Source organism: Acinonyx jubatus, chromosome D3, assembly GCF_027475565.1.
Source record: "Acinonyx jubatus isolate Ajub_Pintada_27869175 chromosome D3, VMU_Ajub_asm_v1.0, whole genome shotgun sequence".
NCBI classification, from domain to species: Eukaryota; Metazoa; Chordata; class Mammalia; order Carnivora; family Felidae; genus Acinonyx; species Acinonyx jubatus.
Window position 1 is genome coordinate 28,626,850 of NC_069392.1, and position 123,662 is coordinate 28,750,511.

Below are 123,662 nucleotides of genomic sequence, written 5' to 3' on the forward strand. Positions count from 1 at the left end.
AATCCTTCAAGCTTTGCCAGAGGGAACCCCTGGGGTTTGGGGGTACAGACCTCAGGGCAAGTAGAGGGTCCCCATGCTGCTTCTCTTGCCCAGGTGTGTGCATAGGCCTGGTGTGCCCATTCCCAAGAGGGAGACTATAGCCTGGGGCCAGGGGGCTGGGGAGGTGGGGGTGAGTGTCCGGGGCAGTGTGGGCATCGCCCAGGTGATTGTGCCCCTGGGCCTCTAAAACTCCCAGGCTTGAGCAGGGCTTTGAGGAGGCCTATGGGAGGCCTAAAGGCCAAGCTCTGCTGTGCTTCTGCATGGAAATCTACGTTAATGTGACTTGTATTTAGGAGCTCACTTTTCTCTGTGCTTTGTTTATTTAAAGATGCTCTTGAAGGATTCCAGCCAGATACCGAGGAAAGGGCTTCTGTCTGGGCAGGGCTGCGGGGGGGGGGGGGGGGGGAGGGGTGCGGGGGACGGGCGCCCCTGACAGCCGCCTGTCCCAACACGCCTGCGCCCCTGTGTGCCCACTGAAGGTGCTCACCGTGTTCAAGTTGCCTCATCTCCTGCAAGAGTGCGTCTTGGGGGGCCACACCCGGGAGGACACCAGTGACACAGACCAGAGCAGAGCCAGAGCCCATAGACAACGCCATCCTGAGATGTTCATGCAGGGGGGGAGTGGGGGAAGACCATTGGCTCTCTTTATAGGAAAAATGGGGACAGACTTGTTTGTGGGAGCCCTGGGTCTCTCCTGGCACAGAATGCCTCACCTGGGTACCCCTCGCTCCGGGGGTCCCTAGTGAGGGTCCCTATTTTATGAGTCTCTCTGCTGCAGATCCTTCATCTAGAGCCCCTGCTCTATAGGTCTCTTCTCTTTGGAGCCCTGGTATGGAATGTCTGGTGTAGGCGTCTCTGGTATGGGGGTCTCTCCTCTGGGGATCTCTGGTCTGAGGTCACCGTTTGGCAGGTCCCTGGTGTGGAGGTCTCTGGTCTCAGAGGTCCCGGATCGGTTCTCCAGGTGTCTGCTCTGCATCTGGAGGTCCCCAGTGTGGAGGGCAGTGATGTTGTCTGTCCTTATTTGGGGTACCATGGTTTTGCCATGGTGGTCTCCAGGATACCAGTCAGCCCCTTTGCCCCGGGCTGGGGATCCACCGCCACAGAAATCCTCCCGGGGGGCCACACTCCTGACTCTCTTGTGGCAAGGCCAGCAAGATGAGTGTCTGGAGCATGAGTGGGTCCCCAGATCATCCACGGAAAGTTGTTGACAGCTAAGGCTGACCCACAGCCTCAATTCCATGAGAATCCTAAGTCCTTGCCAGACTTCCGTGACGCTGCTTTGAGTCCACCGGGGTCTTCCTGGAATCCTCTGTTTCCTGAAGCTTCCTGCTGCAGTCCCCGCGCCCCCACCCCCACCCCTACCCCTGCACTCTCAGGCCTGTGCTGCTGCACCTGGATTAGTCCCAGCAGGTAACTTTGGTTGGTGCCAGCAGAGCCTCGAGCCTAGAACTGCCCCACAGGGTCCTGGTGGACAAAGTGGGCAATGCACGCATGGTCAGCAGGCCAGGCAGTGGGACTGTGAGGGGTCAAGGCTGTTATGGCCTCATTGCTTAGCACTGATGCCTGGGGTGTGTTCAGTGGCTGGCCTGTCAGGACCATGGCTCCTGGTGCCCCTGGGCCTCTGAGACAGTCAGGCCCCACACAGGACCGAGGCATCACCACCCAGCCCTTGTTCCCACACATCCTGGTCTCCTGACACACCCATATCCTCCACAGGCCAGCTGGTCCCCTGCTCTGTTTTTGCATCCTCACGCAGTGGGCCCTCCACCATGGCGCCCTGCGTGGGCTGTCTGGGGATAGTAGAGACCCTGCACACACACTCACACACGTATAAGCACACGTACGTACACATGCACATGCACAAACATACATGCACACACAAACGTCCAGAGAGCCTTCCTTGTCTTTCCTTTCTCTGTGGGAATCGGGATGTGGGAGAAAGAGCACACCTCCAGGGTGGAACCATGCATGCTTCTGGGTGACATGGCCACTGAGTGTCCCTGAGCATGCTGTGCCACCTTCAGATGCGTGCGTGTATATGCAATCACACCAGTGTGTGTGTGTGTGTGTGTGTGTGTGTGTGTGCGCATGTGTGTTTGTGGGTATATCAAAGATGTACAGTTCCACCTCCCTTTATGAGTATGTCTGTCCCCACATACCCATTTGCATGCCTGTGTCCCCATACCCTCATGTCCACATCCCTGCACCTCTCGCATGCACGTGTCCTGTTGGCCTGCCATGCCCCCACATGCCCCCCGGCAGCCGCCCATCCCTGCCCGCCGCGCCATGTGTACACAGAGGCTTGTTTTCTCTGCCTTGCGGGCCAGGGGTGTGCTCGTAAATCGTGCAGTCGATGACACATTTATCCCTCAGGCGGCTGGCGGTGTGAATTTATGGCTGCCCCTCCCTCCTAGCTGAGGCAGGACAGGGGCCTGGACACCCCCGTAGGCAGGCACTTACAGGCCACTCGGGCAGCTGAGTTTTCATGGGGCCACCAGGGCCAGGGCCGGCCAGGAGAAACTCAGGAGCACTCTCGAGGTCTTGCCTGCTCAGAAATCCTGCAATTTTAGGGAGCTCAAGGCAGACAAGAGGCCAAAGAGGCTGGGTCAGCTCTGCCTGGGCAAGACCTGGGGTGCAGGGGCTTCTAACCTGCTAGAGGCCGGGAGACCAAGAGCTGGGCCTGACATCCAACTCTGCACCTCAGTCTTCCCACCTGTGAAATGGGACTGCAGCTTTAATATGCAAGACTGGAGGGGCTGCTTCCCTCGTGGTGGAGTCAGCCCACCCACTGCTTCAGGGCTTGTCGGAGGTATTGGAGGTATCGAGGGAAGACTTTGTGAAAGGGTGGGGACCTCGAAGACAGCTGGGGCTGCACACGGGGAGGGAGGAAGGGTGACCATGGAAAGTCAGGGCAAGGAGGGCCTCTCAGAGCACACCTGGCCTTCTCTGCTTTATAAAGATTGGGAAATGCCCAGGGAGGGGCAGGGCCTCAAGACCCCCGTTCCTATACCCCAGTGTGCAATGTGGGGTTCCCAGGTTCAGCACCCCCTCCTGGGACAGTCTCCTTTGTCCTGCAAAGACTAGTTATGGGGGAGGAGGACAGCCAGCTGGGTCAGACAGAGGAGATGATGGAGCAAGTGGGGTGCCACTGGGGCCACAGCCAGGGATGGGAGTCAGCCAGGGGTGAGAGGCCTGCCTACCTCCACTCTGTCCGTCTGTCCGTCTGTGTGTGGGGTCGGGTCTCTAGGGTATGCTCTTGTCGGCTCTCATGCTCCCCCCTACCTCTAGTCCCCAGCCCTCCCTTGCTGCCCGCCTGTCAGGATGAGCGATGGCCGTGCCCCTCCCCGGGCCCTCGGCCCCAGGCCCGGTTCCCGCTCATTAGCTGCTGACACTGTTTGCTTTCCCGCCCGGGACGCCCACCCCCGTCACAGGCCATTTCTCCCGGCGCCCCCCACCCCCATGGGCCTGCCCGGGGGTCCAGGGTGCTGGGCAGGACCTGCATTCGGCTCCCAGAGTGATGGCCTGACGGAGCCCAGCCCCACCCTCACCTGCACACCCTAGAGGACGGGTCCTGCCACGTAGTAAAACCAGGCCACAGGACAAGCGGGACATGGCCATGCCACCCAGGCTTGCTTTGTGGTGACACATAGGGTGGTCTCTGGTGACAGGGGCAGGCTCCCTCTCCCATCTCTGTCTCTTTTTATCTCTTGCCTCTGTTTCTGTCTTTGTCTCTCTGGGTCTTGAACCCAGCCTCTCCCATGGAGCAACTACTGAGCCACCAGCCTTATGCAGAAAGCACATCCCTGACCTAGAGCCCCTGTCCTCACAAATAGCCCCAATGCACATCCCAGGTCAGTATGTGGGTCAGAGGGTGAATCTGTGATGCCAAGGCTGTGGGAGGAAGGCAGGGAGCAGGAGTACCCAGGGCAGAGATGAGGGTGCTTCTGGGGCCCATCACCCCAGCTCCAGAGGGGTCCAAGCAGGGGAGACTGTAGATGTCAGATTATGGGAGGTTTGGCACAGGCTCGGCCTCCAGAACACATTGAGGGTATGTTGGGGGCTGCAGGCACTCCTCCATCAGGCCAACCACTTGCTAATCCTCCACACCCCCTCTCCATACCCTCCCCCACCCCCAACCCCCACCCAGTGTGGCCACAGCTGGGCGGCATCAGGGCCTGCAGGCCGGTGGCAGCCAGTCCTTCACTTAAAAATGTGTTTGTGATTTTGGCGGCGGCGGGGCAGATAACGGTGACGAATGGCCCGCCTTCCCCACGGGGCCCCCAGCCCATCTGGTTTGACTTTGGCCTGTCGTAGGGTGCCCTTGGGCCCCTAGCCCTGCCCTCGGGCAGTACCCTCAGAGTAAAGCCCAGGGGCCCATGTGGACAGCCTTGGGCAGCCCGACGTACCTCTAACTTTTGCACACACCCATCCCTCTGCCCTCCAGTGTGTGTCCCCCCACTGTCATGGGCCTCCCATGGCTGTGCCCACTTGGGTCTACCCTATAACACTCGGGGCCTGCAACCACTGAATGCTGGCTGGGGTCCATGTAGAGGCCATGGCCCAAACAGGCCCTCTTCTCCTCCATAGAATGAGGAGTAGTGGACGCCCCGCCTGGAAGGCTGCAGGAGCCGGGGTGAGGGTGATGGAGTGGCCGCTACAGAGGGAAGGCAGGGTAACGAGGTGGGGCTTGGCTGAGCCTGTCCCTTCGGGCCGCGCATGTGGTCATCGTCAGGAGCAATTTCTGACAGGGCTCCCAACCCTCCTGCAGCCACTGCGGCCCCCAGACCATCGATTATCTGGTTGGAGAGCAGCTTCCGGGTTTCCGGGTCTGGCCCCAGGCTTGGCTGGGGGCCAGTGAGGTCGAGGCCGAGCCTCTTGGGTCCCAGCCCCTCCCACTCTCCCTTTGGGGATTCTAGGGGTGGGAAGAAAGGCTGGGGGGGGGGAAGGGGGGGCGGCCCTCTGCCACCAGGGCTCTTGCTCCTCCCCTACAGCCCTCCCAGAGAGCACCCTGGGCTGGGTCTAAGTCCAGGCCAATGTCACCCTTGGAAGTAGGAGGATGTGTGGCCCGTCCACATGGGGCGTGGTCAGGGTCCACAAAGTTTGTGTGACCTGAGGGACATAGGCTCATGCATCGATCAGAGAACCTTCCGGAGACCTGCCTGTCCAGGTCACAGACATGGGTTACACCCACCTTCATGGACAAGATAAGGAAAGGTGGGGGATTTGGAGACCCCTTGGCTCAACTCAGGGGCCTGGGAGGCCAGAGAGGGACAGAGAGGGCATTCCAGGCCCCGGGAGCCTGCAGGCCTGAGGAAGAAGAGCTGGAGGTGGTGGGATCACTCTGAAAGGAACAGCCTGAACTGCTTGGTGACAGAGCTTCATCTTCAGGGCAACCCAGTCCCTACCCCTGTGGTGGGGACAGCTGGGGGAGGAGAGGAGGGGGAAGGGCAGCACCATGTTGGGACCCCAGCCCCCCTTCCCTTGTGGCAGGAAAATCCCTCTCCCTCAGTGTCACATTGTTGAGACTTAACTTTGTTGAAATAAAAATTGGTCTTGGTATTAACTCGGCCTCGAGGATTTTCTCCGGGATCCAGGAGGCTGCAGAGGGGTCAGACGCCCATTCCCAGAGCCAGCAGCCAGCTTGGGTTTCAGGGGTGCCAACGACCTACTAATCCTCCTGGCCGTAACTCTCTGCCCTTTGTAGACACCGCACCTGGCTCCTTGGGGTTGTGGGAGAGCTGCTCTGGCCCCTGCCTCCTCTGGCCCCAGCCACGAAGCAGGACGGTGTGGACAGTGTGGATCTCAGGGGTCTGTACCTGGCCCCACCCCATTCCCCTCCCAAGACTGCCTCCAATCCCTCTCCCACTGCTCCATGTCACTTGGCAGTCACGGTCAGCAATCCACAGGACACTTCCACCCTTAAGGCTCTGCCACGGCCTCAGCCTCACAGTCTTTCTGGGTCTCAGTTTCCCCCACCTGCAAAATAGAAGACTTGCCCCAGCCAGGGTATGGGCGACCCTGAAAACAGATAGATCTTCCAGGCCGTCAGACACTCAGCAGCAGCCAACACAGTGGTGACCCTTCTGAGAGGGGAGCACCCTGATGTATGGCTGCGTCCGGAATCCTCTGAAGGGCCGGGCAGACACACAGATGTTCAATGGCTCAGCCACAGATAGAAATTGGCACCCCAGGGTGTGCATGGGGTGGGCAGAGGTGGACGACAGAAACACAAGGTCTGTGGGCACCACCTAGAGCTCTCCAAGACTCCCTGGAGCTCCCAGGGAAGCAAGTAGACACTCATCCAACATGTGCTACCAAAAAGGACAGCAGCCACCAAAATGATGTATTTCTGCACCTACACAGATCTGTGCGCATCTGCTTTGAAAGCTGGTGGGGGTCTCGCTGCCCCTCCTCCATGGTTCCCTCTGGCCAGTGGGGTCCCCCTGGAGTCTTCCAACCATTTGAAGTGTGTGTATTCCTGCAGGGGAGACTGAGCCTATGGACACGAGCAGTGGAATTAGGCAGGGGCCCCGTGGGTTGGGGGCTGTGCTGTGCCTCCTCCCAGCCTGATGCAGAGGTCCTGCATCCTGATAGTGAGGGGATAGGAGATTTCCCAGCCGGTGGTCCCTTCACAGCCTCGCCCAACCGCGTCCCTAGCAGTGTGCTTTTGGGGGTGGGGTGCAGCCTGGGAACGGGCTGGGCTGGGGGCCTGGGAACAAGGCAGTGGCCCCCGGGGGACGCTCGAGTGGGGCCAGCTGTTGCTGCCGGCTCCAATTCCCGCTCTGCACTGAGGCTGGTCCCCCGGGCCGAGGCCGGTGGTCTGCCTGGGAGGGAGTGGGCTGGCTGTGGGGGCTGTGCCTTCCTCCGGGTGGTGGTCCCAGGGGTAGCTGAGGTAGGAGGCAGCCACCTTCACACTGAGTGGCAGAACTGTTCAGGAGGGCTCTTCTGTCCCCCTCAAGCAACAGGTCCCAAAGCCTCTGAGCACCAGAATTACCTGAGTCTCCAACCCACCCTCACCTGGGAGCAGGGCTAACCATCTGCCTAGCCCTGTGTTCAAGGCGCTTCAGAGTCTGCCCCCTCAGAGCCATCTGTTCTATCTACACCATGAGCCTGGCACCAGCTGTACCCTCCAGGCTGGTCCTTCTGCTAAAGCTGGCCCTTCTGTCCAGGGAACCTGCCTACCAGGACCATCCTAAAACTCCTACTCACCCTTCAAAACCCCATGCAAATGTTTCTGCCCGTGGGAAGCCACTTTGAATGCTGGACCCAGCACCAAAGTAGCATCATCACCATTTCAAGACTTCCCCTGAGCATCTTTCTGGCTCATCTGGTAGAACATATGACACTTGATCGTGAGTTTGAGCCCCACATTGGGTGTAGGGATTACTTAAAAAAAAAAAAAAAGACTTCTCCCTAATGGCCCTGTATCTGCCACAGGCCTGGACACTAGGGTAGGGTACACAGCTCTACTGCCATGAACAAGAGGCTTGTTTGTGGCTTTAAGGAAGCCTTGCTTCCCCTGGGCCTCAGCTTCCCTATCTGAACTGTGTCCTTGGATAAAAGCATCCATGAGTCCACTGGAGCAAGTTTGAGCTCTATGGGGAGACAGGTTGCTGGGTCTTGCACCTTTACCCCACCCCAGGGTTCTGTGAAGGTTGGGGTTCCGAAGAGGTGGGGTTTGCCATGGTCAACTGGGGGTTCCCCCAGAACAGAAGAGTAGGGGCCCTGCTGGCTGCCACCAAACACTTGGCTGGCTTCTGCTGAGGCCAAGGGGCGGGCAGATCGGCTGATGAGGTGGGGGCCAGTGAGGGGATCTTCTTACTCCTGAAATCCCTCCCGCCTGCCCGGTGGCCCCCAGGGGAGCCCTGTGATGCAGGAACCTGATATTTTAAGACTTAAAGCAAATGTTTCTGGAGCCCGAGCTGTGTCAAGGCGCCCTCCCAGCCCTTGTGGGGGCAGGGCCAGCCCTCCTACCCCTACCCTCGAACCAACCCTGCCCCTCCCTGGACTGAAGTTTCTGGTGATGGGAGGGGTGATGAGGTGGGAACATCCATGAGGGGTCAGAGGGGACAACTTCAGTGCCAACCTCCCCACTCTGCTGGTCCCTCTCTCTTGGGCCTCCAGCACCATGTAAAACCGTTAAAAGACCTGAACCCCTCTAGGGCTGGCTTTCCTTGATCCAGGAACCCAGGGTGCTACCAGACTGCCCTTCCCTGCCCCCATCAGGGCAGGCAAGTTGACTGCACTGCTTTTGACCCACCGAAAGAACCACCTGGAGTTCAGGGCTGTGAAAGCTGATGCTTCCTGGAGCAACGTGGATCAGGGATGGATTTGCAATGCCTGTCTGGGGTGCAGGTGTGAGGGTGGGGATTTGTACCCATAGAACTGGCTCGAAAAAGCAACATGACAGTTTCTTCACCTCAACATCAGAAGAGATTCCTCTTCACCTGAGCAATAGAGGGGCCCAGAAGCATGCCTCAGGCTGAGTAGAGCTGGCCAGGGTGAGGGCCAGGTCCCGGGCCCCACCTCAGTGGAGCCATCTTCCCTCTGGAAGCTTTCCAGAGTCTTGAGGGCTGGATGGGGTGGTTGAGTGGACAGCAAACCAAGGCTGGGGTCCCCCTGGAGCAGAAAGGGATTAGGGCCTAATCTCTAAGAAATGCTTGGGGGCTGGGCCAGCCCAGGCCTAGTGGGGAATGTGGGGGAGCACGGGGACAGATGTTCTGATGATTCTTCCGGGGTAGACCATCCTAACAACCCCAGCCAGCTGGGCTCCCAGCCTTCCAAGCACCTGTGGCTGAGTCCCTGGCCTGGTCCCAGTTGGTGGGGCTTGGCCATACCCCCTACCCTGAGCCAGCAAGTCTATCAGAGCCATGAGCCCCTTTAGGGGCCATATTCACGATTTTACAGATGGAGAAACTGAGGCCCAGAGAAGGGATAGTCCTTTCAGGTCCAGAGAGAAAGCCTACAGTCAGCCCTGCTGTACAGATTCCCTCCCCCGAGCCTGCCCCAGCCTCTGAAGCCCTTTAATCTCTGCCCATAGGAGGGACGGAGCTCTGGACAGTCTGGTGTAGGTGAGGACAGAACTGAATGAATCCCAGCATCTTGCCTCAGGGGTCTGGGTACTGCTTGCTCACCCTGAGCCCCAATTCCCCACAGGGCCTTTGCGAGCGTCACCACGCTGTGCTTCTCGCTTGCTCTTCTGCCCTGGTGAACTCCTATGCACCCTCAAAACCCACTGGGGTTTGAACCATGAGCTCCAAATGGCATACACACTCCCAGCCCCATCCTCAGCTGCTAATTGCCTCTCCCAGCATGAATCCTGTGCCTCATGCCCCACTGGGAGCCCATCAGTCTCCCTTTTTGGCAGTCCCATGCTTGGCCCTGCCCCTGCCCCTGCCCCCTCACCTCACTGGACACGCCACCCTTACTGTGAGGCCTGGACTCATGCTGTGAGGACAGACACACTATGTCACTGTGCCTCAGCTTCCCTAACTCTGAAATGGAGATGGTGAGTGTCTAGTGGGTGATGAACCCTGGGTACCCTGACCGAATGCTCAGAGGAAGATGAGGGTGGGCTGCCCGGAGGAAGGGCCGTTGTTGGAAGTGTATACCACTTCTGAGAGGTACATATGCCATCTAGCTCCCTTGTCCAGGTAGCTGCTCAGGGCCCTCTATCCAGGTCCCTGATGTCTGAAGGCACACTATGGCCCTGCAAGGCCTGGGGAAATGTACCCACTAGGGGCTGAAGCTAGCAGAGCAGCCCCTCCCAGGAAGCCAGGCTGCCCAGAAGTCACTGGCTCTGTCAGTCTCGGCCAGCACCCACCACTGCCACCATCTCCCCCATTAGAGTTCTGGCTGCACCACTCAACATTGCTACATGCCAGCACTTCTTTCCATTCCTTTGGCCTCAGTTTCCCCACATTGATCCAGGAGAAGGGCAGGCGGGCAGAATTTGATTGGAAAGAGGAGAGGGCATCCAGGCATTTTGAGCAGCTAGGGTTAGAAGAAGAGGCGGTCCATGGGGCATGGGAGGGCCAGGAGGCAGGAGAAAGGAGGAAGACCCTAGCAGTCCCCTCTAGAGGTATAGAGACACCCAGGGCCCCACACGCAGGAAGCAGAGGAACCTAGATTTAAACCAAAGGTAGATAGATGCTATGTGGGTGGGAGGTGCCTCCCTTAAGAGCTCCACACTCTGGGGCCTTAAGCCACTGCCCACCATCCCCACTGTCCCCACACACAGAATGCATTACTCAGGCCTCTCCAAGGAAGGCTGATGGGGCCAGAAACCAAAGCCAGGTGGTTACTGGGAACCTGCTCCTGACCCTCTGATGGCAAAAACCTCATTGAGGCTGCACAGTAGGTCCCCTCCCTAGCCTGCAACTGGGCCAGGAGGTGGCAGATGGGTTCAAGACCAGACCTCCTCCAGAAGCCCATGTGGGTGACACCCATGGCTCAGGGTGGAGCTCACCCACTTGTCTGCAGGTGAAGGCAGGTATGGACAGGAAGGTGACAGAAAGGTGGGTCCAAGGATGGCCTCACACTCAGTCCTGATCCCTTTCCTCAGCCACACCTCTGCCAGGGCCGGGCCCCTTACTCCGCTCCCACCCCTCACCCCCATCCATTCTCAGGCCCCTAACCCTGCTTGGGCATCCAGGCTCCAAACCAGAAAAACTAGATGAAGAACAAACAAGCCCACACTGCAGCCTCTACCATGTCCAGTGCAAGTAAGGCCATGGAAGTGAGACCTGCCTTCTAGGGACCTGAGGGTCAGGCCGGGAGGGGTAGTGGGACAGGGGGTGTAGATAATACTCCACACTCTCCAGCCAGCACCCAGCCTCCCCAGTCTGCTCCCTCCCACATCACCACCCAACTGCTACCACACCAGGCACCCCCCTGTGCTGGCCCTGCACTCTCCCCCCTCTCCCCAGGAGAGGCTTTCTTTTTTTCTTTTAAAAAAAAATTTTTTTTAACATTTAATTTTTGAGAGAGAGAGAGAGCGTGCAGGGGAGGGGCAGAGAGAGAGAGAGGGAGACACAGTTTCAGAAGCAGGCTCCAGGCTTTGAGCTGTCAGCCCAGAGCCCAAGGCAGGGCTTGAACACATGAACCCACGAGATCATGACCTGAGCTGAAGTCAGATGCTCAACCTACTAAGTGACCCAGGCACCCCCCTCCCCCCCGCCCCCCCCCCCCCCCCGGGAGAGGCTTTTTATTCAACAACCTGCAAAGCAAGAACTACAAAGCTCACTGTCCTGGCTGCTCGTGGGGAGTGAAACTCTCATCACTGGGGCATCGGAGTAGGGCACAAAGACTACAGTCCAGGGGGGGCTCTGGTGGAGAAGCACAGGATGGACCATATGGCCAGTTTCCCCAGGTCCTTTTCAGACAAGAGTCCCTGGACCCAAGACTCCCTCCTAGAGCCCCAGGCTCCAGGATTCTGACCTCTGCAATGGTGCTGTGCCATGTGGTGAGCACAGTGCCAGGCACATTGTAGGTGCTGGATAAATACTCATTTGGTCAATCAACAAATACCCCCAGTGAGGTCCAGGGGCACCTGGGTGTCTTGAACTCATCAGCCTCCACTCTTGCCTCAATCTGCCCTGCCCTTCCATGCCACTTCTGAGGCTCAGGCCAGACCACTGGAGCCCTTCAGTGCCTCGGACAGGCCTCACCACCCCAGCATCTACCGCTCCTGCTCCACTTCCCTTGCCCATGACTTTAGTCACACAAGGGGAAAACTGTTGATTTGTATTCAAGTAACTGGGATGTCCACATTGGAAAACTAGCAAGCATCCATCTCTCAGGCTGCTTGGCATTTTTCAGTATATTTGCAGATTCTTAACTGAACAGTCTCCTCTCAACAGGAAGGAGTGGGAGAGAAGGCTTTGCTTTAAAGGAAATAGTAGAGCATGCTGGCTGGTGAGAGCCATGTCCAAGGGCAGCTGACGGGTGTCCAGGACTCGCCCAGCAGAGGGGGATGCAGCGCTGGGATCAGGAAAGAGGCCAGGGCTGGACCTAGCCTGGAGCCCAGGATGCTGCCTGAGGGGGCTGAGAGGACAGCTGAGCCCTACCTGCCTTCTTTGGGGCCCTGACCCCAGTGATGTGGGGCTCAAGGGGCCTCACCCGACTCTCAGGTCAGGAACAGCTTGATGCCAGGACAGGAGGTAAGGTCCTGAGGGCGATTCTGGAGGACCTGGGGTTAAGCTCCATCAGCCAGGCTAGCGGTCAGCTCAGAACAGCCTGGATAGAGGGTCTGGGGATAGCACAAGAATGAGCATACAGGGCAGGAACAGGCTAAGGGTGGAGGGGACAGAAGAACCCTGCAAGGGTGAGGGACAGAAGGATGTTGGACAGTGCCAGACAGCATTCAGAGCATCCACTCAGTGACCCCACATGGCAAGATGGATGTTTAGTCACCATGTGGGGCTGCAGGCTGGGGACTCAGGGGCTGCGAGGGTCAGAGTGGCAGGATGAGACTGTGCTAAGGGCTCAGCCACATGGACAGTGCCAGGCAGGCCTGACCCTTCTGGGGGCCTGGCAGCAGTCTCAGAAATGGGGTGAGGGTGAGGGCAGGGTCCAGGGTTAACCTGAACAGGGTGGGCCGGGCACCCAGCTGTCCTGTGAGGACATGCTGCCCCACCCTTGAGCCTTGCCACCGGACATTCACATGACCCACATCTGGCTGCCTGCCCGGCCAGCACCCCTGCCAATCACGCTGACCTTCCTCCCACTGGCACCTGCTGGGGGCTGACAGAGGTCTCTATTCCCGGCCAGGCGCCTGCTCCGGTTATATTTAGGACATGGTTGGGTGGGGGGTGTTGGGCCTCTGACCCCCTCCCGGGGCCTGGAGCAGGGGCAGCTGGGGCTGGGCCATCTGCCCAGACCTAGCCTGATGGCTTGGACTGAGCTCTGAGGCACAGGTTGCTGCCTGTGGGGCCTCTCCCTGAGCTCCTGGCCCTCTGTTCATAGCTGCATGCAGGCTGGGAGACATGGGTTCTGGCCATGGCTCATATGGGAAACCGAGGTTAGACAGAGGGGTCTGAGCTTCTGGCCATAGCAGAATAAGGCTGGCTACTAGAAACTCCAGGAACCCAGCCCAAGGTGGAGACCCAGGAGCTCCAGGTGGGGGTTGTGGGAGGCCCAGTTGGCCTTTTAGTTCCTGAGACTCAGACATCCATGAGGTCATTCCCTCCTGGGACCTCCCAGGGCCCTGCCTGAGGGGACGCTGAGCCCCAGGCCCTTCCTGCCTGCCCGGACTTGAGCCCTCTTCCCTGCTGCTGCCTGGGCAGGATGTTCCCAGGGAGGAAATGGCCTCTCAGAGGCCACCCCATCCCTGCTGGAGTCCAAAGCCACTTCCTGCTCTGTGTGGGCCTTGGTCCTGCCCTGATTCTGCCAGCTCAGGCCAGACCCAGACTTCCTGCCCCAGCAGCATGGAGGGGCTGGGTCATCTCAGCCTGACCAGCCTGGCAGGCACAGTCCAAACTCACCAGACCTGAGGGCCTGAGAGCCTCCACCTGGCCCTAGATCCCCTCGTGTAGACCCTCCTTAAGACACTCCAGTTCTGACATCACCAACTGCTCCCACAGTCCATATCAGTGGGCGACCATGACCTCAACCATCCCCAGCCCAGCTCTAGAAGCTGATGTCTGAACCAGGGCATCCCCCTGGCCATGGCAGAGGTGCATCCATCTGACATTCGCAGGGTTGAACCAGTGGGCTAGCCTGCATCCAAAGGGTCCTATGGCAGATGTTATCACCCTGCTCCATGGGCAGCTTCATCTCCCGGAGAGGTCCCTCCTTGGCCCAGCCCTCACGTTCTAGCCAGGCCCCTTACCCACCAGGTCTTCACACCCCATTCAGCGGGGCTTCCTGTCCCTGCTGACCCTAGATCAGGGCAAGTCTCCTGGCCACCCCCTCTGCCCTCTGCCCTCTGCCCCGGAAACACGTAGCTGGGGACTGTGGAGCTGCAGGACTGGGTTGGAGGAGCTGAGGGCAGGGCTGGGGGCTCTGGAGGGAAGTTGGCGGCCCCAGCCCAGCCTGCTCTGAGGTTCAGGAAGTGGGGGTCTCAGAAGCTTCCTCTTAGCCAGACGTGATCCCGGTAGGGCCGGGCAGTTGTGGGGCGGGGGTCAGAGGCCTGGCCACAGCTGCCCCTTCCTCTCCAGCCTGTCACCAGCTGGGTGGCCTGTGCTGCTATAGGCCTCAGGCTGGGTAGCTGGGCATTCCTCGGGCCCTGCAGGTGGCCAGCAGTTAGGGCCAGAAGGTCTCTGAGCCTGCCAGGGCTGCAGGCTTGTCAGCCGTGGCCTCTGTGGGGCCCATGAACACCATCAGCACATCCGACCCTGCCTGGTGGGAGTCGCCATCAGCTGGGTGCAGCAGGGCTCAAGAGTGCCCAGTGGGGCCCACCCCAGCCCAGGCCTATGTTCCCTCCAGGCAGAATTCCCCCAAGCCTTGGTTCACCTGTCTGTACAAGGTGGTAATCCCTGCCCCAACAGATAGAGGGGCTGCTAATGGGGGTTGGGGCAGGGATAACTGGGGCAGAGACCCCAGGGCCTTCTGGGTCAGTGCAGTGGATCCAGACCCTGTCAGACCTCTGAGACCTGGAATCCCACTGCCCAGCCTTTGTTCATGCCTCAGCCGCTCCTGGTGTGCCTGCCTGACCCTGCCCCGAGCTCAGGGACCCAACCTCAACTAGGCACCACCCCCTGCACAGCCTGTTCAGGCTTTGCTGGGGGACTTAGGCTGTGGAGGCCCTGTGAGCCCGACTGAGCAGGAACATAAAGGTGCTGATAAAGGTTTCAAAGGACCCTGGCCTGGCCAGGTCTAGAGTACAGGCTGAGGAAGGGTTGCTTGCCCTCTGAGAGACAGGTGGGAGCCTCCTAGGGGCTACAGAGGACCCTACCATCAGGTATGTTGGCTCGCCCCCTACCCATGATGGGTACCTAGACTATGATACCCGCTACATTCATGGAGAGACTGAGGCTGGGAGAAATAGTATGCCTGGTCTCCATCCACTGGGGCTCTGGCCCAGGAATGTCTCAAGGTAGGGTAAGGCCAGCACCACGGCTCATGAGTGTGTGTCTGTGCCTGTGTCCAAGGCTTCACTGGGCCCCCGCCTCCGGCCCACACATGATGGGCGGTCGTCCATCAGCGAGGCCAGCCCCTCTGGCCATCCATCACCAGCCGGCGGCCACAGGAGGAACGGCCTGTTTGTTTTGCCAGCTCCGTGTCGCTCCCTGGGGCAGGGGCCGGAGGAAATGGCCATTTTCTGTCTGGGCGGGCGGGTGGACAGCAGAGGTGGACAGGGCACCAAGGGCGGGTGGATTGTGGCAGGACCCCTGGATGGGCAAGGACCCTCACAGATGCCAGAGGCCTTGCCTTGCTCTGTGCCTCAGTATCCCCTCTGGAACCAGGGTGTGTGACATTGGGATTTTCTGACTGTTCCCATAGCAGCTGTCTCCAGCCAGGTCACTCACCCCTGCCCCTTGCCATTGGGTGGGGTGGGCTCAGGTGTCAGCTGCCACCAGGTGGGGGGTCCCTTTGTCAGAAATCCAAGATGCTTGATGCTGGCTGTCATATGGTGACGAGCTGCTCTGAGACTAGGTCCAGACCACAGACTAACTGGTGGGGTGGGGTGAGGGTACTGCCAGGAGGTCTGGAAGGGCCTGGGCACCTCTTTGGAGATGTCCAGCCTCAAGATCAGAGCCAGGGACACTTGGGGTCACATTAAAAGAGGTAGCATATGTAGAAGGAAGGAGGTGACATGTACCAAGAGAGCAATGACCAAACTCTAGGGCAGTGTCCTCAGCACCTACACCATGGCCACTGCTGTTTCGTGAAGTGTGTACATAACAAGTATAATTTACTGACACAATGCTAGGCACCCAACAATCACAGCCCCTGAGGCCCCCACGGGCTGAGTTGGGGTATGTCTTTCAGCCTCAGGCCTCTGCTCTTATCCCCTGATCCATAGCATGGTTATCCTCACGGGCCCAGTCCTGGGCTAGAAAGGAGGGCAGGCTCCCATTGGGCCTGTGGACAAGGAAAGCGAGCTCCAAAGTCCTCAGCATGCAGGCCACAGGTCATCAGCCCTTGCTCCCAGAGCAGATGACACGCAGAGAACAGACTCAGTGGACTGAGTGCCCAAAGGGGCCTCATCCCAGAAAGCAAGGCCAGAAGCCCAAAGCTGGAGTCAGGAAAATGCCCTTTAGATTCAGGCTTAGTGTCTCCCTGCGGCCTGTGCCACCCCCACTGTCCCCCTCCCTTCCCTGTGGCCAAAGGAGGCCACCTCCTTTGCTTGCCTCCCAGGCACTCCAGACAATCTCATAGCTCTTCTTCATCTGGGAACAATAAAACTCCTTCCAGAACTTTCTCCCCTGAGACTTGGGCTGCTTCCTTTGCCCAGGGACAGCCCTGCAGACATCCAAAGGGTATTGCCACATTCCATCTTCTCACACTGAAAGGTACTGTGCCCTGCAGTAGACCTATGGCTGGTCTTAGTAGATGTTAGGAAAGAATCTGCTAAAATTCCCTCTAAATTGATGAATAGTCATCTTGTTGGAGATTCAGGGGAGGAGCTTGCTGGAAAAGTGACACCTGAGACACTGTGAGGGAACTTTCTGGGTGCTACATTGAAAGGACTCTGGGGAGAGAAAAGCTCAGGGACCAGTCCCACTTTCCCCCACCAGTGTGGGCTGACTCCCCAGGTGTCAGCCCTGGTCCAGCTCACGAGGGATGGTTTAGCCCCACTCATGTGCCACCTAATTGCAGACATCTGAGGTCACCTATCAAAACGGCTTGGGCCTGCCTTGATGCTCACTGCTGCTATGCACACATGGGCCAGACTGGCCTCCTGATTCCCTTCCTGGCCCTCCAATTCCAGTCTGGAAGGGAACAGTGACACCACCAACAAATGACTTGGAGTGCAATTCAGAGAGGCGCCTGCCACAGAATCGGAAGAGAGCCAGGCCTGGGAAGCCCTAGGAGCTCCTACTTCACATTGCCTCTGTCAGAGGGCCATCTTGGTTTCTCCAGTGGGCACCTCAGACACTCATATCTGCCCCAAGGCCTGGCCATTCCCAGGGAGGCCTGAGAGAGCCTAGGGCTGCCCGCACCCTGCCCAGCACCGGGCTGCCTGTGCGCATTAGATCCTGGCAAACACGCTGGAAGGAGGGGCTGGGTTGGCTTGGGACACTGGTAAAAGCTCACATCTGTCTGTCTGTCCACCCAGCACAGCTGGTGCCAAGCACCCACTTAGCGGGATGGGGTAGCCGGTGCTTCCACATGGTCCACGTCACCTCCTGTCTCCACTGCCTAGTAGCCCAATTTCCCCATCTCTGGGAGGCTCCTTGATGGATAAAAGAGAAAACCCACCCAGGCCCTCCCTGCTATCCTTCTGGTCTCTGTGGAGGGCTGGCCTGGGGAAACTGAGGGTGCAGGCCTGACCAGAGGCCCCTACTTCCTCCTCCCTGCCCCCAACTGGCATAACCTCAGGGCCATTGACAGCTTAGTGGGTTAGTGGGGATCCAACTTGGGGGGCTTCAGTTGAGGCAAAAGTGACCCAGCCCCTGCTCTACCCTGTCACCGGAGGCTGCAGAGACAGCAAGAAAGGCCAGGCCACTCTCTACACACATTCATAGACACAGGCCAGACCCCCTGGGCCATGAAGGCAGAAGAGGCCAGGGGGGAGGGGTGGGTAGAAGAACCGGCTCCAAGTCTCAGCCCAGGGACCCAGCACTGACTCAGGGAGCAGGCCTGGCAGGCAGGGGCTCCCAGTCTGGGGGGCCTCAGGGCTGTCAGGCTGTCCCCTCCCGGCAGCTGTCTCAGGCTCCCACCTCCCCCGCCCACCCCCAGGACTCCTATTTCACTGAGGAGATTAAGACCACCTGGCGAGAGCCCCCTCGGCCCCTCCCCTTGTCCCAGCCCTCCCTCCTAGCCCCTTCTGCCCCTTGAGGTGCCTTCCCACCCTCGGCCGCCTCTCCACCCCCGCGTTCCCACAGGGCCACCATGGCCCTGCCTCTGCGCCTCGACATCACCACCCGCTCTGCCCGCTGCCTAGGTCACACCCCACTACATTGATCCTCTGAGTCCTCAACTCCTCCAGTCCTCACTAGCCCTGCTCCAACAGCTCTGCCTGCCGCACCTCAGCAGGACACTGTCACCAGCCGCTGTCCCCACAGCAGATTGTTGTTCACGTCCAACCATGCCCCACCAGGCCAGGTGTCCTTTCTGCTTGGCGCAGGCTGCACCCTCCTGCCATGCTTGCGGGGTCTCGGGATAGGGGGGAGGTGGGGTAGCACAGTGCTTCAGGTCAGCTCTGAGCCTGGCACGTCCACGCTGGTCCAACAGCCGACGACCTGGGGGGCTCAGCTGTGGGCCCCGTCCAGCCTGCCGGGGGCGGCTGGCCGGGCTTGACGCTGGCTCAGACAGACAGGAGGAATCTGAGCTCTGAAAACCGCAACTCTGAGCTCGCCTGTTTGTTTGCTTTTGAGAAATTCCAACCTGGTTCAGCAGAGTCTTGGAGGAGGGAAGGGATTTGTCTGGCTGGGGTGGGGCGGAGCCATGCTCATGAACACGGGGAAACTGAGGTTGAGTCTAGGTACCTGAGCCAGGTGTGGAAGCTGGGTAGAATGTTTGCAACTGGGCTTCTTGGGAACACAGCCAGGACCACTCCCCAATGGGTCACTGATTCCCAGGCCAGGCCTGGCAGCCCCACAGAATCACAAAGGCGACAGCTGCCCTACCCAGTCCTGGGGGACCGGTTGAGATTGAGGGATGGCCCAAGGAGGCTAGGGCAGCTGCAATGATGATATCTATCAGCTGAGGAACTACGTGAAAGAGCTGACATGGCTGCCCTTGTTCACCCTGTGGGGCCTTGAGAATTCTCCCCATTTCTCAGACAAAAACACTGGAGCTTGCCGAGGCCAAGGGGTGTCCCAGACACAGAACACTGCAGAGTGAGGATCACACCTGGCCCCAGCTCATGATGACTGAGTCATCCCTAGTTCTGCCTTGCTCTGTGTCAAGGCAGAAGGGCCTCTCTGAAAAGCCGAGAGGACAGTGAGCCCTGCCTGCCTAAGGGAGTCAATTCTCCAAAATGTTATCCCTGCCTTTTTCCCAGCAGCCTCGCCCCAGCACACACAGCCTTCTGCAGAAAGGCAGGAGACCAGACAGGGCTGGAAGATCCACTGGGGAGGGGCATGCACCAAGGAAATCTGGCTACTCCCCAGGTCTCTCCAGGCCCTTAGTCTCCCATCTGCCTGTTGGGTGCTAGCCCTCGGCAGAGGGGCCCCAACTCTAGAGCCTTGCCCATAGGCCACTGCGCCTTCACACTAATTCTGCTGTGACAGCAGCATCCCTGCCACTGCCCGATGCTGGACAGTCCACCTGCCTCCTGCCTTCAGCCCCAGGTTGGTGGGCAGAAAAAACCAAGGTGGGCCTGCTGAGGGCAATGGGTGCTGAGGCTATGGCTGCCTCAGGCTTATGTCATCCTGGGTTAATGGGGACAATCCAGCAGCCCTGGGGGCTCAGCCAGGGAGCAGAGTGGATGAAGAGGGGCACAGGTGCAGAGCTAATTCTCCACTGCACTTGGATCAGATTTTGACACAGAGCTTCTCCAAATGGTCCCACTTTGCTGTCACCGTGAATACGTGGACAACTTAAATTTAATTGCTAACTTAAGCATTTAACAAAAATTCCAAGTTGGATATATTCCATTATTTTAAATGTTCTAAGTATCTGTAAGGGGAGACGTAACATATCCAAAGACCATAAGGGAGCATACCCTCATTTTCACCTATTAACAATGGCACTGGTGTAACTGGCTTAGTGGTCATTCTTCATTGCTTCTGGCCCTGTCCCCAGTTTCTTACTTTTCACAGCCTCCCAGGGCTCATTTTAGCCACCAAGCCTGATTCAGGGCTGGGGCCTGAGCATGCAGACTGACCTCCCAGGTGATTCCATCCAGAAGGATCCCTGTTGGGTGACCCTGTTGAGAGACTCTTCCTGTACCCAACATCCAGGACATCATCCTGGCCATTAGACCTCCCCGCCCCGGAGTATCATTTTGGCGTGTCACCTGCAGGAAATTTCCCAACATGAGTGGACCACAACATTGTATTCTTCCTTCATCATGTGGTGCCTGCAGCTCCCCACGGACCTCATCCAAGTCAATTAAATCTAAAGTCCACCTGAATTAGTGAAATGAGTGTCAAGGACACCGAAGACTTGCCACAGTGGCCACTCTGAAGGATACACTTGCACATCCATGCGTGACTGGTATGTGTTCTGCAAGTGCTGGTATGTGCACTCTAGCCTGTATTGGTGTCTGTGTATATGAACAGTGCATGCATGTGTGTCCCGGCTCACATCGTGTGTAAGCAGTATGTGTGTGTGTGCGCCCATGCTCATAGGTGTGTTTGTTTGTGTCCAGTGTATGCACATGTACACGTAGGTCCATGCTTGTGTGTGTAATGTGCGTGTGTGTACATCTGTGGGTGTGTTCACATATGTGTGTGGTGTGTGCATACATGTACCTTCATGCTCACAAGTGTGTGTGTGTGTGTGTGTGTGTGTGTGTGCATGTGTGGTGGAGTCAATGCCATGTGAGTACATGACATGGGGATGCTGGTACCCACCTGGGTCCCCTACTGGCCAGAGGAACCTGAGGAGCTGTCCATCTTCTGGCCACTCTCCTTCAGCCAATACACCCCAGGAGCCTTTAGGGCCTGTCCTTTTCCCTGGATAGTGTAGGTCCTCCTGCCCTGGCCAAAGAGGGCAAGGAAGGGGTGCTGGCGGGGCTGGTTTTCTCAGTCCTGTCAGTCTAAATCTAGATCACCTGTGTTTCCGAGTTCTACCTCTGCCTGACAGCACCTGGGGTGGAGGGGCTAGTGTGACCAGTAGATGGACAGAGAGATAGACAGCCAGCTCCCCATGTGGCTGGGTCCTCCCACCAAGTGGGCAGCTAAATCAACAGGCCCAGAAATCGGAGAGGGGCCTAGGGTCCGGCTCTGCATCTGTCTGTTTGTTTGTTTGTTCTGGAGTTGTGGGAACTTCCAGTCTGCAGGAGGCCCTGGTGCCCGGTGGGGGGCAGGGGGTGCTGTCACCCAGGCCTAGCTGACAGCCCCATCCGGCCTGGCTATCCCTCTCACCAGGTCCCCACTCGTTCCCTCCTGGAAGACAGCACCCACAGTGAGGGGGTGAAGCTACGCCCTGGGCAGATGGAGGCTGCAACCCAGCTGTGCACGGCCGTACAGGCCCTGGCCCACCCCCTCCCAGCTCTGAGGTGCCTGGTGTCACAGGGGTGTGTGTCTCTCTGTCCTACCTTTTCTTCCACTGCTGCTATCCCCTCTGGTATCTACCCATTAAGTCTCAGTTCCCCTATTTGCTCATCCTGCAGTCCCCAGTCCCCAGGGTCCAGGCACCAGCACTCCAGAGATGGAGCAAGCCCTCCTCTGGGACCATGAGGCAGGTGGTACTGGGGCCCAAACTGAGTCCTAGGGGATGTCACAGGAGGTGTGAGAGGGCCAGCCTCTACCCTGGCCATGCCTCACCTCACCCCCCAGCCCATGTCCTCTCTAAGCCACCAGAACGTACACACCAGGCTGCTTCTAACTCCTGGACCTTTGCCAAGAACTCCATCGGATCTACCTGGCCAGGCTCTCTTGGGCATCTCCTCTGAGCCCTTAGTCCCCCTCATGTGAACCCCACGGTGAGCCTGGGGCCCATAGGCAGGACTTCTGCCTGCTGCCTGCCACACCCAACAGAACTCAGGGCTGGGCACAGACACACATCCCCACCCACCAGAGGTTAGGGCAAGAGCCCAGCACCAAGGAGGAAGCCTAGTGATGGGCTCATGGAGACTTCTGCTTCTGGTGGAGGAGCATGAGGAAGGAAGGGCCAGGGAGCAGTTAGAGGCCAATGGAGCCACTGCTCTTCTGGGTACATTGAGTCCTCAAGCTGGAGAGAGGGACTTGCCTCCTCCAACTTTGTGGGATGGTGTCACAGGAGACCAGATGTGTGCACTGCAGGGCCAGGGCAGGAAACTCCTCTTGCCCCTGTTCTGGCCCCAGCCCGAGGCCACACCATAAGCCCCTGAAGACCACCCCCCAGTCCCAGCTCACCACCTGGAGGGTCTGTAAACCCAAGGTATGTGGTCAGATGGTGCTCAGGCAAGCAGTGCCCCACGTGGGGCGCCTGCTGATTGTGAAAACCGGCTTTGATACAGACCCTGGGGTGGACTGAGCCTGATCCTCCACTGCAGGGAGCTGGAGGTTCTTCTCCCTGTTCTGTGGCTGGGCAACAGGGTAAGGAGGCCACTGCACAGCCACTCTGCCGACAATGTGAGCATGGCAGTGCCACCCATCAGCCTCCAGAGCTTGGGGTCCCTGCTCATCCATGCCGGTGCCTCCCTGAAATCCACGTTTGCAGCATCGGGAGCAAAGCACCTTCACTGGATGGAGGAATGATGGGGCGCCCCCGAGGGGCCAAGGTTCTTCTCGTGAGGCTCCTGTGGTAGGCTGGAGCGAGACGTGGGGACAGAGCTGGAAAAGGAGGACAGAGCCGCCCAGCGTGCTGCCTCTCTCCCGGCTCCAGCGAAGGTTGCTTCCCTCCCGCCCCTGCTGCCGCCCGGTGGAGACGGCTCCGGAGGCTGAAGGCTCGTCCTGGGGTGGAGCTGCTGACTGTGGCAGAAAGGCCAGGTGCAGGGTGCTCCTGATGCAGGACTTTTCTTTGAGAGTCTGAGGCCAAGTCTAAGCAAAGGATCGCTCGAGGTAGTTCCCGCCTGATCAATTCTGAAACGAATTAATGGGATCAAGTAAAGCTGGGCTGTTCTCAGTCTGAGCCCTGGGAGGCACAGCCTGGTTCTGCCCGGATCCAAACTCCGGTTCCTGGAGGAGGGTGTCTCCAGTGCGCCATGCACTCGTGTCCTGTAGGCACCTGCACGGATCCATCAGTGTGTGCATTTGCCCCAGATGGCGGGAGACCGCGCTGGGGGAGGCGGTGGTGTGCCCCTTGTCTTTGGGAGCACTGGAGTGCAAGGATCTATGCGCTTTGCCTCTGCCAGAGATGCACAAGGGTGCACAGGTCCTTCCAGGGTTGTGAGTGGAGAAGTTCTGAGTGAATTATGAGCAGCGGTAGCATAGTCGCAGTGCTATAGATGTGCCTTTACAATGGACAGACGATGAGAAGTGGGGTCCTGCCAAAAGAGGGTGAGGGTGCCTGTGGTGACAGCTCCCCGCGGGGAGCCACATGCACTCCCGGGAGGAGCCAGGCAGGCAGCCGGCTAGACAATACTCTCCAGGGGCCACCTCCAGCACACTGGGGAGAAAACCTCCAAAACAGGACTTGCTTCAGGCAAAACTCCAAAGATGCTGGGTGGGGAGGGGGGTGGTAGATGAGCATCCTAGGGTAGTGCTGGGGGGCAGAGCCAAGCACCCATGTGGGACCCCATGTCTGGCCCAGGGGGAAGCAAAGTCTACAGCTGTGCTGGTGCGGAGGGGTGCCTCGGTCTCACCCTCCTCCAGCCCATCCAACATCCTGCCCTCCGCAGGACTTCAGGTGTCCACCCCATACCCAACTGCAGCCTGTCAACACCCAGCCTCGGTTATAGGGCCTGTCAGATGGTCTCATAGTCACCCTGACTTCGCAGCCAGCCACAAAATGCAGCCCTTGTCTTCTCTGTGTCCCAGGCAGAGGGGGGCAGCCTGCGGCCTGAGAAGGCGGACCCGGGCGGCTCTCGACCCCAGCCGTTCTGCCCTCCTGGCCGGCCAGGACTCCTACCTCGCGGTAATGGAGGCGCGGCCGGCAGGGGGAGCGAGGCGGAAGGGAGCCGCGGCCGGGCCAGGTGAGGGAGGAAGGCTTCCCGCGGGCGGCGGCGCGGCGTGCGCGATGGGCTGTGCAGGACGCCGGCCGGCGGGCGGGCGCGCTCCCTCCGGGCTGCGGGCGAGTCCGGGGCTGGGGCGACGGCGGCGAACAGGGCGAGGGCGCGGGCGGGTTGCGGGGCGGCGGAGTGAAGAGCGAGAGGGCGGTGCGGTGCCCCAGGAAGAACGGAGGGAGGTTCCGAGAAGCGCAGCCCGGGTGGGCGGTGGACGCAGAGACTCTGCCCTGGGTTGGAGGCTCCGGCGGCCTCGCGCTTCGAGCGCTTCGGGCCCCTTCAGTCGAGGGCTCCAGGAGGGCCCTGGCGTTGAACAGCGGGGTCCCCGGCTCTGCAGTTTCTCGGGTGAGTATCGCCAACGGGTGGAGAGGGGTCGACCCCGCGAAGACAGAGCAGGCCTAAGTGAGGCTCCCTCACCTCTTCCCAGAGCCCCTTTCCCCAACCAGGGTTTGCCCACCCCAGAGTCCCCAACTCTGGCACTTTTGCCCACCCAGCCAGACCCAGCAGCTCTCAGTTCCAGCAGGAAGGGGTTAATAAGGGGCTGGGAGGATCAGGCACTGGCAGACACGGAGGGCCAAGGGCCTCGGGACAGTGCCCGGGAGGCCCATCCAGGAAGCCCCAGATTTTTTCGCTTTCACTTCTCCCTTCTTAATATTGGTGTCACCCTCGGACTCCACATCTGGCTGCTGCCCTCAGGTGTGTGCCCAGATATGCGCGGAAGCCTCCCCAGGTGCACAGGACACAACCACCGGCATCACCACATGCTGGGGCAGCATGCATCCCAGATAGTGCACAACAGCAGGCAGGAACCCCACCCAGACTCCCCACATGGGCCCCACATGCAGCCTGTAGGGCCCAGGGCCTCTCTGGATGCCGACTGCCAGCATGAGGTACCCCTGGTGACACTGTCCTGCATGCTTTTCTGGGTATGGACTGCCAGCAGTGGGCACGCCTCCTGCAACACTGCCATGACCAGCCCTTACCAATGTCCCTTCCTAGCTGGGCTCTCCTATCAGAAGCAGCTTCTCCTGGGGTCCTGGAGGCAGGGGGCTGCCCTGCTCAGGGGAGAGGGAGAGGGACCTTACACCCAGCTGGTTCCACATTTCACTCCTCCCTGGAACCTGCCCCTGGGTCCCACAGGTTGGTGTCACTGTCAGAGCCCCAAACAGCTGGTCATTCAGGGCTGAGGGCATGCTCTGGCAATAACTTCCCTTTCTCTCCACACTCCACAACTACAGCCTCAGCTGGAGGCGCAAGTAGGGGGGCTCACTGTACATGAAATCACACATACCACACCCCAGTCATATACCCGCATGCTCACCTGCTGCACACACTGCCTCCCAATCTTTCCTGGACCTCAGGCCCAGGAGCCAGTCCCTTCCTACTGGAGCTTACTCCCGGTCCTCAGTTCCTGAGCCTTCCCCACTTTCCAGACAGCACCCTCTCCAGCCTGGGGTCTGAGTCCCTGGGATTGTAAAAACAGCCTGGGAGAGGCTGCCTGCCTCCTACCCTTATCCCAGGCAAGCGCAGGCGAAGGCCCACAACATGGTTGCAGGCGGAGAAGCCTTGGAAACAGAGGCCCTGAGAGCCAGAGCCTCGGCAAAGGGCCAGAGAGGCTCCTGGGAAGCTGGGAGATATGATGCTCTGCTAGGAAGACCCTGGGCAGAAAAGGCATGGATGCCCTGAACTGGTCAGAGAAGACCTCAGTGGCAGTAGGTGGGGGAGGTACAAACCAAGTTAGGCCTTAGTGTCCCGGATCCCTGAGCCTAGAGACCTTGAGGCCTCAGGGTGGGTCTTGCCTCACTCTGCTCGGCCTGGATGGGCACTAAGGCAGGAGGGCCTAACCAGGTGGGCAGGCTGAATGCAGGGTGGGTGGCAGGGGCAGCATACAATACGACCCGGCGGCCTGAACTTCTCCGACGTGTCCTCGGCTCCCTGGGCCAGTCCAGGCCCCGCCCCCGGCCCTCCCTGCGCCCGGTCGGTGCGCGGGGAGGTCGGAGGAGCGGGCACTGCCCACCCTCCGGATGTATAAGCGTCCTGGCCAGAGGCGGGCGGTGCGCGCGGGTGCGCGTGACGCTCGGGCTCCCGGGCTGCGCGGCCTGGGCGGCGTGCCTCTGCTTGGGGTCCCCAGGCACGACAGTGAGCCGACTGAAGGGGGTTGGGGGGCATTTGCTGGGCTGGGTCCTGTTCCGCCGCGCGGAGGAACAGACGACGCCACAGCTCTGGTGTTGTCCGCCTGTGGCCAGTGCCGGAGCCCGAACTGCCCTCTCCTCACCCAGGTGCAGGGGCAGCCAGGGAGGAGGAGGCGGGAGGGGCCGAGGGCAGGGGCAAGGCCAAGCCAGGCGGCCCCACGGTGATCCATCGGTGCCTCACGGACACACGTTGAGGCTGGGCGCTCCCGGCGTAGCTGCCTCCGTTCAGGGGCTATAGAAGCCGATGGTGGCTTCAGTGGCTTCGCTGAACAGAGGGAACCTCCGCCTCGGTGGGAACAGCGGGATGTTCGAAGGGCGCTGGTCACAGAGGTCCTTGGGAGCAGAGGCCAGGGGCAGGGAGCTTGAAAAGCAGAAGGGCCCCACACTCCCAGGGCGCTCCACCCATCTGGGCCCCTCCGCTGCCACCGGCCCGGAGTGGGGGGCCGTGACGCCATAATCCCTTGGGCCCAGGGCTGGAGGCTGAGTGGCACCGCAGGCCCCCGCCCCCGGGTCCCGTGGGCTGGGCCGGCCTCGGTGCGGCTGGGTGCACGCAGTCGGAGGCGGCGCCGGCCAGGCCGCCGGGCGCCTATGGACGCGCGGAGCCCGCTGTCTCCCCGGGCCAGCGCGTTCAGCATCGCCTCTCTGGTTGCAGCAGAGGCCGTAGAGCGCACAGCTCGCCTGGGTCCCCGGTTCTCCGACCAGGCGAAGCTTCGCCGGCTGCTGGGATCCCCCGCCGGGATGCACTTCAGCACGGTCACCAGGGATATGGAAGGTGAGCTTCCCCGCTGTGTCTGCCGGCAAGACCCCCTGCCACAGCTGCTGTGGGGCCCTAGCAAAGAGTTTTGGCAGGGCCCTGGCACAGAGTGGGTAGAGGGAGCTCTGGCGGGGTGGGCTCCAGGCTTCCAGTGACTCTGGAGCAGAGAGGAAGGGCAGGCATCCTGCCCAAAGCCTGTGCACCTCCAGCCTGGGAACCCGGCTGCAGAGACCCACAAGGAGCTAGACACGGGCCCAGAACAGGACTAGTAGAAGCCAGGAAGGACAGGAGAGAGAAGGACCAGAGAAAGGGGGCAAAGGTGGCCACAAGCTGGGAGAGGTGGGAGGGAAGTTGGCAGGAGAGGAGAGTGCCATGGAGTCTGGGAACCCAGGAAAACGAGAGACAGAAAGTGGTGAGGGCAGCCGGGAGGAAAAGAAATTGAGAAGAGAGAAAACACAAAAACCCGAAAGGAAGGTAGGAAAAGTGAGAAAGATGAAAAAGAAATAAAGAGACCGAGAACGAAAAAGAATAAAGTAAAGGGAAATTTAAGACGAAAAATAAAGGCATCAAAAAAGGGAAAAGCTATAGAAAACCTCCAGTTTTTATTTTGTTTTAAAAAAAGAGGAAAAAACCCTGAATAACAGGAAAAGACCTAGAAAAAGAAGAGGCAAATGCAGACTGGGAAGAAAAACGAAGTGATGAAAAATGAAGTGGAAAGAAAGGAGAGGGACAAAACTGGAAAAAGAAAGGCAGAAAATAACACAGAAATAAAGAGAAACGAAAGAGATAGTGGAAGAAGGAAAGAGGATTAGGAGGGAAAATTTCAAGGAGGAAGACAAAGGTAAAGAAATAACAAATTGGAAAAAGAGCCTGGAGAGAGAAAGGAGAAATGCAACGCGGGAGGGCGGCAGAGCGAGGGGCGGCGGGCGGCCCGGCGCACTAGGGAGCCGGTCCGGGCGGTCGGGGGGCCCGGGCCGAGCGAGCCGCGGCGGGCGGGCTGGGGGCCGGTGAGGGGGGAAGGAGCGGGGGAGGGGCGAGGGACGGGGGAGGGGAGGGAGGCCATTGTCTCGGCGCTTGGGGGGGGGGCGCGGGGCGGGGCGGGGCGGGGCGCCTCCTCGGGGCCGGCCCGCGGTGTAAGGCGGCGCGGCCCGGGGCGCAGCGCAGCGCCCGCCACTCGGCCCGGGGCGCGGGGCAGCGCTCACCTCGGCGGCGGGGGCGGCGGCGGCGGCCCGCGGGTCATGATCTCCGCCGTGTCCAGCCCGTGGCTCACGCAGCTCTCGCACTTCTGCGACGTTGCAGCCTTCACGGCCAGCAGCCTGAGCAGCCTGGGGGCCGCGGGGGGCTTCCCGGGCGCCGCGTCGCCGGGCGCCGACCCGTACGGCCCACGCGAGCCCCCGCCGCCGCCGCGCTACGACCCTTGCGCCTCCGCCGCCGCCCCGGGCCCGCCGCCGCACGCCTACCCGTTCGCGCCGGCCGCCGGGGCCGCCACCAGCGCCGCCGCCGAGCCCGAGGGCCCCGGGGCCAGCTGCGCGGCCGCCGCCAAGGCGCCGGTGAAGAAGAACGCGAAGGTGGCCAGCGTGAGCGTGCAGCTGGAGATGAAGGCGCTGTGGGACGAGTTCAATCAGCTGGGCACCGAGATGATCGTCACCAAGGCCGGCAGGTCAGGGTGCCCCCCTCCCTGCCCGCGACCCTCCCCACGTGGCGCGGGTCTCGGGCAGCGCGTCTCGGTCCGATCCACACGAGTGGAGTCGAGAAGCGGGGTGGGGACGCGGCCCCGCCACCTGCGGGCCCCTCTAGGCGCAAGCCGGCCCTTCGCTCTCTGCGGTCCCGGCTCCGGCGACAGCCGCCTGGCGCGCCGAGCGGGGCCGGAGGGGACGGCGCGGGCAGCCTTGGAAGGCTGGTGGAGAGAAGCCCGGCGGACCGGCTTGCCCCTTCCGCAGCCCCAAGGCACCCGCGGCCGGAAGCCTGGGCCGGCTCGGAACACACGGGGCTAGGGGTTAGGCAGCCACTCCTGAGCGGCCTTGCCAGCCAGCCAGCTCCCAGTGGATCCCACCTCAAAGGAAATTCACGTCTTTAGTTACCCAGTTCACTCTATACGGGTTAGGTAAAGAGGGGTAGCTAGACAATTGTCTGGAAATTTTTTGGAGAATGTTAAGACCCTTAAAAACAGTTGCTCTCTTCCGTGAAGGTTGCTACCCAGTTTTCTCCGGCCTAAATTTCGGGTGATTGTGGGGCCTGGCGTTGCTGCTGGGGCTGCTGCCTTCCAATTGGCCTGTATTTGTTTTAAGGGCCCAGAGAGAAGGGGAACAAGTTTTGCGATGCAACCGATTTGACCAGCAGACAAAAGAGGGTGCCGGGCTGTGTCTAATGTACACACGGAGACACCAGCTCTGCGTCCACACAGCCAAGGGGAACTCAAGGCCTGTTTGCAGAGCCTTCTCGCGGTTTCTGTTTCCCTGCCGCGGCTGTCCTCCCTGGGGATCCTGGGGCCTGTGCTCAGCTTCAGCTCTGTAGGTCTTCTCCAGGCTCTCCTTACTGTCCCCTGAGGACGGTGCCCCAGCCTCTGGCCCAGTCCAGTGCAGCAAGGGTGTTGGCAGTGGCCAGGCTTCAGCCCAGAAGCCAGCATTCTGCAGCACCCACCAGCCTGCAAAAGTGGGGGTGGCAGGTCTGACCAGGAGGGCTGGCTCCATGGCATCTGTGTTTTGCCCACTGCCTGCAGGGAGTTGCCTATGAGGCAAAGCCGTAGGAAGGGCAGGTGGGAGCCAAGCCTCATGCTGTCCTCCGGGGCCCCAGTGGTTGGCAATGCTGTGCTCTCAGGACAGGGCCGGCCCAGGCTGGCGGCCCATCCAGGAGCTGCAGAATGTCCTTTTAAGAGCCTGGATGGGTCATAGAGTCGGAGTCTGGGGGAGGGGAGAGTTAGGGGACATGAGAGCATAAGCCAAGTTCTCCCAGAGTAGCTGCATCCCGTCCGGGGTGTAACAGTGGTGGTGGTGGTGGGGGGGGGGGGGGAACTTGTATCCCTGAGGAAGATGGGGGGACTCCAGCAATGGGCTGGAGACAGAGCCTAAAAATTGGGTCTGTGGGCTCTGAGGCCTCAGCCTCACTGGAAGGATTGGGGAGCAGCCCCATAGACCCAGCCGAAAGGGCAACTGGGACTCTTGGGAACCACATAAGAGTGCCCCGGTTTCATTTTGTTCGAGCCGGGAGTTTACATTGGTTGCTTAGATGGAGCTGGGGGAAGCTCTGTGGAGGGCTGAGAATGTCTGGAACCGCATCTTGGGAGTCTTACTGATCCGGTGCTGCTGGCTGAGGCTAGCTTTGGACCGGACAGCCAAGAATTAGCAAATGCTAGGCTGGTTCTACGCAGGCAAATGTGGCAGACGCCATAGACCAATGTTGGGGGGTGGAGGCTTAGCTGTAGTGTTTAGTGAGCCATTTTGGGGTTTTGAAAAAGGGAGCAGGGGGCTACTCTGCCCTTCCACTTGCCCTTGGCTGGGCAGGGGCCTAGTTGGGTTAGAGTAGCTGACTGAGAGGAGAGGAGTTGGAGGGGCCAGGCCGATGAATGCAGCCGCCGGCAGGAAGCCGCCTGTCCTGGGTTGGTCAAGGTGGGGCAGCCCTGCCCTCCCCCACCTGAGGTGACTGGAGGCCTCGCTGCCCCCAGGCGCATGTTCCCCACATTTCAAGTGAAGCTCTTCGGCATGGACCCCATGGCCGACTACATGCTCCTCATGGACTTCGTTCCAGTGGACGACAAGCGCTACCGGTGAGCGCCCAGCAGGATCAGGGAGGGTGCCCTGGGAAGTGGCTGGTCCCTGCTTGGTGATGCCTCGGAGGGCAGCCCACAAGGACATTAGTGCCCGGGAGTCCCAGGCACCTGCGCCGCCAGCCCCACTGTCCCCCATGACCTGCTCCCTCCCCAACCCGGTCAGACCCCAGACCCACACACCCCACCCCCAGCAGTACTCCCCTCAGGAGTCACACAGGCTGGGCCCCTCCACCAGCTCTAGGCCCGAGACAGCTCCCACGCCCCTGGGCCAGATTGCCTGAGGCAGGCAGGCCCCTTGCACACAGCCCCTGCCTTTTCTTCATGTCTCCTTCTCCCACGAGGTGAGCGTGGGCACCTTGTCCCCTTCCCCCATCCCCCGGGAACGCTGGGCCCCGGAGCCGAGCAGGAAAGGTGGGGTGGCCGGGAGAGATTATGCTGGGCGGGCCTCAGCTGCCCGGACAATTAACAGCAATTAATAAAGAGAGCGTGGTCCGCCCTGCGCCTGAGGCTGCCGGCGCAGCCAAATCCGGGCTCCCGCCGCGCAGGCGACACCGGAGGCGGCGGTGGGGAGGCCCGGAGTAGGCAGACCCGTGTGCAGCGAATTGTGGCGCCCGGAGCCCAGCCTCCTCCCTTGGTGCCCGGCTTCCTGCTGTCTTGTGTATTGGGACTGGGAGGGAGTTTTGTTTTCTTCACAATTCCCCTTGGAAAAGCTCCCGGTCTGTGTGGTAGCCGAAGGCTTGAGTTCACCGATGATAGGAAAACTCATGAGAGGCACTTTGGGGGTTCACTGGGCAAGACCCTCTCTGTTCACCCTACGTGGCATGACCCCTGTTCTGGTGTTGCCCCAGGTATGCCTTCCACAGCTCCTCCTGGCTAGTAGCTGGGAAAGCAGACCCTGCCACACCAGGCCGTGTACACTACCACCCTGACTCGCCTGCCAAGGGTGCACAGTGGATGAAGCAAATTGTGTCCTTCGACAAGCTCAAGCTGACCAACAACCTGCTGGACGACAACGGCCATGTGAGCAATCCTCCCACCTCCCCAGGCTACCCTGGGCAGGCCCTCTGGAGTCCCTGTTGACCAGAGCCAGAGGCCAAGCTTGGGCTGTGAATGAGGGCCAGGCTGAGGAGAGGGGGCCCCTCCAGTCAGGGGCTCAGGGCCTGGTGGCTCTCAGGCCTGGGAGAGGCTGTCACCTTGTTTCCCTTGCTCTATTCCTGATCTTTTGCTGGAGTCTTTTTTTTTTTTTTTTTTTTAACTGGAAAGGATGGTGTGTGGGGGTAGCCGCAGGAGGCTTTGTAGGATCCAGGCGGCTGATGCCGCTTTCCTGCTGGGCTGAGCTCTGGCCTGCAGCCGCCTACCACTGCCCGCTGTAGGCCTGAAGTAGTTCTGAAGGACCTATGGGAAGAGAATCCAAACTCTGATCTTTTGCCATTTGGGGTATCTTTCCTGGTGGTCCCCAGTTGACTGCAGTCTCCGCTTGAGCCCCATGGCTGAACCTCATTTCAGGAATTAAGGGTTTCGTCCAAGTTCTCTGGGAAATTCACTGCTTATCTGGACCTTCTCCCATTTCCTAGTTCCAAACTTGCCACCTTGTCTTCCAGATTATTCTCAACTCCATGCACAGATACCAGCCCCGCTTCCATGTTGTCTATGTGGACCCACGCAAAGATAGTGAGAAATATGCTGAGGAAAACTTTAAGACCTTTGTGTTTGAGGAGACTCGCTTCACTGCGGTCACTGCTTACCAGAACCATCGGGTGAGACCCTGGGGATGCAAATTCAATACTTCTGGGTTGCAATTTGCAATTGCTGCCTGAGGGAAAGAGGTTTGGACCCAAAGACTGCGGGTCCTGGTGGAACACAACGGCCGGTGGAGTCCCACCCTCAAAGGCCTCAAGCAGCCTCCTCCCCTCTGCTGCAGGCCAGCCCAGACTCCTATCAGGTTGACCTTTCCAGCGGCAACTGTCAGTGCGGCCTGAAAGTTTGTTTTCCAAACCATTCCGGAAACTCCCCATCAGGGGCCTGATCCACGGTTTACCCAAATTCCTAGGGCATCCCCTCCCACCCCCCACTGCAGGGTGGGCGGTGGAGGTGACTACATTCCCATCCCAAGCAGGGGCCCTGGGTCTCCATCCCAATCACTTGGGGCCGCAAAGGGGATACTTAGGGAGAAAGGAAGCTCCCCCTTTGGCAGCAGAAAGGCACAACTCTCAGCAAGGGAGAGTAAATGTGGGAGGGTTATTGTCCTGGAAGAGTAAAAGGGCTCTTATTGGGGGAGCCCCTTCTAACATTAGGCTACCCTGGTGCTCCAGGCCCCAGCGCAGGGGCTCCGGCCACTTGCTCAATGCCCACTCCCCAACCCCCCCTCAGATCACGCAGCTCAAGATAGCCAGCAACCCTTTCGCCAAAGGCTTTCGAGACTGCGACCCGGAGGAATGGTGAGTGTCCTGTAGAAGTGATGGCTACAGTTCAGGAGACTGGCGGGGTGCCCCCCTGACCCGCTGCCCTTCTCCCTCCCGCAGGCCCCGAAACCACCGGCCCGGCGCGCTGCCGCTTATGAGCGCCTTCGCTCGCTCGCGGAACCCGGTGGCCTCCCCCACACAGCCCAACGGGTCAGAGAAAGGTAGGGCCCGGGTCGTGGAATTGGGGCCGCGGCCCTGCGCGCGCTCCGCCCCGGGCAGGCGGCCGCGGCTGGCCTCGCCTGCGCCCCAGGGGCGCTCGCGGCCTTCGCGCCGGTTGCACAACGGCGGTGGCGGCGGGCAAGCGCGCACTCGCCCGCCCGGCCCGACGGCTGCGCCCCGCCCGCCCCGCCTGCCGCCCGCGGAGGGGCGCGGGCCCCTGGGGAGGCCCCGGGTCTCCGGCAGGTTCGGCGAGAAGGGGCCGGGAGGGTCCGAGCGCGGGCTTGTGCCCCCTTCCCGCCAGGACCGTTGGAGCGCTCGCGGGTCCCCTCTGCCGTCCCGACCCGCCGCGCTTACCCCTCGGCCCTCCCCGCAGAGGCGGCCGAGGCTCGGCGAGAATTCGAGCGCGACGCGGGTGGACCGGCCGTGCTAGGGGACCCGGCGCACCCGCCTCAGCTGCTGGCACGGGTGCTGAGCCCAGCGCTGCCCGGGGCCGGTGGCGCTGGCGGTCTGGTCCCGCTGCCCGGTGCACCCGGAGGCCGGCCCAGCCCTCCGCACCCGGAGCTGCGCCTGGAGGCGCCAGGCGCGTCGGAGCCGCTGCACCACCACCCGTATAAGTATCCGGCCGCCGCCTACGACCATTACCTCGGGCCCAAGAGCCGGCCGGCGCCCTACCCGCTGCCGGGCCTGCGCGGCCACGGCTACCACCCGCACACGCACGCGCACCCGCACCACCACCACCCCGCCGTGAGCCCAGCCGCCGCCGCTGCCGCCGCCGCCGCCGCCGCCGCCGCCGCCGCTGCCAACATGTACTCGTCGGCCGGGGCCGCGCCGCCCGGCTCCTACGACTACTGCCCCAGATAATGCGGGCGCCCGCTGGCCGCTCCCCGCCCGGGGTCCCCGCACAGCCCTGAGGGCCGTCGGGGTTCCCGTCCACCCAGCCCCAAGGGCCTTCCAAGAACACGTTCCCCCAAGCCCCGGGGGCCAGTGCGGGTCTCCCCTTCCCCAGCCTCGAAGCCATCGGGGTCCTCCACCTTCCAGCCCTGACAGCTGTCGAAGTATATGGTTCCCCAGTCCCGGGAGCCACCGCGGGTCCCTCCCCAGCCCCGAGGGCCACGGGGTCCGCGCCCGCCAGTGCCAAAGCGCCCGGTCAGCGGCGGAAGGAAGTGATATTTATTGTTCTCCGCGAGACCGTGTCGCCCCCCCCCTCCCCGGCCCGGCCGGCAGTTGCAGTGTAGACGATCCGAGAGCCCGTCTGCAGGCGGTGTAGATACGTGTAGATATTTGTAGATACTGTAGATACCGCGCCGGCGCCGACTTGATAAAGGTTTCGCCTCTTTTGGAAGCTGCCTGCGTGTCCATTTATTTGCGTCCAGTTAGATCGCACGGGGATGTCGGGGGGAGCGAGTCCGGTCGATACAGGGACTTCGGGGTCTCCCCAGCTGCAGTCCCCACGGGCCGATGCTCCAGGCCCCACAGCTACAGTCCCCACAGTCCCCACTGTGTCCCTACAGTGCCCTGCGAGCGCTTTCTCCCGGCTGGTTTCCAGAGCCTCTTCTCGGCCACGCCCCTCTCCGTCCTCTCCCCGCCCCCTCTGCTGTGGCCCCAACCGGGTTCGCTCCCAGGGTCTCCTCCCGGCTCTGCCAGCCAGTTCCCCGCCCCCACTGCCACCTCGCAGCTTCATCCCACCCGCCCCCAGGCTGAAAGTACCGGGGCTCCGCCCCAGTCCCAGGTGTACATAGGGTCTTTTTACTTAACTCTGGCATGCAGTCGTCGCTGCTCTAGGATTTAGGCAGGCACTCCTCGCCTGTTTTCAGGACCAATGCCTGTACTGGGTGCTTTTCCACGGAAGCTGGAAATAACCATCACGACAGGACACTGCCAGTTGGGGGCTGGGAAGGGGAGAAGCTCTGACTCTGATAGCAGAAAGACAAAAACAGGCAGTTCTGCTGTTCTAGCATTTCCCCTGGCTGGACCTAGCCCAGGCCTGCGTTTTCCCCTGTTTATTGACTTTGTTCCCTGTGAATGTCCCCACGGAGTGACCTGGACAGGGGGTACAATGACAGTGGTCATGAGTCATCTTGAAACCTGTCTGTGAAGCATTTTCCCCAGGCCAGGTGGTGACGGACCTCTCCCCATTAACTCAACACCAGGGATGGGGCCAGAGGAACCCTTTGATCCCTCCCTTCCTGAGTCCAGGCAGGAAAAGCTGACAACCGGTCAACGTCAAGGCTGCTAACTTGGACACATGATGGACGGGAAATGCAAGTGGCTGAGGTTCTATCCCCTTCTGTGTCAGTCTCAGTATGTTTGTGGCAATTGCTGCAACCTGGTGCCACCTCTCCCCAGCACAGCCAGGCATTTCCCAGTGTCCGTCCTAGACTGGATGGTTTCTTCCAGGATGTGTTCACCCATCTGATGATATGAAGTGACTGAAGTCTTAGCAATTGGACGGTAGAAAGTGTTTCCTTGAGGCAGGTCTACAAAGGGTAACCAAGGCTGCTGAGGAATGAGCTCTGGAGCCAGGGTCCCCCAAAGCTTCAAAGGTCATCTAGTGCCAGGGTGTGAAGACGCAGCATATGATTGAATGGGCTCTGTGGATGCAGCTTCAGGGACTCCTAAGGGCAGCTCTGGACACCCATCCCTGATGGACGCCCTGCTGTCACCTGCTGCAGACCTCCCTCTGGGTGAGCCGCATGCACCACTGGGCTCCCCACTCATGCAGCCTGTTTCATGTTAGTGCCACAAATATGCCCTGCATCCCTTCTTGTCCTGGGAGGCCTGCAGGAGTGATGGGCTATGCCCGGCAGAGCTGGTCTCTCTGCACACTTTCAAACACTCAGGCCATGGTGAGGGGCAGGGGGTGAGAACCACAGTTGGAGAGATCTCCACTTTGGTTTCATTTAAAGCTAAAATGAGAAGAAGCTTCCCTCTGAACCAATGATGGTGCGGCCTGCAGATGAGAGGTTGAAGCTGAGCATATGGGCCTCTGGTGCAGCCGGCTAGCCTCCTGCATGTGGACCCCCTCCCATGATCATCACCTACTCAAGATGGAAAGCTGCACTGCTGTCCGACACGGTGGCTTCTAGCCATAGTGGGCCACTTACATGTTAATGAACAAAAATAGAATAAGATTAAACATTTGGTTCCTCACTGGCTGCATTCCGAGTGCTGGACAGCACATGTGCTGCAGGTCAGCTCGCTGGATGCTGCAGATGAGGGCTGCCCTGCGCTGGGGAATAGCCCCCCACAGGCAAGGTTTTCTGCCCTCTGCCCCCATAGATGAGTTTGCCTGCCTTAAGAACTTCTCATAAATGGGATCATGCAGTGGGGCGCCGGGTGCTCCCTGGTGTGGCAGGGCTGGCCCACACTGCTGCCCACCTGTCAGTTCTTACTGCTCACCAGTGTCCAGTCTCCTGTGAAGGGCACTCGGTTGTTTTAGGATGATGGGTGCTGTGATGTCCAGCACTGCGCGGGGGTTGGGGGGGGAGGGCTGTTCCTCCAGGCGGTCCTACAGTGTGTAGGTCCTGTACAGTGTGTACAGGCGGTTCTACATGCAACACCTCAGTAGGTGGCCGTCACCCATCTTCCATCCTGGGGAGAGGGCGAGGGAAGGGTGGCTCGGGTCACCCAGCTTCTGCTGGGGGCTGCGCATTTCAGAGCCCCTCTTGGTCACTCATTCCTGGAACAAGTGCCTGGTGAGCGCTGCCAATGTTGTCACCTCTGACTGCCGTGTGGGGCTGACACTCCCATGGGCAGCTACCCCAGACAGTCCCTGACTTCCCTGTGAAGCTACTGTCCTGGCAGCTTCTGTGTCCCTCGCTTTGGGCTCCTCTGTGAGCACACCTGGCCTGCCCCTTCCATGAGCTGCTGTGCTGCACTGTGTGGGTCTCGGGTCCCATCTGATCTGCTTCCTCATGGGCTCGTGCCTCAGTGTCTTCCTCTAGGTTCACCAATTGGCCCAGAGGTTCCGTTCTGCTCCCTTCACTTGTCTCCAGGTGTCCAGCTGCCAACTCGGGATGAGAAGAACTTGGATTAGAAGGGACCTCAGAAATCTGGTCCAGGGACCCCAGACTCCTCAACCCTCAAAAAACAATGGATGTGCAATGGATGAAACAGGTGAACTCTTGACTAAGTAGAGGAGGGGTGGGGCCTGTCCACTGCCTTCTGCACTCCTTTGGGTCCCACATAAGGGGTCTAGGGGACCCAAAGACCCTGGGGTGTGGTGGGATGACACCCCCAGCAGCCCAGCTCACTGTTTTTAGAGGAGAAAGACCAGGGGCGCTGGGTGGCTCAGTTGGTTGGACGTCCGACTCTTGATTTCAGCTCAGGTCATGGTCTGCATTGGGCTCTGCTCTGAATGTAGAGCCTGCTTGGGATTCTTTCTCTCTGTCTCTCTGTCTCTCTGTCTCTCTCTTTCCCCCTCCCTCTGCCCTTCTTTTCCCCGCTTCTCTCTCTCTCTCTCTGCCTATAATAAATAGATAAAAATAAAATAAAATAAAATAAAATAAAATAAAATAAAATAAAAAATAGAGGAGGAAGACCAGATCAGAGCCATAGGTAGGACCTGCTTTCCTCCAGCACTGGAGCCTCTGTCTTTGACATAAACCTTCCAGATTCCTAGGAAGGCTGGAAATGTGTGTGGGATACCCCAATACAAACGACTAGCATTTTTACAGGACTTACCAAGTGTCAGGCACCCTGGCAAGCCCTGTGGTTGCCACCTCCTCACAAGCACTCTAACAACCCCACAGCCCATGGGGTCTTATCCACAGGCTCATGGCTGGTGCAGGGATGTTCTGGAATGGGACCCTCCCCCAGTACTACCACTAAGTAAAGCTGGCCAACATCACATGCCTTTATGGGGACAAAAAGAAAGTGCCCAAACAAGCGTGTCGGGTGAGTCATAGGGCACAGGCAGATGTGGACACAGGTCTCTGATGACAAATAACCTGAAGGGGCTGGTTACACAGGGAAGCATTTGGGGTGCGGAGGCAGAACACTGAAGTTATGGCATGGATGAGGGGAGTATGTTCGGCGGCACCTCAAGCCTGGAGTTGCAGAGGCAGAGGAAGCCTGGTTGTGGGGCTTCAGCCACCCCTTCCCTCTGGCTGGGGGACGTCCGAAGAGTGTGTGGGACCTGTGTGGTGACAGTTGGGTGAATGTGAGGCACTAATCTCCAGGTGTGCTGCAGATCAAAGCACCTGAGCACTAGAGAATTCCACGGGGCCACAGCTGCCAGGGGCAGCGCCGGCAGAGCCAGGGGAGCCATGTGCAGGCAGACAGAGGGAGGGCAGGGGCCCAAGGAGCTTCTTCCTGGGCCAAAGGAATGATTCCAGTGGCCCAACCTGGAGCTGGGTGTAAGGGAGAGCACACCTCCCAGGTTCTGCAGCCTCTGTGCCTCAGTTTCCCCTTACTGCTGGGGTGCTGACCCTTGCCCTGTGGGAGTGGTATGAATGGTGGAGGTCCATGTGAGCAGTGGGGACCGTCCTCTCCTCCTCCGTGTGGGTTCCAGTGAGGCTGTGCAGTTTCACAGGTGCCGGGGGGCAGGACCGGGCATCTATTTGGGCACATCTGATGCCTCTGCACAAACCCGATTCCCATATGCCTCCCTATCAACCTCCCTCACCCCCAAGGCCACCTCTGTGTTGTGACATGGACACAGCCGGGGAGCAGGCCAGGGGACATGGCCCCACAGCCTGGTGGTGGCACCCGGCCCTGGGAGCGGAGGATGGGACTGTTTCCTGGTCTACCCCACACATTTTCTGTATTGAAAAAAACACACAAATCTTGCCTTTGATTCAATTCCCTTCCCTGCTTGTCGTACTACTTCAAACCAGATGGGTTCACAAGATGAACCTTTGGAGTCTCGGCGCCGCTGTTTAACTGCTGCCAGGTCTGTGTGTGGGGAAGAGCAGAACCAAAGGTATTTTATGAAAAGCAGCCCACATGGGGGAGAAGCTTAGGTTTTAATAGCAGTAATTAAGTTATCTTCTTAATTATAAAGAGGAATGGCATTGCTGACATCCTTTATCTATCAGCTTTCAATTGTATAAAGTAAGTACTTAATCCTCCGCTTCCAGTGGCTGCCACCCGTGTCTTCCCCCTCCGCTCACAGAGAAGGCCAGCCCAGCTCTTGCTGCAGAGACCTGTGCTGGGGACACGTGAGGGTCTAGGCCCACCACTCTTGCTCACACCGCCAAGGAGAAGGCCTTCCGATCACACCGTGACCGCCTTAGACTGAAACACGTCCTGACTTCAGAGATGCTGAAGTTTTCAGTCTAAGGGGGTCACAGTCTGATCAGAAGAACTTCTGGTGGGCCTTACAGTTGCTGGGGGCCTGGACTTGAGGGACATTCTTTCAGCCACATACTTGTGACTTTCGGGGCCAGGGACTGGAGCAGCTCTGGGTACTGCATCTCAGGTCACTGGGAAGACAGCAAAGCCCCACCCTGGGAGACTGGGCTCCTGGGGCTCCAGTCTCCGAGCCCTTCCCACAGTGGCCCTGGCCTTCCAGGATGGATGCCCCCGCGCCCACCCCTGCACACACCTGTCTTCTTAACTTCCTCCTCACTCCATCTGTGTCCCCATCTCTGAACCTACCTTTCATCTCAGAACATGTTTTCTAGATTCTTCCACAGGATGGCTTCTTTTGTGACCTCATCACACAGTGAAGGTGGTAATGGCAGCCAGGGCTGATGGAGGCCAAGTTAAGGAAGAGGCCATAGCTCTGGGCTCCCCACGGCTGTTTGGCTGCATGTGGCTGCAGCTTGGATCTTTTCCTGTCGGGCAGTACATGCGCTGGAGGACGTGGTAGGCTCTTCACAGCAGGGCTGCCCTCTCCGAGTCCTCCCTCATGGTAAGGTAGGTTTGAGTCACTGGCTGGGACACAGGCCCTTCCCTGTGTCTGCTAAGGCTGCCCGGCCTGGCCGGCTCCTGCATGGTCTGCAGGTGGGGCTCAGAGCTGCAGAACGGCTGGCTGCAGTGTTCCTCTGCCATTCATCTACAAAGGGCACTAGTAGGTCAGCTCTTCCAACGTGGCAGTGGGGACCAGGAGCGCGTGTGTGTGGTGACAGGCAGCAACAAAATAAGGAAGCAGCAACTTCCATGCAAAGAATCCGTCTTTTGATAACGGTAAGTAAAGTCTTAAAAGGACTGAGAAAAACAAGCTGTTTAATTAAGATGCTGCTGGCCAGCTTGGCCCTTCTCCTGGAAGAAACTACAGGGCACAGAACTGCAGAGACCAGGAGCTGTCAGGCTATACACCTGGCCCGAGGGCATCTTGGCTAAGGTGGGGAGTGGGCTGCAGGGAGCTGCCAGCTGCCAGCTGATCGCGGAGGTGGACACTCATATACACACATTCCCCACACACCTGTCACCCAGCAGCCTGGCTCTGTGAGGGAGCAGGCACTCTGGGCTTTTGAGGCAAAGTCACCATCCCCACAGGCGGAGCTGAAGAGAGGCCACTGGACCCCAAGTGTGCCTGCTGTCATCTCCGCTGAGAAGGACTGGGCAGCTCTGCTGGGCAGCGAGGGGCAGTGGGCCTCATTTTTCCCAGCGCCCCATGGAGGCTTCTATAGCGGGCCCTTGTAGTCCTTGGTGTTTTTGGTCATGTCTCACCCTCTCGGCACCGATGATCAAGCCCTCCTCCCCTTTGGGTGGACAGCCAGGAGGGTCCGTTAGAGGCAGGGCCCAAGGCAACAGTCAGCAGGCACCCTCTTCTGGAGACCCGGACTCCCAGAAGCTATTGCAGGACTGTCCCCAGAGCCGCAGCTGCCGCTGGCCTCTTCACTTGCCACTGTCATTTCCCTGCCACTTACCAGTCCTGCTCCTTGAACAGGTGAGCTGCTGGTGGGAGAGGACTCCACCAGGAAGAGGACTGGTTTCAGTCCTGTGTGGACCAGGACACACGAGGGGGCTGAGGTGCCTGCTGTGTGCTGATGAGGCCATTTGGCTCCTCAAAGACTGCCCCCTGCTCCCCCACCCCCCACCCCCCTGCACACTGCCACTGGGTTTCCCTCCAGTTTCCAGCTACTTCCCATGCAGGTGTTTCATCCCAGTGAGATTTAAGTTTCCAGAAGACAGAGATCCTATTACACATACACCTGGGAAATAATTTATGATGAATTAAAAATTTGGATTAAACCACAGAGAGAGACCACTTTGTGCTCATAAGGACACACACACACACACACACGGAGAGAGAAAATAACAAGGGTTGGTAAAGATGTGGAGAAATTGGAACCCTTGTGTACTGCTGGTGGGAATGTAAAATGCTGCAGCCTCTGGAGAAAACAGGATGGAGATCCCTCAAAAAGTTAAACTGAGAACTACCATAGGACCTGGCATTCCCACTCTGGGTCTGTGTCCCAAAGAAGTGAAGCAGGGGCTTACGCAGGTACTTGTACACCCATGTCCACAGCAGAATCAGTCACAGTAGCCAAGAGGTGGAAGCAAACATAGTGTCATCAACTAATCAATGGATAAACGATGGACTGATAAATGGATAAACATGTGGGATGGCCATACAGTGGGACATTATTGGGTCATAAAAAGGAAGGAAATAGTGACCTGTACTACAAAGTGAATGAACCTTGAGGACATTATGCTCAGTGAAATGAACCAGACACAAAAGGACAAATACTGTATGAACCCACATAAATGAGGTCCCTGAGTCAGATCTATGGAAACAGAAAGTATTGGTGTGGGGGGGGGGGTGGTGGTGCAAGGGACTGGGGGAGGAGAGAATGGGGAGTTAGTGTCTGATGGGGAGAGAGCTGCAGTTTGGGCAGATGACAAACTTCTGGAGGTGGATGGTGGGGTGGCTGCACAACATGAATACACTTATGCCACTGAACTGTACACATGAAATGGTTAAAATGGCATATTTATATTTAAAAAAAATTTTTTTTACTGTTTATTTTTGAGAGACAGAGAGAAAGAGTATGAGAAGAGGAGGGGCAGAGAGAGGGAGACACAGGATCTGAAGCAGGCTCCAGGCTCCGAGCTGTCAGTACAGAGCCCCACAAGGGGCTTGAACCCATGAACCATGAGATCATGACCTGAGCTGAAGTCGGACACTTAACCGACAGGTGTCCCAAATTTATATGTTTTAATGTATATTTATATGTGTTTAACAATTAAAGAAACCCTGGATTATCCATAATCTACAAAAGCCATTCTGTTCACCTTGGATTGACCGAGTCCTAACCTGTCTCTAAAGTGGTTTTTAATGTGGAAATTTCATCCTGCAGGGGCATTCGGCAATGTCTGGAGACACTTTTGATGGCCATACTGGGTGGGTGGATGCCAGGCATGCTGTTCAGCACCCTGTGGTGCACAGGAAGGCTCCAACACAGAATTATTGGGCCCAGATGTCACAGAGTCTGGACCAGCTAACAGCCACAGCCCCAAGTAGTTTGAGCCCCACATCCTGCCTGGCAATTAGCTGGACGGCAGACGAGTGAGCACCCCTCCTACTGGGAGCCACTCTCTTGGTGCTACTTCCCCAGGCCGAGTCCACCCCAGGCTCTCTCCATAAGCCTCACTGGTGCCCAGGGACCCAGACTCACCTATGAGGCAGGCAGTTCATCTCCCAACCTGAGCGGTGGGTCCTGCACCCTGGGGGAGCTGGTGACAGCCCCAGTGTGGGGTTGACAGCCCCGGGAGATGCCTCTCCCAAGTGCCTGTGCCCTGGCCAGTCCAGCTATCTCTTGTGTCTCTCTCACAGGGACATTGTCTCATTTTGTTTGTGGGGGTTCATAGCTTCAGTTAGGGACCCCAAGTCTTCAGGAGTGTGGGCAAGGCCATTTAGCTCTGGGAGAGCCCAGCACCACCAGCCCTCTCTCTTTCAGGGGAGGCAACAGTGTGGTGTGAGGTGGGGAGTGGAGTCACATGTTCACACTTCCACATGTTAAAGTGGGTGCCACACAGCATATGTTGAGATGCAGTTTCTGCTCTAAGAGCTCCCATGTTCCCACGGGGAGGGACAGATGGAGGCCACCATGCTGGCCAGGTCCTCTGGGGGGGATGGGGGTGGCCAGTCGACTCTATGGGGCAGGGCTGAGGGGCTCAGGACAGGCTCCACAAAGACAGACCACCTCAGGGGTAAGTCCAGTTGCCTGCCGTGCTCAGGAGCCCGGTCCCCCAGGCGTGAGGGTCACTCTGGGAGAAAGGAACCATTTCTTGGGGGGACAGCCATTAGACCCCAAACACAGAATTGCGGGTGACCAGAAGGGAGGCACCACACTGTAGGATGCCATCTATACTCATTCTGAAAGAGGCGAGGCTACAGGGTGAGAGAGCAGACCCATGGGTGCCAGGGCTGTGGTGGGGGCCAGCAAAGGGGCAGGAGGGTATTACTGAGGTGGGGAGGGAGTGGAACTTGTGTTACAGTTCAACACAACCATCTTCAACAGAGAGTGAATGTTACTGAATGTAAGTTCTCCTCTGACATGAGAACCTGCTGTCCCTTCCTTGCCCCTTTCTTCCGTTTTGAGCCCATTCTGGGGTTTGTTCTTTCTCCTCTCACCCCCTCTCCACTCTCCTCCCTCTTTCCCCCTATAACTGAGCTGAGCAGTGTGTGGGGAATGGCTGTAGGATTTGTTCTTCCTGATTAGCAAATCTCATCTCGTTCTTTTACTTCTCCAATGAGGGAAGGGGGACGTTGAGTTCGCGTGTTATGGGTAGGAAATGCGTGTGCTGCTGTGGGCTTCGTCCCCATGGCTGCGGACTTGGGCAGAATCCCAAGAATCCCCCCACCCGTCTGCACATCAGATACCCGATGTCTGTCTCGTCTACAAGGAGAAGGTCATGTGTTTCATGCAGAACTTTGTCCACTCCCATCTGATGGGATCAGGAGATTAGGAGGTCACTCCTAAGTTCTACATGAGCAGCTGCAAACTCCAGGTGTCCAGAGCTCACCTCAGATCCCGGGAGCCCTGGCTCCAAGAGGTGCCAAGTGCCTGCTTCGACACTACAGGCCCAGTGGCCACCAGCAAGGTCTCAGTTTAACGTTGAATCCAGGTGCTGGCTCCCTGGGGTTTGCTGTGTTTCCTTCATCGTGGCCTTTGTTTGAGATTTCCAAAATAGAAAAAAATATCAATGGTTTGATAAATTCTCAAGATTTATAAACTGTATGTTGTATAATAAAGAATTCTCACTATAGTACACCCTAACTTGGGTGATATATTAAAACATGTCAGGTATACAGATATAACAGAATAAAATTTCCCCAACATTTATACATTGGTTGCAAATGCATCAAAAACACTTGTAAATATTTAACAAAAGTGACAAGCCTAACATATAGATCTGAAAATGTCTTAACATCTTACGAAAGATACACACACCATATGAGATTCACAAAAGCTTGTGCTAAAAGTACTGAACTATGTTTAGTTTCTCTTTGGATTGTTTCTTATTCTTCCTTAGGTGTGTTCTCAGCAACCCCAGGGCTCAGACTACCCACTGGGTCAGCGGGCTGTTTGGCTCCAGGCTGGGCGCCACAGGAAGGCCCAGTGCTGTCACTGAGTGAGTCTGGCCTACCCTGTAACAAAACTTCTCCACAGGTTGAGGAACTCTTAATGACAGCCCAGCCCTTCATATTTATTTTCAGCTTCTGACCCTTAGCTTCTCTCCCTGAGATGAAGGATTCTTTGGTTTCATGTGGACGGGAGGTCCAGATCTGCTGTCCATTTATTTGGAGATCTAGCCTGGTGTTTTGGGATGGGTAACCTTCTTCATGAGCAGTTCATCACACCCTGCAGGGTGGAGGGAGGGGTGCTCCCTATGCATGGCTCGGTGCTCCCACCTGGTGATGGTAGGGGGCCCAGGTCCTGTCCTGGGCTCCTTCCCCCTAGTCCTCGGGTCTCAGTTGTCTGTGCTCACTCTTTCTTGCTACCCAAAGAGAAACAAAGACAAGCCTCATTTTGTAAAGGATGAAGACATTTTGGCTTTCTTCCCTCATGAGGTGGGGTCTTGTGTCCCTTTTCGGATACCAGGGCTGGGCAAAGAAGGCTCCTTGCTGGTCTGCTGGATAAGCTCTTGGAGGCCCCATGTAAGAAGCCTGGCTCCCCTGAGACTGCCAGGCTGAGAGGCCATGCAGAAGCGTTCACATCGACAGTGTCCTCTGTGCCCAGTCCTCTCTGGTCTCTACTGCCCTGCTGAGCCCTTCCCAAATTCCTGGCCCCTGGATTCCATGAGTACAGATGACTGCTGGACACTGCTGAGTTTGGGCTGGTTTATTAATGGCACATCTTTTTTTTTTTTTTAATGTTTATTTATTTTTGAGAGAGGGTGCACACGCACAAGTTGGGGAGGGGCAGAGACAGAGGGAGACACAGAATCCGAAGCAGGCTCCAGGCCCTGCGCTGTTAGCACATAGCCCGATGGGGCTCAAACCCACGAACTGTGAGATAATGACCTGAGCCAAAGTTGGACAGTCAACTGACTGAGTCACCCAGGTGCCCCTTAACATTCCACATCTTAAAAAAACAATAAAAATATAACATTTTGTCTCAGTCCGTTCAGGCTGCTATGGCTTATAAACAACAGAAATTCATTTCTCACAGTTCTGGAGGCCAGAAGTCCACAATCAAGGCAGATCCAGTGTGTGGCGAGAGACCACTTCCTGTGTCCTTGAGTGGCAGAAGGGCAGAGGGAGCTCTCTGGGCACTAATCCCATTCACAAAGGCTCCACCTGTGACCTAAGCACCTCCTGCTGCCATCACCTGGAGGGTTGGTTTCAGCCTAGGAACTTGGAGAGGGACACAGACATTCAGACCATAGCAGTGTTCAGACACACTTGGCCTACTTAACTGTTACAATATTCTTCTGGTCTACTTCACGTTAACTTTTCTTGTTTTCGTGTCAGTGAGAATTCTTGGCCTATCACAATCTCACCAGTTTGAACAGATGACTGTTGACTATCTGCTTGATGCCTGATGCATCCCAGACCTGTGTGGGAGCCCCCCTTGGCCTCTCGTGCTGCTCTTGGCACCTCTGACCACATCCGGGCCTTGTGGCCGTCGCAGGATTCCCCACGTCTGCCCTGTGCCACAGAAGCAGCTATTCTTTAAAGAATGTTTGGGGGCCAGCAAACATGAATACTTTTGGCTTTGTGGGGCCAAGGTCCCAGACGCTGTTGCCCAAGGGTGTCTGTCAATGACACACAAGGTGTACTTTCCTGACCCTGCTCCAAGATCCGAGAGCCCAAGTCGGGTGTCAGGTGTGCACATGGAATGGCTCTAGGCACTCCCCCCTTGGCAGGGATATTTCATTTAAAACATTTCATTTAAAGGCCATGAGCACCTGTTTCAGTTTAGCACACAATATAGGTACACCCTACTTCCTATGGTTTGTGGCTCTGTCTCCCACTCAGATGTTTTCCTGCATGGATTTCCTCAGCGCGGTTTCGGAACTTCCTTTGTAGAACTGACAATCCTATAGGTGGTGGGCATGTTTCCGGGTGGGCTGGGTGTATGTCTGCCCCACTCAATAGCAGCCTCCTGGCTCCCGGGATCTTGTTCAGCTCTGTCCAGCCCAGGTGCTTCCTTCCTGCCTGGCTCCTAAGGGAGGTGCCAGACAAGCTGGTGAGCTTGGCCTGGGGAAGCTGAGTCTAGGCAGGGTGCGTGTGAAACCGGGAGGCAGTGATGCTGTAGGAGAGGGGAGTGGGCTGGACATGGGGCGGCTGCGCCGCTGGAGCTGTGGGGCATGGTGGGGAGCAGCGGTTCGCCTGCGCTGGAGCACAGGTGCACAGCACACTCAGCTTTAAGGTGTTCGTCTGTGCCAGCTCGTCTTTGACACCAGGCTTTCCCATGAAGTTATAGCTAGTTGAGTATCAAGCGTTTCTAAAGAACCCCCTGAAGGAATGTTTTTTCCTTTGTGCAAATAGTCCTTTTGTGCAGAGGGTGTTCTGTGGCTTCTTGGCACAGACACAGGTGGGTAACACCTGACTGAACATCAGTCACTCGGGAGTGTAAAGACACGCACTGCACGTCAGCACAAAGCCAGACTGCCGAGCGAGTGCAGCGAGGTCTCCCTGGACACTGCACCACAGCAAGCCCTTCCTCGGGTAATCCTGTGTGTGTGTGCCTTGTCCAGCTCTCTGGGGCTCACCGCCCCCCACCAGACGTGGAGGCTGGTTTGCGTACTTCCAAAGCACATGGCTGTTCGACGTTACCCCATCTATGAAACTCAGGGAGCGCAGGAAAAGATGATGAATTCTCAACAACTGACCGTGGTCCTTGCCAGGTCTGCCGTTAGCTTCCTGCTTGTCCGAGAGGGACCTGGCCTGTGGTGGATGCTGGGTAAGCGCTGCCCACTTGCTGGGTGGGAATGGCTGTGAACCCCTCTTACAGGGTTACCAGAGGTCTGGAGGGGGATCTGCAGAAGGTTCCTGAGGCAGGTTCAGATGCACATACTGGGCCACCCACTTGCCCGAGCTGGCTGGCCAGAATGGCACAGCTGCTTTGCCTTTCAGGGCAGGTGGCCTTGAGGTGGGACCTGCTGCAGTCCCAGCCTTCCAGAGGCGCCCTCTGCCCTGGAGGTGGTGGCAAGGGGATGCTTGGACTCCCCAAAAGAACATTCAGATCACACCCTGGGCCCATGAAAGTCACAGCACAGAATACCCCAAGGCCATGCCTGCTGGCCGTGAAGGAGCCTCAGGCCTTGGGCATCAGGCATCTAGCACAAACTTGTGGATTCTGCTAATAACCAGGAGGGCTGGAAGAGGACCCGGTCCCACTGATACCTAACTACAGTCTGTGAGGTTCCCACCAGAGGCCCCGGCTATCCTGTGCCCGCACTCCTGACCCATGGAAGCTGTGCCAAGGACAGGACAACAGAACACACTAAGCAGAGGGGTGCCTGGTTAAGCGTCCGACTCTTGGTTTTGGCTCAGGTCATGATCTCACGGTTTCATGAGCTCGAGCCCCGCGCTGGGCTCTGTGCGGATAGTGCTGCAGAGCCTGCTTGGGATTTTCTCTCTCTCCCTCTCTCCCACTTGCGCCGTCTCGGTCTCTCTCAAAATAAATAAATAAAACTTAAAAAAAAAAAAAAAAAAAAAGGACACACTGACCAGAGCTGCACACAAGAAACGTCTATAGCTTCTCCCAAATGAGTTTTCTCCGATTGTGTGCAGCTTCTCCACTAAGAGAGTATTAACGAAGACTTCTTTGAGACACTAGTGAGTCCCTCTCAGTGGCTGGGTTGGGCTGGAAAAGGTCTTCCTGAGGGTGAGGGTGACTGAGGACACATGATGAGTGATGCTTGTCTAGTGACATTCCCTTGGGGAACCACAGGTCTCTGTCTGGCTGCATTTCCTGTCCCCTGGGCACCCGCGCCATGGCCTTCCTCATCTTTCTGGATGATAACATCGATGTCGGTGATGAAGAAGCACCAGTTGGGCCACTGTGGACTGTGCTAAATCAAAGTGACCTCTGAATGAAACAGTGCTTAAGTGGAAGTCCTGAAAAATGTTGCTCGGCTAGGAAAGGCACTTTGGAAATGGGGAGAAAATCACAGGGATGATTTCGAAGAGCCATCGGACAGACGTGGCTGGGTGTGCGGAGATGCTGGTGGGCTGGGAAGGGTCTTGATGAAAGCAACTTACATGAAGGAACACAGGCATGGCCTGGCCCCCAAGGTACCATGTGGACACGTAGACATGGCCTGTCAGCAAATGTGGTTGCTACTGGCCTGCAGGCAGGTGACCGGAAGGGAGTAGGGCTTCCCACATGGCCTGAGGTGAAGGCCAGGAGGCCCAGCCCAAGCCCTGCTCTCATTCTTTTGTCTGTTTAATAGGTTGAGGAACACCATTGGTAACTGGACTTCCAAGGACAGGTTTTATTGGCCAACACGAGGCATGTGGAAACATCTTTAAGGAAAAGCAGGCCTTTTGTACTGTGGTAAAATGGAAAGTGGAGAAAACTCTGTCACAGGGTGTGAGAGACCTCCTATGGGCCTCTGCCCGAGGCCATGCCCAGATCAGTTTTGAGGTGTCACCCCAGGGTGCCTCATGCAGACATCCTGCACAGCCTGAGGGAGATCTGGGGATGGGCTGGACCTTGGCAGACTGTAGTTTCCACCCAAGCCCAGTTCCTCAGGGTCCATCCAGGCTCCTCTTCATGGCTGGCAAGACTGCACGTAGTGATGCACCACAGTTTGCTTCTCTGTCCCTTCATCTGTCAATACATTTGGGGTGTTTCTAGTTTGGGGCTGTTATGAATAAAGCTGCTATGATCATCCATGCAAAGGAAAAGAAGCCACTCCCAGAACATTAAGGTCCCTAAGTTAACAGCAAAGGGACTGGCCATGAGAATGCACACACCCTTCTGGTAAAGCACAACCGTGGATCTACACAGAGGCTCCTCCTCATCGAGCACCTGCCTGTCATTGCGGGAGAGCTGCAGGGACGCCGCTGTGCCCACTCTGCAGCCCACCCTGGGATGGTCAGGGAGATCAGCTTAAGTGCTTCCAGCAAGGGGGCCGCACAGCTGTTGGGAGACAGCAGTGCTCCTGCACACTTGGGTCCCGTGGCGCAGCCAGCCACCGACACCAAGTCAGGTCTGAGGAGGGACATGACAAGGACTATCTGGGACTTTGCAAACATGAAGCATCTTCTCCAGGCTGGGTGTCAGAGTGGGGCCCCTGTTTTTGATGATGCTGCGGGGAGTCTGAGACTGGTCAGGTCTGTGGTGATTTGCTAACGTCCTCAGATCCTGTTGTACAAAACCTCGGGCCCCGTGGTGGGCCGAGAGGAGAGCCACGCTGGTTCAGACACCAGCGTTTCTAATACAGTTGGTGCCACTGCGGTCCCAGGTGGCTCAGCTGAATGGACAAAAGTCCTGGCCACCAGTCTTTCCCTATAACATCCATAAAGCCTGGCTGGCCTCAGAACATGCTTGCCTATCCACAAGACCCCATGAGACACACAGGGCCTGCAGGGCTGTCACAGCCCAATTTGGCCCCCATAAGTAGAGATTTGGCCACAAGACGTCCCCGGACACTGCTCACCAGCATGTGACCCCAGTGGGACAGCCCAGAGCCCAGTGCACGGTCAGTTGCCTGTGATCCTCTATGCACCTCTGCTGGTGCCTTTAACAGGAAGGTGAGGGCCAGGTATGGACGCCGGGTCTGCGTCTGCCAACACCTCCTCTCTACCATCTCCAGGGGCAAGACACAGGCAGTCAACACACACAGCACACCTCAGACATTCTGGAAGTATCTCTGGCTTTAATAAACCTCATGCTGACTTGCACTACCCTGTCCCTTTGTCTGGAACACACACCTCCATGGCTGTTTTTGTAAATATGGTGATTCTGCCAAGAGACAGAGTCCCCAAGATTCCTGATGAGCTGATGACACAGGCATATACAAGGGGCGGGGACACCATTTCCTTGGCCATTGGGTTCACAGCCTCTTGAGGTTGTACCAGCTCCAGGCCTGATGCCTCAGGGCCAGAGCTGAGGCAGGGTGGACAGCACCCCCACACAGGCTTCCCAGCCATGGCAGTGGGTTCTGGCAGGGCTGCCTGATGGGCATGCAGAGTAACTGAAGGGGCTCGCCTCTCCCTTCCCCTGCTGTACAGGCATGCCCCTCCCTACCAGCAACTGCCTGCAGCGCAGCCCATTCCCAAAAGTGCTGGTGAGGGTGGGATGTTGACACCACTCTGTGCGTTTACAGCTTTGCTTTAGCAAGGAGGCTAGGTATGTTCCGAGACTTATCCAACAATCCTTTGCTGTTTAGCATCAGCCTGTGGCTGCCTGGCCGTGGGCAGGATTAGCAAAGGTTCATTTTTCAGAATGACCACCCACAACCCAGTGTCCCACTGCCTGTGGTCATGTCACCAGATGGGTGCCTCTTGCAGAGAGAAAGAGAAGGGAGGTGAGCAGCAGCACTGAGCAGCCCACGGCTGCTGTTCTAGAACGTCCTTGGTATGTGGGAGTCATGGCAGGGCTGTGGCTCAGCCAACCTCCATGGTCTCTGACCTGACAGCCTCCCTGTGAGGAGCACCCCGAATGTGGCTCACTCGGCAGTTCCCCTCATGTCTGGTGAGGTTCAAGTGCCTGCAGCCTAAACAGAGCCTCTCCTTCGGACATTCATGATGTGGAAATCCCTCTAGATGGGTCCCCCAACATCTGGTAGCCTGGCCACAGGACACTCTGGGGCCAGCGTGGTCCCTCCCAAAGGTGCCGGAGGACACTCTCCAGCACCTCTGTCCAACAGGGCCCATGTGGGTAAGCCAGTCCCCAGGCAGGGCTGTCAGTGAGCTCCAACAGTGTGCCGTCCCCTCGGGAGTAGCCGTAGGTCACTGGGGAGGCTGGGCAGAAGATCCGAAGTATACGTGGTTAGCAGTGCAGTGCGATCTTTCCTCACAAGGCCTGGGTCTGTGATGGAGGGGCTGTGCCTCTGTTTTGGTGGCCTGGGTCAGACATTTGTCTGCTAGATCCAGAACGCTTCCGCTCAAGCAGACCAAGCCAGATTTGAGTAGGCTTCCCATCAGCTCCACTTCCAGGGCCCAAGGCCACCAGCTCACACCTGAACCTCTGTGAGTCTGGCTGCTGGTGGCTGCAGTGGTCCCGCTGCCCACCACACAACCACACCTACCATGTCTTGGGTCATGAAGTGCCACCACTAGGCCTTGCCACTCTGAGATCCACGGACTCCACTGCATTTAGAGATCCTTGCTCTGTGGCAGTGGCTCCAACTGACCTGCAGAGAAGAGAGACCACAGAGCTCTTCAAGGACGCTGGGCTCCCCTTGTGGATGTATTCCTCCAAGACATGGGGAAAGGCACATGCTCCAGCCCCTCTTGTGGAAGGTGAGCAGGTCTCAGTGGTAAGTGCCCTAGAGCACCCCAATCCCCCTGAGCCCTCAGGTCATTCCCTCTGCAGTACACGGAGATTGTTCTGGCATTTCAACTGCACTTAGCAAACCTGCCTTGTGGTCCATGTTTCAACCAAGCAACCAAACCCTGGGGTCCTTTCTAACTCCTCAGGCTGCAATGAGTCCAGACCCTCTGTTAGTGGCCCTGTTCAATGGGTTTGGCCTCATGCGTCTCATATTCCTGCCACCTGGATCCCACACGTGTTCTCCAGATTTCTGTCTGCATGAGGGTCTTCTGGACCACTGCCACTTCATCACGGGCCACACTTTGTACCTCACCCTTTGGGGCCTCCTGGGGCCTGAGTTTAGTTATAAGGCAAGCTGTGAGGTGGGGGAGCTGGTCCTGAGTATCCCACATGGACCCTGACCCAGGGGAAGCCCTTCCAGGTCTTTTAGGTAAAGAAGGACTGACCTCTTCAGGCAGGGACCAAAGGGGGCTTTTCTGGCAAAACAGCCAGTGCAACAAAGGGGTTTGAGGCCCCCAGCTTTCCTACCTGCCCACAACCTCCATCCCAATTTCCAGGGCCAACTTCCTTCCCAATCAATAGCCCAGCTTTGACGGCTGGGCCCAGCCATGCATGGAAGGAGACTGGGTGCACTGCCTACTTTGGTTGCTAATTCCCAGTTGCCCTGAGTGCACAGCACTGGCTGGGACTGTGTCATTGATGGCTGTGTCAGCCATACTTAATTCTGCTATGCTTTTCACCCTGAAGCCGCCCTTGCCATCCTTGGTCTTCCCCTCTTTGGGGTGGCACATCCTCCCACGGGTCCTGCGTTTGGCCTGGCCCTGAACCATGAGCTCTCTCTGCCCAGAGTTACCTTTGCCATCAGCCGTGGCCACCCTGCTTCTGCCGTGTTCTCTTGAAGGGTCTGGTCACTTCTTTCTACTGGTTCTGGCTTCAGCCCTGTGCATCAGAAGCTCCTGGCCATCCTTGGGTATAAGGAGCCACATGGAGTCAGCAGGACCTGGGGACCACATTCGGTACCCCCCACTGGACAGGGGTCAACTGTCCTGCCCATTGGAAAGTCTGAGGATGGCTCTCAGAGCTAACTCTAAGGGGGAAGCAGGGTGTCACCTTGGAGAATTTGTACTTTGAACCTGCAGGTTTGCAACTGGAAGTTTATTATAAAATAGTATCCCCAGGTTGGCCTCTCACCTGGACCACAGATGCCCAGGTGTCTGGCCCGGTTACTCTTTGTAAACTGCAGTCACTGTCAGACAGAGGCTGTATTTCACAAAAGGAAACATAAGCCGGGGTATCTGGGTGGCTCAGTTGGTTGAGTGTTTGACTTAGGCTCAAGTTATGATCTCACGGTTCGTGGGTTCAAGCCCTGTGTCGGGTTCTGTGCTGGCAGCTCAGAGCCTGGAGCCTGCTTCGGATTCTGTGTCTCCCTCTCTCTCTCTCTCTCTCTCTCAAAAATAAAGACATTTAAAAAAATTAAAAAAAAAAAAAAAAAAAAAAAAAAAAAGGAAACCCAAGCCTTGTGAAGAAAATGAGGACTCCAAGGACTGGACACCTCTCGTAACTGGAGGAAGATAACTGTGACTGGTTGTCCTCAAGGGTCCTGATGCACGGTTACTACATGCCTGGGTCAGGCCAAGGCATGGGCTCCCACCTCCGTGTCCTCCACATGTCCTGACAAGAGAGTGGATGAGTCACTGCTAATCGGGTAGAGTGACCAGATGCTGATGCGCTGATCCCCGGACCCTGCAGCAAGTAAGCCATTGGCAGCGAAGGCCACACAGTGGACAGTAGCACTGTGGAAGGACAGTACAGCCAGTGGCTTCATTGTCCGCCAGTGAAACACACGGACACGATGGTCCCAGCCTGCAGTGGCCAGGATCTTGCGGTCTGGCCGGATCTTGACATCAGCAATCCCGGGATTGGTGAGTTCATGAGTTTTGCATACCTACAAGATCAAGAGCAGCAGAGAGAACCATGAAGTGGCTTTAGACTTGTCACAGGGGCTCCCACCTGTGGACATCCCCGGTCTGGCAGCTGGAACAAGGAGGGAAATGCAGGCTGCCAAGATGATTGCATGTTCCTATAAACTTACCCCCTACCTCCCAGGAGCTAGGCACAGACCTCCTGAGGGGAGCAGCCTGACCACTGCCCTTGGCTGAACCCTTGGGTTATGAGAGGAGACTTCAGCCCCTTCCCTCAGAGAGCCCTTGAGGTCCCACAGAGCTACTCTGCTTCCCTTTCTATCAGGCCCTCAGGAAAGACCTCAGTGGGCTGGGTCCTGGAGTCCTTCATCACAGAAATACACTGCACTCTAATGAAATGCAAGAGGCATTTCCTGCTTGATAGAAGAATAAAGTCTGCATTTCTCCCTTCTAGGGAAACCTCACACCGACCCCAAAGCAAGAGGAGTACAAGAAACAAACTCCATCTTCAGCAAGAGGGGTTGAAGAGCCACCAAGAAGGGGAGCCAGTGGGTACAGGTAGGAGGAGTGGGGGACAACAGGAAGGTGCAGGTCACAGGAGCACCTGCAGAGCCTGCCACACTGGCCATGGCTGAAACCTTAGTCCCTAGCCTGGTTCTGAGAAGGGGGCAGGCAAAACAAAACAAGGAGTTGCACAGACGCATTCTATCTGTGTTGAGCCATTGGAAGCCAACCGCTCTCTGGGGGCTGAGCGCTCCCACAGTCAGTGCTGTGTGATGACCCCTCCTCGACACATGCCTCCTGCAACAGGTAGGGATCCAGAGCTGCCTTTGTGGTCACAGGACCACTTGTGGTTATACAGAACTATCTCATGCATGGCAAGGCAATCTGGCATCTCTGTCCCCACACACTAAATGACAAAGGCACTCTGCCATCATTGTGACAATGCACAATGGCCACTTTCTTCTACTGATCCCATGATTGGTCTAGCCCTGTGCACCACAAGCTTTTGCTGCCCTGAAGTTTGCCGTCTCACCAGCACACCCTTTTCTCCTAATTCACTTCCTAATGGGGCCATAGCAGTCTTGGTTAAGAATTCCTCATCTCTGCAAAGATAAAACTAGGGAAAAGGAGGAAAGAAACATTTAAAAACAAATGGTAGGGGCACTTGGGTGGCTCAGTAGGTTGAGTGTCCAACTCTTGGTTTCAGCTCAGGTCATGATCTCACAGTTTGTGAGTTCCAGCCCTGTGTTGGGCTCTGTGCTGACAGCATGGAGCCTGCTTGGGATTCTTTCTCTCTCTCTCTCTCTCTCTGCCCCTCCCTACTTGCTCTCTATCTCTCAAAATACATACATACATACATACATACATACATACATACATACAAATGGTAATATTCCTTGGAAGCAAACAAATATTGCCACCAAGCATTTTTGCCATAATTTAACAAAACAAAACTTCATGAAGCAATCACCTCTATAAAAGAAGAACCCAAAGTAGCAAACACAGAAGGAGGAAAGCTGAACTGACAGAGCACAGGAAAGAAGTAGAAGAAAGAACTCAAAGAAATGAAGGGGAATGGGAACAGCAGAAGGAGACTGGAACTAGATAGGAAGAGCAGGAAAGATACAAAGTGAGCAAAATGAAAGAGAAACAAAGAGTTACAACAGACTGGAGAGAAAACAGCAGATGTAGAAGACAGGTGGAGGTGCTCTAACACTCAATGATTTAGAAAATCAATTCTAATTTCTAGAAATTGAGTCTTACAATCCAAATCCAAAGACAGGCTTCAGGATGGTCAATGTTAAGATATGCCTTAGGAAAATCACCAGACTGAGGGGGGGAAAATAAAAGCCCTTTGGTGGTCAGGCAAAAAGATCAAGTTGACTGTGAGTTAAGGTTTAGGCTGTCCTCAGAATGTTCCATGGCCACATCTGTGGCAATAGACAGAGAAGGCTGTGAGGGCAGGCACGGTCCAAGAATTTTATATCTAGCCAAACTGCTGTTCAAGTATAAAAACAATAGACAAGCATTTTTGAACATGTAAGGACTCAAAGAATATGTTCCCATAAGCTCTTCTTGAAGGACTGGAAGATTAACTCTAGTCTCATAAGAGATAACCAGAGAACTTTAACAGATGATCTGGCAGAGAGTAGGGAATCTACTTACCAGTGGGATTAGGTCTAAAACAATATGTGGATTATGGCTATAGAACTGGTTATGCAACTAACTGAAATATGGGAGGATACTGAGAGAGATGGAATTTTTGTTAAATTCATTGATTTGTTCATCTTTTGTCATTTGGGGCCTAAGATAAAATAGTCAACCTCATACTTGACAGATTATCTGACAACCCACTGTAAGTAATGACAAAAACAACATTACTTCCTTCCCCACCCTTGACACTAGGTGCCATGATTTCCTAGAACTTGCCCTTGTATTTCTCCATACAAATATACTCAACAGATTTATAACTGGATTACAAAGTTAAATCCAAATCTGTGCTATGTGTAAGAGAGACACCAAAAGAATGACTGGCAAAGATATACCAGGAGAGTGCACACAAGAGAAACAGGGGTACAGTGTCAGTAATAGGAAAGGTTGAATTCAGAGCCAAAAGCATAAAGACAGACTATATACCATACTTATCAATGATAAAGGGTACAATTCACAATGAAGAGCTATGACTATCTCTTTAAGAGATAAATAGGCATATCATTTATGAAGCAAGAACAACAGGAATGTGGCTCTGATGGAGTAATAACTGGTACCAGACCAGTCCTCATGCTATAAACAACTATCAAACTGGACAAAATATACCAAGCAACTGTGTCTAGGCAGTGGACAATAGGTGGGGAGGGCAGCTGATGAGGTGGGCCTCTCAAAAACCCTAGCAGCAATCTGCCCAGGGAAATGTCCCAGCCATGAAATCTAGGTGGTGCACCTCTGTGCACATGAAGCTGAGGAGGCAGAGATCACAGAGTGGGGCAGCTAGAGCAGCTAAATTTGTGGGGTGAGCCAGCAGCATGGAGGGAACTGGGGGAGGGACGGAAGGCCATGTCTGGTTTCCCTATCCATCCTTGTGTGGAAGGCTGGGCTGTGCAAGCTCAGGACAGCACACGAGGTTTACCAGACAGTGGCTGCAGCAGGGTTAAATAGAATAGTTATAAGAGATTCAACAGTGATCTCCAGTGCATCCAGCCACAGTGCAAACACTGCCTGACATCCCAAGACCAACTGAGATGACACAATGGTCTTACTTCAGGAATGAGGAACATACCTTTGGGTAAGGCCTACCCTGGACCTACTGTAACAATGCTAGAGACAGAGCTCTACATGGTCTGAAGGGGAGGCAGAGTTTGGAAGGTGAGTTCCACCACTTCGGAGGAGCCTGGGAAGGACCTTGGGCTTTCCACATATCTGTCCTGACAGAGCATAATGCCAAACCTACATAAGTTCAAGGTCAACAGCCAGTAACTGAATTGCCTGCAATAACAAAAGTAAACACTCTTCAGTGCAAAAGACTAGACTGTATTACAATGTCTAGCATGCAAACAAAAAATTATTAGACATGCGAAGAAGCAGGAATATATGACTCATGGTCAACTGGAAAAAAAACACTAAATAGAAACTGACCCAGAATGACACAGATATTAGACATATCAAAGACTTTAAAGCAGCTGTTTAAATGTTTTTTAAAAAATGAAAGAAAGTGCATTCAAATAATTACTAAAAATAATTGTCTTGATGAGTGAATAGACAGGAATTATTAGCAGAAAATGGGAGATTATATGGGGTGCCTGGGTGGCTCAGTAGGTTGAGCGTCTGACTCTTGATTTCAACCCAGGTCATGGTCCCAGGGTCGTGGATCGAGCTGTGTATCAGCTCCACACTGAATGTGGCGTGCTTAAGATCCTTTTTCTCTCTCTCCCTCTCTCTCTCCCCTCTCCTCTGCTTACACTCTCTCTCTCAAAGAAAGAAAGAAAGAAAGAGAGAGAGAGAGAGAGAGAGAGAAAGGAAATGCAGATTATAAAAAAGAACCAACCCAGAACAACCAACAATATTTTAAAGGAGACGAACAAAGTTGGAGACTTAACGTTACCTGACTTCAGGACTTACTCTAAAGCTACAGTAGTCAAGATAGTGTGGTTATTGATGAAAGAGACAGATTAAGGGAACAGAATAGAGAGTCCAGAAATAGACCCACATAGAGTCAACTTGTCTTTGACAAAGGAGCAAAGGAAACATAATGAAGGAAAAGACAGTCTTTTTAACAAGCAGTGCTGGAACAACTGGACATCCACGTACAAAAATATGAATATAGACGAACACCTTACATCCCTAATTCACAAAAAATAACTTAAAATGGATCACAGCTCTGAATATGAAACACAAGACTATAAACATCCTAAAAGATAACAGGAGAAAAACCTAGATGATCTTGGGTTTGGCAATGACATTTTAGATGCAACACCAAAGGTACGATCCATGAAAGAAAGAATTGAGAAGCTGAGCTTCACTAAAATTAAAATTTTCCTGCTCTGTGAAAGACAATGGCAAGAGAATGAAAAGACAAACCACAGAATGGGAGAAGATATTTGCAAAAGATGTATCTGATAAAGGACTGTTATCTAAAATATACGACGAACTCTTATGACTCAACACTAAGAAAACAAACAACCTGATTAAAAAATGGGCCAAACACCTTAACAGACACTTCACCAAAGAAGACATACACATGGCAAATAAGCATAAGAAAAGTGCTTCTGTCATACATTCTCAGGGAAATGCAAATCAGAACAACGACTAGGTTAACACTGTATGTCAATTATACTTCAATAATAAAAATTAAAAAAACCAACATCAGTGAGATACCCACTACACATTTGTTAGAATGGCCAAAATCCAGAACACTGACAACACCAAATGCTGACAAGGATGTGGAGCAACAGGAACTCTCATCCACTGCTGGTGGGAATGCAAAACTCTACAGCCACTTTGGAAGACAGCTTGGTGGTATCTTACAAAACTAAACACAATCTTGCCACATGATCTAGAAATTGGACACTTTGGTATTTACCCAAAGAAGCTGAAAATTTATATCCATACAGAAAACTGCACATGGGTGTTTATAGCAGCTTTATTCATAATTGCTAAAACTGGGAAGCAACCAACATGTCCTTTAATAGGTGAATAGATAAATAAATGGTGGTGCGTCCAGACAATGGCATACTATTCAGTGCTAAGAAGAAATGAGTGGGGTACCTGGGTGGCTCAGTCAGTTAAGTGTCTGACTTCAGCTCAGGTCATGATCTTGCAGTTCATGAGTTTGAGCCCCGTGTTAGGCTCTGTGCTAACAGCTCAGAACCTGGAGCCTGCTTCAGATTCTGTGTCTCCCTCCCTCTCTCTCTCTTTCTCTCTGCCCCTCCCCCACTCATTCTCTGTCTCTCAAAGAAAAAAAAAAACAACATTAAAAAGAAATGAGCTATTGGGGCGCCTGGGTGGCTCAGTCGGTTAAGTGTCTGACTTCGGCTCAGATCATGATCTCACAGTCTCTAGGTTCGAGCCCCACGTTGGGCTCTGTGCTGACAGCTCAGAGCCTGGAGCCTACCTCAGATTCTGCGTCTCCCTCTCTCTGTCCTCCCTGGCTCACACTCTGTCTCTCTCTCTCTCAAAAATAAACATTAAAAAATATGAGCTATCAAACCATAAAAAGACATGGAGCTATCAAACCATAAAAAGAATCTTAAATGCGTATTACTCAGTAAAATAAGCCAATCTGACCCCGCCATGATGTTCTGGAAAAGACAAAATCAAAGAGACAATAAAAAAAATCAGTAGTTGTCAGGGGTTAGTGAGGGAGGAAGAATGAACGGGCAGAGCACAGAGGATTTTCAGGGCAGTGAAAATACTGTGTGTGATACTATAATGGTGGACACATGTCATTATACACTCATCCAAACCCACAGAATGCACACCACCAAGAGTGAACTTATGTGAACTATGGACTCTGGGTGATAACATGTCAATGTGGGTCCACCAGTTATTTACTTTTTTTAATCTTTAAAAAAAATTTTTTTTTACCATTTATCTATTTCTGAGAGCGAAAGAGAGAGAGAGCGCACACAAGCAGGAGAGGGGCAGAGAGAGAGGGAGACAAAGAATTCGAAGCAGGCTCCAGGCTCTAAGCTTGTCAGCACAGAGTCCGATGTGGGGCTTGAACCCACGAACCGTGAGATCATGACATGAGCCAAAGTCGGATGCTCAACCAACTGAGCCACCCAGGCACCCCTCATGTGGGTCCACCAGTTATAATAGCTCTCCTGCTCTGGTGGGCTGTGGATAACAGGGGAGAGGCTATACATATGTGGGGGGACAAGGGGCATATGGGATATGTCTATACCTTCCTCTCAATTTTGCTGTGAACCTAAAACTGTTCTAAAAAAAAGCCTTTTGTTGGGGCACCTGGGTGGCTCAGTAGGTTGAGCGACTATCTTTGGCTCAGGTCATGATCTCAGTTTGTGAGTTCAAGCTCCGTGTTGGGCTCTGTGCTGACAGCTCAGAGCCTGGAGCCTGCTTCTGATTCTGTGTCTCCCTCTCTCTCTGTCCCTTCCCCACTCATGCTCTGTCTCTCTCTCAGAAATAAATAAACATTAAAAAAATTTTTTTTAAAGCCTTTTGTTAAAAAAATAAAGAAGAACTATAATAGAAAATGTAGAACTGAGAATCTCAATCGTTGAAATGTAAAATTTGTAGAATAGGTTTAACAACAGACTGCAAATCATTAAAAATTAGTCAGTAAAGCAGAGGACAAATCAATCAACATTATTCAACCCGAAGAGAGAAGAGTGAATGAAGAAAACTCAACAGAGCTTCAGGAGCCTATGGGGTGATATCCAACTGTCCAACTGTCGAACTTATGAAAGCCCCTACATGGTCAAACTCTGAAAACTACAGATGAAAAAAATCTTGAAAGCCGCCGTGGAGTGAGACACATGGTGCATCTGGGAATAATGATAAGATATGATGAATTCTCATCAGAAACTATGAACACCAGATGACAACAATTAAATTAAATTTTATTTTTTAAGTGGACTTCACACCCAGCATGGAGCCCAGCACGGGGCTTAAACTCATGGTCCTGAGATCAACACCTGAGCTGAGATCAAGAGCTGGATTCTTAACTGACTGAGCCACCCAAGTGTCCCAGTACAACAGCTTTAAAGTGCAAGAAGAAAAACAAAAGCATCATCCCTAGGTCCTATAGGCAGAATTCTTTTTATTTTATTTACTTACTTACTTATTTATTTTAATTAATTTATTTATTTTTAACGTTTATTTACTTTTGAAAGTGAGACAGAGCGTAAGCAGGGGAAGACCAGAGAGAGAGGGAGACACAGAATCTGAAGCAGGCTCTAGGCTCTGAGCTGTCAGCACAGAGCCCGATGTGGGGCTTAAACTCACGGAACCGTGATATCATGACCTGAGCCGAAGTCGGACGCTTAACCGACTGAGCCACCCAGGCGCCCCCAGAATTCTTTTTTAAAAAAGAGGGTGAAATAGACATTATATGTATTATATACTACATACTCTTACAATAAAGTAAGCTAGAGAAGAGAAAATATTAATAAAATCACAAGGAAAAGAAAACACATTTATTGAACTACACTGTATTTATTAAAAAATCTGCATATAAATGGACCTGCACAGTTAAAACCTCTTGTTCAAGGGTCAACTGTACTATGCTTTTTTTTTTAAGTTTATTTATTTTGAGAGAGAGAGAGAGAGTGCGACTGAGGGAGGAACAAAGAGACAGAGAGAGACAGACAGACAGACAGACAGACAGAATCCCAAGCAGGCTCCACACAGTCAGTGCAGACCCAGATGCAGGGCTCAAACTCATGAACCGTGAGATCACGACCTGAGCCGAAATCAAGTCAGACGCTTAACCAACTGAGCCACTAGGGTGCCCCTATACTATTTTTATTTCCTCTAAGTTCTAATAAATAAAAACTGATGATTTAGCACAAAACCAATAACACTGTAAAGTGGAGTTTAGACGGTGTATAGAAGTAAAATGTATAACAGCGGCAGGAGAAAGGGTGGGAAGGTGGTAACTGGTATTCTAGCATGGGGTTCTGACGCACATAGGGGGAGTGTGGCAACATTAAGCAAGGTTGGGAATGTCAATGATGCATACTATGGGCCTGCAAGGGCCTCAGAAGAAAATGGCAAAAGCTATAGCAAAGAAACCAAGAGAGAAAATAAAATGGAAAACTGAAATATGAATACTTGATTAACACACAAGAAGGCAGGAAAGGGGTAAAAGAGGGTCAAAACAGAAGTGACGAGTGGAAAACAAGTATCAAGACGGCAGCCTTAATGCTGGACACATCAATAATTATATTAAGTGCAAACAGACTAAGTGCTCCAATTAGAAGGCAGAGATTGTCAGAAAGGATTAAAAAGCAAGACTAAGAAAGATGCTTTTTAAATATAAAGAGATGGACATTGGTTAAAAATAAGGGAGATGTGGGAAATGTGCCTTGAAAAGAGAGGAAACAGGAGAAAATTAATGCCACTTTATTAGCATCAGACCAAGCCGACCTCAAGACACCTGAAACTAATGTAACATTCATTGTGTGTCAACTATGCTTCAATTAAACAACGACAAAAAAAGATGTGACAAGAGCTACAGAAGGATATTTCATGATGACCAATCAGCAGGATGTGGGAACCATCGTAAATGCGTGTAATGACAGCGCTTCAAAATTCATGAAGTAAAACAGACAGAACGAAACAGAGAAATAGGCACATTCACAGCCACACTCAATGATTCAAAGACCTTGCTCAGTAACTAGCAGAAAACCGGACAAAAAGATCAGTAGGGATATGGAAGACTTAAATGCTACCAACTACCTTGACCGAGGTCACGCTGATGGAACACCACCCACCAACTGCAGAACACACGCGTTCACCAAGATGTAGCATGTGCTGGGCCAAACACAAGCCTCAATAAATATCGAAATGTTGACATCATGCAAGTTCCTTCACTGACAGCAGAATTAAGCTAGATTAAAGATATCTACAAAATCAACAAATATTGGCAAATTAAATAATTTACTTCTAAGGAATAACTGGATCAAAGAAGAAATCACAAGAGAAAATAGAAAGTATTTTGAACTGAATAGGGGCACCTGGGTGGCTCAGTCAGTTGAGTGTCTGACTCTTGATTTCGGCTCAGGTCATGATCTTGAAATCTGTGGGTTAGAGCTGCATGTTGGACTCCATGCTGACAGCGCAGAGCCTGCTTAGGTTTCTCTCACCCCTTCTGTTTCTCCCCAACTTGCGCATGCGCTCTCTCTCCCTCTCAAAATAAATAAATGAACCAAAAAAAAAAAAAAAGAAAAGAAAAGAAAGAAAGAATTTTGAACTGCATAAAAATGAAGATACAGAAATCAAAATTTGTGGGACAAGACCCACAAAGGCTGGTGAGCTGGCTGGGAGCTGGCTTCCCCACAACCCAGTGAAGGGCCAGTACAAACCCACAGAAGCACCTAGAACTGTGGGCACCATCAGTGTGCAGATTCACACACTCAGAAGCTCCCAGTAAATGTTCCCTAACAGGTGGCTGTATCAGCTTCTGGAAGAAGTGCCTGAGGAGTGAGACTGCCTGGACAACATTTACGGTTATGAAACAGCAGCGATGAAATGCATTCCATGTGCAAAACCAGCTCTGTGAGAGAGATACCTACATCTGAAGAAAAGTTGAAGGCAAAAGATTAAAAAAAAAAAAATCTACAGGGGCACCTGGGTGGCTCAGTTAGTGGAACATCCAACTTTGGCTCAGGCCATGATCCCACAGTGTGTGAGTTCAAGCCCTGCATCGGGCTCTCTGCTCTCAGTGCAGAGCCTACTTCAGATCCTCTGTCCCCGTCTCTCTCTGCCCATCCCCCGCTCACACACGCTCTCTTTCAAAAATAATTGCTTAAAAAATAATTTAAAAAATTTTAAAAGCTATAAAAAGAAGTAGTAAAGTCAGAAGAAATCTGGTATGAACCATATTAATAGTTGGCAAAATAGGCTTTTAGGCAAAAATCCTTTTCAGAGATAATGAGGTCACTAAAGTATAAAGCTTCATTTCCCTAGGAAGATGACCACTCTAAATCTGTATGTTCCTAAGCCAGCTTCAAAATGCAGAAGCAAAAATGTCTAGGATGCAGGAAAAATTACGGAGATGTGCCTCAGCATGAGGGTCTCCCTGCCGCTTCCAGAGGCGCCCAGTCCCGGGGCCAGGACTGCCTCAGTGTGTGCAGGTACAGCTGCGCGTCTAGCAACGAGAGGCACTTCCTTCTCACATGTGGAATACTTATGTCAACTGGACCGGCCTCCACATTTCAAAGAGCTGATATCATTCAGACCTTATTCTCTGAACACACAGCATTAAGTTAGGAATTGAAAAATAAAAAAATAACTAGGGGGAAATATCAAACATTTGGAAACATAAATCTGATCAGCTCAGCAGGCAGAGAACAAATAAATATCGGGTCCACCCAAAAGTGAGCACTGATGAAGATGGTGACATCTCCCAACATGGGACACAGCCAGAGGGTCACAGACAGACTTCAGCTGCTGTGGGGAATGGATGGCAGAGAATGAGTGGGCTCCATACCCAGTTCAAGTCAGAGAAACAGACCAAGCTCAGAGAACACCGGATGAGAAAAGGGAAAGATCAGAGCAGAAATGAAACAAAAAGACTTATAAAGATCAACAAAGAGGAGTGCCTGGAAGGCTCAGTCGGTTAACCATCCGACTTCAGCTCAGGTCATGATCTCATGGTTGGTGAGTTTGAGCCCCGCATCGGGCTCTCTGCAGTCAGCACAGAGCCTGAAGCCTGTTTCAGATTCTGTGTCTCCCTCTCTCTCTGCCCCTCCCCTGCTCATGCTCTGCCTCTCTCAAAAATAAACACTTAAAAAAATTAAAAAGAATTAAAAGGAAAACAAGTAAAGATCAACAAAGATAAGATTGATAAAGGATAAAAATGGAACAGTTTTGTAAATATAGCAGAAATCTAAACAATCGTTACAAATAAAAAAGGCAGTATGAAAATACCTTGGAGGTTTTTATGCTCATAGACAAATTAGTTCAAGAAGAAAATCAAGCCTTCCTTGCAAAGAAAATGCCTGCTCCAGTGGGACAGGCCAAGAGTGACCCATGGCCACTCACAAAACTGACCTCCTGCCAACTTATCCAGAGATCAGGAGAGGAGGGGACGCCTGGCTCCAGACTCTAGGGCTCCTGATACCCCGACACCATAAGCAGAGTGGAGTAACAAGAGAGGGGGTGAAACTTAGTCTACTGAGAGACAGACGGATGGTCCTGAACAACTCCGGCCCAGCACCACAGTGCGGAAATGGTCATGCTATGTAGTGGGTTATTTTAGCACTATATAGTTGTTTTAATATTATAAAAACCAAAAACATGCAATATATTAAATTAACTGACTTGAGAAGAAAAGCCTTGAGTCTGACAGCTCAACATCCATTCACAATCCAGATTCTTTCCCTGCTAGGAGTAGAATGAGGATCTGATATGACGGGAACCTGCTAAAATCCCACAGCAAATGGGGTGTGCCATCCAACCCATGGCATGGCCAGGATCCTTGCCGCAGTCCCAGCCTCTACTTGGGATGTCCTGGGTTCCTAGCCAGTGCCATCAGCACATGGGCAGCTCTGCAGTGACCTGTCCAGGGACCTCCATGCCCACCCCGCATCTCCTGGTCAAGGGCCCCCTCCTGCTCTTCCAGGGCTCTGTCCAGTGCCTGGTTCTACAGTTCACGGACCGCAATTGCCAAGCCTGGCCTGCACTGGAGGACTGTGGGAGCCAAAGCCTCTGTGCAGGTGTGAGAAGGCAAATGCTATGTGTGCCCGCACGTGAGGGTGTGCATCTGCCTGAACCTCTCTCCATTCTCACGGACCAGACAGGGTGGCTGGGAATGAGGACTGATGACCATCACTGTCCCTCATACTTTGCTCTTTTGTGGACTTTGCCTTAAGCCAGTGGTTAGCCAGGGGATTCCTGGGCTCAGAGCCATGGACTCCCTGGAACCCACCTGGGGCCCTGCTTCCAGATTTCCTCCTTCTTAGTCCATCTTCATGTGAATTTCACAGAGAGATAAGGGATGCTTTCAAGTTTGCTCTCTGCTGATGAACACCGAGAGTCCAGGACAAATGGAAGAGGAATGTGAGTTTCCAGAGAGGCTCCTGAACTGGGGTTCTTACACATTGGAAGCTGGGTGCAGGGCAGAGAACACCTTCCATGCCAGTGTCGCCACCTAGAAGGGGCTAAGACACCCAGTGCTGCCCACGGGGGCAGGAGTGACTCTGGCCCTGAGGCAGAAGCACAAGGCAGGCTCCCCTGGCAGGAATGAAGAGAAGCAACTGCAAAAGCTTTGATGGGGACCTAAACCAAATGAGGCCAGTCCCTGTCCCAGGCTTGTATTCCAGAGGAGGAGGAGGAAGAGGAGGAGGGCGGCCCAACAGGGACTGTTTGTGGTGATGGTGGCCAGAGCTTTGTTGGTTCTGCTATGTTCCTGAGATGCATATGGTGGGTTGGGTTGTGTCCACAATTTTCTTGGTCTCGGGGCCCTCCAGTCTCCTTCCTACCTGTCCCACATGACCTGCTATTGATACTTTTGAGGAGAAGAAGGTCAGGGAGAAAGAGGGCAATGGCCACACAGCAGGACGGGAGGATGCCTGGCCAACCAGCTGCCGGTGCAATGCGGGGAAAGTGTGGTTGGTCTGATTCCTGGCCCAGGCTGCCTGGGGTTGGTGGGGGGGGGGGGGGGGGCTTAATATTACTTAAAGGCCTAAAAATACTGCTGGCTGTAAATCAGTCCCTGCTTCAAGGCCATGGGCCCTGCCCAAGTGTGGGAGGAAGGAGCAGGTCTGCACACCACCTGTGTCTGACGACAGCCAAGGCCCAATCCCCTGGAGGCTGGAGGGAAAGCCACCTCTGGAAGGCAGGCGAGTGGCCCAGTGTCACCACGTGCTCCTGAGGCCATAGTGTCTGGATGAGAGTGGCTGAAGGCCCTTGATCACTGCTGTGGCCCCTGGCCGCACCCATCCTGGATGAGGACCCTCTGGGAAGGATCCGTGGCCACTAGTGGCTCTCATAGCACATGACCTCAGGTGCCAGGAATGTGCACGCAGCAAAGCCGCCATCTGGTTCCCATTACCCACGCTCTGCTGCGGGAAACCTCATCTGTGTCTTTGCTCCCAGCGCCCGCCCGGGAGAGATTGATTTGGGCTCATTAGAGAGTCCAACAGCAGGCTGTGAGGTGAGGCACATCTGTGCCCACGTGGCTCAAGGACTAGGGCGGGCGGCCACATCGCAGGGCCAGCACGGTGTGCTGAGGGCCTTGGGGCGAGGATGCCTGTGGATGCCCGTGGGTGCTGGCCCCTGATACTTCTTCCTCAGAGGCCTGTGCGTCACAACCTGAAAATTTCCAGGGCCTCTGGGGCCAACTCTGAAACTGATGTGCAGTTGTTTCTGGGTGAGGCAGCCGTTTTTAGTGACTGTGCTCAGCAGGAGAAGCACTGTCCTCCTCCTTTGATGTGTACTACTGAGTGAGCCCCCCTAGCCTGGCGTAACACCATCATGTAACCACCACGTCCATTCCACAATGCATGGCTCCCCTTCTGCTTTAACTTTCAAATTCATTAATAATCCCCTGTGCTTCAACTTTTCAATTCATCAGTAAATAAAAGTTCATCTCTGGACTGGAACATGCACCATAAATTTAAGTCTTAAGTTCCAGCAGCTGTTTCCCGAAAAAGCCAGCAGAAACCAGGCAGATCGGGGCCAGGTCAGCAGAAGGGGACCCTTCCAGAGGTCCAGGGGCTTGGGGCAGGGTTCTCAGGGAAGCCACTTGAGTCTTCAGCTCTTTGCAAGGTCAAGGCTCATGAAGTTCAAGCCACAACAGGATGGAGCACTGGACCCCACAGTGGGAAGGTGGGGGCACTGCCTGGTCCCCACCAGGCTCGAGAGGCAGAGAGAAGGGTATGAGGGAGAACTCCACTGCCCACCTGGCTGGGCTTGACACCCAGCAAGGTGACCTCCACTGCTGAGGACATGAAGACCCAGCACCAGAGTGGCTCTGCCCCATTCTTAAAGATGACAGCCGGGGTGCCTGAGTGTCTCAGTCGGTTAACTAACTCTGGATTTTGGCTCAGGTGGTAATCTCACGGTTCATGAATTTGAGCCCTGAGTTGGACTCTGTGTTGACAGTGTGGAGCCTACTTGGGATTCTCTCTCTCTTTCTCTCTATCTCTCTCTGCCCTCCGTGCACTCACACGCTCCTCTCGCTCTCAAACTTTAAAAAAAAAAAAAAGATGACAGTCATCATGAAGCCATCATGAAGACATTCATTCCCATCCCCACCCAAGTCCACAATTTCAATGCCTTGGGACCCTCCTACCAGGATGGAGGCATGAGAAACTTGGTCCTTGACAGCCAGCTCGGGCCCCATTTGGAGGCTTGTCTAACCCTGCTTCCTGCAGGGCCTCCGTGGACTCTCTGTGACAACATAAGGACAGAGGACAGATGGGTAGCTGGCTTTACAACAAGTCAGCCATGTGCTGACACAAGCCAGTGTGCTGACACAAGCCGGTCTGCTGGAGAGGAGTAATGCCAAGGAAGCATGAATGTGTGCCCTGTCCCCAAATGTGACATGTGACCCCCCCTTTCCCCTCTCTCTGGGCTCTGGCTGGCTGTTCCCCATCCTCGGGTCCCTGCTCAGGTCCCACCTGGAGAGATGCCAGGACAGCATGTACAGTTCCAGCCCTGCTGCTCCTAGCTCTGATTTTCACCTCTGTTCTCTGATGGGACCACTCTTTTTAGGATGCCAGTTCCAACTCCAGCTTGGACATGAAAGGCCCCTCCCAGGTCCCACTCTGCTTGACTTCAGTGTTCCATCCTCGGGTCTCTCTATTATGGAGAATGGCCATTACCATTCTCTCTAGCACCCTCTCACCTCGCTCGTTCTCAGTTTCCCTTTCCCTCAGGACTTCTCACCCACCATGTGAAACCCCTGCCCCTGCTGTCCTCACTCTGTCCTGCCTTTGGGATGATCTGATGGCCATGTCCCACCCCTGGGTTGCACCCAGGACCCATGATACCTGCTAGGCACTGCAGTGTTGTGCCCTGATTTTCCTCAGGGGCCCACCCCTCTGCCCCAACTCATGTGCCTCAGGGGCTCGTTGGCCACTGCCCAGGGCCTCTTCTTCTGGCTGTGGGGGCCTGGGCTGGGCAAGTGTGAGGTGAGGCAGGCTTGCCAGGCTGTGGACAAGGCTCTCCCATCTGGAGAGGGGCCTTAAGGAATGCCTTCATCCTCGGCCTCCTGTCTCCACCAAGCTACTGCAGAAGAGGGCAAACATGATCTCTAGTACTCTAGTGATAGCACCTAGGTGAGGCCAGGAGCCAAGCCTGCTGCTGCTTCTGCTGGCAGTCTCCCTGAGCGCCACACATCTCCCATGCAGGGCTCTGTTCCCCCACCAGACCTGGGTTTACGTCACTGCCCTTCCATGCAGCTTCCACTCGCAGCCCCCCGGGACCTGCCCTAGTGTGAGGCTTCCCGCCCGCCCTCCCCCCCATTCTACTCCCCAGGTTCCAAACAGGGCTGAGCGTGCAGGCTGGGCCACCACATGCTGAGCACCAGCCACAGGCCCAGACCTGGTCTCCCGGTGCTCCACGAGTCACGTGGGAAGGGAAAGTCCAGTGAGACATTATGGGAAGGTTTTCAGCACCGCCCCGCTCCGCCTTGAGGCCTCACACCCCTTCCTGGCTGTGGCCTCTGGCCGTGAGGAATGGCTTCCCTGGGGTTGGCTTACAGACTGCCCCGGGGGCGTGACTCCGTGGATTTCTCCACACTGGGTCGGTTTTTGTTGATTAATCAGTTCCTTACTGACCGAATTCCTCTGAGTTTTTGCAAATGGGCTTGCCTACTCCTGGACTCTACATGCCTTTTCTCTAGATGGACAAGACGTGACTGCTGTTAACCCAAGGTCTGAGAGAAACCCAAACCATGTGAACGGTTCACAAACGCCCACGCCCCCTTCTTCCTGCGCCGGCCCCGCGGACAGGCTGGCCTGCACCCCGCCTCGCAGTGATTAATTAGCCAGGGATCTGCAACAACTCCTCTTCATGCCTAAATATTGTTTCAGCCTATCAGACTGTTAGTGCAAAGCAGGATAAATGACACTTCGGGTCTGGCGCACTGACCTGCAGGGCCTGCTGCTCATCCAGGCTCCAGACAGCCAGCGCCTTCTCCGCAGAGCCCGAGACGCCCCTGGCCTTTTGGGAGTCAAAGTCAAAGCCCATGACGGGCTCTGTGTGGCAGGCGACACGGCTGCACACCTTCCGCTCAGAGACGTCCCACAGTGCCACTGATCCGTCCTCATAGCCGGCCAGGAGGAGTGGGCGGGGACTGGACTCGGCCTGCGGGGACAGCACAGCAGTCAGCTCCCAAAAGGTCCTGGTATGTTTTGGGGGAGAAGGGGCTCCAGAGATGGGTGAGCTCCCCCACTGGGCCTTGGGGGTGGCCCAGCCGGGGAGCTGTTTCCCGTGTTCCCCACACCGGCAGTAACAGTTCGGAGGTTCTGCATGCCACCCTGATGGCCGGCACCATCGGCACAAAGCTGGCACGGGCCGGTGCTGGGGCACCCCGAGGACTCACCCTGGGGGGGGGGGGGGACAGAGCCTGGGATAGCCCAGCACGGCCCCCGCCTCACACTGCCATGCCACTGCTCACCAGCCCAGGTGCTGCCGCTTCTTCATGTCTCCTTTCTGCAGGCTGAGACTTGTGGCCACCCCTTCGTGAGGCGGTCACCTGTCTAGAACTGCCAGCCAAAGGAAATCGTGAGCTCCATCTCAATGAAAAATGAACTTTCTGTGCTTTGTCAACGTCGCCGTGGAAGCCCCCCACCCCCAGGCCTGGTGAGTCGCCAGGGCGCTGACTGGTGTGAGCCGAGCTCTGCCGGCCGGCCCTGAGCTATTGTGATGAATGAGGGCGCAGGTCAGAGGGCTCCGCACCCTGGGCAGACGCCTCGTTTATCTAGCCTCGGCAACAACTCCAGGGGAGCACCGTGGGACTCCATGTCACCCCAGCACTGAAAGCGGCAGTCCCATGCTTGGTGCCCAGTCTCTAGCACAGGCGCCCAGGTTGCTCCTGGGACAAAGCACACGCCAGCCGATGCCTTTTGCTCTTCACTCATCTCTGCATTTCCTGCTAAGCTGCCTGGGGTTGGTGTCACTCCAAGTGTCAGAAATAACTGAGCACATCCCCTCCCCAGTGAATTTTCCAAGGGCCAGGAGCTCAAATGAGTCTTAGGGAACTGACTAGGTTTGGCCCACAGCCCCTGGATGGTCAGTGGTGAGGATGGGGCCTTAGGGGCTGGTCAGAGAGAGGCTGCCTCCTGCATCACCTGCAACCTCCAGGATGGTCTACTGCAGGTCTCAAGGCTGGTGGTGAGCAGAGTGCCTGGGCCTCACTGTTCATGGGCCGACAAGGCCATGGAGGCCCTCCTTGTCCACCTGCTGGAGCTCCTTGTTACTGAGCTGCACGGGTGCTTCTATCTGCCCAGAGGGGCTCTGGGCCTGGATGCTGTACACACCACACAGAGTGCCTCTCCACATTTAGGAGTGCTCAGAAAGGACAGGCTTGTGCAGCTGAGTAAGGTAACTGGGGTTAGCCAGAAGGCACGAGGACTTGTGTCTAACGAGTGGATACTACAACCTCAACACACGGAAACAAGGCTTTCTCCGTGTATCAGAAGGGGAAACTGAGGCTTCAGGGTGTGCTGTATGTCACTGGGGCCCTGGTTAGTGATGGGAGCCAGGGGGAGTCTGACACAGCCACTAAGACTTGCACACAGCACAGTGAATCCTCCCAGGCCGGAGCTAGTCTGGAGGACACCTCCTACATTTCCTCGGAAATGGCTTATACATTTTTTCTGATGATAATACATGTTCATACAAACAAAAACAGAAAGGCTTCCTAGTTTCACTTAGCCTGGGGCAGCCTGTGCTCCTCCCTGGGGCCTCTTGCATGGTGACTGCCTCCTGGCAGGCCCGACTGGGCAAGCAGTCAGGATATGGGCCCTGTGACCATGAACCCTGTGTGTGCACAGCATCTGGTGATGCCTGCCATGCAGGGGCCAAGGCTGGGAGCAGCTAAGCGTGGTCACTGGTTCCGTCTAACCTCCCATGCAAAGCCATGACAGTGTTGGTGTACTTTCCCTGTAGTTTTAAAATGGAGAAAAGCTCCATTTTGTTATCTTTCAAGTCAACTGATTGGAACTTATTTGTGAGGTATAAAATTGTTTACACCACTTTTCTCCAAGGATGGACAGACTACTTTAAGAAGCAGTCAGGCCCTCTGCTCTGGCATCCCCCTTTCGGGTAGCTGTACCTCCCCAGGCAGGGCCTCCCCTCATGAGCAGCCATATATATCTGGACTCAAGGAAGGGTGACAGCCAGGTGAGAACAGCCCAATGCTCTGCATGCCAACCAGGAACTCATGCCAACCTCCTAGACCAGATCTGCTGGACCCCACCCCACAGGCCAGGTCTGAGGAACTTACCTGGGGCCCACTTGGGTTTGTTCCCCTCAGGGCAGTGATCTGTCTTGTTGCCTGCTTTCCATCCACCCTGCTTCAGCCCAGTCTGCTCCTCCCCCAGGGATCTGCCACCCTCTGATCCCCTGGGTACATTCATTCTTCCCTCATCTGGGGCTCCTCCCAGTGCCAACACATTGGCTTTGGTCTGTTTCTGTAGCTCAAGTCCACATGATGCCTGTGGTTTCTGGGTTCTGAGCATCCCAGCTAGTTCAGGGGCAGCATGCTACTCACCCACCTATCAAGGTACCACAGGGGGTCCAGATCAGAAGCCAGACTGACCTGCAGCGACTCACCTTGTTGTTGCCAAGGGTGACCAAATGCTGAGCTCCAGCCCTGATGGCTGCCGCCCCCCACCTGTGCTGCAGGGCCCCTGTGGCCCCCAGGGACAGACACCACAGACAGGACAGTGGTCTCATGTCCTCCGGCCTTTGGTGACAGGTTGCTCTCCACAGGACGAGGACCTGAAGTTTCTAAAAGGACTTGCTTTGTGTCCTGTCCTATCCTGTGCTGACTGGGTGGGACTCCAGTGGGCTGGGCAGGCCATGCCTACAGTACCTCCTGGGACCAGTCCTGTGGGAAGCTCCCAGCTCACTGGAGGGATCCCTAGGCCCAGGGGTCGGGAGCCTCTTAGAGCTACTGTGATGGATATTCCTGATCTTTTGTATGATGATCATCCTAACAATGCAAGTCAACAGCTTTAAAAAGCAAAACAAGGGGCGCCTGGGTGGCGCAGTCGGTTAAGCGTCAGACTTCAGCCAGGTCACAATCTCGCGGTCCCTGAGTTCGAGCCCAGCGTCAGGCTCTGGGCTGATGGCTCAGAGCCTGGAGCCTGTTTCCGATTCTGTGTCTCCCTCTCTCTCTGCCCCTCCCCCGTTCATGCTCTGTCTCTCTCTGTCCCAAAAATAAATAAACGTTGAAAAAAAAAATAAAATAAAATAAAAAGCAAAACAAGAATACATCTGAATGTTTCAGTGAAAAATACGTCAGGCCATTCTGCCACACTCAGATTAATAAATTACAACCTGGGCCTTCAGGTTTGGAGAGGGGAAAAAAAAAGGACCTTTCAAATTAGTGTTGACTTTTTTTTTTTTTTTTTTTAAAAACAGAATGCCCTGCGTTGGATCTGTATCAACTAACAAAAACTCGATTTGTCCTTCTGTCAACTATATTAATTACCTTAACAAGTTTGTACATCCCATTTCTACACATTTTTCTGCTGGAATTTTTACATGATTACACAATGGCAGTGCTTCCAGGGCGCGGAATATGAGCGGATGCAGCCGGGATGTCCTCCCTAGGACCTGTGAGCACCACGCCAGGGCCCAAGGCGTCACGGCCTCGGGGTGTTCCCCGCCATATACCAGCTGGTGCCAGGAGCTCTGTCATTCAGGCAGGCCTCTTGGAGCCCCCACAAACTCAGCTCCCCGTGGGCTTCTTTCTGAGAGATACAGCAGCAGCAGGACACCACAGGATCAGCTTGTCAGAGATTTCCAACTGGAAACAAATTCCAACTGGAATGTTCTCAGATAAGAAATTGCAAGGGGAAACCAATGGCAAGAAAGAGCAGGTCCCTGGAGGGTCAAAAAGCTTGAGGCAGGGTCTCTGGGGTGCCTGGCCCCCTGGGTCCTGTTGGTCCCACAGACACCTCCAAACTGCCCAACCCCATCTTATGAAAAGTTCAAATGAGCAGTGAGGCACGAGGCAGGAAATCACTTCCTCCTGATCTCAGGCAGGCTCAGGGTGGCTTCTCAGAAGGTGCTGCTGAACTGAACAGAGCTGGGAAAGTGCCTATAAACTGCACTCCCAGGCAAGCACTGGTCAATGACCTATTCACCACGGTTTCTACCATGGCCAAGATACTGCCTGGGTTCTTTCCAAGTGAGCACACCAGACCATTTGCTTTGCTGCCCCAAACACTAGCAGCCATGAGGAGCAGAAACACACACTTTGAGCCACTACTGACCCCTGTGGGGGAGAGGAGGCTGTGCCTTGAGAAGAAATGAGGCCTCTGGTAGAGGTAAGTGGGTGGCCCCAGGAGGAATCCTCCCAGGCCTCAGGCTTGGAGCTCAAGCCAAAACCAGCACTCAGGCTTTCGACCCACTCCCCGGCCCCAGGCTTCGGCTGCCAGCCCCAGGAGATGCCTCCGGACTCTCTCTAATCAGAATAGTCAAGAAACAAGGAAATGGCTTAGACAATCAGAAACGCCAAGTGTGGCTGCAGGCAAAGACAACGTGTTAAGCCCACTCTTGCCTCTATGAGGCAAAGAAGTAACACAAAGTAATCCCAAGCAGAGCAGGGGCCAGGCAGGCTTGCAGGGTTAGCCAGCACTTCCCTCTTAACCCCGTGCACAGTTGCAGGGCTGCGGACTGGTGTGCAGAGAGGAGCGGAGCTTAGCTGACCCAGCTGTCCCTCCTCACCGCATGGGCAGGGGGGCACCCTGTGGAGGACAGCACAAGCTAGGCCTGTCCTGGGCAGTTTGCACGAGTAGCAGCAGCGGCAGGAGGACAACAGGAGCTGGCTGGGATACCGAGGCTGCGGAAGGCAGTGTGTACATGTATTCCCAGGGGGCTAATTGTCCTTTGGTTTGACGATAAACCAAATCCTGAATGGGGCATGATTCACGGCCCGGAGGGCGTGGCTGGCAGGGCGTGGTTGGCGTGCGCTGGGCCTTACCTGCCACAGCTCCAGGCACATGGGCATGCCCGGCTTGGCATCTGCCTCCGGCTTCAGGGTGCACACTGACGTCTTGGATGGCATCTCCAGAATCTGAACCTGACAGTAAGAAAACAAGTTGATTTGGGCCGGCGCCAAGTCTAGCCTGTGCTATACAAACAAGAGACTTTTAAGGCGATTAGCCAAGGCTGCTGCGAGTTTCTGTCTGCTCCCCGTAGGAACCTAGGAGCCGAGCCTCCTAATTAGGCCGCACAGGCTCGTGGGCTTGGGCACTGCCGGGTGTTGCAAAACTCACGCGTCATTCCTGAGTGACCGGCATGTCCCTCTAACCAGCATCACCACCTGGCAGCCGCCTCCGGCCTCTCCCGATTTTACCTTTTCACTGAGTGGGAGGCTTGCTTGGCACTGACTCAGTTTGCCCATTCGCCTGATCTCTGCTTCCTTCTCTTTCCTGGTGTGGGTTTTCATGTGAACAACTCTGAACCATCACAGGAGCATCAAACGGTTTACAGAAGTTCCCTGTGTAGGGAACATGTGGAGACCACCAGTAAGCCTAGGAAATGAACATGGTGTGCACCAGTGGGAACTCTATTTGGAGCCTGGCCGTTCCCAGCACCCCTCACCTCTATACTGGGCATCACAGTGGTGTTTTGTGTCACTAGGCCCTCCTGCGCCTGGGCTGGAAGGTGTGCCTTTTTGGTCCACATAGCCAGGTCATACTCAGGCCCTGGCTCACCATTGACCTGACATGGGCCAGACTCTGCCCCACACCATCTGGAGGGGACAGCTGCAGCCACAAGGAGCAGGCTTGGGTGCTAGAGTACCACAGACCAGAATTGGGTCCCCAGCCATCTGCATCCCTAGTGTCTCACCTCCCTCATCCACCACACAGGGACAATGACGCCCCCTCCTGTGGTGCTTGGAAGTGGAGGCGATTCTGCAACGTAGGTCCACCACTCCATGATGGGGAGGCTCCACTGTACAGATAATGTCACGACAACGTGCAGTCATCACGGAGTCACACATAATCCCTTGTCAACAAGAGGATATCCTCCGGTTTGCAGATGAAGAATCTGAGGTGCAGAGGGGTTAGGGGCGTTGAAAGGACAGGTGGCCTGCTCTCTGATGCCTAGTGAACTGGAGGTGTGTGGGTCTGGGCTGGGCTGCTTCACTAAGCCACAAGGGAGAATGAGCCCAGGGTCTGGGATTAAGTCACGAGTATGAATTCCAGATCTGCTACATGCATGCTGGGTCCATGCAAGGGGACACCGCAGGCAGTGGTACCAGAAAGCCAGTGTACAGCCTGGTCCTCTCAGCTGCAGGCCCATGTGGGGGCGCCACCCCCACAGGCTGCAGCTGTGGGTACCTTTTGGGCAGGGCTCTCGCCAGAGGCCCACACTGTATCCTAACATACAGGTTCCCCCACCCTCTGCAGGATCAGTGTTGCGCCTGCAGGATCGGTGTCCATGCCAGCCACTGTAGCCCTCACTGCCCACAAAAGAGACACAAAAGACTCTAAGTGATGTGAGAGGTTATTACTGTCGTGAAATAAGAGGATGCTAGAAGGAGACCCCTGGAACAGCAAAGATGCTCAAGGAGAAGCTCTAGCAAAATGGAAACAAATACAAGAAAGAAGTTGCACGGGGTGCCTGGGTGGCTCAGCCAGTTAAATGTCCAACTCTGGATTTCAGCTCAGGGCATGATCTCAGTTTGTAGGTTCAAGCTCTGTGTTAGGCTCTGCACGGACAGTTTCAGGGCCTGCTTGGGATTCTCTCTCTCCCCGTCTCCGTCTGCACCTCCCCAGCTCTCTCTCTCTCTCTCTCTCTCAAAATAAATGGAGGAAGCAGAAGTCACCGGACGCACAGCCTGCACAGGCCTGCACTCTGGATGGCCTGGCATAAGAGCCCACAGGTACAGTGAGGGATGGCCTATCCCAATTTGTGGGCCCAGGAAGACTCCTCTGGTGGCAGAGTGGAGGGGCATGAAGATAAGGGGATCAGGTAGCAGTGAGTCACCCAGCAAGCCTGCTCTAAGAGGAAAGGGAGAAAACCAGGATAGCCCTGAAGCCTGAGCTAGGTGCTGTGGAAGGAAGTGTGAGTGGCAGAACCCACAGCCATATCCCGGGTGCAGGGGAGCAAGGAGCCCAGGACCTGAGGACCAGGGCAGGCCCAGGGGCCTCCGTGATTCTGAAGTGGAGCTCTGGGCTCTGGCAAAAGCCTGGATGCCTGTGCCCAGAGCCTCCTACAGACACCAGTGTGCTTTCCATCTGGCACTCAACTGCAACTTTTATTTCCAGAAGGTAAAATGTTTGGTTTGGGCAAGTGTGGCCACCCAGACGGCCAAGCGGGGTGGGAGCACGTCCTCCCCAGGCATTGTCTGGGCATAGGCCAATGATGCTTTTCCAGACAGATTCAGTCCAGGCAGATTCCACGTGGGAACATGGAAAACAACCATTTTCCCAGAATATACGAGGTCCCCAAACTGGCTGTTCCTGAAAAACATAGATGCCTCCTGCACTGACAAATGGAGAACCAGCAAGTCAGTTAAAAACAGCATCAAGCTGGGGCGCCTGGGTGGCTCAGTCGGTTGAGCGTCTGACTTCGGCTCAGGTCATGATCTCACGGTCAGTGAGTTCAAGCCCCGCATCAGGATCTGTGCTGACAGCTCAGAGCCTGGAGCCTGCTTCAGATTCTGTGTCTCCCGCTCTCTGCCCCTCCCCCGCTCATGCTGTGTCTCTCTGTCAAAAATAAATAAAACTTAAAAACAAAAACAAAAACAGCATCAAGCAGGAGATGCGGGGTCTCGGGGGCCAGGCCCAGGAGAGGGACAAGCAGCCAGGAAGACTTGGGGTGGCTGAGAAGTGGAGGACAGCCTAGGGCACCCCCCACCTGAGCAGGAAGGGCTGGCTCAGCCCGGGCTGGGTTCTGAAGTGCGCAGCACATGAGCAAGGCTTGGCGCTGCCTGGCCCCGGCTGTCCGGGAGGAAGCACAGCCCTCTCTTTTCACATTAATAAAACTTTTAACAGGTTTTTGGCAAATTGGCAAGAAAAGTGTATGTAGCTCCTAATTGGTGATTTAAACGCAATCATGAACAAATAAATGCCTGTTCCTATCTCATTATTTATGAACTGAATCTGCTTTAAGACAAACGAGTCTTCTTGGGTGGGGGCCAAACCTCACTGTGTGCACGCGGCCTCGGGTCCCTGCGCAGCGCTGCCTGCTGCACTGCCTCTTGGGGCCAGCAGGGGACAAGGAGCCAGGAGGCTCCCTCCCCTTGTACGTGTGCACACCCCAGCCCTCCCTGCCCATACTCAGAGCCCCTGACCCCCTACACTCGGCCCGGCCCTTGAGCAGCCATGCCCCGACACTCACCAGGCCTGTCTGGTTGCTGCTTCTGGGTTTTTTTCTTCAATTTCCTTTCAGCTCCCCAAAATCTGGCACCTCCACCCATACCCACATCTTCCACCTTACCCTCCCACCCTTGCATCCCACCATCTGTTCCCATGTCCTGGGCATTGCTTCCCATGGTGGGCTCTGCCTCTTCTGCCTCTGGGGGTGTGGACATGCTGTCTAGCCTGCCCAGCTCCCTGTCACCAACTACTGCTAGCTGTTCTGGCCGGAGCCCCATATGATGGTGACTTCCGAGGCTCCATCACGCCCACCCGAAGCCCCATTCCCTGAGTTCCTCTGCTCACCTGTGCCCCCTATACTGAGCTTACTGCCCTGGTACCAGTCTTTGCCCCCAGCATCCCACATCTGACTGAGGTCTCTCATGCCAGGACCCAGTTCAGCTCCCCAGAAGGCCTCCCTCCCCTGCTGCCCTGGCTCCGACGCCCAGACTTCCATAAGGCCTCAGTTTCTCTCCCACCACCTCCTGCTAGCCTGCCTGGGACATCCCCCCATGTGTGTCTCCTCCTAAGTCCTCTGAGGACCTGTCTGAGCAGTCTCTCCCCTGACATTCGCCCATCCCGTGCCATATGGTACTGGGTGCTGGGGCCTCCCTTCCTGACTCTCACCACTGGACACCTCACAGGAAGCCAGGTCAAGGCCCCTGGAGCTGTGATCCAGCAGACAGACCTAGACCCACCACTCTGTGGGGTTCTGTGGTGGGCACAGTGTTCCTGTAACAGGTGCTTAGGATGAGCATATGTGTTTAGGGAAACCAAGTGCCAGCAGCTTGTGGAGCCAGGGGCACCACATGGGCTGGTGCTCACCTCGTCACTGCCTCTCCCCGGCATGGCCAGCATCCAGTGCCTCTGACCCCTGGCCAGGACGGTGCTCCTGCAGAAGCCCATGCTCTCCAGGCGCATGGAGTCCACGACAGCGTTTCTGCCCTCCGCCAGGTCCCATAGGCACAGCTTCAGGTCCCTGCCCTGACTGCCAGACCAAGAGGAGACAGAACGTGAGCCTCCCAGGTGAGCAGACTGGGTGTCCCACCTGGACGAGCATGCCAGGGCCAGCCTGACGCCGAAGGCAGGCAGGGGACACTTTCCAGAGAGGGACCTAGAAGGCCTCAATTATCTGGCTGGGTAACTGCAGCCAAGGAAGGGCTTTGCATCCAAGATGCCTGATGCCTCACACATTCATGGGTCGTCCCAGAGGTGCACTATGAACCCAGGCCCAGGGAACCTCATGGCCCCTGCCCCAAGCCCAGCCTCCCGCGCCCTTTCTGCCACTCCCTATGCTGCCAAAGCATGAGTTCACTCTCTTCCTTCTGTTTGTGAATGAACTTTGACAACCCAGCAATCCCACCCTCACGAATTCTCCCAAGTGAATTTAAAACCTATATTCACATAAAAGCCCATACACAAATGTTTACAGAAGCTCTGTTCATAACTGCCCGAGCCAAACCAGAAACAACCCTTCAACAGGAGACTGAGAAACCAGTGATGCATCCACACCACAGAATTCCACTCAGCAACAGACAGGGACAAACTGGGGCACATGCAACCACCTGTAGGAACATCTGCTAAGTGAGGGGAGCCAGAGCTTAAAGGCCACCTTCTGTACGATTCCCCTGGTGGGGCGTTCTCTGTGTGTGTGGTGGGGGGGGAGCATGATGGCATGTGGAGGACTAGGGGTACCACCTACAGGGGGTGCACAGAGGCCCTGCAGCGTGCTGACCGCCCTGTGTGGCCCTGGGGTGGCCCTACGTGATTGTGGGCATCGTCAAGCCCACAGGACGAGTCCACAAAGAACAGACTTCGGTATGTACACATTTAGAAAACAGCCAGGGTGTCAGGGTCCCAAGACAAACTGCAGACTATGACAAATGTATGACACAATGTGACCAAGGGGAAGGGCACCCAGGAGCCGACCTGCAGGATGTTGGAGAAGCGTGTCGACTCGATACTGAAAAGTTAAAGGAAAAACACCTTTACAAAGACACAGGACTCTAGTTGTCAGTCTGTATCCTAACCCTCAAACGGCTCAGCCTTGGCACACAGCAGGGCTGCCCACCTGTCCTTGAGGCCTTCACAGCCACTGGTGGGTGACTCCCAAGCCCACCACCTTCTACAATTACAAGGTGCTATCCCACAGGAAGAACGGACTTTCGCCTCCCCATTGCTCTGGACTTACACATTCCTGTGTTACTCAGTGGGTTGTCATCTACACTTCTCACTATTTATTTTTGTGCTAAACCATCCCAGATCAGCCAATGGGACCCCCTTCAAGCTGGCTCAGAGTCCTTCTGACACGTGTCCATCAGCAAGATATTCCAGACCTAGTATCATTTCTCCAAGGGACCCTTGTTCCTTTCAGTGCAGAGAGATATTTGCAAACCAAGATCTGGATGCTGGTGTTGTTCACTGTTGTGAGGTGCTGCCACCACCAGGCCCTCTCAGCAGACAGAGCCAGGAAATACACACACACACACAGCTCACTCACACACGCAAACACCTCCCCACACACAAAGACTCACACAGGCGAACATATTTCACACACGTACCTCACACATGCAAATACCTCATATACACACTCACACATGCAAAATACCTCATACACACACTCACACATGTGAAATACCTCATACACACACTCACACATGCAAACATACCTCACATACATACAGACTCACACACGCAAACATACCTCACACACACTCACACATGCAAACATATCTCACGCAGACTCATACATGCAAACATACCTCACACACACATACACGGATTCACACATGCAAACATACCACACACATGCAAATACCTCACGTGCACACACACACGCAAACATACCTCACACACACAGACTCACATATGCAAACATACCACATACACACACACACGCAAACATACCTCACACACACACACACACACACACCTCACACACACTCAGACTCACACAGACTCACACACGCAAACATACCTCACACACACACATGCAAACATATCTCACACACACACTCACACACACAAACATACCTCACACCCACCCACAGACTCACACACAAATGTACCACACACACACAGACTCGCACACGCAAACATACCTCACAGACACACACACATACACACACACACACAAACATACCACACACACAGTCACACATGCAAGCATACCACACACACACACACACGCAAACATACCACACATACAGACTCACACATGCAAACATACCTCACACACACAAACACGCACACTCACACATGCAAACATACACACACGAGAATTTCTGTGTCTATCTTTGTGTATATATTTTCAAAATGCCACAAGTTCATGCTGATGCCCTGAAGCTTCTTCCTCCCCACCTCCTCCTTCTCAGGTTTGTGACTTCCTTCTCTGACCCATGAAAAATCTGCCTCCCATTTTTCCTCAAGATATTTACTGCCACGCTCCCCCAACAAGCTTGGTTGCATGATGCAGCCAGTCTCCCAACCTCCCCAGCCACTCTGAGACCTCGCCCCCATCACCCTGGTTCTCTGGCCACTGGGCATGCCACTCCAACATCCCTGCCTGGAAGCCACTCCCCACTACCTACTTCCTCAACTGCCCACGTCACTGAACTTGGAGGGGAAACAAGGGCAGGGAGGACAAGACCACCGGGTATCCAAATGGAAACAAAGAATGCTCATCCATACCGACAGGCAATTCCAAATGAAGTGTGGGCAAAAAGAAACAAGAGTGAAGCTCCAGCCATAAGGGAAAGATGGCAGATTTGATTCCATTTCAATGGCTAACTTCTGCTCATTAAAGACACCAGTAAGTGAGTGCAAACTGTAAGCCACCATGTGGAGAAGTAACTGGTGATATAAAAATATCAACCATATCCAGAATATAAAAAGAACTCTCAGTAAGAAAAAGGTAGTCAATCCAATAAAGAAATGCACATTTAAGGAAGACTTTGTCCCAGTGGCTAACGAAGCAGAAGAGGGCTGGCTCATTAAGTGGTCAGGAAAATGCAAATGAGGCCACACCAGAAGCTCCCAGGCCCCAGGGGGCAGTGGAAGGGTGGGATCACCTACTGCACTGGGGACAGCCTGCCACCTTCTGAGCAGCCCAACATGTGCACACCCTGTGGCCCGGACGGCCCACCTCTGGGTATAGGGTCCCACCTGCAGACACGGCACACCTGGCACCAGGAGACCCAGATGGGACTCTTTCTTTTTAAGATTTTTTTTCTTCTCTTTTCTTTTTTTTTTTAAGTAGGCTCCATGCCCAGCATGGAGCCCAATGAGGGGCTTGTGCTCACACAACCCTGAGATCAAGACCTAAGCTGAGATCAAGAGTTGGACGCTTAACTGCCACCCAGGTACCCCAGATAGGAGCCTTCTTAAGTGTCATTCTCAGCCCCAAGTGGACAACCGAGATCTCTACTGACAGTAGAATGGTAAACAATCCACATCCAGTGGAATACCACACAGGAAAAAACCCACACAATGCACTGTGTAGCATGATGGTGGATCTCACAATGTAAAGCTGAATAGAAGAAGTCATATACAGAGGAAGCTGTTCTGTATGGCTCCATTTTTTTAAGTAGAGAAAAAATTAGACATGACGACTCTATGCATTTTGGAAATGCACATTCAGATGATACAGTGAGAATAAGGTGCAAGGGGCTGCCTCCCGAGGCCAGGAGCGGGGCAGACATCATGCCCGGCAGTGTTGTGTTTCCGGACTGGAGTGGTTACCCAGGTGTCCACTCTGTAATAACACAACAGTCTGTAAACATGTTATATGCACTTTTCTCTAAGTATGCACAATTCGCAATGAAAAAGGGAGGAAACAAATCCACCCAGGTGGCTGTCACTGGCACAGGTGTGCTCTCAGGCACGCAGGCGGCAACTAACTCTCAGCCTGGCTCCCAGCTTTCTGTCCTCTGGCCTCCCCTTGACATGAAAGTGTACCTTCCTTTCTCAAGGGCCACTTTAGAGAGACTTGGCTCCAAACACAGCTGGGTGCACGGCCTCTAGTGCAACGTAAATGCACCTGGGCATTCCAAGTACCTGCACAGTCTGTGCTGTGGACCTCCTGACCCACGGGCCCCCTGCCCAGAGCAGGACCACCGCCGTGCCATCCAGGTTGGAAGGGGAGGTACCATCAATATTTATTCCCCACACAGCATCAGGCCAGCTCAGGGAGCAGAACTCAGGGCCAGGAGTTCCCTGAGAACAGCCCAAGGTATCTGGGCCCTGGAGGAGCAGGAGACCCCAAAGGGTCTAAGGCCTCAGCTGAAAACTCAAGAGGAACGTTTACAAATAGGAACTTCCAGTGCAAGTGGGGTATTTGGACGCAACATCTATTCTGAGGATCAGGGAAAGACCACAACTGTATGGAGGGCCTTCCCTACCAACTGGAGATGGGGGCAAGCTTGGCCAGGGAGGGGGCAAGGTGCCGCAACGGCCCTGCAAGCACATACATCCGGGGCCACTGCCCTTCCAGATACCTCCAGTCTGTCAGGCACCTGCAAGCCACCTTCAGGGTGGTGGGAACGGCATGTCTGGCACAAAAGTGCTTTGAAGATGGGTGGGGGCCTGACAGGCCTCCTCCTCTGGGGACTGGGAACCATGGTACCCAGATGTCTGGGCTCCAAATCTAGAGAAGGAACACAGACCTGCCCTGGAGGGCATTCAGGAAAGTTTCACTTAAACTTGATAGACATAAACTCATTCTCTTACCCACCTGCCCCTTCCTGCTGCCTCTTGGCCCACCTCTCACCTGGAGTCCCCAAGCTGGTACCTCCACAAAGCTGTGGTGGCAGTGCCAGAACACAGCCCCTCTGGGCTCTGCTGCCCGGCCTCCATCCCTCACAGCCCCCATGACACGCACAGGCTGGGCCTGCAGTGGCTTTGGCACACGCAGTTTCTTCTACCAGGAGTGCCAGACCCCACCTTGCTCTCGCCATCCCATCTCACCCTGCACTGGTCAGCCCAAATGCCATGGACCTGGGTGCCTGTGTGGCACTGTCAGTGCCCCTAGGGGTGGCCACACTGAGGGTTTGGAGCACAGCCCCAGTCAGTGGGTAGGCATTAGGTTTAGGCTTTGCACCACCCTGGTGACCAGTCCTAGCCACCTCGTGGGAAGGTGGCCACCCATCAAAGCAGCCGCTGTGACACCAGAGCCCTGGGGAAGGAAAGCTGAGGCTCCTCTAAGGAGATGCCTTGGGCTCAGCCATTGAGCCCCCAGCTCTTGCCCCTGGAGAGGCCTGCTCAGGCCAGGGAGGTGTGGGGCTGTAGACAGAGCTGCTTTCTGTGTTCATCATCTCAGTGGGCACCTGCCTGGACAGCGCAGTGGTCACAGATGCTGCAGTGATGGGCACCCAGCCCACCTACAGTCTCAGGGCAGACCAAGGGCAGAGGTCACACTGCTCTGCACTGGGAGGGGCTGCCTGGCAGCTGGGGGAAACCCCAAGAGCCTCTACTGGCAAGCTCTTGGCCCCTGGTGAACGCCACAGCTTAACTCCTTTGGGACTGCACTCACCGCCACCAAGACCCACCTGAGGAGCTGGTGCCCTTGGGGCAATGAATGCAGCCAGGTTACACACTGGCCCCGATGGCCGTCCAGGGTAGCAACCGCCCTCCGTGTCTGCAGGCTCCAGATGTGCACCAGCCCACTCAGGGATCTGTTCTGACAAGTGCAAGCACAGACTCAGGAAGAGGCGTCAGTGGAGGACATTCCCAGCATGCTCTGTAGGGCTGGCTTGGAAACCACCCAGCTGGTGGACCAGACATTCTGTTGTTGGGTTTTCGTTTAGGTGATGGCTGTACATGTGAACTAAGGGTAAAAGTGGCACAGTGCTCCTTTTCCAAGGATGGTGGGCAGAGAGTCCCTCAGGCAGAGTCTACTTCTCTGGAGAGGAATGGGGGAGCTCCATCGACACTGTAAACTGGATGGTGTCTATAACAGAGAGGGCATGTTCCTACCTCCTCCGAGGGGGGCGGGCCCAAGGGACAGCTTGTCGAGTAGGCTCTGAAAGGGCAGTCTGCCCGAGTGATGGGCAGCCTGAGCCCTTCACTAGGACCCCCAACTGAGCGCCGGGCTCGTTGCTAGCCCACCACCTTCTGAATTCACCCTGGGCTAACCCCTGGGGTTAGGTTGGGACCGCAGCTACTCACCCTGAGAGGAGGAGCGGCTGCCCCTGCCCTTCGGCTCCTCCGAAGAAATGCAGCGCATGTACTGCCGACTGGGTACCTCGGAGGACAAACCGCGGGTCTGGCGGTGGGAGCGGCGAGGCTGCCATACTGGGAGGAGGTGCAGTTACCTGGGGACCAAGGGAGGGTGTAAGTGACACACCTGTCATCCTTCAGGAAGGTAGTCAGTAGGAGTCCCCCTGGATGCTGCCCACCCCCTTCAGCCTGTCTTCCATCCTGCCTATTGGCCTCTACACTCAAATGGCATCACCGTGGCCCCAACCTATACTGTCTCTGGGTGGGCACCATGGCACCCACACCCTTCTGAGGCCACTCTTACCCTCAGTGTCCTGCGTAGAGCCAGCCACTGGCCTCCAGGCCTCCCTGTCCACCCACCGGCTGTAACCTCTGGCTCCCTGGACCCCACTGGCTGCAGCAGCACTGCTCTAGCCAGGGAAGACTCCTTCTCACTTGGGCTCTCCACACACCCAGTCTCATCTCTGGACCTAGCTGAATCCTGCAAATTCAGTCTCCCTCCTCCCTCACGAGGCCCATCTCCTCTCCTCCCTGCAACGGGGCAAAGACATGCCGGGACATGCTGCCCACCTAGGCCCCGCAGCAAGCTTGTGAGAACAGGGGCCATGCTGGTCTGCTCCCCCCAGACCACAGTCCTGGCCAAGCACATAGCAGCTGCTCAGCAAGTGTATACTGAAGGGATGAACCAATGGACAGACAAGAGGTGTGTGGGGTCCCTGGGCAAGCAGGACCCAAAGATGGAGAGGGCCCTCTCCCTCACGTGTGCTAAAATACACCACCTGCTGGGTCCTGAAGGCCTGCACAACCACCCTTCGAGAAGGCAGCACCCCATTTACTGTTGGTGAAACTAGGGCAGAGACTGATCTGGTGAGCTGCCCCAGGCCACTCAGACCCAGGCCTGAAGTGGCATGCTGCCACAAAGGGGCAGAGTGGTTTGGGCACTGGTGTGTGGGCAAGGGGCAAGAGACTGAGTCACCTTGCTACTCCCCTGGAGGACTGATATCACAGATGAGTGACCCTTCCTCAAATCACTGGCCCTATGTTTAAAGCCTGCTGGGTCCCACCCACCTGAAAGAAGAAGCCTCCCTGTGTCCCCGCCTGAACCTGCCCCAGTGATGGTACAGGGGTGGTTGCTGGACCAGAAGTGACCTGCCCCAATGACCAAGGGGCAGGTCCCAGGCCAGGCTGAAGGTTGAAAGGGAAAGGCCAGGAGCAGACCGCTGGGGAACTGTAGTAACTTCATCAGGAGGGCCTCTCCTGCTGGGCTCTGAGACACTTCCCAACCTGCCCATCAGGGAGGAGGCCACCCGACCACTGCAGCAGCCACAGCCACAGCCACAGCCACAGCCACCAGAGGAATTGGGGCAGGGAAAAGGACAAGAGCAGAGAAGACAGCATTCCTCCAGGAGGGGGCTCTGGCCTATGCCAGAGGTTAGAGAGGGTTCTAGGCCAAGGACGGAGGAGGCCCATGCAGGAGAGGGCTGCAGGCTGAGGACAGGCAAATGCTCAGGCGCAGAGGCAAGAGAGGCATGGGTTTCTCCAGCAGATCAGTCCAGGCACTGCTTCATCCACACCCTTAACAGCGAAGCCCTGTGTACCTCCCCTCCTTGAAACCATCCCAGACCCTTTCGTTCTCTCTCTCCCATCAGAATAGAGCCAGGAGTAGCTTGATTAAGCAAAAGGTTCAAAACACCTAAGAAATGCCACCGTCAAGGCAGCTGGGGACTTGCAAACCAGGGGGCTCCAAGTCACCAAGGCAGCACAAGGCGGTCAGTGACCCGAGCCTCTGGAGACCACAGGAACCTGGGAAACACTGCACAGACCCGGCAGGAGGCCATTGCCAGCACCAGGCTGGCTGAGGCCTGGCCCATGTGAGGGCTGGAAGTAGGGCTGGGGGCTGAGATACTAATGACCCAGAGCAGAGACTACAGGGCCAGGGCCAAGAAGGGGCAGAAGCTTACCCTTAATGGTGAGAGACCCCAGGAAGCCACTCTACAGCTCCATCCTGCCTTCATCGAGGGGTTTCAAAGAGAAGGAAGGGGTCTCTCGGAATGTGCCTTACAAATAGCCAAATCCTTGTTTTCTTTCTTTCTTTCTTTCTTTCTTTCTTTCTTTCTTTCTTTCTTTCTTTCTTTCTTTCTCTCCTTCTCTCCTTCCTTCCTTCCTTCCTTCCTTCCTTCCTTCCTTCCTTCCTTCCTTCTTTCTTTCTTTCTTTCTTTCTTTCTTTCTTTCTTTCTTTCTTTCTTTTTTAGGGTTTTCACTCTAAAAGCCCCTCTCACCTTTGGCTGAAAACCAAATGACTCTTCTCAAACATAAGGACAGCCTCCTGTGGGCAGAAGAACCTGACCCCACACTGCTCCACAACCCATGGCCCCTGCTCTGCTGTGGGACAGGTAAGCTGCCTGGAGATGCTTCTGGGCTGGGGCTAAAACCCTGCTAGGCTACCCTCAAGCAGGTGGGCTTGGGACAAGTTCCGAGGAGCAGCTATTGGATCCTCAGAAGCTACTGACTGTCTGTGCTATGCCTGCTCTGCAAGAATAGCTGATCAGCTCCAGGATCTCAGATTTGGAAAAACCCAAGAATGGAGAACCCCGCTAATGCACATCAACCCACCAGAAAAGCCCTGGTCCCTAGGGGCTAGGGAGTGGGGAGCATTCCACCCCACAGTCCAGGCCTTGGAGTCCTACAGGCCACTTCTGTGCAGGTTCCCACGGTACAGTACCGACTTGCACACACACCATGTTCAAGCGCGTGCTTGCGTACATGCACAGGAGGCACACACATTCACATCCACTCACATATACATACACACGCATGCACATGCATGCACATACTCACACACACATTCATAGCACGGGAGCCTTGGGCAGTGCCAGCCGAAGCCCAGCCCACACTTGCCACCTGCCTGCGGCCTGATGGGAGTTTCCAGAACCTCACCAGCACAAGGCTCAGTCTGAGGTGATGAAATCAAGTTCTCCTCTATTGTTTCCCCAGAACTGCAGGGAACAAACCCGTCACGTTGTTACAACAACCAAAATGTTCAGGCCAAAATGATGCATCGGCAATTAAGGGCTCCATCATTTCAAGCAATTAAAATAAATGCTTTATTTGAAAACTAATTAATTCTAGCTACATATTTTTCCCATGACAATATCCTATGATTACTTGATTTATGACATCTAATTATTCTTTATTAATCTAATTGAGAATAATCGCGTTATCCTATCTTCCCTGGCACTGGGCCGCCCAGAGCGGAGGCCACAGCCCCTTGTGCAACACCAGTGCGTGATACCAGCCGCCCGCCGCTGCTTCGTTTCCCTGTTCTGTCACTTGTCTTTTCCTCCCAGAGGGCAAAGGAACATGAAACTTAATCCACTGAGCACAACTTCGGATTCTGCCTGCTCCTCGAGATGTCAAAGAGAGACACATTCTTTTCAAAATTAAAAAGAAAGACAATCTGACACAATTTGCGCAACTCTGACAGCCTTTCCAACTGATGTTATGAACCCCCCACTCCCCCACCCCCCTGAAAGCCCCTCAGGCCCTTGGCCCATGGATGGAGGATGACAGCGCCCCCCTACATCCCATCTTAGAAGCAGCAGTCTGGCAGGGCTTACATAGGGTCATCCACACAGAGAGGGGCCCCAGACCCTCCCTCCTGGTGTGGACAGCAGCAGGGGCAGGGGCGGGAGCAGGGTCCCACGCAGAAAGGCATCAGGGCTACATTTGGAACTTACTGTCCCACAAAGCCATGTGTACCTTGGGCAGGTGCAGCAGCCACAGGGACCCAAGGACGCCCCTCCTGGGGGGGTGTGCGCAGGAGAACACACACAACCTACCAGTGACTGGCAAACACAGAAGAGGCAGGGCCAGGGGAGAAGCTGGTACCCAAAGACCACGGGTCCCTACCTCTGTGTGCCCCACAGCCTAACCTGCAAACAGGTCCTACTCAGTCACAGAATCCTTTCCTTTTACTGCCCCAGAGCCACTGGTCCCAGAAGAAGCTTGGAATCAAAAACAGTATGAAGTGAGCCCAAGCAGGGGAGCCACCACCCAGAGATAGATACCCATGCACTGCTCTTGCCTGTCCCCGCCAACCGGGTCCTGCCTGCTTGGGAGTATAAGGACAGGCTACACAGGATGTTGGGAGTGCCTCAAAGAGGACCCCAAGTCCTCCCACACGTGTGCCTAGAACAGCTCCAGCAGCCCCAAGAGGCACTAAGAATTCCATAACCAGCACAGACTAGGGAAGCACTACTACCTGGCAGGATAGATGCCCACAAAACAACTAAAAATGCTAATAAAATAAAAAACCAAAATCTTCAGTACATCACTAAGCTGGTAAAAACAAACAACAACAACAACAGAAAAAGTTTAGAACCTTCACAGGCCCAACACTTCAGTGGAATTAAACCTAGTGAGGTCTGCGGAGCCCCCAGTTGGTGCCTGCCCTGAGGGAATTTGCTACATTAGTGACCCAGAATTCTGGTTCTCAAGCAAGGCCTCTGAATCGATGAAAGACAATGCTAGGGCTCTCCCAGAGTGGGCAATCTCATAGGAGTATCTCCATAAAGATGAGACCCCCACAAGGCTAAATTCTCAGTGTTAGACTGAACCAGAAGTAAACCTACAACCAGAGTTGCCAGAATAATGCCAGCTCCCAGGGTTTAGTCCTAATTTACACCACCTTGGGAGGTCCTCAAAACTTCAGTCTGTAAATGTCTCTCAGAAGGAGCCCACCTTCAACACCGGCCTGAATGAATTCATAGATAAAGCCCTATGAAATGCAAGTAATCAAAACTCATAGAAACAAAAAAGGAAAAATTGCACCATGAGTGAGAGCCATGAGAAACAACAAGAGGCAGAACTAGACCTCTAGTGCACAAAGCATTCAGGCATATAAAACAGGGATATTTAATGCTCTTAAAGAAATAAAAAGAGGGAGCTAAAACTCCAAGTTGAGAGCATAAAATCACCACTCAGATTTGAAAAAAGATCCAGGCAGGTGAAAGGTTGTTGGGAAACAGGAGATCTACATTGTGCCAAGGTATTACACTACAGATTATTTACTGATCACAGAAGGAGAATGTTCCTTAACAATGGAGACATCTGGCTGTCACCACCTTCACCATGAGATCGAAGCTGGCACCGCCAATTGTAAACAAACCAGCATCACTTATCTCCTGAGGTGATGCCAGAAGACACGGCACCATCCCTGTACATCTGTGCCAACAACCTGCAGAAAACAATCAGATACATCTAGATTATGGGATACTGGGCAAGATAACTAGCTCAGACTTATCATAAAGGTCAAGATCAAGAGAAAAAACAAGAGCAAAAAGCAGGGTGAGTGTTCTAAATTGAGAGACTAGAGGCATCGTGACCAAATCTAACAGGTGAACCTTGATTAGACTCTAGATCAAAAAAGGTGGGGGCTACCAAGGACATTTTGGTGACAAATGGGAAAATGCGAATATGGACTACAGATAATATGGAATTATTGTTAATTTTCTTGGGCAGCAGGACAGTGGTATTTTATGGAGAAGAATGTCCTTATTCTCAGGCAATGGTGTTGCAAGGGTGAAACATCATGATGTCTGCACATTGTTTTCAAATGTGGCAACATGTTAACAAGTGGTGAACACAAGTGAAGAGTATGCAAGTATTTACTCTGCTACACTTGCAGCTCTTCTGTAGGTTTACAATTATAAAAGCACTCTAGATGAGGGGAAGGAAGATAAATCTGCCCTGGACTCATAACCAGAGTAAGGAACACATAGATCAAGAAGAAAGCAAACAGCAAAAAGGAAAATAAGCGAAAGAATTTGAATAGATACTTCATAAGAAACATAAATGGCTAATAAACATATGAAAGAGATGTTTAACCTAATCTTGGAAATGCTTGTCAAAACCAGTGTGATAGAATTACACTCCTAGCAGATTAGCAAAAAATTAAACAATCTGTCAAATGTTGACTACAATGTGGGACAACTAGAAACCTTTACCATGCTACCGGCAGCATAAATTGAAAGAATCACTTTGGAAAACAATCTGGGATTAGTTTGCACACGTTATGATGCAACAGTCCCCTTTCTTAGATAAACACACTAAAGAAATTCTCACATGTGTACAAGGAGAGATTTGTAGAAGAATGTTCATAGCAATATTATGCATGCTAATAAAAACTAGAAACAACTCAAATGGCCCTCAACTGCAGAACAGGATAGAATTGATATATTCATACAATAGACTATTCCACAAAATTGAAACTGTATAAACTCCAGTCTCACATGGATGAAACTCAAAATCCTAATTCTCATCAAGAGACATTAAGGGTGTAAAAAATGAGGCTATAGACAGGGAGAAAATATTCATGACACATATCTGATGAAAAACCATACTCAGATTATAAAGTTAATAAGCAAAAGTTAAAGTGATTCTAAAAGGCTAAAATTAGAGATGGACAAAAGTATTTCAGGCAAAAGAAACTAAAAAAAGCAGGAGTTGAAATACAGATGTCAACAAAGTTGAATTTTAGCTGAGAAGCATTAGAATTGACAAACCCAGATACTTTCCAATACTGAAAGCTGCAATTCACAATGAATATATGATAGCTGTGAATATCTATGTGCTAAACAACAGAAACACTACCTTTATAAAACAGAAACTATAGGAAATGTAAAGAGTCACAGAAAAAACTCATCAATAATTGGAAAACATGATATACTACTACTCTCAGTACAAGTCATTATCAAGTGGATGATACTAAGTAAGGAGATAGAAGACTCCATGAGGTAAATATTATGGATCCATATGGAACTTTACACTCTGCTAACAGAGACTACATCTTCTTCTTAAGTGCACATGAACATGTGTAAAAATTGTATATTGGGTCACAAAGAAAATACCAGTAATTTCCATTAAAAAGAAATATTATAAACATATACTATAACCACAGCACAAACTAGAAATTAACAAAATAAAAACTAAAGTGTCCTAACTAAAACTTTAAAACCATTTATTAAACGTGGGGCGCCTGGGTGGCTCAGTCGGTTGAGCATCTGACTTTGGCTCAGGTCATGATCTCGCAGTTCGTGAGTTCGAGCCTCGTGTCGGGCTCTGTGCTGACAGCTCAGAGCCTGGAGCCTGCTTCTGATTCTGTGTCCCCCTCTCTCTCCACCCCTCCCCTGCTTGTGCTCTGTCTCTCTCTGTCTTTCAAAAATGAATAAACAAAATTTTTTTTAAACATTTATTAAACAATAGATTTTAGGTAAAAGGGGAAGTACTTAATACACAAATTTTAAAAATGACAATGAAAAACACTGTAAACCAGAATTCGTGAGATATATTTAAAGCTTTGACCAGAGGGAAAGTAGAGACCTGTATAACTTAGGAATATCATGCAAAAATAGTAAAATATTAGCAAACAAAATATAACATCAAATTAAAGAAATAATACATGATGACCAAGTGGAATTTATTCTTGAAATGCAAGGTTAGCTCAATTAGAAAATCCATTAATGTCATACAACATATTAATAAATCAGTGAGAAAAATCATATAATTATCTCCATAGATGCGAAAAAAAAGCCTTTGACAGTATTCAATACCTATTTAAAAAAATTTTTTTTTAACATTTATTTTTATTTTTGAGACAGAGAGAGACAGAGCATGAACGGGGGAGGGTCAGAGAGAGGGAGACACAGAATCTGAAACAGGCTCCAGGCTCTGAGCTGTCAGCACAGAGCCCGACGTGGGGCTCGAACTCACGGACCACGAGATCACGACCTGAGCCGAAGTCGGCCGCCCAACCAACTGAGCCACCCAGGCACCCTTCAATACCCATTTTTTACTAAAACACCTAACCAAATAGAAACTGACTAAAAATGACTAAAATACACACACACACACACACACACACACACACACACACACACACAATCCCCTCCTTAGTTCTACAGACATTACTTTATGAAGGAATACTGGAGGTATTTCCTCTAAGATCAGAATACCCAACATCTATACTACTATTCAACACTGCATTGGAGGTTTAAACCAATGCAATTAAATAAGAAAAATCAATTAAAGGCATATGACTTAGAAAAGAAAACATTAAATTATTTTCCAGATAACATGATGATATACATGAGACCCTCAGATAATCAAACATAAAATAGAGTCAAACATTAAAAAAGAAAAACTTTAGTATGGTAGCAGGAAAAAAAACTCACAAAGAGAACTCAATAGCTTCCTTATGCCCAAACAGTAACCTGTTAAAGAAAAGTCCATTCATAATACCAACTTAGAAGATAAAATACCTAATAAACTTAAAATTTTTTCCATGTCAAAAGAGATAAAATTCTAATATTTCTAAAATATACAGAAATCTTTGGGGCACCTGAGGGCTCAGTTGGGTAAGTGTCGAACTCTTGAGTTCAGCTCAGGTGATGATTTCAAGGTCATGAGATCAAGTGAGTCGGGCTCCATGCTAGGTGTAGAGCCTGCTTCAGATTCTCTCTCCCTATGACCCTCCCTTGCTCTCTCAAAAAATAAAATAAGATAAAATACATAGAAATCTTCAAAATTAAGTAAAGTCCAAAGACCAAATAGGCAAAAGACATGAATTCACATACACAAGAAATGAAAATGGCCCTTAAACATATAAAAAGATGCTTAACATCACTCATGCAGAAATGTAAATTGAAACTACTTTGACAGATTCTGGCCAGGATGCATAAGCTCACTATAGCCTTTCTCTCTCTGGCTGACCACAACTATAAAAACTCCAGACAAAATATGAGGAGCAATTACCTAAAAATTTTGAAAAGTGAACAATAGCAGACAGACTTTGGAGGCAAAACTTTGGAGAAGTGACCTGTATGGGGATAAGTTTTCTGTTTTTATTATTATGTCTTGAGGCACTGCCTTGAGGATAGGCCCAGCTTGCATAGCTGCCATGCAGCAGTGGCTAAAACTTAGACTAACAACTTTACAAAGAGTTTAAAGAATGTGAGAGGAAATCCCTGATGGTTTGTTTTCTCTCTCAGCACTGCCCCAAGAATGGGCCCCAGACATAGAACTGTGTGGGAGAAATGACTCTGAGAGAAACTTCTGTCTTTTTGGCCAGAGAGAGAATCCTGCAGGATGGAGTGTGAGTGGGGGGCAGGGGAGGGAGGGAGAATTGCAGAGAGGAAAGAGCTAAAGAAAAAGGTCTCTCAATTCTGTGAATGAACCCACAAAAGTCCCAGGCTCACTGCTGAGATTCATAAGCCTGGGACGGACCCAAAGGAACATCTCAAAAGGTTTGAAAATTGAAAAGAGATTAAAACCATAGCCCACAAAGGGCAAGACAGAATTGTGTGGCAATTCTAACTGGACTGACTGCCTGCTAATATAAAACTCAACATTCTCCAGAGGGCCCAAAGTAATACTCAACCAGGACATGTCTAGGATACAATACAAAATTATTCAACATACCAGGAACTAGGAAATGAGACCAGTTCTCATGGGAAGAGACAACTTATAGATGCCTACCTTGAGACGATTCAGATGTTGGGAGTATCATTAAGGATTCTAAAGCAACTTTTAGGATTATGCTCCATACAGCAAAGGTAAACACACTTGAAATGAACAGAAGTAAAGTTCTCAACAGAGAAATAGAATTTTTTTTTAGGGCCAATTTTTTTAGGGCACCTGGGTGGCTCAGTCAGTTAAGCGTCCAGCTCTTGATTTCAGCTCAGGTCATGATCTCACGGTGTGTGGGACTGATCCCTGTGCTGGGCTCCACACTGACAGAGCAGAGCCTGCTTGGGATTCTCTTTCTCCTCTCTCTCTGCCCCTCCCCTGGCTTGCATGCACGCTCTCTCCCTCTCTTAAATTAATAAATAAACATTTTTAAAAAGGTAGTTTTTTTTTAAAGGAAATGTCAAAACCAAATAATACAATAATCTGAAACAAAAAAATTCAATATGGAATGGGAGATGACAAAGGAAAGAGCCAATGAACATGAAGATTGATTAATAGAAATTATCCAATAAGAAGACAGAAAAGAAAACGATTGAAATAAACGATTAGAGCCTCAGTGACTTGTGAAATAACTGTAAAAGGTCTGACATTTGTGTCACTGAAGTCTGAGAAGAAGAGAAAGAAATGGAGCAGGAAAATTACTTGAATAAATCACTGCCTGAAATTTTACAAATTTGAGAAAAGACAAAAATTTATAGATCTAAGGACTCAATGAACCATAAGCAGGATAAAAACTACATTCAAACACATCATAATTAAACTGTTGAAAATAATAAAGAAAAATAACTCAACATTGATGACACATACATAGGGAAATAATAATCTGAATTAGTGTGGATTTCTCATCAGTAACCACAGAAGCCAGGAGACGGTGGGGTGTCTTTAAAGTATTAAAAGGAAAAAAAAAAAAACCCTCTATATCCAGTAAATTCTCTTTTGGGAATGAAGGCAAAAATATTCTCAGATGAAGGAAAACAAAGAGAATTTCTCACCAGCAGATATAGCCTAAAAGAAATACTAAATGAGGTTCTACAGCTCAAAAATAATGAGAACCAGAAAGAAATATGGGCCTTCAAGAAGGCAGAGGAAGACAAACAGTAAATATCTGGGTAAATATAAAAGCAAAATTTCACCCCTTAAGTGAACATGTATATTACTAAAATAACACTGTCTGGTGGGGTTTTCAGTATGACAGCTATCACATGAAGGCAGGAGAGTAAGAGAACCTATATGATTGTAAGGCTTTGATATTTTACTTGAAATGAAAAAAAAAATTAACTCTAAGAAGACTGTGAAAGGTTGAGAATGTACGCTGCAATCTCCAGAGCAACCATTAAAAACATAGTATATAATACAAAGAGATACAGCCAAAAGCCAATAGAAAAATTTAAACAAGAGTATTTGAAAATATTTAAATAATTCATAAGGAAACACGAAACAGGGAGAGGGGAACCAAAAAACTAGAGGAAAAAGAGAAAATAACAAAACGGTAGACCAAAATAGAATTATATCAATGATTATAATAAATATAAATGCTCTCAACGTGTTAATTATAAGATCCAACAATGATAAGCTATTTAAAAAAAGATCCAACTATAAGTTATCTGGCAGAAACCCACCTTAAATATAAAAACACAGATTAAAAGTAAAAAGATGAAAGAGAATTACTATATGTACAATAAGAGAAAGTTGGTTGGAGAAAATATATTAATATCATGGAAAGTAGACCTCAGAAAAAGGAATATTATCAGGGATAAGGATACATAAAAATAAAAGGTATCAATTCATCAAGAAGATATTAAGAGTGCTAAATATGTACTCAGTTAATGACAGAATTTCAAAATGCATGAAGGAAAAACTGATGCAACTGAAAAGCAGAAATAAACAAATATGTAATTATAGCTGGAGACTTAAACACGTCCTTAGTAATTAGCTGAATAAGTGGCCAAAAAGTCATACAGAACCCTGACTAATACTATCTACCTACGTGACCTAGTTGACATTAAGAGAACACTCTATCTAACAGAAAAACACATTCTTCACAAATGCACATGCAATATTCATCAAGATAGACCATATCCCAGATCATAAAACAAAACCTTAAAAAATGAAGAAGAAACAAAAGCATACAAAATATATTCTCTAACGTTATGGAATTAAGCTGGAAATCAATAGTGGAAAGGTAAATGGAAAATCTCCACATATTTGGAAAATGAATAATACACTTTTAAATAACCGATTGGTCCAAGAAGTAGTCAAGAGAAATTAGAAAGTATTTTACATGCAATAAAAATGAAAACCAAAATAATCAAAATTTGTAGGATGCAGCTAAAGTGAGGCATGGAGGAAAATTTATAGCATTAAATGTCTACATATGGGGTGCCTGGCTGGCTCAGTTGGTAGAGCATGAGACTTTTGACCTCAGGGTCATGAGTTCAAGCCCCATGCTGGGTGTAGAGATCACTTTATAAAAACGCCCACATTAGAAAGAAAGAAAGGTCTCAAATCAATGACCCAGTGTGCACCTTAAGAAACTAGAGAAAGAGGCTCAAAATAAGCCCCAAAGCAAACCAAAGGAAGAAAATAATAAGGATAGAGCAGAAACGAATACAACAGAGAATAGTAAAGCAACAGAGAAAAATCAACAAAATCAGAGATTGGCTCTTTATTTTATTTATTTAATTTTATTTTAGAGAGACAGAGAGAGCACATGAGTGGGGGAGAGGGGCTCATTCCCTCTGGAGAGAGAGAGAATCTTAAGTAGGCTCCAATGCTCAGTACGAAGTCCAACTCAGGGCTCAATCCCACAACCCTGGGATCATGACTTGAGCTGAAATCAAGGGTCAGATGCTCAACCGACTGAGCCACCCAGGTGCCCTGAGATTGGTTCTTTAAAAAAGATTCATAAAATTGATAAATCTCTATCTAGACTGACAACCACAAAAAAGGGGGAAAGAAACAAACTATCCTCATGAAAGAAGGATTATCACTCGAGACACCGACACACCACCAACATTAAAAGGGCAGTAAGGAAATGCTATTAACAACTCAATGCACAAAAACTCAACAACTTAGATGAAATGGAACTTAGGGCCACAAACTACTAAAATGGCTACAATAAAGAAGAAAATCTGACAAAAACAAGTGCTGACAGGAATGTGGAATAGAATTCTCATATATTGTTTGTAAGGATGTAAAGTGGTACCAGCATTCTGGAAAACAGTTAGGTAGTTTCTTACAAAATAAAATATACGTGTATCATATTCCTGGCAATCCTACCCCTAGGTGTTTACAGAAATGAAAACTTATGTGCAAAGAAAAGCCTGCACATGAATGTTTATAGCAGCTCTGTTCATACTGCCCCAGAGGTCCAACCATGGGTGAACAAAATACTCTTGAGCAATAATAAGGAACAAACTATTGAAAAACACAACTAAACAGATGGCTCTCCAGAGAATTATGGTGAGTGAAAGGTTACATATGGCATAAGCCTAGTTATATGGCATTCCAGAAAAGGCCCAACAAGGTAGAGAGCACAGATGGGCAGTGGCTAGAGGCCAGGGGTGGGGAGACAGGCTGACTACCGAGGGGGAGCAGGAGGAAAGTTCTGAGGTAATGGATCAGTTTCCATGTCAGGATTGTGGACATGCTGGTGTGCGCAGGTGTTACGACTCACTGTAAGTACATTTCATAATAATGATCATATTAATAACAGATACTTAGGAGTTCAATCTGATATAATAAAAGGACTGAAGAAACAGACAAACAGGAGAGAGCAGACAAATCTTGCATGCAGGAAAATTCCAAATAATTTGTATGGATATTCCGCCCTCAAGGATGTGGAACAGAATTCCCACCCCTGACGTAGGGGCTGCGCATACTGACTGCCTTCCTAAGAGGACAGTCTGCAAAGGGAGAGAAAAGAATAACTTTAACAGAAAGGAAACCTGACAACCACTACCTCGGCCAGGTGACCAAGGTCAACATCAACAGTGATGTCATTTTGACAACATGTACCATTAATATGTGATGAGACGGCACTTTACCTTTGAGGTCTGGCTCCCAGAAACCCACAACCCGTCTAACTGTGAGAAAAACACATGACATATCCTAGCTGAGGAACACTCTACAAAAGACCCAACTGGTACCCCACAAAATTGTCAAGGCAATAATAAAAATAAGGAAAGTCTAAGAAACTGTCACAGGCCAGAGGAGACTAAGGACACATGACAACTAAATGTAATGTACTGTCCTGGATAGGATCCTGGGACAGAAACAGGACATTAGGTAAAAACTCAAAATATCTGAATAAATTGGGACTTAAGTCCATAATGATGTAGCAATATTGGGTCATTACTGTGACAAATGTACCATGCTAATAATGTAAGATGTTAATAAGACGAGAACAGGGCTCAAGCATGCACTAGGTCACTGCTCTTGGCCATTTTCTGGAACGTTATTTTTTTTTTTAATATAATATATTTGACAATATTGTGCTGTTTTTTCTTGAGCTACAATTGATTTGATTTACCACTAACATGCTATGAAAACCATTTCCTGCTTAGACTTTTCTGGCTTATAGCCAATTTCTATCTAATTCTACTCAGGTGACTCTAAACAGATTTAATGCCAATTTTTAAGTGTTTATCCCATTTAAAATAATACGCCATCTTATTATGGTGCCCTAATAGATTTAAATTCATTTAGTGTCCCTAATATAAGGTAGGCAGTATTCAGTTAAGGAAATTAGCCGATAACTGTTACCATCAGCAGCAGCAGCACCATAGTTACTTCTAGAAGCAGAGTAGCATGCCAGGGAAAGAAGGCAGCTCTCCACCAGGCTGACCAACTCATTCTCTCCTTGAAGTACACAGCCATCCTAGTGGGAAGCTTCTGAATTGGCTGGTCCTTCAGGCTGCAGGAACAGAGACCCACTCACTTTATACTTCCCAGGCTACACCTGGAACCAGAAAGATGCTCTCTGGACAGGCCCATCCTGAGTGCTGCCTTGTCACCCTCCCACCTTCCTGATCAGGACAGACTATAGCAAGAATCCCAGAACTGGCCCCTCGAAGCCACATCACAGACACAGTGACCTGGGCGGTCTAGGCCAGGTCACTGGGAAACTTCCCAGGGCTGCTGCTTCATACCAGGGAAGTGGGGTTCTGACTACTGCCATCCACAGTCTTTGAAATGCAGGGAGTCCCACGGGAGTCAGCAGGTCCACATAAGGGCATCAGAAGCCAGCCTACAACTTAGGATAACCCCTTTGCAAGTGCTCACCCTATTGCTGAGTCTCCTGGGGGTCAATATCTCTCCACAGCATTGGCTCACCACTCAAGCCAGGGGTGGGGGCAGCCCACTGAATGATGCCCAGGCCCCAGAGGGGTGATCCTGCCATAAAGAAGGCCAAGGGCACAGTCCCTTCCAGAGAGCCCAGACCTGCCCATGTCAGCTTTAGGAAAGCATGTCCAGAGGAGACAAAGGAAGGAGCAATTCTGCTGGGATAGTAAGCTCTCTATCCCATTACATACAGCTCATGGCCACAAAGAACTGGACACACTCCCTGGGCCAAAGAAAGCATGCTGCACCTCCCTGCTTGGGCCCCATGGGCTGCCAGGCACAGGCCCAGCCTAGAAGGGACCTGGGTGGGTTGGGCCAGCCCTGGCACCAACCCAGCCTGTGCCCACAGCAACCCTCCCCGGCCCCGAGCCAGGGAAGCAGGTTTGCTGGGGACTCAAACTTCACAAAGAAACCATTTCTGGAATGGGGCTCCGTTTGGCTATTCGGAGTCAAAGGCGCACTTCATAGCTTCTTTCCAAACCCTATGCATTGTCAGGGCCCTTTCCCCTTTGAAGCCTCGGTGAGTGATTGAAGCGTCTACTTTCTGAGGGGCAGATAGCACCGGGCTGGTAATCTGACTCTAAGCCTGGGGATAAAGGTAGTTTGTTTCCTCTCAGCCCGTCTGTCAACACCTCCTCAGTAATTAGCCCTAATTATTACCAAGGGCCAGCCTCCCATTCGGTTATTAAATCAGAAATAGTATCGTGGCCGGGCATCTGTCAACGCCCGACTGGCGACCTTGGATTCATTGAATCCTCTGTCAGTATCCGTGGCTTCAAAGATGCAGATCCTGGGGAGAGGTTCCGGGGACGCAGTGCGGCCAGCCCTGCCTGGGAGGGAGGATTGAGGGGAGGGAGGACACGGCCACGAATAGCCCTGGCCTCGGAGTCCAGGGGGAGGTGGGAGCCAGGCACCATCCCTGCACCCTCCTTCTCCCTGGGCAGCAAGTGCACACCGCAAACATGGCCATCTCCACCTCCCCAGGCGACTGAGGGAACACTGTGTGTATGGTGTGGGGGTAGGGGGGTGTAAGGCATGCCCTCCAGCAGCCCTTCCCCTAGGGGACCAAAAGCCAGTCCCAGGCCTGCTTGCCTCTGGCATAGCCATCTCCCAGGAGCAGCAGGTGGTGGTGGCCTGAGGCCCGGCAGGGTCCTGTGCTGGCTTTTTTCTTGAATGCACAGGTAAAACAGCCAAACCCTGGGGCCAGGAACCCCCTCTGAGCTTCAAGTACAGCCAGGACATCTCCCCATGGACCAGAAAGTCCACAAACAAGATCTGGGGGACAGCTGTAGAAACAGGCTTCTGTGGTAGAGTCAAGGGTGCTGCACTCCTGAAGGCCTGGGGAGATACACTGACAGCCACCTCCATCCTTTGCCTGAAGCTTCTCGTTCTGTCCAAAAGCAGCAAGTCACTTGCTCCATAACTGGAAACCTTCTGCTCCCACAGAGCTCAGGCATTCCTGGCTCCTCGGAGGGGGAAGATTTACCCCCTCAGGCAAGAGTGTGCCAGGTCCCATGGGAGCTCCTTGCCTGCAGTCAACCACAGCAGTGTCCCACACTGTGTCTGGACATTCACCACTCCCCTCCCCCCAGGTCCGCAAGCACCCCTTCTGGAAGGGCCCCACCGTGTTTGGAGGGGAAGGCAACAGAAGCCAAGTTACAGCCACATCCCGTGGGATCTGGCTCCTCTGCTGGGGTCAAGGCCCACGTGGTATGATGGGTGACCAGGTAGAGGTGAGCATGACCCTCCCACCAGCGTGCGTGTTCTCCCCTGCCACAGCACAGCCAAGTCCCTGCTGGGTGCTCTGCCAGTGCTCCCACACTGGCAGGGCCAGGCTGGGCTGGCTGGGGCAGCAGGAGTGAGCTTTATGGACAAAGGCACAATGATATCTGACAGACTAGCAGCTGCAGCATATGAGGTGTGAACGACCAGTGTGCCCCAAGGCCAGCAGAGGCTTCCTGAGGCCGGGCCACTGAGGCCAGCAGTTGCACACTTCTCCTTGGGACCGAGAGACAGGCCAATCTTGCTGGACCGAAAGGAAACGCCAGGGAGGGTGGCTGCGGGGCTGCAGGGCAGGCAGGCTGGGCAGGCAAGGCCGCTCCATAAACAGGCACCTCAAGCTGCAGCTGAGGATGCCTGTCACCCCCAGGAGCAAGTCCAGGGAGCTAGGCAAGATAGCAGGAAGGAAGTCCTACTCGGAAGCATTTTCAGCCAGCCTGCCCCCATGAACTTACAGGCAGGGGTGGGAACTCAGCCAACAAAAGGCCAGCAGCATTTTTGTCCGTGGTGAACACACGGAAAAGCTTGTTGTTTTACAGGAAGTGTGACCATTCCCATGCACCAGTGCCAGCCTCTGGGGCCCACTTCCACCAAGAGATCTGGTCCGCAACAGCAAGCTGCCCAGGGCTGACAATAGCACCCAGACAACGCTCATCCTTAGGCATGGAATGGGGGCCAACCCCCATGGGCTTATGCCCAGGCAGCTCCTCTGAACCTGATTCCACTTGAAGAGGGGGTCCCTAAACACAATGGTGGTAATGCATTTTCTGACAGGGATCCATGTGTTTGCTCCTATGACAGAGGCTACCTCAGGCACGGGGGTTCCTCCCCCCCACAACTCACAGATGTGCAAATAACATGCCTACAGATGCACCGCATGCTCAGAATGGGCTGTAGGGTTCTGTGCACATACACGTGTCTACGTGCACACATTCACAGGGAAGGGAAGGACAGGGAAGGACCGGGGACAGTGAATGCAGTCCTGAGGGGCCTGCTGCCTCTAAGCTCATGTGAGGCAGAAATTCTCTCCATTACACAGGTGGCAAAATGAGACTTGCCAAAGTTCAGCATCTTGTGCGGGCCAGAGGGGGATGGGATGTAGGACACAATGACAGGGACCAGGAGGCCACAGTGGGCATTGTGAAGTGGACACCTAGAGCAGGGTGGAAGCACAGGGGCAGAGCTGTACTGGCCCTGGGCTACCCTCCTGGCCACCACTATGCATGGCTCCCATTTGCACTCTGATTTTCAGGGGAGGAACATAGGGTCTTGGTGGTGGAAAGGCTGCCATCTCCCAGGGGACAGCACCCTGGATTGGATACCTGGCCAACTCCATGCTTCCTGGCTTCCCCTACCCTGTAGGCCCTCACAGGCTGCCCACCTCCCTACTCGTGGCTTTCAGAAAACCTTGGCTATGGTGCAAAAGTGTCAAGGTGAACAACACTGTGCACTCAGGACTTCATGGGGCTTGAGATGTGGCACTCCCAGTGGCCAGGAGGCATCCCTGCGCTGACTACACAGCACCTGCACTTCGCCACCTGTGTGGCAGAGTGTGGGCTCACTGGCAGCCCAGGCCCCCTGTTGCTCAGGCACATAGAGGGAGTGCAGCCCAGGATACTCCTCTCCACTGTCTGGTGGCCCCACCTGGCAAGTGGATGAGCACCCATCACACACAGGCCCCAACCCTGGCTGTGCACCCCTGAGGCCAGGAGAGAAGGAATGGGCTGCCAAGGGCACCCTGCAGGCCAGGGGCTCTTCCCAGGCTGTCAACACCCTTGTAACAGAGATCATGTCACCCATCTACAAATGAGGAAAGCACAGCCCGAAGAGAAAGTGAGCTCAAGACTCCCGCCGTCCAGGACAGCATGCTTAGCCAGGCAGTCCACCAACATGACGCCCCCGGCTTAAGAAATGACCACTGCTGGAGCCAAGCAAGGAACACACCACCTCTGTGTTTACGATAATATGTGTTTTTAAAATTAGACAAGACAATTTAAAGAACAGGGTGGGGAGGTAGTGGGAGTGTTTCTCTACCAAATAATGAAGACTCACTATAAAACTAGATAATTGGTGGGGGACAGACTGGACCAGAGAGCCAGGTATGTATGAGAAAGATGGCACCTTGGACACATTGGGCCAGCACGGCATCCTGAACCTGATGCTGGCAGGTCCGTGCCCCGTGGGAAAAGGTAAGATGGGATCCTCTACTGGTTAGGGCAGAATAGGTCACACTGTGGAAAACACAAGCCCCCAAACTCAGAAGCTCCACACATCAGATTACATGTCCAGCACAGGTGGGCGGAAGAGCCCTGCTCATCACTGGCCATCTGATGGCCACAGCAGAGCCACGCCATTAGTTACAAGCTAACTCAAGAGTCAATGTAAAAGGTAAAACATTAAAACTGGGAAGTATACGGTAATGTCTGTACCTTCAGGTACACAAAGATTTCTGAAAGAAGAAGAAAAAGTTCCCAGACGTTATTGGGCATATCCTGCTGCCATGGCCTGGAGGGGCTCTGCACCTCAGCACTCAGCGATGCTCAAAGGGTGCTCACCACAACACTGTCTGCAACAGCAAAAATGAAAAACAAGAAATCCATCTTGGCCATTATTATGGGCAAATAGTGCTTCCCCCTCCCCCCACCCCCAAATTCACACTGAAGTTCTGACCACCACTACCTCAGAGGGTGACTCTATTAGGAGACAGGGTCTTCAAAGACGTAATTAAGGTTAAATGAGGTCATATGGGTGGCCTCTAATCCCATATGACTAGTGTCCTTATAAGATGGAGTTAGAGCACAGACGGACAACCATTTGAGGACACAGGGATAAGATGGCCATCATAAGTCAAGGGGACAGACCTCAGGAGAAACAACCCTGCCAACACCTTGATCTTGGGCTTCCAGTCTCCAGAACCGTGAGGAATACATTCTGTAGTTTAAGCCATGCAGCCTTAGTAAACAGGCATCTTCCCGTGGGTATTGACAAAGGCTGGCCCTACTTCGGTGATGGCTGCACCACTGAGCGTCCTGTTCATCTTCTCCATGCTGACGGCCCCACCTCACGGGGGGATTAGCTGCTTATCCCTCGAACTTAGGTGTGGTTTGGCAGCTTCCTTTGGGCATGGGAATGGAAAAGGAGGGACAAGTATCACTTGTGGTTCGCTGTGGTCTTTCCCTTGCTTTGGTGGTTTTGGAAAAATGGGTCCAGTGAGCTCCTGTCAACATGGTTCCTTTGTAACAGGCAGAGGGCACCCCAGCTGATCTGTGACAGGTAAGTGGTGAGATGTGGGAGGTTTTTACTGCAGCACAATCTGGCCCATCCTGATTGTTATGACAGGACAACAGCTCTATTTACGTTGTTCCTCACTATAGGACCATGGGGCTGTTTGCAGTTCTGCTGTTAATGCAGTGACTGCCCACTAGGCAGTCAACAGGGCTCAGACCACTACGTGGGTTTTATCTCAATCCTCCCACTACCCTATGAGGTCAGGTGACAGCAAGGACCATGAGTTTGCAAGTGGAGCTCAAGTCCATGCTCTGAAGCCCTACATCAAGAAATACACAACAGCCATCTGCGTGTAGGCAAGTGATCAGGGTCTGCACGCTTAGAAATGTTATGTGGGTGAATTGTAGTATTGTAGTGTTTGATATTCTCACCAACAAGAAAAAGCCTATTTCTCCATGTCTTCAACAATTCTGGATATGTAGAACTTTTAAAGTCCTGGATCACAGGCAGAAAAAAAAATCACCATACTTCCCTGTAGTACTTTTATGATTTTTCAAATACTGAAATCTTTAGTCCATCTGGAGTAGAGCCTGGCAGAGTGAGGTGGGTATCCAGTTTTACCATTTTCCAGATGGCTAACCAGTTGTTCCAACTCCTTTTAGTGAATAATCCATTTCAGCCCCATTAATTTGAAACAATACCTTTAAGCATGAACTAAATTCCTGCATTTATTTGGCTTTATTTCAAAGTTCTCTATTCTTCTCTGTTCGTCCATCCACACCAAATTTCAAGTAACTTCACTGCTGCAGCTTTATAAAAAGTTCTGTATCTCATAGGACCTTATCCTTAATACTTCTGGTGTTAAAGTTTTCCTTGGAGACATGTATGTTAAAAACCCTTCCACAGAGCTCACAAATATCCTATCTTTAGGAAATAAAATCTCCAGGTATTTCCAAGGCAAGTAAAGGACAGACCTGATGATCTGGTAGGTAGACCCAAGCACATCAGCTGGACCCTGAGCATATCCAGCAAACACTTTCAGACTGTCCTGCACCCAGGAGCACCTTCCTCCATCTCCCATGTGAGAGCCAGGAGTGGCGAATGGCCCAAGGATCCTCCTCTCATCATGCATGGTAGGGCCTTCTCCTTCTCCCCGCTCAGAATGGGAAAGGAGCTAGGTCACTGCATATGGCCAAAGACGGCACAGCATTGGCTGGCAGTGAAACTATCACTTTGCAATACCATATGCACTGCCTATCTACAAGGCCAGGCCAGAGCCCTCCCACCCTCTCCTGCTCCCACCCTCACGTCGCCATTGCCATTGAGACCCTGACCTCCTTTCTTTTCCTTTGTGGCAAGGGCTCAATCACAACAGGAGACATTTTCCAAATTAAAACATAGGTCACCTAGGCTCTCCACACCTCCTCTTGGGCCTGCCTTGGGAGAGGTGGCCCTCAGGAGAGGTATGCCAGACTATAAACCAAGCTTGCAGAAGCTGTCTGGGGCCCAAGGGAGAAAAGGTCCACAGGGCCAGAGGGGCCAAAGGAAAATGGCAATCTTGAGCTGACGGGATTCATTTCAGGTCCACTAAATGTAGATGAGAGAGGTGGCCTGCGCAGATGCCAGCAATAGTGCGGGCGTCAACTAAGTGACTCGGCCATCATCCCAGAGAGCAACTCCAGGTTCTACTGTCAGAGGCATCTTACCAGCTCAAACAATATCACCAATAATATCAGACCCATTGGCAGGCCAGGGAGTGGGAAGCAGTCTGACCTGGGTCTACAAAAGGAGGGTCCAGACATGAGCAATAGTAGAGGGTCAGCAGTGTATCTGGGGCTGGGCTACAATGTGCAGGGATTTCCCACACTTGATCAGAACCAGGCTGCACAGTCATTTCTTCTGTGGGCTTGCTTGTTTGCTTTTCAGGTTGTATCAGTTTCCCACCTGTTTCTAAGATTTTCAACTGTTTTATTTACAAGCCAACTGTGCCTTAAAATAGCTCACGCTTAAAACCATGTGAACCCAGAGCCTTTTAAAGTGATAATTACTAAATAATCCCAATGGTGTCTATTTTACTTAAAAATTTTTACCAGATGTTTGCTTACTACTGTTTTTTCTCTAAAATAGTTTTAGTAGCAGTTCATGCTTCCACTTTATTTGTTCTTCCTACTTTCCTGGAAAAGTGTTGTTTCCAGCTGTAAAACTAAAGGGGCTTGACACTCTTGCCTAACTGTTCATCAGAGTAGGTGCACTGTACCCATCCTGTGTTAAACTTGGCTTGAGGGAGCTTCTGAGCTCAGTTCTCATTATTAGAAAACCCATCCTGTGCAGAACGGATCTTTCTTCATTCCAATCCTCTGGCCCCTTGGCCTCACAGCTCTGGTCTGCTTCCTGCTCCTTCACTCCAGCTCTAGGAAGTCAGTTTTCAAGGCCACATTCCACCTGCCAAGACTCCCATTTCCACCTATTCAGCCCAACTCCTTCCTTCAACCAGATCCTTCGATTTTCAAAGCCCCACCCACCAGAAACCTGCAACACTGAACCTGGAGTGCTCATGGCTAGGGCCTAGCCTGTTCTCAACAGAACAGACAACAGTGCTTCTGCCAACAAAATAAGGGCTCTGCTCATCAGCTACCACCACACCACAGGATCAGCCATGGATTTAACATGTTTAATGAGCACCAGTTGTGTACCAGGGACACAAAGCTGATTAGGATGGAGCTCCTGCCCTAGAGGCTCACAATCTACCCAAAGATACAAGTCATTTATAGTGTTATGGTTTAAGTGTTGAGTCAGCAATGCCCAACAGTGGGCAGGGAGGCAGGGAATGCTGAATAGCAGAAAGTGGGAAGGCAACAATGGGCAAAGGCACTGAGACACAGAAATTCATGCCAACTTCTGAAAACACCAGGTGTTAACTACAATGTTAATATACAGAAGGGGGAAATGCTTGGAACTTAGTTAAGACTGGCAAGGAGGCTTGTATCCCATCTCCCTAGCTGTCCCAGGCTGCTGGTATACCTATAGGGAAGCATCTTTCTCTGCCATCCCACTGGTACTAAATGATCAAAGTGGCCACTTCCTCCATGCAGCCTTCCTTAAATTCTAGCCCAGAGGACAAAGGTCACAGAGAGCCAAGATGGGGAAGGGGGCCTAAGTACAGATACCATCCAGGGACAGATCTAAACAGGGCTGGCATGGCAGACCCAGTCCAGTCTAGCCAACACTGAATGAGGGATCTGGGGAGGGGGTGGTTATGAAGACATACAGATATCTGAATGGGGACTGCTGTATGGAACTCTGTCCAACTAATGGCAATGCAGCTGGCAATGCACAGGGAGGCAGCCTCTGGGTGACTGGAGAAGTCAGAGAATGAGGAGCACATGGTAGAGCCCAATATTCTGCTATAAGAGGAGGTGGGATGGTGAGGACAAGGGGGCTGTCTGTGTTCAGACAGGGCAGAGCCCAAACAGGTGCACCTCCAATAAAGCAATAAAACAAGTGGCCCAGCAATAAAGCAAGTGGATAAGGCAATACCTGGCACACTCTGGCTACAGTCATCTGGCAATGCCACTCTGTCCTGCTGGGGCACTGTGGGGCTTTTCAACTATGCAGGCCACTTCATCACAAGGGGCACTACTGAATCTGCCTGGACTGTGTTCAGAATCCAGGGCTGTGGGGTAGGGAGCAAGAGAAACTGCTAGCTCTCTTGGGGTCTCTGGGGTGTCTGCAACCTGCTGAGGGGTACTTAAGGATGCCTTCTGGTCTCCCTCTGTCTTAGAAACTTCCTCCTTTGTCTTCTGGGTTTCTGGACCCTGGCGGAACTGGATCTGGTTTCTGGGTAGGCGGGTTACAGATCCTGAAAGTGCAGGGACAGGTGTGGGGACCGCCTACCCTGGCTGGGATGAGGCTGGCCTCACAGGACCAGCAACAGCCCTGCATGCGGAACTAGACAAGGTGAGGGACTCCACAGACCCAAGGCTGCTCTCCTTGGCCAGCTGCTACTCAGGGAGACCATTTCTGGATGTAGAGTTGGAAGTATAAACAGCAAAGGTGGCCACAGCAACTGGGACAGCACCCACGTTGAATGCCAGGACCTCCGAATACCTAGCTAAGTACTGCCTCACCACAGGCAGCTGCGGGGCCACTGGTGACTGGCTTAAGGCAGGGGCCAGGGGGCAAGGCGCTGCAGCATGGTACTCAGCAAAACTGTTCAGGTCTTGAATGACATCCTCGAGATCCTGGCAGAAGAGCTCATAATCGTCAGGAAGGGGCAGGTCCCCAACGAGGTAGGGGGGGTGCTCATGCCCGGGCTTGGCCGGTCGGGTGCCCAAGGATCTCACAGACGTGACTGAGGTTGTCCTGACAGTTCTCAAAGCAAAACGACATGTAATCACCCAACTGAGCCCAAAATCGGTCCACAAGCCATGGGGAGTCATCAAAGGTGCCTGGGTCCAAGCTTGGCACCTAGTAGAAGTCCACGCTGAGGGGCCATGGGCTGGGCATGCACAGAGCCAGGGGTCCCCTTTCTGTGAGCTTACCACCAGGAGCACTGCTGGCTGTGCTCTTCTGCTCCATGGTCGTATGCACGCATACGGGGTCCCCACAGCAGGGCCGCTCAATCCAGGGATCCACTAGGGGGGCATATGTGACCCCAAGAGAGACCTGGTCCATCTGCTGCCAAGGGTGTGTGTTGGCATAACTGGCTGCTGCTGGGATGGGATTGCAAGGGCCGTGCCGATGGCGCCAGCAACAGGGCATGCTGGGAGCAGAGGGGAGCTGCCACACCAACTAGAAGAGGAAGGGGGAAGAAAGGAAGAGATGGTGCAGCGGGGAGGGTGGGCAGGACACAGCAGGACAGAGATGGGCTGAAGAGGTGTCTGGCAAACCCAGATGTTCCAGGCAAGTGCTGAGGGTCAGAGGAGCTGACAGCTGTGGCCTCAGGAGAGCTGAGAAGAGCTGATGGGACAGTCAGATGCAGGCCACCATCCAAGGCAATCCTGTCCAAAAACAAGGTGGGGAAGAGCGGGAACTAGGCCCAATCATCTCCACCGTGCAGCAAAAGGAGGCAATACGCAGGCAAACCCCAGGTACCCCACTAGGAGCTGTGACTGGAAGGAGGGCCCAAGAGGCAGGCCTGAGAGGCCTGAGAAGGTGGGCAAATGCCACCTGTGATGTTTCATGGGCAAGGTGTGATGGCAGATGCTATCAGTCCCAGGAGAAGGAAAAGGGGCCAGATCAGAAGCCCCTGGGCTTCCTTGGACAGCCTGGCTGGCTGTCAGGGATTTTCAGAAGAACAACAAAAGCAACCTTTAACTGAGTGCTCTATCTATGGCAAACACTGACCCCTTGATGAGGCTGATACTCTTTATCGTGCCAGAGGCAAAGTGGTGAGTGAAGTCACTTGTCTGCAGCCACACACCAATCAGTAAGTGACCGAGGCAGGTGAACCTGGCTCTAAAGACCATATGATTAACCACCACACATCACCATGCTGGTTATGAACTACGTTTCAATCCACTGAGAAGGAGCCCCCAGTCACCCCAAACACTGTGAGCGTTAAGTAAGCAGACCAGGTCACAAGATTCTTTTACATCAAAGCACTAAGAGCTTGGAAGGGGCTACCTGCATGCCAGACAGAAGCCTGGGGTCCCACTATTCTCTGGTGCCCACCAGCCTCTCTACCCATGCTTTCCAGACTTACCTCACCACTCAGAGTCCAGCGTGCTGACAACACCACCCTCATCCTAAACACCACCTCCCTGTCCTCATCCTTGTCAACAGCACAGGATCCAATCCCTCAAGTTTAATCTCACTCGCTGTGTCTTCTTTCACCACCTCAAAGTCACTCCAGTAAAGGGTCTGGAGGGCAGTGGTCATCAACCCTGAGCAGTCCAAAGAGCCCTGAAGTGGGAAAGGAGGCTGCAACCATCACCAAGTACAGTTCCCTTCCAATGCCAGGAGCCCTCTCTCAGGGCTCTCCCACTGCCTAACCTGACAGTGGCCACTTCCCAAGTATCTCTGCAAAGGGAGGTCCACTCACAGCTGCCACAGAACACACTCTGCAACCCCTCCACACATATCCCAATGTTCCATCTGCTCACATCCAGGGTCTGCACACACCTTTGTGCACAGTTGCCTATGTGTTTATCTACCCCTGCCCCCATCAGAGTGAGTTCCTCCAGGGAGACACAGCTCTGCTGATCTTTCTGCTGAGCACCTCCCAGGGTGGCCTGCAGCATCTGAAGCTGCTAGGGCCACCAGCACCTACTTCTGCCACCTAAGCATTCAGGAACCTCTCAGGTATGGCCCCCACTCTGGGGGATGATTCTTCCACCTGAAAGCCTTCCCATCCTAACAGAGAAAAACAATATAACAGAGCCTGCCAGCAGCAGTGGCTCAAGTGGCAGCACACAAATGCAATCCACTCGGGACTCCAGTCCAGTTCCTCATCAAGCTCTGAAAACCAATGACGATGAACGCCAGTGACCACGAACCACACTCCAAGCTCCTGCCACCAATCTAAGGTTAAGTGCCAGGCTGCGCACAAAAACCACATCCCATGCCCAATACACAGTGCACTACCCAAGTCTCTGCCCTGGCTTCCTCCCAGTCCCAAACTCCTACCCCTGGTCAGAATCCTAGCTGTCCCCTGCCTGCTCATCAGCATGCCTGTGTACCCCTGTAGCATCAGGGTGAAGGCTCCCCTGCGCCAACCAGCCAGCCCTGCTTGGCCGTGAACCTTCTTAAGCTTGGGTCTCTTAACACTTTTGAGAACCTTAGCCCTCCCACAGCTATTAGTTTGTTGACCCCTCTTCCTTCTCTCCCCACCCTAACACTGAGGAATTTGGGCCCTTCTGGACTGCACAGCGCTTTACTCAAGGAACAGGTACCGGGACGCACACGTATTTGCCTCTGCAAAGCCAAAAGCCAGCACCTACAATGCTGGAGCGTTCTCAGCTCCTAGGAGACCAGGGACCCCGGGGGTAGAACAACTTGCCCAAAGCTTCGCAGCAAGTGGAGGGCAGACCACTGCACCACCCCCTTCTTAAACGCCATGCAGGAAACCGCGGGGATATAAGCTCACAAGTCCCACTGCAAAAAGAAGCCGACCAACCTGAGGCTCCACGAGGCGTCTGCGAAGAGGGTCCACGGATCTGCGACCGGAGACTACGGACCCGTCTCCCTCCCAGGGCGAGACTCCCAAGTGCCACCTAGAAAGCGCAGAACAAGATCGGCCGCCGTGAGGTGAGAAAGGGCGCGGGGGACACCTTCGAACACAGCTGGAACCACCAGAAAATGACTCCAGGCTCTCCCCCGCCCACGGCGCGGACCGAGAAACTGAGGCCCGCCTTTCCGAAGGGCAACAGGGACCCAGTCCGAGGGCTCCGAGCGCCTCTCCGCTAACAGGAAGTTGGGAAGGACGGAGGGGCGGGGCCCCCGCCGGGCACTCGGGTTCCCGCCGCCCCACTGACCCTCCGTCCAAAGTCTGCGACACCCGCTCCAGCAGGGGCTAAGTTCCAAGCCTAACCACTTCGCGCAGCCACGTCCCCAGCGTGCGCGTAGCCGCCCCATACGTCCCCGCGCCGGTACCCGGCGCGTCCCACACTAGTCTCCCTGTAGGGCTGCGCCTGCGCTGTGAGCCTTGAGGCCCATAGCTGCGCAGGCGCTCTCAGGCCCTGCCAGCGCGGCAGTGAGGCGCGGGGGGTGATGGGAGCGCGCTCAGCCCCGCGACGCCGCGCCAAGTGCTTGGAGCAGGCCAGGCTGCGCGGGCAGGCGTGGGGTGGCCAGGGCTGGCGGTGTTCAGCGGGCCCGCGCGAAACGCACTGGGGCTGAGGAATGGATAGCAGGAGGGAGGGACGGGGCACCCAACTGGCTCTCCCAGGGATGTTGGAGCCGTTGCCACTGCCCTCAAATCAGCTGGGCCCTGGGGCGCTACCGAACGTCTGGAGGGTTGCTGGGAACAGAGCCCACCAGGGAGGGTTTGGCCATAGAGGGCCTTCGGCGCTTTGGTGGAAAGTGTCTCTCACCACCCAGCGCCCCATGCTTGAAAGTGGGGCCTGGTTCTGCCTACGTTCTGTGCGGGAGCCAGAGGGCAAGGCTGGGCTGGCCGTGAGGACGCCCCACCTGGGTGCCTAGAGGCTGGTAAACCGGGGCCTGTAGGTTTTCTAGGGGGTGTGTTTGTGCTGCCCTACCCGGGTGGAGGCTAGACTGAGAGGACAATGAGGGCAGGCTGCCAAGGCCAAGTTTGCTCCCCAGGAGTGACATGCTCATTCAGCACCCAGAGACTTTGGGAAAGTGAGCAGAGCATGAGGTTGGGTGCTCCTCATGTGCACCATCCCACGCTTCCTCTTCCAGTGCTTACGGTGCCTAGACAAGAGGTGGGAGAGGGTATCTGCCCCTCGGATACCTAATGCCCTGTGAGCCAAGGACCTGGATGCAGGCCAGGAGTTATTGGAGCCATCAGCAGCCGAATCCCCTGGAAAGAGATGTTTCTCAAGGCGAACACATGCCTAAGAGACCAGCTCCCTTTCTGCCCTGGTCTAGTGACTCCTTTCATGAAACTATCTCTGAAATGTTATCTGCATTTACACCCAAACTCACTCTCTTTGATCTTTGAAACGCGAATCAAAGATCACATTGTACCTTTACTTGGGTCTGTGGGGCTTCCAGCCACCTCGGCCAAAAATAATAAAAGTGGCACCCAGCCAGTAAACGCCTCCTTGAAGTGTGAATGAAACTTGTATTTTTCGGTTGTATCTTTCCTAATTGACCTGATAATTTAAACTTCCTGCCTCAAAGGAGAGGGGGAGTTCCCGACAATTTGGCTTACCTCAGGCACTAGGCAGCTAAGGCCAACTCCAGGCTGGTCAGCAGAGAGCAGGCAGTATGCTCGTGTCAAAAACTAATCCAACTGGGCCAGGCCATCAGAAACCACTTTTTTTTGGTTCCAATTGCTTTTTTTTATTCAGGCCATGTTCTATGTATATATTTTTTAAATTGTAATAAAATATACATGTCATAAAATTTACCCTTTTAAAACCATTTCTAGATGTACAATTTGGTGGCATTAAGTATATTTACGCTGTGTGCAACCTTCACCACCACCCATCTCCAGAACTTTTGCATCACCCCAAACAGAAACTGTACCCATTAAACACTAGCTCCCCACCACTACCCCTGCCCCAGCCTCTGGTAACCTCTATTCCACTTTGTCTATGTTAATTTGCTTATTCTAGGTACCTCATAAGTGGAACCATACATTATCATTTCATTTAGAATGTTTAAGACGTTCATGTTGTAGCACCTGTCAGAATTTTTGTTTCTTTTTAAGGCTCAGTAATATTCAATAATATGTACACATAACATTTTGTTTATCCATTCAGCTGTTGATGGCCACTTGGGTTGCTTCAGTCTTTAGGCTTTTGTGACTAATACTGCTATTAACATGGGTGTACAAGTATCTATTAGAGTCCTGCTTTCAGTTCTTTAGCTATATATCTAGGAGTGGAATGGCTGAATCATGGTAATCCTATGTTTAACTTTTTTAAGAAACTGCCAGACTTTTCCAGAGCATCTGCATTATCTTATGTTCCTACCAGCAATGCACAAGTTTTCCAATTTTTCCACATCCTCACAAACACTTATTCTTTTCTGGGTTTGTTTGTTTGTTGTTGTTCAAAAATAGCCATCCTAATGGGTATGAAGTGGTATCACATGGTTTTAATTTTAGTGACTAGTGACTGCCAGCATCTTTTCATTTGGTTATTGACCATTTGTAGCTCTTCTTAGGATAAATGTCTGTTCAAGTCTTTTGCCTGTTGGGTTTTTTGTTTTGTTGTTGTTGAGTTGTAGGTGTTCTTTACATATTTTATATATTAATCCCTTATAAGATATATGATTTCTGAATATTTCTCCCATTCTGTGGTTTATCTTTTCACTCTCTTGGTTTCCTTTGAGATACAAAATTTTTAAATTTTGATAAAGTCAAATTACCCATTTTTTTCTCTTTTTCTTTTGGTGTCATATATAAATCATTGCCAAATACAATGTTGTGGAAATTTCTGCCTGTTTTTTCCTAAGAGTTTCATAGTTTTATCCCTTATGCTTACATCTTTGATCCATTTGAGTTATTTTATATATAAATTGATATAAGATAAAAGTCCATCTTCTTCTGTTTGCATGTGCATATCCAGTTTTCCCAGTACCATTTGTTGAAAAGACTGTCCTTTTCCCATTGAATAGTCTTGTAACTCTTGTCAAAAATCAACTGATAACATAAGCAATAGTTTATTTCTGGGATCTCTATTTTATTCCATTGATGTCTATGTTTGTCTTTATGTCAGTCTTAAAAAAAATTTTTTTTAGAGCGCCTAGGTGCCTCAGTCAGTTAAGCGCCAGACTTTGGCTCAGGACATGATCTTGCGGTTCGTGGGTTCCAGCCCCACGTTGGGCTGAGCCGGGAGCCTGCTTCAGATTCTGTCTCTCAAAAATAAACAAATGTTAAAATTTTTTAAAAAATATTTATTTATTTTTGAGAGAGAGAGACAGAGCACGAGCAGGGGAGGGGCAGAGAGAGAGACACACACAGAAACTGAAGCAGGCTCCAGGCTCTGCACTGTCAGCACAGAACCTTGATGCGGGGCTCCAACTCACAGATTACAAGATCATGACCTGAGCCAAAGTCGGACGCTTAACCGACTAAGCCACCCAGGTGCCCCAAAATGGAATTGAGGGACACCTGGGTCAGTCAGTTAAGTGTCCAACTCTTTTTTTTTTAATTTTTTAATGCTTATTTATTTTTGAGAGAGAGAGAGAGAACGGGAGAGGGGCAGAGAGAGACAGAAACACAGATTCTGAATCAGACTCCAGGCTCTGAGCTGTCAGCACAAAGCCCAAGGTGGGGCTTGAACTCACGAACCTTAAGATCATGACCTGAGCCAAAGTCCAAAGCCCAAACAACTGAGCCACCCAGGCGCCCCTCTTTATGTCAGTCTTGACTACTGTAGCTTCATGACAAGTTTTTAAATCAGGAAGTGTGAATCCTCCAATTTCATTCTTTTTTTCCCAACATTATTTTGGTTATTGGGGATCTTGAGATTCCAAAAATTTGTATTTTGAGGATCAGTTTTTCTATTTCTAGAAAAAAAGACACTTGAGATTTTGATAGAGATTGCATTTAGTCTCTATATCACTTTGTATACTATAGATATTTCAGTAATATTAAATCTTCTAGTCTGTAAGTATGGGATGTCTTTCCACTTATTTAGGTCTTCTATAATGTCTTCCAGTGATGTTTTGTAGGTTTTAGTGTGCAAGTCCTTTGCTTCTTTGGTTAAATTTATTCTCTTATATTTTATTCTGCTTGATGTTACTGTAAGTAGGATTGTTTTCTTAATTTCCTCTTCAGATTGTTTGTGGTCAGTGTATAGAGATACAGCCTTTTGTGTATTGATTTTGTATCCTGCAACTTTGAGAGTGCATTTATTAAGTCTAGCAGTGTTTTTGTGGAATCTTTAGAAAGATCATATCATCTGTGAACAGAAATAATTTCAATTCTTCCTTTACAATTTGAATTCCTTTATTTCTCTTTCCTGCCTTATTGCTCTGGTTAGGACTTCTAGCACTAAGTTGAATACAAGTGGCAAGAACAGGCATCCTTGCCTTGTTCCTGATCTTAGAGGAAAAGCTTTCTGTTTTGACCATTGAGTGTGATGTTGGCTGTGGGTTTTTTGCATATGGCTTTATCATGTTGAGGAAGTGTCCTTCTATTCCTAGTTTTATTGAATGTTATATCATGGAAAAGTATTGAGTTTTGTCAAATGCTTGTCCTATATCAATTGAGATGACCATGTTTCTTTCTTTCTTTCTATTGATACAATATACTACATTGATCTTGAAAAAAAATATATATATACACATATATTAATGACTTTAACTTCTCTGTGGGCTGGGTTCTTAACAGGACCAATTGCTGCCTTTTCACCCACACAATGAGGCGAGCTAACTTTGCTGAACCCACCAAGTGGGCAACATGTGAACTCAAGGTTTCATTGGATGATGAGGCAGGAGTCAGTCCATTTCACAGATGGGGAAGCTAGGCTTCATGAAGGCCAAGAATTACTTGAGGGATGGTACACTTGAGAGTCCCTATCCAACTAGCAGCCCCTCTTTGGAAATGCACCCTCTTGTGTTGGGTGCTGGATGTGAATATTTGAATTAGGAAGCCCCAAAGCAGTGGTCAGGCAAGGGGCATTGGAACAAGGACTTTGGCTGTAAAGTGTTGAGGGTTGATGTTGGCACTGCATCCCCAGACCAGGAAGGCAACAAGGAAGCAGGGACCAGCTACCTGAGAAAGGTGATGCCAGCTGCCTGAGGACTGTCTGCCTCTGAAGCCTATCTGTGCTCCTGGCACCTGGACCTTCATCAGGGGCCTTTACCTAGAGCCTGCTGATAGATGTGTGAGCTCAGAAACAGGAATGCCAGTGTCTCTCTATTCAGCCATCACCTTTCTCATTTCATTCTACCAACATTTTCCCTAAAAATATAGAGTTGAATCCTTTGGTGCCTTCTCAAAGGTCCCACTTTCCAGAGAAGGGTCTCTTTCCTGTCCTGTTGGTAGGGCTGTGCCCTAAGTGATTAGCACAGATGCCTCAGAGACCCTTCCAACTTAGCCAGGCAGCTGGGCACCTGAGCCTGGTGCCCCTGGGGTTCCTTGTGCTTCATTGTTATGGACTGAATATTTGTGTCCTCCTAAGATTCACATGTTGAAATCCTAACCCCCAATGTGATGGTATTAGGAGATGTGGCTTTTGGAGCCCCCATGAATGAGATTAATGCCCTTATAAAAGAGGCCCTACACAGCTCCCTCACTCCTTCTGCCATTTGAGGGTCCAGGGAGAAGTCAGCTGTCTATAAACAAGAAAGTGGGTCCTCACCAGACATCAAATCTGCTAGTGCTTTGATCTTGGATTTCCCATCCAGAACTGTGAGAAATTAATTTCTGTGGTTTATAAACCACCCAGTCTATGGTATTCTCTTAGAGCAGCCTGAACTAAAACAAGCTTTTGGAACCCATTGTTGTCTTTGTCAATTTCTTTTTTTTTTCTTTAAAGTTTATTTATTTGAGAGAGAGAGAGACAGCATGAGTGGGAGAGGGGCTGAGAGAGAGGTAGAGAGAGAGAATCCCAAGCAAGCTCCACACTGTCAGGGTAGAACCTGACAGGGGGCCCAAATCCGAAACCATGAGATCATGACCTGAGCTGAAACAAACAGTTGAATGCTTAACCAAGTAAGCCACCCAGGTGCCCCTATCCATTTCTTTACATTCCCTCTCCTCTCTCTCTCTCTCTCTCTCCCTCCCTCCCTCCGTCTCTTTTTAATGTTTATTTATTTTTGACAGGGGAAGGAGGGGTGCAGAGAGAGAGGGAGACAGAAGCAGGCACTGCACTATCAATGCAAAGTCTGGTGTGGGGCTAGAAATCAAGAACTGTGAGATCACGACCTGAGCTGAAGTCAGATGTTCAACCAACTGAGCTACCCAGGTGCCCCACGTTCTCTTTCTTTTTAAATTGAGGTAAGATTTACTTCAATAAAATATACAGATTTGAAAAGCACAGTCACACAAATTTTGCACAGTAAGCTACCACCACACACAATTAAGCTATAGAACATTCTGTTACCCAGAAAGTGCTTCCATTCCTCATAGACATTGTTCTGACTTCTACTGCTTAGCTTTATTTTGCCTGTTCTGGAAGGTTTTTTTGGTTGTTGTTTTGTTTGTTTGTTTGTTTGTTTGTTTGTTTGTTTGTTTTTTAAGTAGGTTTCATGCCCAGAGTGGAGCCCAACATGGGCTTCAAACTCATGACCCTAGGATCAAGACCTGAGTTGAGATCAAAAGTTTAATGCTTAAATGAGCCACCCAGGCACCACCCCCCCCATTCTGGAACTTCTTACACATGGAATCCTATAGCATGGACTCTGTGTCTGATCTAGTATTTGTAAGATTCATCTATGTTATGGTTGCATGTGTCTCACATTTTTTTTATTGCTGTATGGCATGCTATTGCAGGACTATGCAATTTGTTCAGTCATTCTCATGTTAATGGACATTCACATGGTTTTTAGCTTGGAGCTATCATGAATGAAGCATGAGCATTCTTGAATAAGTTCTTTTTGTGGACATAGGGTTTCATTTCATTTGGGGGCGATATCTAGGAGTGGACTTTATAAGAAGCTGTCAAAAGTTTTCCAAAGTATCTGAAACATTTTTTAAAAATGTTTTAAGTGTTTATTTATTTTTGAGAGAGAGAGAGAGCAAGTGTGAGTTGGGGAGGGGCAGAGAGAGGGAGACAGAGAATCCGAAACAGGTTCCACGCTGTTCATGAGGCTCAAACTCATGAACCGTGAGATCACGTCCTGAGCCAAAGTTGGACACTCAACTGACTGAGTCACCCAGGCGCCCCCCCCCCCCGACAAATATCTGGAACTTTTCACTTCCTCTAGCAATGCGTGACAATTTCAATTGCTCCACATCCTCATCAACATGTGGTATTGTCAGTCTTTTTAATTGTAATCATTCTGGCAGGAATGGAGTGGTATTTCATTGTGGTTTTGATTTCTCTGATAACTAATGATGTCCATGCTTTTATGTGGTTGCTTGTCATCTTCTATTAATTTATAAGAGTTTTTCATGCATTCTGAATTTAAAAATGTTTGTCAGATATGTGTATTATATATATGTTTTCTCAGTCTGTCACTTGCCTATTCATTTTCTTAAAGGTATCCTTTGAAAAGCAGAAATTTCCCATCTTGGCAGCTAGTGCTTTTTGTACCCTAACAACTTAGCTACCCTAACATCATGAAGTTTCTTCCTATGTGTACTTCTGGAAGTTCTATTCTTTAGCTTTTACATGTGAATCTGTGGGTATTTTGAATCAATTTTTGTGTATGATGTGAGTTACAAGTTGAAATTCATTTTTATCCATATGGGCATTCCATTTTCTAGCACCATTTGTTAAACAAAACAAAACAAAACTATCCTCTTCCCAACTACATTACCTTGGCACTTTTCCAATTACTACATTTGTGTGGTTCTACTTCTGGACCCTCTACTCTGTTCTGCTGATCTTTGTCCTTAGGCAAGAAACACACTCTCTTACTTATTGTATTAGCTTTAGAGTAAGACTTGAAATCGGATAGTTAAGTCCTCCAATTATTTGTTCCCTTTGCAAAACTATTTTAACTATTGTAGTTCTTTTAAGACTTCCATGCAAGTTTTAGAATCAACTTGTCAATTTCTGTGAAAAATCAGCTTCTCAATTTCTAATGAGATTTTTTATTAGGATTGTGTTGAATCTGTAAGTAAATTTGGAGATAGGGAACTTCTTAACGATATGAAGTTTCCAATTCACGAACAGATTATATCTCTTTGCTTGTTTACGTCTTCATTAATTTCTTTCAGGAATTGTTACAGTTTTCAGTGCACAGTTTTGCATATATTTTGTTAAATTTATCCCTAAGCATTTTATGGCTTTTCATGCTATTGTAAATAGTACTTTAACATTTTTTCAATGTCTAGTTTTTCTTTGCTAGTATGCAAAAAACTGAAATTGACATGTTATCTTGAGCTCTTGCTAAATTCACTTATTAGTTCTAGTAGTTTTATAATTTCCTTAGGATTTTCTATGTATGTGACCCTGTCATCTACAAATAAAAACAATTGTGCTTCTTTTTAATGTATATGACACTTGCATATTTACATCTATATATAATGTGTATATGCATACACACATATATGTACATATACCTCTCTGATTTTTTTTCTTTGTTGCAGTGGCCAGGACTTTCAGTAAAAAAGTTCAGTAAAAGTGGTAGGAGTAGGCCTCCTTAACCTATTCTTAATCTTAGAAGGAAAATGTTTGGTCTTTGACCATCAAGTCTGGTGTCAGCTGCAGCTGTTTTTCATAGATGCCTTTTTATCAGGTTGAGGGTGTTTCCTTTCAGTCCTAATTTTCAGAGTTTTGTTTTCTCATAAACAAGTGTTGAATTTAGTAAAATGCTTTTACTCCATCTGTTGCTATGATCACAGTATTTTTCTTTTTTTTTCTGTTAATGGATAAATTACATTGATGGTGTGTCGAATGCAAAACCACTTTGCATTCCTAGGATAGATCTCACTTGGCAATAACGAATTCTTTGTATGTATTGCTGGGTTCAGCTTGCTCATATTTTGTTGAGGACCTTTGCATCTAAGTTCTTGAAGGATACTGATTTGTAATTTCCTTTTCTTAGAATGTCTTTGTCAGGTTTTGATATCAGGGTAACACTGGCCTCATAAAATGATGGGAAGTGTTTCTTCCTCCTCTATTTGCTGAAATAATTGGTGTGATGTTGGCATTATTATTATCTTCCTTAAATGTTTGACAAAATTCATCAGTGAAACTCTCTGGGCCTGGAGTTTTCTGTATGGAATAGTTTGTAATGAAGAATTTAATTCTTTTAATAGATGTGGAGCTTTTAATATTTTATACTTCTTCCTGTGTAAGTTAAGGAATCTGTCCATTTTTAAATTGCCCAATTTAGCAAATTAAATTTGTTCGTAATATTGCCTTATTTTTAATGCCTATAGACTCTGTAACAATGCTTATTCTCTCATCCCTGGTATTGGTATTTTTTTTTTTCAAATAATCAACATTTTATTTTATTGATTATCATTTGTTTTCTATGTTGATTTTCACTTTTATATTTATTATTTCCATCCTCTTTCCTGTGATTTGAATTTGCTCTTCTGCTGCTACTGCTTTCTTTAGGAGGTTGCATGAATTAGGGATCATGAACTCAAGTATTTTTTTATTTTTTATTTAAAAAAATTTTTTTAATGTTTTTATTTATTTTTGAAGGAGAGAGAGACAGAGCATGAGCAGGGAAGGAGCAGAGAGAGAGGGAGACACAGAATTTGAAGCAGGCTCCAGGCTCTCAGCTGTCAGCCCAGAGCCTGATGCAGGGCTCAAACTCACGAACTGTGAGATCATGACCTGAGCCAAAGTCGGATGCTCAACCAACTGAGCCACCCAGGCACCCCTCAAGTATTTTTTTAAACACAAGTAGTTTTCTTTTTTACACAAGTATTTTTTCTTTTTAACACAAATTCTAAAGCTATACATTTGCCTCTAATGACTTCATTAGCTGCATCCCAGAAACAACGTGTTATGTTTTTTTTTTTTTAACGTTTATTTTTGAGACAGAGAGACGAGCATGAACGGGGGAGGGTCAGAGACAGGGAGACACGGAATCTGAAACAGGCTCCAGGCTCTGAACTGTCAGCACAGAGCCCGACGCGGGGCTTGAACTCACTAACTGTGAGATCATAACCTGAGCCGAAGTCAGCCGCTTAACCAACTGAGCCACCCAGGCACCCCAATGTGTTATTTTTTATCATTAGTTCAAAATATTTTCCAATTTCTCTTGAGTTCTTTGGTCCTCAGATTACTTAAAGTATGTTGTTTAATTTCTAAATATTTGAGGGATTTTCAAGATATCTTTTTGTGATTTTTTAAATGTGGTTTTGTCTCAGTGTGTGGTCTACTTGGTGAAAATTCCATGTTTGCTTGCAAAGAATGTGAAGAATAAAACAAATGTGAAGACTGATGGTGGGAATCTGGTACAATCACTTCAGAAAAACTCTTTAGCATTCTTATAATGTTTTTATTGTTGCTGTTGTTGTTTGAGAGAATGGGAGAAAGAGACAGAGAGAGAGTGAAGGGGAGAGAGGCAGAGGGAGAGAGAGAATTTTAAGCAGGCTCATGCTCAGCATGGAGCCCTA

General features: G+C 52.4%; 3 protein-coding genes and 1 non-coding gene across 7 annotated transcripts; 2 read left to right on the forward strand and 2 right to left on the reverse strand.

The window, feature by feature from the left end:
- Positions 1-24,051: 24,051 nt before the first annotated feature.
- TBX1 (T-box transcription factor 1) lies at positions 24,052-34,580 on the forward strand. 3 transcript variants are annotated; one of them, XM_053206489.1, is made up of 9 exons: positions 24,052-24,250; positions 26,750-26,869; positions 28,151-28,511; positions 30,513-30,614; positions 31,466-31,637; positions 32,219-32,374; positions 32,988-33,055; positions 33,140-33,240; positions 33,612-34,580. In XM_053206489.1, exons 2-9 carry the CDS (start codon positions 26,836-26,838, stop codon positions 34,097-34,099), a joined length of 1,482 nt encoding a protein of 493 aa, XP_053062464.1. In that variant the 5' UTR covers positions 24,052-24,250; positions 26,750-26,835; the 3' UTR covers positions 34,100-34,580. The 3 variants fall into 3 exon arrangements, with proteins under 3 accessions (XP_053062464.1, XP_053062465.1, XP_026905465.2); XM_053206490.1 differs by lacking the exon at positions 24,052-24,250 and having other exon boundaries at positions 26,223-26,869; XM_027049664.2 differs by lacking the exons at positions 24,052-24,250; positions 26,750-26,869 and having other exon boundaries at positions 28,027-28,511.
- Positions 34,581-45,493: 10,913 nt separating this feature from the next.
- On the reverse strand, positions 45,494-113,466 carry GNB1L (G protein subunit beta 1 like). 2 transcript variants are annotated; one of them, XM_027049723.2, is made up of 8 exons: positions 113,314-113,466; positions 112,956-113,052; positions 85,913-86,058; positions 85,294-85,419; positions 79,574-79,736; positions 75,361-75,459; positions 70,293-70,508; positions 45,494-54,034 (listed from the first exon to the last, which is right to left on the reverse strand). In XM_027049723.2, the coding sequence occupies exons 3-8, from the start codon at positions 86,035-86,037 to the stop codon at positions 53,717-53,719; spliced, it is 1,047 nt and encodes a 348-aa protein (XP_026905524.2). In that variant the 5' UTR covers positions 86,038-86,058; positions 112,956-113,052; positions 113,314-113,466; the 3' UTR covers positions 45,494-53,716. The 2 variants fall into 2 exon arrangements, with proteins under 2 accessions (XP_026905524.2, XP_014937303.3); XM_015081817.3 differs by lacking the exons at positions 112,956-113,052; positions 113,314-113,466 and adding an exon at positions 110,380-110,514.
- Positions 97,870-97,942, forward strand: TRNAK-UUU (transfer RNA lysine (anticodon UUU)). The gene has a single exon. It is a non-coding gene; the product is annotated as a tRNA-Lys (tRNA).
- RTL10 (retrotransposon Gag like 10) lies at positions 108,496-110,599 on the reverse strand. Its single transcript, XM_015081816.3, is given in 4 exon segments — positions 108,496-109,654; positions 109,656-109,692; positions 109,695-110,136; positions 110,138-110,599. Coding segments are annotated over 4 exon segments (1,200 nt in total). The 3' UTR covers positions 108,496-109,395.
- Positions 113,467-123,662: the final 10,196 nt, after the last annotated feature.

Bases quoted from the DNA above. Each gene is read 5' to 3' on its own strand.
- TBX1 (XM_053206490.1), top strand. From the start codon at position 26,686: ATGGACGCGCGGAGCCCGCTGTCTCCCCGGGCCAGCGCGTTCAGCATC. The intron at 32,375-32,987 runs GTGAGACCCTGG...ACCCCCCCTCAG, and splicing joins CTGCTTACCAGAACCATCGG to ATCACGCAGCTCAAGATAGC. The intron at 33,056-33,139 runs GTGAGTGTCCTG...TCCCTCCCGCAG, and splicing joins GACTGCGACCCGGAGGAATG to GCCCCGAAACCACCGGCCCG.
- GNB1L (XM_027049723.2), bottom strand. From the start codon at position 86,037: ATGGCAGCCTCGCCGCTCCCACCGCCAGACCCGCGGTTTGTCCTCCGA. The intron at 75,460-79,573 runs GTGAGCACCAGC...TCTTACTGTCAG, and splicing joins CGGGGAGAGGCAGTGACGAG to GTTCAGATTCTGGAGATGCC. The intron at 70,509-75,360 runs GTAAGGCCCAGC...CTGTCCCCGCAG, and splicing joins TGTGCCTGGAGCTGTGGCAG to GCCGAGTCCAGTCCCCGCCC.